Here is a 144179-nt window from a genome sequence, read left to right on the forward strand (position 1 = left end):
CACCCCTGAGAGAATCTTGTCATCTGGGATTGACGGTTTCATGTTTAGTTCCTAATAACTACCTTGACGTGGCTATAAACCAGCATGGAGACTGTGGGTATATTTCCCTTTGATCTGTGCTTGGTGTTTACTCCCATCCCGGTACAAGAAAGGGTTGTTCTGGGTTTTAAGCCCCACTTGAGACGTGCCTAGCTGTGGGTAAAGAGGAAGACTCACACGTGACTAACAATGGTGGCCAACCTAAGAAGCATGGGATTTTTGCCCGTAATTACCAAGTATGTTCTCAATACGGTCACTGGTTTATCCACGGTTGATGGGGACTCCATTATTCTCCACACAACAAGTTCCTCTTCAACAGTAAGTTCAGGTTTTCTAGTGGCCCCATTATCCCCTGCTGAGGGGGCACCATCAGGGCAGTTGCCAGTGACTGGTCCAGTGGAGGCTCTGGATGGCACAGCTGCTTTGAGCGTTCCAGGTGCTTCGGCCCATGAGCCCGGGTCTATGCTCACGGCAGTCATGGGTAACCTTGATCAGGCGCTCGCCAGAATCGAAGATAACATCAAGGACGTTGTGTATGGGGCTTCAGTGCAGGGGATGGACTTGGTGCCTGATGTGTCTATACTGGGGAAGCACGTCAGACTATCTCTGGATTTTAGGGCAAACTAGTGGGTTCCTCCTGAGTCTCCCTCTTGTGCTCATGGCTTAACCTAAATAATGCTTTTGCTTGGAGGGATTCCAGAATGTAGGCAGCAGAGGCTGCAGCATAATCCTGTAGCTCCTGGCCCTCTCCCTTTTATGATAATATTGGATTATGAACTCAAAAAAGAAAATTGAAACTGCGGAAAATCCTATCCCCAAGAAATCAAAGCCAGCTTCAGAGATGGGGGAGGCACCAAGTACTCAGGATATATATTCTTTGTTACTGAAGATGGCTCAAGATCTTGGAAAAGTTGCACAGGATTTGGGAGATTTTAAGTCTACTATGGAGGATATTTCACTGAAGGTATCCCAACTGGACTGCTGGGTTTCTGCCTTAGAAAATGGATCAGCTTCAATCTCTACAGAAATAGCAGGTAGCTTCAGAGCCTATAACAGTTTGAAAGAAGAATTACAGAAAGAGAGAGATAAACATTTAATGTGGATTTGAAGATCAGAAGCAAGAACCTGAGACTGGTTGGTGTTGAGGAGGATAATACTGAAGATTTGCTGCAGCTGGTGTTGGACATCTTAAAAACTTCTTTTAACTGTGATGGGATTACTCATGGTGACCTTGACAATGTTTATAGAGTTGGCAGAAAGAGTGGCCCTAAACCAAGACAAATTCTCATCTCTTTTATTTGTACAAGGATTAAGGAAGAGGTCCTCAAGAATGCAAGGAAGAAAGGCAAAGTCTTCTACAAGGGGAAGCAGGTTTTTGTTTACCCTGATTATCCCAAGGAATCGCTGACTATCAGGAAGTCGTTTAAAGAGGTTAAATACCTGGCTAAACTTGTCGGGGTGAATGCCTTCCTGAATAGAAATAATGTTCTGACTATTGCCCTCCCCGGTGGGGATAAGACTACATTGGATCCAAAAGAAGCTGTGAGCTGGCTGGAGCCACTACTTAAAAAGGGATATTTGAAGGTACTGTTTTAGCATACTCCCCACACTCAATTGCTTAATTTTTGACTTTGTGTATTTTCATTTTCATTTTTTAACATCACTGTTATAGATTGATATGCTAAAAATGGCGCTGCAGACTTGCCACAGTTTAACAATATTTTTTGAAAGTACACTCACTCTGCTCGTGTTCCTTTACGTCCCGTGGATGCATTCAGGACCTGGCTTTGTGAGGAAGTCACATGATGCAACGTGAAGGTGCGCTGCACGGCGTGCGTCATGCATTGATGCATATGGATTACAGAATATGGGCGGCGTATTACTTCCAGTATTCGTATGAGCAGCAGAATTGTTACGGGTGGACAGGCAAATCGTTTAACAAGAATATTGGATGCGCCAAAGGAGGAAGTTTCCAGGTAAAATGCCAGTTGAGGACAGTTATGAAACTCGGAAGATTCGCAGTGCAATCGTGCGGTCATGAGTTGCAATGGTGGATGGACATATTTTTTGGTCCGTGGCAGGGCATTGCAGTGAGGATCTGGTGCAAGTCAATACAGTCTTACAGTCCTTGGATATAAATCGGGCAAAGCAGGAGAGTAAATGGCCATATGACATTATAGTCGTGGGCAAGGTTAATGGACTCTGTTGGTTCTTACTCAGACTGTCTGGTTTTACTCCTGGACTGCTGCCATCAAGATGTGTTACTTACACCTAGGCTCACTTGACCTTGTGATTGCAAGCGGGACACACATGCATGCTAACATATGGTTTGGATGCATTTAGTAACTTCAAGGATCACTGTTTCGTTCTTGGACATTAGTGCTGTCAGTGTTGTTGTGCTGATATGGCCATTCATTCCTTCGGGACATTGAGGCACTAAGACGGGCCCTCTTGTGATACGTTTATACTACTCAGTTGCACTGTTGTGCTGATGTGTTCTTGCATGCTCATTTCGTATAGTGTGATGTTGTCTCCTAGGATTGTTGTATATAATGCATTTGTTTGTCTGGGCTTATAGTTCTTGTGATGCATTATACTAGATGTTATGATAATGTCTGTCTGGCGTTTTTTTTTTTTTCTTCTCTCTCCCATTTACAAACCTCTTTGTTTTGGAAAAGTGTAGGGGGAGCAGGGGTCTGGGAGGGGTGGCGAAAAAACCTGATGGCATGGATCATTATCTGGCACTGATGGGATTTTGATGGTTGGGCTACAGGTGGGCATGAGCGGGCGTTTAACTTAAATGCAGATGGAGACACGATATTGGGGCAATTGTTGGACCCGAACCTGCTTTGCTGTTGCACTGCCAGGAATAAGAGTATTAAAATGGTCGGTTACATATGTGCTGCATTCTTTGTTCTATGATTTAGGCTGATTGTAGGAGTTACTATGCATTTGAGATCATTTGGGTTGGGAGGTCCTGATGGGGCTGGCTTTTATTCAGGTAATTCAGGATACATGCAGATCTTGAAGTGTTTTATGGGGCTGTGTGGGGTATTTGGGGCGTGTTTGTGATCTAGCTACCGTGCGTGGCAATCTGAAATGGTGCGCTCATTAGGCTGGTAAATCGAGGTCTGTTGAATGATTAATTGTGGGTGGTGATGAGGGTGGAGGGGTGTTGACATAACTTGAAAATGGACTATTACCCAACATTCAATTATTCTTGTGGAGTGCGACCTACGGGAGGTGATTATAGCTATGTACACCAAAGCTTATACTTTTGTATTGTATAGGCGGAATGTTAAGGTGCTGCTTGTATCACACTGAAATGGAGTGGAATTGCGTGAATGATTCAGAGTGCTTGGGTTGGGTGAGGTGTAATTGATAGTTTATGAGGGTCTGTGGCAAAGTTTGTTACTATTTTTAATATAGTCGTCGACTTGTTGGATTTGAGTGGAATTTGGGGTGATAAGGTGGGGAGTATTTTAAGGATGTTTTTTTTTCGGACATTATTGTTTGTCTTTTGTATTTCAAAGCGGGTTAAGTATAAATGGGGGGGCTAGGGCACTAGGACTCTAAAATTTATTTTTTGCATTGTTACGTTGGTTTGTGGTTTGCTAACTGCATCTGTTTCAGCGGAGGTGGGTTGGGGGACCTTAGTGTGGGTGTATATATTTTACTGAGTTCTTTTAACTTGCTAGCATGGACGTTTGTTGTGTGGTGGGAAAGAATTGAAGTGGAGAAAATGAGTGAAGACCTGCGAGTAGTGACATGGAATGTAAATGGATTGAGAAATATGAAAAAGAGGATGAAAGTATTGCATTTTTTTGGATGAACTGAAGGGTGATATATGTTTCTTGCAAGAGACACATTTGGCGAAAGATGAGATTGAAAAATTGAAGAAAGGCTGGGTGGGGAAGGTATATGGTGCCTCGTTCGATACAAAATCCAGAGGGTTGGTGATCTTGATTAGAAAAACTACTCCTATTAAGGTTCTGAAAGAAGAATCAGATAGGGAGGGATGGATAATTGCTCTGCTGATAGATATACAGGGCCAATTGGGGTCTTTGTGTAATATCTATGCGCCGTCGGTAGACGATGGGTTCTTCTTTAGAAAAGTGGCGCAGATGCTACAGGACATGGGGTCAAGGAATATTGTCTTGGGTGGAGATTTTAATATTGTATTGGACTCAAATATGGACAGAAGCGGAAAAGCAGCTAAGGGAGGTGTTGATGGGCAACACTTGGCTTTGGTTGATTTACATTTGGAACACGACCTGAAGGATTGTTGGAGGTTGGAGCATCCGTCCACTAGAGAGTATAGTTTTTTTTCGGGTGCACACTCGGTTTATTCTAAACTGGACATGTTTTTGACATCTGGTAAGATGACAGAATCCTATAAAACAAGTGAAATTGATAGTATACTTTTAACTGATCATGCACATGTAACTATGCATTTGCAGTTGAGGTATGCCTTGAACAAGCATATTTTTTGGAGAAGGAATGTCTCATTACTTCAAAAAGATGACGTAGTGGATACATTGCAAAAAGAAATGGAATGCTTTGTGACGTGTAATCATACATGAGAAATGCGTCCTAGTATAGTTTGGGAAGCTCTGAAGTGCACGATGCGGGGTCATTTGGGAAAAAGTTAAGGGAATTATCCAGAAAAGTTATGGCTGACCCGGTGGGTGTTGAAGCGGTGTCGGAACTAAAAAGGGCGAAGAGAGAGTTGAAATCGCTGATAGATGAGCATACAGAACGTAATAACTTTTATCTTAAATGTGCATACTATGAAAAGGGTGAAAAGTGTGATAGATGGTTGGCTTATAGATTGAGGAAGAGAGAAGCTGAGCGATCCATAGCATCAATTCGAGATCAGAATGACAAAATTACATATCAGCCGGGTGACATAAACAAGGTTTTTTGTGAATTTTATGTGAATCTATACAAAAATGAGTCGGAGGTGACTGGCAAGGGTGAAGATTTCCTGGAAAAAGTGGCTCTTCCTAAAATTAATGAAAGTGATTCGAAGTTGCTGGAAGAAAATATTACGGTTGAGGAAATTAAGAAGGCTATTGGTAAACTGACTGTGGGGAAAGCCCCTGGCCCTGATGGGTTTCCAGTTGTATTTTATAGGTTACTGCCAAGCTCTGCACTCCATCTTTTGAGGGATATGTATACGGAGTCGATGGTTAAGGGTGTGTTACCGGCATCTACTAGGCATGCTATGATTTCTGTCTTTCTGAAAAAGGGAAAGGATGATACCCTTCCATCGAGTTATAGGCCCATAAGTCTTATAAATGCCGATAACAAAATTCTGGCGAAGATATTATCGATTAGACTGGAAAATGTACTTCCTTCACTAATTCATATAAATCAATCAGCCTTTGTGAAGGGACGGAAGACCTCTAGTAACATCCGGAAAATTTTGAATACTATTTCCAAAGTCATTAGATGCTGAAAAAGCTTTTGACAGAGTGAATTGGAATTTCATATTCTCAGTACTGACCAAGATGGGTTTCGGTGAGAGATTTGTTTCATGGATTAGGCTACTGTACAGCGATCCGACTGCTGAGGTTAACACTAATGGTATGCGATCTGGGAAATTCAAATTGGAGAGAGGAACTAGGCAAGGGTGCCCTTTGTCACCGTGACTATTCGTGATTGCATTAGAACCGTTGGCTGAGACTATCAGTGCGGCTGATGAAGTGGTGGGGCAATCGAGCTGGGGATTACAACAAAAGATTTGGTTGTTTGCAGATGATATGCTCCTGGTCCTTGGTGGTCTTAAACGGTCTGTACCGGCGCTTATGAAGATAATGGCAGACTTCCGATTGTGTTCTGGTTACAAGATCAATTGGACGAAATCGGAGATCATGCCTCTATCACATTCTGTTGATAGGAAGTTTGTAATGGACTTAGGGTTTCGATGGTGTCCAGATAGATTGCTGTATTTAGGGATTTGGCTGACTCCTGAGATTCGAGACATGATACCGGAAAATATGAGAGTTGTGTGCAGTGGGTTAAGGATTGATCTGGATAGATGGAGTTTATGGAACCTTTCATTATGGGGGAAGGAGGAACGCCCTGAAGATGGTCTCTGCCCCGAGAATTAATTATGTTTTGAGTATGCTCCCTTTGGTGATACCATCAACATTTTGGAAGGATTTGGACAGAATGCTTCAAGAATTCCTGTGGGATAAGAAGCCCCCAAAGCTGAAGTTGTGGAAAAGGCAGTTGCCACTGAATAGGGGTGGATTAGGGGTTCCTAATTTTAGAGCCTATCATCTAGCTTTCATGTCGGACTTCTTGGTTCGCTTCGTGGTGGACAAGCATGATATGTGGGTGGAGGCTTAGACTAGCTTCATTGGGCCTTTTACACCGAGAGCTATATTGACTTCTATCTCGAAAAGGAGTTGTGGGAAAGATCCATTGATTGAGAATTTGAGGGATTCATGGAAGACTTTTTGCGTATTTTCGGGTGTGGATGCATTTAAGGAGCCTGGTGCCTCGATATGGTTGAACCCCGCTATTAAAATAAATGGTAATGTAGTTTTTTGGGCGGATTGGTTTTTAGGAGGAGTACATTGGGTGGCTGATCTGTTTAAGAATGACATTTGGATGACTGCAAGGGAGTTACAGCAGCGCTATATCATAGAGAACTTTAAAATCTCAGATTACCTAAAGTTTAAACGGACTATAGGGGATGTGGACTTTGAACAGAGAATTGATTTGGATCTGTTTACTAGGAAGGCGATAGGGGGAGAAGGAGGCATGGCCAGTCGAATATATAAAGTGGGGATCATTACGACCCAGGCGTTAACCATGGCGCTATTAGCGCCATGGTTGACGCCGGTATTTTACCGATTGCCCCATGGTGGATAGCGGAATTACCGCCCCATTCCAAGGTTGGTGGGTGGTAATTCCCCATTCACCATTGGCCCTTCCCCATTCCCATTATTGCCCCCATAGGGCTCAATGGGAATGGGGAAGGCCGTAATTACGGTACCGCAAATTGCGGTACCGTAATTACCTCGAAAGTCCGTTTGCGGTTCCTTCCTTAACGGCTGGTAAAACTGATAAGCAGAGAAAGTAGAGGCAAATTCATCCACAGACACACGCTTCATGGTCAAATGACAGAGAATGTAGGTGGCAGTGCTGGGGTGGGATTTGCCTGATGGACAGAGAGTTGCAGGTTATAGTAAAGAAGAAAGTGGTCCGTCCAAGAGAGAGGGGAGTGGTGAGAGGGTTAGAGAGGGTGATGTCTGATGAGAACATCAAAGGTGTGTCTGGCACAGTGTGTTGGACCAGAGGGTAGAATGGAGAGAGAAATAGTGTCGCAGAGGTTGGCAAGAGCCTTGAGGAGGAATTAGAAGCATGCAGGTGGATGTTGAGGTCTCAGAGGAGGAGAGGTTGAGAGGTAGAGGCACAGAGAGAAGAGGAGAGGTCAGCTCACTCGTAAAGGAAGAGGGCAACCTGGCCAGGTGGCCTGTAGACGGTGGCCACAGTCAGAGAGAGGCCAGGAGACATAGCCTGCAGCCCAGACATTCAAAGGAGGAGTAGGCCGCCTGTGTAGGCATGCCAGAAGCAGGGACCCACTCCAGAAAGATCAGAGCTACTCCAGCTCTGGGATGGTTGGTTCTGGGCTCAGAAAGGATCTTGTAGCCATTAGGGAGTAGAGTGTCAAAATTCATAACAGAACTGGCCGTGAACCATTTCTCGGTGAGAGCAAGGACATCCAGGTCAAGTTCTAAGAAGAGGTAGCAAGTGTCAGAGGAGTGTTTGACAGCAGAGCGAGGGTTGAGAGTAGCAATGTGGAATTGGTTGCCCCATTTGACAGACTTCCTGGGAGGGGTACAGGCTTGTGGTACACCCAGCAGAAGTGGTAGAGGAGCCTGAGACTAGTGGGAAGAGGTGGTAGCAGGAGATGGCATAGTAGCCAGAGAGGAAGAGGAAGGTGCTAGAGAGGTGGAGGAAGAAGGAGCTAGCAGAAGAGCCAAAGAGGTGCTAGTGGGAGTAGCAGGAGAAGGAAGGAAGTTGATAAGGCATGTGAGACACCTATCAAAAAGGAAGACATTGGGCTGAGGGCCATGGACCAAGACAGTGCCAATTGGATAGACATTCCAAGAGGACCACCCAACAGGTGCCATCATTAATGGGAGAGGAGGAAAAAGGAGAGAGAACAGAGACCATATGAGGGTCCATAGGTCTGGAGAGGGAATGACAAAGAGGATGTCGGTGAGAATCTGTCTATTGAAGCACTGGTGTAGGAATCAGCGATAGGAAATCCTGGGTTGGAACCTTGAACTTTTTCCTTCCAGACTTAGCGAAAGGGATAAAATAGGAGCTAGAGTAGCAGTTGGAGTAGATGGGAGAAATCGAGAGCACCATAGAGGGTGTGAGGAGGAAAGTTGGAAGAAGTGGGGGAAAGAAGAGAGAAGGAGAGGATCACAGCCCAGCGCTGTGCAACGCTGGATACACAGAAGGGGAGGGCTGTGGGGGGAGGATCACACTGTAGGGAACACGACAAGAGGAAGCAAGGTAGGAGCCACACGACAGAAGAAGAACAGTATCCAGCAGTAACAGCGGAGTGGGAAGCTAGAGGGTGGGAGAGAGCCTAGGGGGTACAGCAGAACACAGTACCAAAAACCAGCACACCTAAGTTCGAATTTACCAGAGAGCACAAGTACAGCACAAAATGGATATGCACAGAAACAAATGCACAACCAAGTTCGAATTTAACAAAAGAGCACAAGTACAGCACAAAATGGAGATGCACAGATGTAAAAGGACACCCCAGTTCGAAGTTACCACAGTGCACAAGTACAGCACAAAAATGGAAATGCACAAATGTAAAAAACACACCTACAATCAGGGATCAGAATAGAGGGCTAAAACATTGTGAATGAGCAGTAGTCAAAGAAAATCAGCGCTGCACACGTGGGGTGCCGGCGATCATGGAACTGTATCAGAAGAATGAGGGAGCATGAAAAAATTACATTTAAAATGTATAGCAGGAGAGTAGTGGCCATGGGTGAGAGGCAGATGGGAGAAGAGCAGACCGTAATGCAGGATGAAGAATGCTTACCATTGGTTGCAGGGATCCGCTGTGGTGAGAGGCCCACCTGATATGTTCCAGGCGGTGGGGGGCCTCATGGTCCTCCAGGCCCAGACAGGGTCAGACAGGGAGGGTCCTGGCCCTTAGATGAGGCCCTTTGAGGGGGCCGGGGTTGTCCTGTCTGCTATGGCAGAGTTCTGGAGGAGAATGAAGGGTATTACCATTACCCAAATTGTTCATTTACAATTGTTCAAATGAACAATTGACCGAATTTAAAGGGTCACAATTGACCTTTTCACAATTGACCATATATATATATATATATATATGGGATACATTACTCACCGTAATCGTATTTCTGATGCTTGTATCTGCTTAGATTCACATGCTGTGCATAGGCCGACATCTAGTGGAAGCTGCGGAGTATTACAGTTTGTTTTTCGAAAGTCGAAAATGGGCGTCGACACAGGCGTGCCAGTAATACTATCCCTAGTGTGACGTCCACTGTACCCAAGATCCCTCACGCGTGTAGGATCCTCAGATTGTATTTTTTCTGACATGAGGAAGCATGAGGAGTAGCGTGAGTACAGATAATCCAAGCAGATAGACAGAAAAGGTAAGACTACAAGCAATCATGCGCCTTCTCTCGGAGGGGAGGAAGGGTGGGTCGCATGTGAATCTAAGCAGATACAAGCATCAGAAATACGATTACGGTGAGTAATGTATCCCTTCTGAGGCTTGTGGAATCTGCTTAGATCACATGCTGTGCATAGATTAGCGAGCAGTACCAGAAGAAGGAGGTGGGATGTGAGAAGGGTCATGAGCAAACAGGTGTCTTAGAACCGCTTGTCCCACTTGTGTATCTGTCTTGGAATGAGTGTCAATGCAGTAATGCTGAGTAAAAGTGTGAATAGAGCTCCAAGTAGCCGCTTTGCAAATGGTGTCGAGGGGAACATTTGCAATGAAAGCCAGAGTGGCACCAATGCCTCTAGTAGAGTGGGCCCTTGGCGTAAAAGGCAGAGTCTTGTCAGAAAGAGAGTAACACAGCTGTATACAGTTGATAATCCACTTCGAGATAGCGCCCTTAGAGACGCGATCCCCCTCTCTGCCTGTAGCTACGGAGACAAACAGTTGATCTGTTTTCCTTAGCGGTCTGGTTTTATTTACATAGTATAGGACCGCCCTACGCACATCTAGGGTGTGTAGTTTCACCTCAGCCGAGCTTTGCGGGTTCTGGAAGAAAGCCGGAAGCTCGATGGACTGGTTTACATGGAACTTGGATATGAATTTAGGTGAGAACCTAGGGTGTGTGCGTAAAACCAGTTTGTCCTTGTGGATAGTAAAGAAAGGATCCTGCACTGACAGAGCCTGAATTTCACTGACCCTTCTTATGGAGGTAATGGCTACTAAGAAGGCCGTTTTATAAGTCAGGTGTTTGAGACTACTTTTATGCATGGGTTCGAATGGGGGTCCCATGAGCTTAGCTAGCACCACGTTGAGGTCCCATCCTGGCGGTGGGTTCGAAATAGGAGGGTGAAGTCTCTTTACTCCTTCCATGAAGGCTTTAACCACTGGTACTTTCCACCACGAGACCTTGTTATGGGATGTGGTGTAAGCCGAGAGGGCTGCCAGGTGTACTTTCAGCGAGTTAAAAACCAACCCTGCATCCAGCAGGTGGAGCATGTATGTCACAACGTTGGAAGGAGTGCAATCAACCGGGTTGATTTGTTTATTCTGGCACCAGATAACGAATCTTTTCCACTTATCAAAGTAACAGTGCCTTGTATTTGGTTTCCTGGACTCCTTTAGAATGTCCATACACCTCTGTGGTAATTTGAGATGTCCAAACTCTATGACTTCAGGAGCCATGCTGCTAGGTTCATAGAGTTGGGTTCCTGATGCACTGTTTGACCCTGTTGCTGGGACAGTAGGTTGTACCAGGCTGGGAGTCTGATGGGTTCGCACACCGCCATCCTGCGTAGGTGTGGAAACCATGGTTGTCTCGCCCACATGGGAGCAACTAGGATGAGCGTCATAGATTCCTTGTTCATCTTGTACACCACCTTCCTGATGAGAGGAGTTGGTGGAAAAGCGTACGCAAACATCCCTGACCAGTTCATCCACAGGGCATTCCCTTGGGAGTCCGGCTGGGGGAACCTGGATGCAAATCCTGGGCATTGTTTGTTTTCGCTTGTGGCGAATAGGTCTATAGTGGGGAAACCCCACTGAGAGAAGAGATCTTCTACTACGTCTCTGTGAAGGACCCATTCGTGTTCTTCTGGGAGGGAGTTTCTGCTTAGAGCATCCGCTAGGGAATTGAGCTCCCCTGGAACATGTTGCGATGACAGGAAGATGTTCCGTCTGAGTGCCCATATCCATATTTTCTGGGCAAGCTTGGACAGATTTGGCGAACGAGTCCCCCCTTGCTTGTTCAGATAGAACATGGCTGTCGTGCTGTCCGTCCTGATCTGCACCGACAAGTTCAGTAGATGGGGCTCGAACGCCCTTAGCGCTCGGAATACTGCCAGAAGCTCTAGCAGATTGATGTGGTTCTTGGCTACTGAGTGAGACCAGAGACCCTGAGCTGTGTGGTGGAGATGGTGAGCTCCCCACCCAGTCAGGCATGCATCTGTAGTCACCACGGCTTGTACTTCGGGATCGTAAAAGGGTTTCCCCTTTGCGAGATTCTCTCTTGTCCACCAGTGTAGGCTCTGTACGAGTGTTGGCGAAACGACCACTAGATCGTCCCAATGACCACTTGCCTGAGACCACTGTTTCGCCAACCATTCCTGCATGGGACGCATGCGCAGACGCGCGTGGGGGACCAGGTAAATGCATGACGCCATCATGCCCAGTAACCGCATAGCTTTGCGTACTGTTATCTGTTGACCTGACTGATAATGCGGAATTTGCAGAAGTATATTCCGAATTCTCTCTTCCGAAGGGAAGGTCAATCCTTTCTGAGTATCTAGGATAGCTCCTAGAAACTGTTTTGAGGTGCTTGGCACCAGACTTGACTTTTTCTCGTTGATGGAGAAGCCTAATTCGTGGAGGAGGTCGATAGTCCTCTGAATGTTTGACCTGCAAATTCCTGGGGTTTCCCCCGTTATGAGCCAGTCGTCCAGATAAGGGTACACCGGGATTGCTTCCCTGCGTAGGTGTGCAGCCGCCACCGCCAGTACCTTGGTGAATACCCTTGGTGCTGAAGCTATCCCGAAGGGCAGTACCTTGAATTGGTAGTGGCGACTGTCCACCTTGAAGCGCAAGTACTTTTTGTGCGCTGGGAGCATGGAAATATGAAAATAAGCATCTTTCATATCCAAGGTTGCCATGTAATCCCCCTTTTTTAGGAGGGGGATTACCTCTTGTAGCGTGGTCATACGGAATTTTTGGGGCTTGACATATTTGTTGGCAGGCCGTAAGTCAAATACTGGGCGCATTGTCAAATCTTTCTTTGGCACAAGGAAGTAAGTTGAATAGATACCCTTGTTTACCTGGTGTCCTGGGACGAGTTCTATCGCGTCCTTTTCTAGCAGAATGGCGATCTCCTCGAGAAGGATCCTTTGATGCTCTAGGGAGTGCACTCTTTGTCGTGGAGGATGATTCCGGGGACGCTGCAGTAGTTCTATACAATATCCTGCGGATACTGTTGACAGCACCCATCTGTCTGAGGTGATCCCTTCCCAAGCCTGGGTGAAGGTGGAAATGCGTCCCCCTACTGGGGTTGCGTGGCAAGGGACCCTGAACTGAGCGTCACTGTTTTGGTGGAGGCGTGCCCCCGCCCTTGTTGGGGCTGCCTCTGCCTCTTCCACGACCTCTCTTGTTACCCCTGCCGTAACTCTGGGTAGACTGCTGGTTGTTATTCCATTGTGTACCTTGTCCCTGGGCATAGTTGCCTCTTTGTGAATTTTGGCCGCGTGGGCGACGAAAATTATTGTTCCCCCTCTGGTTAGGGGGTTTGTTGGTAAGCTGGCCAAGGGATTTGAGAGTCTCATATTCATCTTTGGCATTTTTAAGTGCGTCTTCGACCGCTTTCCCAAACAATAGGTCGGGTTCCACTGGCTTGTCTATTAAAGAAGCCTGGGTTTCTGTCTTGAATCCCGACTGCCGTAACCACGCATGTCTCTTGATAACAGTACCTTCTGCTATCAATCTCCCTGCGTTGTCAGCGGCGTCGAAAGTTGCTTTTAAAATGCAACCAGACACGGCTCTCCCCTCTGCCGAGATCCGAGCCAGCTGGCCCTTTAACGGTTCTGGAGCAGAGGCAATGAGCGCCGCGACTTCTTCCCATTGATGGCAATTGTAACTAGCCAACAGGGTGGTGGAATTCGCAATCCTTGCTTGGTAGGCGGACGTTGAGGCTACCTTTCTGCCAAACCCGTAAAGTTTTTTGCTCTCCTTGTCGGGAGGAGCTTCTGATGAAGATAAGGGCGTGCCAGCCCTCTTTCTAGTGTTGGTCACCACTAGGGAATCTGGTTTAAGATGTCCCTTTATATACAGAGGGTCAGACTGGGCTGCCCGGAAAATCTTTTCAATTCTGGGGTTGACAGCTCTGGTGAGGTTAGGATTCACCAGGGAAGGATCTATTCTTCGTTGGATGGATTTGAGGATAGGGATGGTCTGAGCGACCGGTCTTCTCTCTCCTACAAACTCCTCCGCGAAGTCCCTTTCCTCCTGTACACCGTGGGTGTCGATGTGGAAGTGTTCCGCTGCTCGAGCGAGAACCTCGTTAAGGAGGGGCTGGTTATCAACTGGAGAGTCAGTAACTGGGGCTTCGCTTTGTACTGGGGAATCTACTCTGTAAATTTCCTGCTCATCTTCTCCCTCCTCCAGGTCCTCATCCTCTGCATAGTAATCTGTCCCGGTTTGTTTTTCCATAAATGCAAACTCCTGGTCCTCTTCAGGGAAAACTTGTCCCTGATAACTGGGGAGTGGAGTAGAATATGGAGTGGAGTAAGGCTGAACCTTGAAGGGTTCAGGTCTTTCGACCCGGGGCTCTTTACTTAGCGGGATAGGATCGGAGGAGCCTGAGGGTGTGGCCCCTTGAGGGTTATATGAAAGAAAGTGTTCTGGGTTCTTATCATAAAAATCAGCCAAGGAAGACATCCTAGACATAACCCTGTCTATGTCTTCACTGGACCATTCCCTGGAACAGGGTATTACTTTAGCAGGTGATTTATTTTCAAGGGTAGACTTGTGTTTGCTTGTCTGCTTAGGCTTTACAGGGGTGGAAGGCTGTGCTTTCCGCTGTTTCCCCCCTTCTCCGTGCGTGGAAAAATGTTTTCCCTGTCCCTTGGGGGCCCCAGAGACTTTCGACGCCTGGCGTCGAGGGTCTGGAGAGGTATCTGTGTGCTTCGGGCGTGGGGCCTCACTGATGTTAACCGCGGTCTCGGTATCTTGGAGCGCGGCCTGGGGGTGGAAGTCGTCTTCGTCTCCCGACGATCGAACTTCCGTTAGTGTGTGTAGCGAGGCACTCTTGGCAAGAGTGGATGATTGCCTTGCGTCGTGAGGCGATCTCGATCGAGAGCGCCCAGAGGACACCGAGTCGGACCGTTCTTTTTGTGCCTCTTTCCGGGAAGTCGACGTCGTCGAGGTCCGGTTGGTCTTAGTGTGTTTAGTGTGTGTTAGGTGTGTAGCGCTTGCGTCGCCGGGGGTCTTCCCCATAGCCGCCTTGCCGGACGACCTTCCGAGGTCGGGGACCTGCGCTCGTCGGCTGTCTTTCGACGCCGTAATGCCCTCGCCGTCCGAAAGTACGGCGTCGCTGCCATCGCTGAAGGCGCCCTCCGCTGCCATGGCCTCCTGCCTGGCGTGGTGGGCCCAACGCTTTGTCGAACGGTCCTTAAGTGTCTTAGGTTTAAACCTACTACACGCTCTGCAGTTCGCTTCGGGGTGATCCCTCGGCAAGCAGAGATTGCACGTGGCGTGCCTGTCGACCCAAGGGTATTTGCGATTGCACTTGGGGCAGAATTGAAAAGGGGTACCCTCCATACGCACCTTAAGGCAGCGGGCTGCTAAGTGTAGGAATATATATAAATGTAACTATATATCAAGAGTGAAGAGTATGTACCACCCCCCACTCTCCCTACTTGTAAGGGCCGAGGCCAGCGGCCTACTAGGCCCGGGCCGAGGCCAGCGGCCTACCGAGGCCCAGATCCGTCGTGCAGCAGTCGACGGTCGATGACTTCTCCAGCCGTCGTCGAGGTTGAGGGTCGACGTTGGGGTGGGGAAGGGAATGAATAAGAATTAAAATTATAATAACAGCAAAAGTATGGCTAAGGCCAGGGAACTCCGCAAGATGCTTCCGACCAGTATGGCGGAAAAAAACAATCTGAGGATCCTACACGCGTGAGGGATCTTGGGTACAGTGGACGTCACACTAGGGATAGTATTACTGGCACGCCTGTGTCGACGCCCATTTTCGACTTTCGAAAAACAAACTGTAATACTCCGCAGCTTCCACTAGATGTCGGCCTATGCACAGCATGTGATCTAAGCAGATTCCACAAGCCTCAGAAATATATATATATATTGGGGTTTTGGGGGTTTGGCGTTGGGTGGGGGGTTACAATTGACCTTCACAATTCGGTCAATTGTGAAAAGGTCAATTGTAATTCGAACAGTTGTAAAACGAACAATTCGTATACAACCGAATGAAGTGCCCAGCCAATCAGGGCACCTGGCGGTGATCATGAGGGCTGATGCAGATCAGCTGAAGATGTTGGGCGAGCGGGGAGGCCATCTTTGGAAGGCTTCGCCAGGCCTGTGAAGTAGGAACTTCTGTGGGGAAGTGCAGTCAGGATGATGGAGCTGCTACGTAAACAAAAGGGGTTTATTGCATAATGGGGGTTAGTGCGGTTTGTGCCTATTTAGTAACATGAAAAAGAATAAGGGCAGTCAAAACCTAGAGGAATATATTCCAACTGGCATAAAATATGCTTGTGAGTAGTGCTGTGATCTCTAGTGTCTCGAGGGTGAACATAAAAAGAAGAAAGGAAACTGGTTCAATCATGTCACTTCTCAGGAAGAAAAACGTTGAACTTCCTAGATTGTCTATCGTTGTGTACTTTCTACCTGGGCATGTCATACACGCAAGGTACAAAAAAGGACAGAAAACGTTCTATTTATCCCTGCCTGTCCTATATACTATCCCTAGTCAGTGCTCATGTGCCGCCTGTATATCAGGTGATAGAATAAGAAGATAGATATTAGCTATTCAATAATCAATTTCTTCACAAGATAGTAACTATGTAACTGACAACCCAGGTAGTCTAATACTTTTGATCAATCTTGGTCTTTACAGGGTTACCAGCTTGGCTGGCCTCACTTCCATGTAAAATTAGGGAGCGGGGCTGCTTCACAGACATATTATAGCAACAATTACTTTATTAACTGTTATTGCGTGCAAATGTGCCTGAGTAAAAAAAAAAAAAAAGATACAACTCTAATTTGAGCGCTGATACTAAAATGCTGTGAAGACTATGCCTGAGGAATGGACAGCTAGGTTTCTAGGTCCTCCTGTGGCTGTAGCGTGGTAAGCGCCAGAAATCCTCCGGCCGTCTCCACGTGTGCGTGGACTGGTTTTGGTGGGCTCGGTGGTTAGTGCCACCTTCTTCAGGACTGTCTTTGTGGTTCAATTACAAGACCTTTCTGCTTTTGATGGAAGAGGCGATAGCTGAGTATAAGGGCTGGCCCTTGGGTCTACAAGCTTTGAGCTGGCATATTGTATAAACTAACCCATTAAGGGTGGTGCCCATGTTCCTGCGCAAACCTGTTCGGTATATATTCAAGCACCTGATACTGTTTACCCAGTGGGTCAAATCTTACAGAACAAAACCGACCCACGGTTGAGTGGATCCTAAAGTCACTGAGGGAGATCTTCAAACAACGGTGTGTATAGCTTCTCGAAGTGCTGACACCAAACGGATTCAGACACACTGTTAGCTTGACAATAAGGTTGAACTTTGTCCTGTCCATTCAAGAGTCGCTATATTCCTCTGTTATCTCTATGAATTATTAATGTCATCATCTTTTGATTGCTCTGTATATTTTTTGATTTTTATACCATTTGTGCCAATCTTTATATATTTGTCTGATCCTTTTGCATTCATCAGTTATTTCCTCATGGTGAAGACACCCACTAGCTTTTGCCCTCTTTAGGGCTTGCCACATTTGACCTTTACGGTTACGTTCATTTATATCAAAAGTCTGCTTATGTCCTGAAGTAAAGGGAGTACACCTTTTGGCCTTCTCGATGAACAACCACCTTGCCCAGCAAGTGTTTGCTGCTATATTTATTCCTCTTATGTTAGTAAAAGTCTGCCTCAGCCCTTACCCTTTGTTGTTTACTTCCAGGTTCCTACATGTGGTGCTGTAATTTCTGGCACTACAAAAGCAATATGTAGATTTTAAGCACAGAAGTGTATGATCACTATTTGCAACTTTAGTTACAATGAGGGAGCAAAATCTTTCCATAAGAAAATTTGAAACAACAATGAAATCAATGGTCGAGTACGAGGACTGTGGGATGTTTTTACCCATGCATACAAGCCCTACCATAAAACTGTGCAGTACTGGCATGGAAAACATCATGATGGCCAGAACTCCCCAGAGAGTGCACAGGGAAAACATGAAGAATAGGCTGCCACCCATTTTTGCCTATATTGTGAGCACAGGAGGGCACTGCCTAAAACCACCATTGGGCTACACACACAGTAGCCTGAAACCATTGGAAATGGCAATGCTGATTGCCAAAAAAAAGCAACTCAGAACTGTGGGGAATTCATTTTCTTAATCCCAAAAATGGTTGCATTACCAGTACTCACCACTATCAGAAAGCCGGCGTTTTAAAACCACCAGACTTTTGTGTAAAACTGAACAAATGAAACAAAACCAGACCAAGGCAAGACTTGCTAAGAGGTGGATACAATGTAAAACTATATTCTGAAATGACTTGAAGGAAGTCATTATTTAATGTATATGTAAGAATTGTAAGTGATTTAAACTGGGAACAAAAAAGTGACATTTAGCTGAAACCTGGCTTAATGAAACTGAATTCTGCCTGACAACTACCCCCGACAGGAGTTGAAACTGGATGCTCAGCCACTCTGCCCCTGGCCAAAAGGAGTTAACACCTCTCTGATTAGATTAGGGGTGGAGCAGCTGGGGACTACAGGGAGTTGAACAAAGGCCTGTCCTGGACTCAGGCAAATGTTATATTGGGGGCGTCGTAAAATAGCTTCCTCTTGGGAGAAACTGGGGGGCAGCTGTGCCTCTGTGAACAAGCTGGCTTGGGGGAAGTGGATAAACCAGTTATTCCACCCTGTGATGGGGGAAGCCACGCCCCTTTTTGACCAGGGCATAATTTTAAAAAGATAGGTAACTCATAGTGTGGACTTGTCCGAATTATATAAGTAATATCATTATTTTTGTGATTTTTCTGTGAACATTTTGAGAGGCGTTAGGACCCTGTGGTGTATTCTGGGGGTTGCTAGCGGAAAATAGGGTCTCACTCCAAATGTATGCACGTTAAAAATCTGACACTTCATCAATTAATGTCCATACTCCTTGCGCACATGTGTGTAATTTTGGGTAAATGTCCGATATTGCAAAACCAGTTAAAAAGCGCAAAAGGTTGTCATTTTTGAATGAAAGCCCCCAGGAAGATCAGAAGCGGACAAGCATGGACCATAAGGAATATATAATGTGTACATGTAATTTCAACAAATTGTATATCTGGGAAAGATGTATTTGAATCAAATATAGATTTGTGGGCAAACTGACCAGGGGAGGTTCCTCTGACCATAAAACCTACAGCATCACTCTGACTCACATTTCCTTCCCCCAATCAAGGGAGAGAGGAGGAATTGGCCAATGATAAGCGAGAGGGGCAGGTTTAGTTATGACCAAGGCACACACCCACTTTCCAAAACACATAAAAAGAGACTGCTGGGACAGGTAGAGACATTCAATTCCATTTGCTGCGGAGCATGCTGACCGACGACTTCATATCCAGAGATCCAATACTTAGACTTCCAAGCTAAACAGAGACTACAGAACTTTGAACCAAGAAGGCCCACTGCAAGCAAAAGTATTTGTCAGCAGGCCTCAAAATCATTTGCAAACTATTCCACAGCCGGGCGAGCTGTCTGAATTCTTTTGCCAAGAACTCTTGCCAGTACCCAGAAAGCAGTGTTACATCCAGAATCCACTTGATCCGGACCGGAAAGCAGAGCAGTATCCAGAACCAGAGGACGCTGAATCCAGAGAGGCTAGACCAGCAGAGCAGAGCTGACCCAGATCGCTGTGAGCAGAACCGGTGCCTGATTGACCCGCCGAGCAGACAGAACCGCAGCCGGACGTGTTGACCAGATCCGTGACGAGGCCTAGTTCAAATTTATATTGTAAGTACCTAGTAGAACTGTGCAGAACCAATCTCTTAGGTTAAAATAGTTTGGATTAGATTATTTTAACTAAGTAGAACTGCCTCCTAGAAATCGTGTCATATGTCATTTTTAAAGCTGCACAACTGTCACCTGTCAATTCTGCAGCTGCAAGCTGTCACCTGTCATTTTGAGTTTTACTTTAAATCCGAAAATCTACCTTTATTAAATCGTCCGTATCTCTTGAACCATTTGGGCTAGGAACGAAATTTAACTTTCATCTGAATCTAGGCTTTCCAACAACTCCTTATACTTTTTCCGCAATCACGATTTACGCACTAGCGAAATTTACCGCGATTTGCGATTTTGGCTCAATTTCTCCACTTGTCAAAATAGCAGCTCCATTCTTTCTTTTGTTAAAATCCGTTGCAACTTGGTAATAACTCATAGAGCATTGCTAAAGTCAGCCTGAACTAATACCAACACGCATCTCCCACTCACCCTGAATCTCTAGAGGGAATTAAATCAGTTGGCACATTTTCCCATCCATTGCCATCACATTTAAAAGGCATTTTGGGCCTGTGTTTCAAACTCCTACCTGTTTCCTCTAAGCTTGCTGGGGGGGGAACTGAATTTCATATTGTATTTGATTGCATTCCTGAGAACTGTGTGCTCCTCTTTCCATCTCCTTCCATTTCTTACATTGCATAGGGGAGGGGGGTGAATTGCCAGAGAAAAAGTGATTATATTATCTTTTGCTAAAATCATATCAAGTATTTCTGTACTGCATTTTATTCCTCATTGCATTTCCTTGAAACCATAAAGCATTCTCAGCTACCTCATCCTCTATATAACTCCTAAGTAATCAAGTGTACCACTGTAACATTCCCCATTGTGGATCCACATCATATGTCTCAGTGTACTATCAGATATTAATATATTATAAAAGTGTGATAGATATATATTGTTGAATTGTCCAAATAAACCTTTTAATTTGCAAACCAAACCTACTTCTTGGCTCAGTGGGGTCAGGGGGATTCTAAGAGGGGGGTGTTATACAAGGGTTGTCATCCAGAGTACTGAACTGGATATAAAAATACATCAACAAGGGTTTTCCTCAGCATCCCAGACTAGGCATTGACTTAGCTGTGGTGTTGATTGAATATCGCTTACAAAAGTGGGGGCTCGGAGCCGGGATATTCTGGGTTAGATTTACCACTTGTGCAGATTAATGCAGTGTGCTAACTGACCAGATACACATATCCGGTTAGATCACCACACTGTTTTACACTGTGAAAGCATCCCTCAAAGGAACGCTCTAAGGAAACGGTCTGTTTTGCAAAATAAAATACAAACTTCTGTAAATCAGGAAGGAACTCAAATTCCAGAATGACGACACTGGTAGACATCAAAATAGCCAGAGAGCACTTATTACATAAGCTATTTGTGAGAGGTGAGTGGACTCATCAGGACCAAACGGTCTGGTTGCAGGCAATCGAGCAACAGGTCACTGAAACAGGGTCAGATATATGGAGAGATCAGGGTCCCCTACATGTGGCCCTGAGTGAACTCTATATGGCCCCTAAAGCCAAAGATGAACATAATATGATTGCCAGGATAGCGGCACATTTGTACCTATATATGGGAGCCATGCAGGACAAATGTGCTGAAGGCCAAGATCTGGCAAATAGGCAACAGATGGCGTTAGAGAAGGCCCAATCTGATCTGGACTTTTCTGAGCAGAGGCTGCTCAGGAGCCAGGAGTCAGAAAAGGACAGCAGACAGTACATCACTAAAATAAAGGAGGATACGGATGTGCTGCAACAGGAAAAGGCTGACCAGGATACCAGATTTCTGGCCTTGCAGAAGGAGTACCAAGAAGGTTTGGACTCCCTACTGCAGATCCAGAAAAAGCTAGAGCAACAGTTAGACTTCAATAGGGCATGTGCTGAGCAGGTAGTCACCCTGCAAAGCCACCTAGCTAGGGAGAAGGCAGAGAGCAATAAATTGATTTTGAAAGACCTGAATACCCAGGCAGAGTTTGACCAGGAGCGCCAGAAAGCTGGTGCCTTCCAAAGGCAAAGGGACGACCTGGTGGCACAGATGCAGGCTCTTAATCAGGAAAGGGATACCTTAGGCCAGGAAGTCTGCCACTTAAAAAGGAAAATGGAAGAAAATCACCTGGCCCTCCAGGGACTGGGTGACCTCCAAAAAGAACACCAGAACTTGTTAGAGTACACCAGGAGGGTGGAGGATGCTCTGGCAAGAAAGGAGCAGGCCAATAGGGACACAGCTCAGGAGGTAACCCTCCTGCAGCAAAGACTGGCCCAGTACTCCAGGACCAATCAGGAGGCACAGAGAGAGAATGAGGCTCTCTGCCAGCACAATGATAGGCTCCAGCAACAGATAGCGATGCAGGAGAGACTGATAGTCTAGTAAGGCCTTAACTGAGGAACTGAAAGCGCAGGCTCTCGCATTGCAACAGAAGGCAGGGGCGGATAGAGATGAGGTGCGCTGGGAAAGAGAAACTCCTGAGCATAACCTCAGGAGCCCTAGTACCAGAGGCCTTCATCTCTCCCAGTCCCTGGACCCTGCTATCCCCATGTCCCCTCGCGGACATGAGCCCAGGGCCACGGGGATGGCAGATTACTATCCAGCTAGAAGTATGGGGCTCATAGGCCAGTACCTCCCAGGAATGGATGGGCGGGCATCCGGGTATGGGCAAACAAGCACAGTGCAAGTTAGTGGGGAACCCCAGGAGAGTAGGCCCATTAAGGGCATCCTGAAAACCTCAGCCCAGTTAGGTCAGTGGGGGGGGACCCATCAAATCCTGGAAGCAAGGAGGGGTCTGAAGACTCCTCTGAGCATTACAGGACACAGGAGACCAGGTCCCCACATTCTGCCAGCCATTCCCAGGCTCGCAGAATCCGGGAAAACCTGGAAGATCAGACCGGCACCTCTGGGAGCAGTGCTTCTGAGTCAGAGGATGAATGGACCAGGGTTACCCGAACCAAAAAGGCCAATAAGGCAAAAAGGGCCTTGCTTAAGGACCCATTGAAACAAATAAAGGCAATCAGGAGTGTCATCACTCCTTATCATAAGAACGCCAAGTATTCCGTTTGGGAACACTTGGAGCTCTGTGAGCAAATGATGGAGACTTTCCATTTGAAGGACAGCAGTAGCTGCATCCAGTACGTCAAATGGACATTCTCCCCAGAATACTCCAGTTTCTTTGCGGGGCTGGAGGACCAAAATCATTTAAGATGGTCCACCTATAAGGCGGCCATCTTGAAACATTTTTCTGTTCACAGAAATCCTCAAGAGGCTCGCAAGGCAGCCTACAATTTGCAATGTGGGGAGGATCAGGCCCCACAAGAGTTTGGCAAGAATTAAAGCGTGCTTTTGCGCAGACCACCAGAAGGGTGCGCACGGATAGCAGAGAATTTATCAATACGTTTTTCCATGCCTTACCCAAATACATAATGACCCAGCTCGTGAGAGATTTAATGAGAAAAGATCTTTAGACTGGGTCATTGAACAGGCTACCCGGATCTATGAGGTGCACAAGCCCATCGAAAATAAAAATAATGTGCCGAAAAACCCCAAAACCAACAGAACCTCTGCTGCTGCCAAGGTGGCAGAGGTAAAGGTTGCCCCCGTTTTAGATTTGGAGATGGGGGGCCTAAAAACCTGCCTGCACCAAATAATTCACAGCCCAGAAGGCCCTCGGGCCAGTCACAGACAGGGAGTCGAGGAGGTAGTCCCACAAATGGGGTCCCCCGCACCCCTGACTATGTAAGTCCCCGCTACAAGGGAAACCGACCAATCCTGGGTTTTGTGTGGACTCCTCCAGCCCAAGGGGGGGGATCCAGCCAAGCACCTGACCCGGGGAACTTCCCTCCTAACTTCCCCCAGGAGGGCAGAAATTCACCAAATCCTGGGCAGAACTTTTTCCCCAGGTATCCACCCAATTTCCAGCCCCAAAATCATCCATCCTTCTTTCCCCAATTCCCTGAGCCCAGACAACTTAATCCGGGAGAGGGGAGGCCAAGGGTGCAGGGGTACCAAAATCTTCCCAACCAGGGGTACTACCAGAGAAGGGATAGCTACCCTTCCCGCGATCAGCCCAGGAGCGAAAATAGACCCCCGTATCAGCCTGAGCGGGTTTCACAACTTGAGCGCCAGGTCCAAAATATGGCACGGGATCTGGGTCACATACTGAGGGCTCAACAGAACCCTCAGATGAGCATGTCACCGCAGAATGCCCCAAACTCTGGACCTGGTGCTCCAGAACAATGACGGGGGCAGCACCCCGATAACCCACCGGTTCCCAGGGAGGAGGCACAAGGGGAAGCGGGGTGTAAAGCCTTGGAGGAAGCTTCCTTCCCAACTTGTAAACAGCCCCTGGAAAACCAGGAACCGGAAACAAAATCTCCTACCCCTGAAAGCCTGCCTCCCAAGGAGCAGAGGGGGGGTAGGAGAACAGACCCAAACAGACCCACTTTGTGGAGAAGGTACAGGTCTTCCAATTTGAGGGAGAGGGATCCTCAGAAGATCCTGCGAAAAGGATCTTCTCCTTCAGAGATGGGGGAACTCCTCCCAAGGAAAAATGGGTCCCAAGGGATTCCAATCCAGACTGGGGAGATGTGGAGACTGAGCTACCGCCGCCCATCATCTCATCCCAGAACCGACAATACCAAAATCCCAAGGGTCAAACCCATCCTGATGACTGCCTCCAAAAAGGGTGGGGTGGCCCAGAACCCGAAACCATTTCCAGTTGCCAACGTTTTCTTTCAGATTCCCAAGGCTCTCCACAGAATTCTGCCCAAATCTCTTCGCTCGCCATGTCCAAAACCAGAAAGTTAGCCCACCAGTTGTCCAAAAATGTGCATTATCTGTGCCCCCTTGAGGAGAAGGAGGGAAGATACTATGCCCCGGTACAAGTACAGGGACAGGGTACATTTTGGCACTGGTGGACACTGGATCCCAACCTACCCTTCTGTCCAAAAGGGCCTTTGAGGAACTAAATGCAGGAAGGTGGGAGAATTACCGTATTCCTCTCACCTCTCTTCCTGGACAACTGCAGAACTTTGACGGGAAGGAAATTCCTGTCGAGGGGACTGCAGATTTGGACATCAAAATTGGGCGACACAAGGTGAAACACCCGGTCATAGTAGTGACTCCAGAGGGCACCCCTTGTTTACTAGGGAATGACCTCCTGAGAAGGTTGTCACCCCTAATAGATTGCGTAAACAAGGTCCTCTGGACCCAGACTAGCCGACCAATAAAATTAAAACAGAGTGTCAACCATGTTAGTTTAAACGGCACCTGCCACATGGTTGAACAAAAATCTGACCAAGTAGAATTTCACTTCCAGAACAACCAGATTCCAGATGTGACAGTAATAGCAGTAGGACAGCAGACTGGTGATGGGGGTCCTATCTATTTCTGAAAATCAACCTTCCTTCCAGTTTAAGGTGGTATTCCACACTGGAAGGAAACACCCTGAAATTCTTTACTAATCCACAATCAGAAACTCCCACTCTTATAGTCCAGAAAGATGTGAAGTCAGCTCAGAGCCTGGCTGATCTTCAGCAAATTGGGGAGCAGTTGTTCATCCCTGTTCATTTAAATGATGGGAAGGACTCTGTTCTCGCTCGAGTGTGTGTGAACAACGGTAAGAGCTTCATCAGCGAAGCCATGTTCCGCCAACTCCCAAAAGATCCAGCCATTTCCACATTCAAACTGATAGACAAATGGTAAATGGACCTGGAAGCACCTAATTCCAAACATCTCCTGCCAAGCAGGTGTATGCTCAAAATCTCCATTGGCAACAAGAGCATAGTCTATAATTGTTGGGTCGTGCGAGACGTCACTGCCACCTTTTACTTAGGCAGTGACATTCTCAATCGCTTTGCCATTAGTTTGGACCTAATAAACTTCAAAGCTTGGTCCCGATTAGCGGATAATCCCATGGGCTTTGATGATCCAGAAAAAGCATTTAGGTCAGCTCAATTGCTACCTTATGCAGTTGAAATTCAGCTCAAAAAGGAAATCACCATCCCAGAAAGGACCCGACAATTCTCCCTGGAAGGGAAAGTTAAAAGAGGACAAAAATTGCAAAACCCTGATGCTTATATTCATCTAAATGCTTCTCTCCAACAGCAAGGGTTAGGGGTAAACCCAACACCATTAGTCAACATAGAACATGACACCATTCCAATAGAGGTGGATAACAGCGACTTACAGAGTATTACTCTAGCCGCAGGCACCACTATTGGAATGGCGGTTGATGACCGACATTTCTCCATTGATTTAGGAAAGGAACTGTTAGGACCAATCCCCAAGGACTGTTTTGACAGTGACAATGATGACGACACAACACCAGACAGGATTTTCACCCGGCATGGAGGGAACTTCCTGGTATACACTTCTTGCCCTTATGGTAAGGAAGATGTGACTTGTGACTTCAGGAGGGATGAGGTGATTTTCCAGGTCCATGAGGGCTGCCTTTCCCACCTGAAGCATCCAGTCCAAATCAGCACTCTGACTCTGACCAGGGACTTCTCCACCCAGCTGGAGGAGGCCGCTGAGATAGCCAAACCAGAAGTCTTTCCAGGCTTCAGGCAGATGGTGGAAGAGAGAGTCAACCTAGCTGATGCCTGTGTGACTCTGGAACAGAAGCAAAAGTTGAAACAAGTTTTCTTGGATTTCCAAGATCTCTTTGCGGTAGACTCATATGACTGTGGTCGCACCGACATCCACACCACAACAATTCCCACGGACCCTGGAATGACTCCAGTGTTTGTGAAGCAATATCGTTTGCCTCTCGCATCCATGGAGTCCCTTACTGAAATAATTAAGAACCTTGAGTCACAGGGAATAATCCGTCCAGTCCACAGCACTTTCAATAATCCGGTGCTGGGAATATTGAAGCCAAACGGGTCCATACTTCCCGATGGCCTCTGCCCTACATTGACCAAGGGCTGGCCCAGATTCAGGGGTCACAGGTATTCACAGCAATAGACCTGACCAATGGATACTGGACCATGCCTGTCAGTAGGGAGGACCAATACAAACTGGCTTTTACCTTTGGGGGCCAGCAGTACACATGGACCCGGACTCCCTTCGGATACCTCAACTCCGGCAATGAATTCAACATTTTCCTACATAAGGCCATGCCCAACCTGGGTGCGAGGGGTAACCTGGCTTATGTAGATGATGTCCTCATCAAAAGTTCATCTGTGGAGGAACACATAGCAGAGATCCGTTATGTTCTGACACAGTTGAGGGCCGCCGGAGCAAAACTTTCCTTTCAGAAAGCACAGTGGTGTAGAACCCATGTTAATTTCTTGGGGCATGAGATTACTCCTCAGGGTCTCTGTCCCCAAGAAAAGAAAGTGGAAGCACTCCAGAAACTGAAAGTCACCACAACTCTGCGGGAACTAAGGAGCCTCCTTGGACTGACTAATTACAGCAGAAAGTTCATTGAAGGCTTCACAGAGATCACTAGACCCGTGATTCATCTCTTGAAGGGGGGGATCAAGTGGGAATGGGGTCCAGAACAATCCGAGGCGGTAAGACAACTCAAAAGAAGCCTCTCACAAGCGCCTTGCCTAGCTTACCCTGTCAGAAACAAGGAGTTCTTCCTGGAGACGGGGTTCTCTAAGACGTGCTTGACGGCAGTATTATACCAAAAGCATGACAAGGTCAATAAAGTAATCTCCTATGCGAGCAAAACTTTATCCTCTGTGGAGGAAAAATTCAACGAATGTGAGAAGGCACTCCTGGCAACGGTGTGGGCATTGAAGAATTACCGCCCGTTCATCCAGGGGGAACACATCATAGTGGAGACTCCACACCAGCCTCTGCAATATCTCCAAAGTGACAGAATCCGGGCCGGAAATGTGAGTAATTCCCGAATTACTTCCTGGATTCTGTCAATGCAAGGCTTTCCTGTGGAGGTCAGATATGGCCAAAACAAGAAGAGTCCCCTCGCGCAAGGTCTGGCTGACTTGCATGATTGTGCCAGAGAAAACTGTCACGAGGACGAAAGTCTAAAAATCAAGGACAACATGGAGGCATACCTTAATTCCCCACACAAAGTCTTTGAAGAAGACAAGTGTGAGGGAATGCCCACTGTCTATGTGGATGGATGCTCTTACCATGTTGACAATGACGGGGAGAAATAACTGGTGGCTGGCGTAGGGAATGCATGGGTGAAGGAGTTCCCAGAACCCTCCGCTGGATACAAAATTGGTCCCCGAAGTAGTCAGGTGGCAGAATTGATGGCTGTGCATCAGGCCAACCTCACTGCTGTCCAACATCAACTCCACGAACTGGTCATAATCACAGATTCGGATTATGTACGGAACGGGTTCGTGGAGCACCTGGTTAATTGGAAAACCAGAGGCATGTTATGTGCTAATAACAAACCCCTGAAACATGGAAAGTTAATTCAAAACATTGATGATCTGGTCACATCGAATGGGTTGACCATCTACTGGAAAAAGATCAAGGGTTATTCCAAAGTAGAGGGACCAGACAAAACTGGAAATGACTTAGCTGATCAGCTGGCCAAAACCGGGGCCATCCAAGGGGATCTAATACAAACAGAGTCCCTGTTGGGGGAAATCCAGGTCACTGCAATCACTAGGTCCCGGACAAATGCTCACAATGATCTTTCAACTGCACAATGGAGTAAGGAGACCCCTGATGCTGATTTAATTACAGCTCAGAAGGGGGATCCAATTATTGGTAAGTTTTACCAACACCTTGAGGACCTTGAGAACTTTCCCCTGACGGATACCGATTACATTGGGAAAGAGGACCTAAGAGTGTTGATGAAATGTCCAAAAATGTTCCGAATCCAAGACGGTTTGTTGGTAAGGAAATCCCAAGCTGGCCATGATCAGTGGGTGGTTCCTACCTCATTCTGAAGCCTGATGTTAAGTCACGCCCATGATGCGGCCACCGCCGGTCATAGGGGGTTTTACACAACACTGGAAATCTTGAGAGGTTGCATACTGGCCACACATGGGGCAGGACCTCGACCAATAATTGAAGGGGTGGCTTGTGTGTGCACAATTTCAGCCATCATCCCTCACACACTGTGCGCCTCTCCAAAAGAGGGGGATGACACTGCCATGGTCAGATTTGCAAATCGACTTTGTAGGCCCTGTAATCCGCTTGTCTAGAGGAAACAAGTACATGTTGACCGTTACATGCTTGTTTACCAAGTGGGTGGAATGTCTCCCAGCCCCAAACTGGAAGGCAGAAACAGCAGCTGCCCTGATGATTAACCACATCTTTTCCCATTTTGGTCTACCTCAAAGGATTGAGTCAGACAGAGGTAGCCACTTCACCAGTGAAGTAATGACAAAGATGTGGGAGATACTGGGGGTTAAAAGGAAGCTACACATTGCTTACAGGCCAGCTTCTTCTGGAGCAGTGGAGAGATATAACCAAACCATTGTGAGCATCTTAAAAAGTTTGTGGCAGATTCTGGGCCAAGTTGGGATATCCGATTACCTCTGGTCCTAATGGCCATCAGATCTACCCCTTCATCTGCAACCAAAATGTCACCATTTGAGTTGATGACTGGACGCAAGATGGTGCTTCCCCAGCATTTGCTCTACAGAACCCAAGAGCAAACGTTGATAAATGCCTCCACAACTCATGAGTATGTGGAGAATTTAAGGAAACACCTTCAGCATGCTTTTGCCTATGCTCAGCGGAATCTAGAAAGATCAGCCGAGAGCATGAAGACCCACTATGATTTAAAAACTACCCGAAAGGAATATAAGGTGGGTGATCGGGTCTATCTATACAATTTCCAAAGGAACCAGGCCAAACAGCGAAAATTCTTGCCTACATGGAAGGGACCGTTTGAAATTATAGACAAGATCTCCCGTGTTGCCTATAAGATCTGCATCCCCAAAGGCAGTCTGGCGGAAGGGGAAGACAAGTGGGTACATATAAATCAGCTAAAGTGTTGCCATCCCAGGCACACTCTGCAACAACTGGAGGAATCCACTGGAATCCCAGAGGGGGCCGCTCCAGAGTAATTCAGTTCCAACCCTAAAATATTTCACATATAGGATATACAATTCTGTGATCCTTGTATATATATGTTCTTGTCTCCTAATTTAAAAAAGAAAATGTATATGTTCATATCTTCTGATTCATAAAATGTATATGTTCGCCACACCATTAATAGTGGTGAAGAAATGTCTACGAATAGGTATTGCCGCTTTGCTTTATCATCCTAGGAGAGATGAAACCATGGAGACTGACCAAGGAGGACGACCGGGGACCGGGAGCAGAGACCCGATGGGCCCGGGGTACCGCCCAATCCTCCCATCAGGACCAGCAAGGAGAACTGATTGATCGACTGGAGGGAGGAAAAGATGCTGAACTGTGCCATCCATGGAATTGGAAGAAGAGGAGGCGAACATCCCAGATCTTGCGAGTTCCATCAGCGAAAGGACAGAATAGCCATCGCAAGAGGGGGGGCTATTTGATGTTTTTACCCATGCATACAATCCCTACTATAAAACTGTGTAGTACTGGCATGGAAAACATCATGATGGCCAGAACTCCCCAGAGAGTGCACAGGGAAAACATGAAGAATAGGCTGCCACCCATTTTTGCCTATGTTGTGAGCACAGGAGGGCACTGCCTAAAACCACCATTGGGCTACACACACAATAGCCTGAAACCATTGGGAATGGCAATGCTGATTGCCAAAAAAAGCAACTCAGAACTGTGGGGAATTCATTTTCTTAATCCCAAAAATGGTTGCATTACCAGTACTCACCACTATCAGAAAGCCGGCGTTTTAAAACCACCAGACTTTTGTGTAAAACTCAACAAATGAAACAAAACCAGACCAAGGAAAGACTTGCTAAGAGGTGGATACAATGTAAAACTACATTCTGAAAGGACTTGAAGGATTTAATTATTTAATGTATAGGTAAGAATTGTAAGTGATTTAAACTGGGAACAAAAAAGTGACATTTAGCTGAAACCTGGCTCAATGAAACTGAATTCTGCCTGACAACTACCCCCGACAGGAGTTGAAACTGGATGCTCAGCCACTCTGCCCCTGGCCAAAAGGAGTTAACACCTCTCTGATTAGATTAGGGGTGGAGCAGCTGGGGACTACAGGGAGTTGAACAAAGGCCTTTCCTGGACTCAGGCAAATGTTATATTGGGGGCGTCGTAAAATAGCTTCCTCTTGGGAGAAACTGGGGGGCAGCTGTGCCTCTGTGAACAAGCTGGCTTGGGGGAAGTGGATAAACCAGTTATTCCACCCTGTGATGGGGGAAGCCACACCCTTTTTTGACCAGGGCATAATTTTAAAAAGATAGGTAACTCATAGTGTGGACTTGTCAGAATTATATAAGTAATATCATTATTTTTGTGATTTTTCTGTGAACATTTTGAGAGGCGTTAGGACCCTGTGGTGTATTCTGGGGGGTTGCTAGCGGAAAATAGGGTCTCACTCCAAATGTATGCACGTTAAAAATCTGACACTTCATCAATTAATGTCCATACTCCTTGTGCACATGTGTGCAATTTTGGGTAAATGTCCGATATTGCAAAACCAGTTAAAAAGCGCAAAATGTTGTCATTTTTGAATGCAAGCCCCCAGGAAGATCAGAAGTGGACAAGCATGGACCATAAGGAATATATAATGTGTACATGTAATTTCAACAAATTGTATATCTGGGAAAGATGTATTTGAATCAAATATAGATTTGTGGGCAAACTGACCAGGGGAGGTTCCTCTGACCATAAAACCTACAGCATCACTCTGACTCACATTTCCTTCCCCCAACCAAGGGAGAGAGGAGGAATTGGCCCATGATAAGCGAGAGGGGCAGGTTTAGTTATGACCAACGCACACACCCACTTTCCAAAACACATAAAAAGAGACTGCTGGGACAGGTAGAGACATTCAATTCCCTTTGCTGCGGAGCATGCTGACCGACGACTTCACATCCACAGATCCAACACTTAGACTTCAAAGCTAAACAGAGACTACAGAACTTTGAACCAAGAAGGCCCACTGCAAGCAAAAGTATTTGTCAGCACACCTCAAAATCATTTGCAAACTATTCCACAGCCGGGCGAGCTGTCTGAATTCTTTTGCCAAGAACTCTTGCCAGTACCCAGAAAGCAGTGTTACATCCAGAATCCACTTGATCTGGACCAGAAAGCAGAGCAGTATCCAGAACCAGAGGACGCTGAATGCAGAGAGGCTAGACCAGCAGAGCAGAGCTGTCCCAGATCGCTGTGAGCAGAACCGGTGCCTGATTGACCCACCGAGCAGACAGAACCGCAGCCGGACGTGTTGACCAGATCCGTGACAAGGCCTAGTTCAAATTTATATTGTGAGTACCTAGCAGAACTGTGCAGAACCAATCTCTTAGTTAAAATAATCTAATCCAAACTATTTTAACCTAAGTAGAACTGCCTCCTAGAAATCGTGTCATGTGTCATTTTTAAAGCTGCACAACCATCACCTGTCAATTCTGCAGCTGCAAGCTGTCACCTGTCATTTTGAGTTTTACTTTAAATCCGAAAATCTACCTTTATTAAATCGTCCGTATCTCTTGAACCGTTTGGGCTAGGAACGAAATTTTCCAACAAGCCTAGAACCGACTTCCTACTCCTTATACTCTTTCCGCAATCACAATTTACGCACTCGCGAAATTTACCGCGATTTGCGATTTTGGCTCAATTTCTCCACTTGTCAAAATAGCAGCTCCATTCTTTCTTTTGTTAAAATCCGTTGCAACTTGGTAATAACTCATAGAGCATTGCTAAAGTGAGCCTGAACTAATACCAACACGCATCTCCCACTCACCCTGAATCTCTAGAGGGAATTAAAATCAGTTGGCACATTTTCCCATCCATTGCCATCACATTTAAAAAGCATTTTGGGCCTGTGTTTCAAACTCCTACCTGTTTCCTCTAAGCTTGCTGGGGGGGGAACTGAATTTCGTATTGTATTTGATTGCATTCCTGAGAACTGTGTGCTCCTCTTTCCATCTCCTTCCATTTCTTACATTGCATAGGGGAGGGGGGTGAATTGCCAGAGAAAAAGTGATTATCTTATCTTTTGCTAAAATCATATCAAGTATTTCTGTACTGCATTTTATTCCTCATTGCATTTCCTTGAAACCATAAAGCATTCTCAGCTACCTCATCCTCTATACTACTCCTAAGTAATCAAGTGTACCACTGTAACATTACCCATTGTGGATCCACATCATATGTCTCAGTGTAGTATCAGATATTAATATATTATAAAAGTGTGATAGATATATATTGTTGAATTGTCCAAATAAACCTTTTAATTTGCAAAACAAACCTACTTCTTGGCTCAGTGGGGTCAGGGGGATTCTAAGAGGGGGGTGTTATACAAGGGTTGTCATCCAGAGTACTGAACTGGATATAAAAATACATCAATAAGGGTTTTCCTCAGCATCCCAGACTAGGCATTGACTTAGCTGTGGTGTTGATTGAATATCGCTTGCAGGACTATCTTGATGAGATGGGACAGCTGGGCAATCACAAGGTACATTCCTGCTTTATTTTACTTCACGTTCTATTTAGACATGTACTCTGACAACTTTATGCCCCTGCTTTCCCCTTTTTTGTTGATAATAAGATTAATTGACGACTAACATTTATCTGACTTAGGTCATCGCTATCATCCTATATATTGGGGCAATTCCAATTAATATCACCTGCACACATTACTAATGGTGAAACAGTATTTGATACCCAGTCCAACATTCTATTGATTCATTCAGTCCTAAGAGTGTCCACGCACTCGATCCTTGGGTTTCAAAATATGTTAATTAACAAAATGTTTCTCACACTCCCCTAAATCATTAAACAGGTTAGCCACTATTATGGAAGCAGACTTGGATTTTATAATTTTTGTGCCCAAATTTGTTTTTAGTGCAATCAGGAGACCCTTTGAGGGCCTCCCTCTGTCCCTTTTTTTTGCTTTCTTAATTATGGCAGTAAAACTATCAGAAACAGGAGGTTCCAGTACCCATGCCATGTTCTTTAAAATGTTCCATCATTTTGCCATTTAAATAACTGATAAAACCTCTTGTGTTCCAGCAGAACATGGATAGAAGCTCTGGACTTGCATCCCGGGAGAGATCTGGGTTGGACAGGCAATGATAGCCATGACCAACATTTATGTTTCCTGGGCTGACCCATGTAACCTGCTTGCGCCCAGCTTTAGCAATTTGACATCTCATGTTTTTAGTTTTAAGCTCTAAGGTCTCCTCTACCCCTGACTTGGCTGAAGAAGCCCCCCTTTTTGCCTCATTTGACTTCATAATGTACGAATCATAACCTCTCCATAGTAAACATTTGTGGGCATCAGGGGGGGATCAGTGGCGAGTTTGCATTTGAAGCGGTGACTTTGATGTTTGGGAAGCAGCGTGAGGCACTACAGGTCAGCGAAATCCCAGTGATGACTCAGACTATCTAGAGCCCGTAGCCTGGTTGGCATTCGTTAGTGATAAGGAGGCGCACCACGAAGCACCAGTAAGCACTGTTTACTGGTTGGGACGGCCGGAGGAGTCTGAGGTCCTTTTTCATGTGTTGCTGCTGCCGTGCCGCCAGGAGGACGTCTTTGACTGCAACACCGTGGTTGCCTGAAGCGAGCGTCAATGGCTACGCCCCCTGCCTGCTCTGTCTTCCTGTTTCTGCCTACTAATACCCTTGGTGCAGCACACCTGCGCGCGCACCACGAAGCACCAGTAAGCACTGTTACTGGTTGGAACGGCCAGAGGAGTCTGAGGTCCTTTTTCATGTGTTGCTGCTGCCGTGCCACCAGGAGGACGTCTTTGACTGCAACACTGTGGTTGCCTGAAGGTGACTACACGGTGTTCTTGGGCCGTATTTAAAACGTTATTGGCCACTGGATTTGTCCACAAATACAGACTTAGGGACACTTTTGGACACTTATGCTATTCTTATGTATGGTCTTTTAGACTGTAATATTGAACTATAGTAAGAAGTATCTGGCAATTCTAGCATCTTACTTTTTTCTTTCCTTGAATTGCAGCGAGTGTCACTGGCTCCGCCCCCTGCCTGCTCTGTCTTCCTGTTTCCGCCTACTAATACCCATGGTGCAGCGCACCTGCGCGCACACCACGAAGCACCAGTAAGCACTGTTTACTGTTTACTGTGAGCAGTGTGTAGTGCGTAGTGCGAGGTGTTGGTTTAATGTTATCATTTGTTACTTACTGCTTTTTGGTGGAGCACAATTGTTGTCTTACTATGGTGGAATAAGATTCAGTGTTGACTTCTAGCTGGTAAGAATAAGCTGTGACTCTGGTGGTTCTGATGTTCAGCCATCATGACGCAGACAGTGAAGTAATAGCCAGGGTCTATAAGATAATTAATGCTTGGATGCAGACAAATTGGATGTGTCTGAACGACTCCAAAACTGAGCTTATGCTGTTTGGATCTAGTCGTCAGCTTGCCAACTTGGGGGCAGAGTATAAGTCATTTAAAATCAAGAACGCCACTATCCAGGTAGTCCAGAAAGTGAAGACCCTGGGAATGATGGTTAACGCAGTGGTAGACTCTCATGCTCAGACTAGCTATCTACAAAAAAACACGGCATATTACTTAAGGCTCATGAAAGCCATTAAGCCTTACCTTAATGAGGGCAACATGGCTACCATAGCCAGAGCCATTATATTATCAAGACTTGACTATGGTAATGCCCTGATGCTAGGGGCTTCCTCTAGGGATGTCTCTAGTTGTCAGGTGATTCAGAATAACGCGGTTAGGCTAGTCAAAAATTTGAGGAAAAGAGACCATGTCACTAAAGATAGAATGGCGTTACACTGGCTAAGAGTAGAGGATCGTATAAAATTTAAAGCTCTCTGCCTGGTTCATAAATGCCTTTATGGCTCTGCTCCAGAGTATTTAACAAAGAGGTTAGTGCTTCACACCCCCAGTAGAAGTCTTCGCTCCGGGGGTAAATGCCTGTTGATCGTTCCCAAGTTCAAGCTGAAATCGGGGTTGGGCAGCTCCTTTTTGGTTCAGGCGCCCAGCTTGTGGAATAGTGTTCCGGAAACACTCAGGTCTGAAACAAACCTTCTTGCTTTCAGGAAGGGTTTGAAAACATATCTCTTCAGATGATGAACCGGGATAAGTTGGATCAGGGACATCTTCAGGGTTCAGCTTTGGACTGGCCTCTTTCTGTGTTCTATGTGTGTCTCTGTTCGTTTAAAGCGCCCTGATGCCCTTGGGCTACCGGCGCTATATAAAAATGAAGTGAAATGAAATGACATATACGTGCTATTTGGATAGACATAACTGAATCTCTTCTCCACTGAGGGTCACTCTGCTTAAGTGGGCTTAAGTGGGCTACTAAGTTTATCTCAATCTGTCTATTGTGATCGGAAGATGGGGAAAAAGAAAGCGGGCTTTGCAATGAAAGATATTAGAGCTGTTTTTTTTAATGCTGTTAGCACACGTCGTGCGAGTTTGGCGCGGGCTGCTGCTCTTCCTCTTCCGGTTATCAGTGATGAGGAAGAAGCTTTGCTGCAATGCGCGCAGAATTGTTCCCCTAATTGTGAAACGATAGAGGATGCTATTGATCCCTCGCAAACACTCTTTGTAGATGAGGAACTACCAGAGTTTTTTGCGGGGAGGGATACTATCTTTGTGGAAGAGGTTGTTATGGAGGAACCTAATGTGATGAAAGAAAGCAGCTTTTGTTACAACGACTTTGCTGATACACCATTTAGTGCAGCAATGGAGGCAAGGCATGCGTTAGCCTAGGATGCTATACCTAACAATCTGGCGTCTGATAGGGGTGTAGGATCGGATTTTATTGCAACCCTTTAACAGACTGCTTCTATCGGAAATGAGAAACCAGACAGCAGCTAATTTAACTACAGAGCTCTTGAAAATGCCTCAGTATATAACTGAGTCTTTTGCTGAGGCAATGAATAAAGAAATTCCCAGTATTATGGCCCATGTCCAAGGGTTACTAAGGGACAAGGTAAAAACTGTCCTGGATAAATCTGCTTCACTGGAAGAGATAATCATTCTTCCATCTACACAAATAGCTGGAGGTGGTGTACTCTCCGAAAGCTTGATTAATGAGACACAGGCAGAGGCCACTGATATTGGTAATGAAAAACACGGCTCAATGAAGACTCTTAACAACGTCTTTGAGGTAAAAATTTCCAAACGACAGAGTAAGAAATTGGCCAAACAAAACAAGAAAAAAAAAAACAATGCGGCTAGAAACAAAATGTCGCAAAAATGTATTAGAAAAGTGGATCCACAACAGTTAGCCTCTGAAGAGGGTGCACTGTTTTTGAATCCTACTTTGACCCATACAAACTCAGGGGCTAATGCTCTGACAACAGCTATCGTGATGGGACAAACAACTAATGTTGAATGTGGTCAAAGGGGCGTTTTTACAGAAGGGGAGAATACTTTGAGTGAAAAAATCAGATGTCATGTATCAAATTTTTAAGGGTCCCCATTCTCTTGAGTTTAGTAAAGAAAACACAAACTCAACGGGTGTCTGGGGTATCAAACACCATATAGGTTGTACTACTAACAGTGTTCCCAAGGCTGTACAACTGCCGCACCCCATATTACTGAACTCTATTGGTCACACTAGAGAATCGATCTATGAAAGGCAACCTAAGGTCTCCACTCGTGTGAAACAATCTGAAATGACAGTAAATAGTGGTTTGGGTAGTGTGGACTGGAGTAGAAACAATGATGTTGGGAGAACAGATTGTAATTCCAATGCTAATAATGATGTGAATGGGGAACGTGAGATTCTCTTTCCCAATCCCATTCACGAGACAATTGTCGGGTCCCTCGGTACTAATGAAGAGGAAAAGGAGAATGAACTAAGGCGTATTATTTTGAAGGTGTTGGGTGAGAATCACGCCTCTATGAATAATTGTACCTTGGGAACCAGCCAAACGAGCCTGCCTAAAGGTGAGGCGCCTGTTTTAACCCAGGGGTATGTACCCAGTGGGTTGGGAAGAGTTGACCAGGGGTCGGGAAGAGCTGACCATGTGGTTAAACTTCATGAACACGAATCTGATAATGTGATTTCCTCATCCGACAAGGACACTGATTTAAAACAACCTGTGTTTCCTGATATCCCGGGTCTGATTTTGAAAGTACTATTTGAAGACCAGGGTCACATCTCACTAAACAGATCTTACATTTTATCTCTATTAGCTACTATACCTGAACTTAGTTTGATCACTTCTGCGGATATCACTTTGGTTGATTTTATTCACAGGTTCAGATATGACTATGTAAGACTTGTAATTCCTTCTCCCTTGGTAAGGTCTCTGCTGCTAAAGGAATCTGAACTACTTCAAAAATTAGGTTTTGATATCTATGAATACAAATCCCAAGTGGCAGTACAACAGAAGCCTAGGTTGTGTGAGGCAGAGCAATTACAATCTAGTCAAGCTAATAAGTCTTCTGATGATGAATCGAATTTGAACAAGCAGGAATGGAGGTGGTTGGCCTTGACTCTGAGGGAATCTATCGATTCACTCAGAAAACTTGGTAAACCCCTCTAGCTCCTGTTTGACTTTTAAACTGGTGAGCTGGAACTCACGGGGATGTTTGAATCTTCTGAACAATGAAAAATGTATGAGTTTTCTGTCGCAATATGATTTTGTTGTTCTTCGGGAAACTTGGTCAAGGGAGCAGTTGTGCTGGGAAGGGTTTACTGTGGTTAACATTTGTGTTCGGCTCCAGTAAGGGTCGCCCTAAGGGTGGATTACTTATAGCCATTAAACAAACAAATCTGTTCACCCAAACGGGGGAATGGTGCCTGGAACACCACTTTCTGGTGGCCGCATTTAAATCAGGAACAAACAAAGACTCTCTTTCTGTTCTTTTTATTAACATCTATTGGAACCCCAGTGAATTGACTGACCGGCAACTTGGAAAGGAACTGACCAAATTGGGTGTAATAATTGAATCCTGGCGAGAGACAAACCATGGAGGTCAAATTGTTATGGCTGGTGACTTGAATGCCAACTGTTTGTGCGAACAGCTAGCGGGTGACGAAATGATAGCAAATGCAGAGCAGCACTCTCGGGTAGGTGGCTCTGGCATCTTACGTGGAAGGTTGTGGATGCACTTTGCGGAATCCTTGGGGCTAGATCTTCTCAGAGGGGGCCATCATACTTGGAAAGCCAGAGGTCTCGAATCGACTATAGATTATATTTTTGTCTCTTCCGGTATTTTTAGGAGTGTGTATGACTTTGAAGTTCTTGATTCTAGCACGAGTGATCATTGTTTTCTCTCCTTTTAAAATGGCCTTTAATTTCCAAATTCCTACTAATGAAAAGTATACTCATGGGGTGATGATAAATCAGCAGAGGAATAGAATTAAATGGTGCCACAAGATAAATGTGAAGTTTACATCGACAATGATAAATTATTATCTATCCATGTCTGAGCTACATCGTGATGATTGCTATTCATCTTTACATTTTTCTAACTACATCAAAAATACCATTGATAATTTGGCTCCTCGGCCCATGAAGGGTACAAAAGTGACGATGGAAAATAGACACCCCTCGGATGTAGTGGTCCATGCACGTAAAACCTCATAAAGAAGAGAACTCGGACAATTAAAAAAAGAAGGTTTACTACCCACTGAATATAATATGAGAAAAAATAAAATCAAACAATCTTATAAAAATTGGCAAATCCAATACAGAGCTTCTCGAATGCAGCAGGATGTTGAGCTTATGTTGAAAGCTCTACGTGGGCATGGTTCTATACATTTTGGCACCTGATAAATGAAACTGAAAAACCTCAACAGGATATGGCTGTGAATGTCATTAATGAGGATGTATGGCAGGGCCACTTTTCCAAATTATATACTGTCAATGAGGTGACATGTAAATTGATAATTGCTGAAAGTCAGTCTTGGTCTTTGAAGTTTTCAACCTATGATATTATAGATCTTATCAAGAAATCTAAAAACTCAGAAGCCACCGGACCGAGAATTTGTCTAACAAATTGTTAAAAATGGACCCTGTAACATGGGGAAATATTTTGTCCAAGTTGTATGCCAATATCTTAGAGACCAAGGTTATACCACTCTCGTGGAAGGTTTCCATAGTCATCCCAGTTTTCAAGAAAGGTGCACGTTTGTGTCCCACTAGTTATAGGCCGATATCAATTGCTGACCCAGAGTCAAAAATATTCTGCTCTTTGGTCTTAAAGGAATTGCAAGAATGGATTACAGCAAAATCCATTCTTGATTTAAAACAAATAGGTTTTAAAAAAAATATTGGAACAGATTGCGGCGGTCTAGTGTTGAAAACCTTAAAAGCCAACTCTATGAAAAAGGGGGTGAGACCTCTGTTTATGGCCTCGATGGACCTTAGCTCTGCCTTTGATCTCGTGGATAGGCAACCTCTGTGGTTAAAGTTACAAGAACTTGATATTCCAGCTCATTTACTCCAGATTACCATTGCTGTGTACACTGATACCAGTTTGAAGGTCCGCTTGATGACAGAGGGCTTACTCTCCAAGGTAATTATTATTCCGAACGGCCTAAGACAGGGTTGTATGCTGGCTCCAACGGTCTTTAACTAGTATGTAGGCGGTGCTCAAAATGCACTTGGTGGTAAAGGTATGGTATGTCCTAAATTGAATAATGTGTCCATAGACTGGATGGCTTATGCCGATGATTTTCTTCTTCTGGACAAAACCAAAATTGGTCTGCAAAGGCTACTTAGAGCCTTTGAAATATTTATAGACGATCTCAAACTTAAAATAAATCCTGCAAAAACAGCTATTGTTCGGTTTGGCAAAAATAACAAAAAGGAGAATGTTTTTGCTTGGTCTTGTGAAGGAAAGAGGATTAAGGCACAACCCTCATTTAAGTATTTGGGATTCTATTTCTCTAGTCAGGATTCCACTAGTCTGATAAAAAGTCAGCTGATCTTGAAATCAGAAATAGACATCAGACAGCTGAGGGATATTGACAATAAATTTGGAAAATTTATGATGGTTCCGCTGAGAGATTTCTACAACAAAAAGGTCACACCACGTTTAATTTATGGAATTGAACTGTTTACCAAATGAATTACATACATATCTGACCACTATTGAAGGAAAAATCTGGACAGCTGTGCTATGGTTTCTGCCTAAATGTATACCACTAGCCCTAATAAGATATGAACTGGGTTTGCACTCACTCTCTTTTCATGCAGCTTGGAAGAGACTATGCCTCGGGAAAAAATGTAAAACTTCAATGGATGAAACTCTGTATACATGTGCTTATCGTGAATTATTGAATCCCTTCATGTATGCGTTAAAAGGTGAAAGTGAGACCTGTTTGAAAGAGCTAGGTCTATCCATGATCTCATTATGCAATAAACCGGGTAAAGTGAAGTTCAGTTTAATGGGCTTTGATTGGCAAAGAACGAAAGCCTTAATCCTAGATTCAAAACTTTATAAATCTGCCTGGAAATGGCAACCCGAATGGAAGGTTATCTGATCAAATACCCGAGCAAGCGGTTGCGTAATGACTTCATGCGCTTTCGCTTCAATGTTTTACCTACTAATCAAGTACAATGTATTAGAAATCGTACAATTGAAGGAGATCCATGGTGTAGATACTGTAAAACTGCTGGTTTTGTGGAAACTTTGCAACATATTTTATTGGTTTTCCCCTATTTAAAGACTCAAAGGATAGAGTATTTTTCAAAATTTGTAGTTTCAACAAATGAAGTGAAAAGAGACAAAAGAGACTTTATATGGCACAGAATGTTGCACGATAATTGTACAAGCTTAAAAATCTCTGTAACAACCTTTCTAAGAAATGTCTGTGATTTGAGTTAACAAGGGTAAAAGTTTTATTTGTGAGGACTTCTGCGGATTGGGATCTGAGGAAAATGATCTCTTGTGTCTTTTACTCTGGAAACGTAATGTAAGATTGCTGTGATGTGAAAATTTGGATACAAAAAGGAACATTTTTTTGGGTACTTTTATGCACTTTTAATTTTTCTGTATAATCAATGTTTGATACTTTTGTGATTTTGTAAAGGTTTGTAAATAAACCAAAACAATAAAGGAAAAAAAAAACATTTGTGGGCATCCCAGACTAATCTGGATGCCAATTGTGAGTAGAAATGCACTATAGATATGTTTGAATGTGCGTTGTCATGAAGCTCTATTTGTTTTAAGTCTGAGGAGGAGAATATCCTTAACCTTAAGTGTCAAGGGCGAGGTATCTCGTCCTTGGGATTACCTCCCTGTTTCCGAAGACGAGATACCTCGTCCTTGGCATTTAAGGGGTTCATGAAACAGAAAACGTTAGAAGGCATTGAATGGCGAAATATCAAAATCACCTAAAAAGCCCTTGGCACTGGAGGGGGGGGGGGGACCCATGGCAGTTAAAATGTTAAAGATTTCCAAATTCTTCATCTGTTTCTCGGAATATGGATTCAAACCAAATGCATAAGGAAGACCTCTCCCTGTCATCCCCCAGAGCATCAACACCCTTTCCGCTGTACTTGTGGGTCTTTGCCCACCTTCTCTGTCTCTCCCCCCTCATGCACCTGTTCCACTTTTTCCTGTAAACCAAACCCTCTGTCCTCTGTCTAGGACACCCTCGTACCATCACGGGCAAGTACTGATTATTCACCACCTTTGGACAACAAAAATAGTAGTAGACACCTTAAAAATATCCATTTCTATTTTGCTAGTAAAATAATAATGCCCCTCCATTAAGGTCATTTTAAAGATATGTTAACCTTGAAGCCCACCAGAGCAGGCTTTGCCAGGTATTAAAGGCCTGTGGACCCAGTGAGTGAGATCTCTGATGTCTTTAATGCTCGGCAGAACCTGTCTGGGGCCTTTTCTCAGACTGAAGAAAACTTGCTAAGAGCTACAGGTACAAGTGGTTCCGAACATGAGCAAATGACATTCAGGTTAAAACAACAACAAGATGGCTGCCAAGGAAACGGCAAAGTAGTTCCTTCACAAAAAAGTGCCCTACTTTCTATTTCTATGGCAGCAATGAAGAAGAGCAGTGGAGCCAATGGAGCCGTAGCTGATGCTGGAGACAGGCTGACCCAGGTACTCCATGTTACAATAAAAAAAGAAAGCAGGGGAGGCACCCAGCTCTTCAGATTGACCAGGATGTTCTTTGCAATATCAGCGGTTATTTCCCACAATCCAAGCAATCGGATTATCTCACTAGGAAAACGTAAGGTAACTTGGTATCCCATTAAGGCATAAATCATTTGGCCTGAAGGCTTGTCCTTTGCATAGCTCATAATTCCTATTCAATGTAAAAGGAGGTTCTCTGCGATTACAGAGAATATGTAACAGAGAATGCTTTTTCAGTGAAAACAATAACAGTGAAAACATATCGAATTTCTTTTTTTGGGGGAGGGGCACCCCAAATCTCCTGTTTCTCTATGTGCTTAAAGCAAACACCACCCCATTCCCACCCGTTTTATCCCCCCTTTAACGCACCCCCATATCTATTTTTAAAAAATGTCAATGTTTTTTTTCTCGGTTATAGTAATTTTATTCTCTAGTATCACTGGATACCGTAAAATGGACTAATAACATACAGCTGATGCACGTTAATCTGTACACTGCAAGCCTTCGCTTGTAATGGGGCCCATTGTATAGAAAGGTTATACACACAGCCACTGTGCAGGCTGAAACGCTCTGCTTAAAGCCACAGATCGCCATACTCCTTACTGAGGCTCTGTATTTGCGTGAAGCGGAACACGCTGTCAAGGTAACATTGATAGCGGCCTAACCCACCAGCTTCAGTGGCACTGCCCTATGTCTAGCCAGAGTTAATGTGGCAGCCGGTATACCAGGAAACGGCAGGCCATCAAAAGGAAAACAGTTATCTGATCTGACAGCGAAGTATTGATCAGAATGCAACGTCAGCCTGCGCGTATAATGACTATCAGCTGTCAGGACCTGCGGTTCCAACAGCAAATGTCGCCTCAGGCCAAGAGCACTGCCTGTTCGTCCTTTCAGGCCTGAGGAGCCTAGAGCCGCTCCCTCCACACCGACTACCCTAATACCCCACCATGGCCACTTCCGCTTACGCTCCCATTCTCCATACAACACCACCACTGTGACGGGGTCCTTGACTGGACCCTGTCAGAGGGGACAGGGACCCCTCCCAACCTGGGGCAGAGGGCCCACAAGGGAAAAAGTCAGAGTCAGCCCTGTCCCAGAGACTGAGAGTAGGAGTTGTGGGAGACCCCAGGACTTTACCCTCTTACGTGCCTGCACATGACACTGCAAGCCCAATCCCACCAGCAATCAATCAACCAACAACACGAGAGCAAAGCGCACACCTCACTGCGGTAAAAGAAACATGAAAAACCAGACCCACGACAGGCCAGAGAAACAGCAGAAACTGCCGTCAGACCTATCCAGGAGACGGGTCATGGCTAAGATGGCTGTTTACAGTGTTTCGTCTGTGTAGTGAAACGACTGGGCAAAGAATAGCCACAGATTGTCACATAGAGGATAGCAGAGAGGCAAAGCTCTGGTCTTGGAAGCAAGACCACACAGAATAACAGAGGTTCGAGTCCCGGATCTGCAGTTAGAAACCCAATTCAGGTATTAAGCCCGTTATTAAAAAAAAAATTTGAAAAAACAGAATGTATCCTTGAATCAATAGAACAGTATAAATTGAGAGTGAGTTGGAGACTGGGTTGTATTGAGGAAGCATGGATGACAGGAGGCAGACAAGAACAGGTGGCTGATGGTGGAGCAAAGTGATGAAGAAGAGTTGGTGGCCGAGTTGGTTACTTTTGAAAGTATTATGGTTATGGTTAGGGGCTGCAAAAAGTGAGTTAGAATGAAAGATAGAGAGGTGAAAAGTGCGGGGAAATCAGAGAACGATGAAGAGAGAGTGTACGAGGATGTTGATTGTCAGTAGGGGAAGTAGTGGTGAGGGGTGGATTGAAGCAGAAATGGAGGAGGGAGCAAGAGAGGGCGGTAACCTTAGAGCACAGACTCGTAGATAGATGACTGTGAAGAAGAGTAGAGGCGTGGGAGGAAGGTTGAGGAGAGAGGTGAGGAGTGAGTGCAGACATTGCAGGGAGAGAAGTGAAAGAGTGCAAAGAGGAAGAAGACTGTAGGGTGTGAGAGAAGGAGGAGGAGGGAGAGGGTTGAGTGAGAGTCGAAAGGAGGGTGAGGTGAAAGGAGTAGAGAGAGCAGGGAAAGGAGCCGTGGAGGGAGTCGGACTAGGATGGCTGTTACCAGGACAAGAAAAATATTGTTCCCAGTGGAGCATTCCTAGGGAGTGTAACACTCCCGAGTGTTACTGGCCCAAGGAAAACATCAGTGGAGACTTCAAAAATCTTCGTCAGAGAAAGGACAAGAAAAGCATCATTTTCATTGAACAATCCTAGTCCCAGGGAGTGTGAGATTAAGGACCACACTTAGAAAAACCCTAGCCAAGATACGGCTTTTAGATGTAGTTGATCACCTGTAGATAGATTTTAGATAGTGAGGGATACTGATCGGACACATTAACCTGGACTACCACAACATCCAACATCTGATTGGAGGGAAGGGCAAAGCAGTGGGCATTGTTGGAGGTGTACTAAGTTTAAACATGGACCACATGCATGTTGGTAGTTATTGGCCTGGTATTGCAGATCACTATAGATTTGTTTTCATTGGCCTTTTGACCACTAGTGGACTAGTATTGCTGCATAGCATTGACAGTTTCTAACGTGTGTTTCGTTCACTGGTAATCCCATATCCCAGCCTCTAGAAACTCCTTGCTCTATCACTGACTCCAGCAGCCATTATGGCCCTTATTCCTCTGCCACTCTATCACAGCACATTGCATCCCTTAGTCTCCCTACTGTCAATTCTCATTCTCTCCCTACCCTTCCGTCAGCCACTCTGGGCCCATTCCCCCAAGCCATCCGCCATCTCTTTCACACCCCTCCGATCTGCCTCCAATCACACCCCTGCATGTAACCACACCCAGAAAACGCTTCTGGGCTGACATTCACACTCAGACCGTAACTATCTCTGTCGCCTCCCATCCGGTACCCTCGGCTTCCTCTCATTCGCTCACTCTGCTCTTATGCTTTGGATCTGGAATGTATCTGCAAGGAAACCTCCTTCTTCAATGATCACTTTTTGTCTCACAACCATATACTCATCGTCATGGGCAGAAGTCTTATCTGGATCATGCCCATGACACTATTACCTCTGCGGCCCTCCCTACTGATGCTGTCACCATTGTTCACGCCTCCTGTATATCCCAGCAAGGCAAATCTTTCTATCCACTCTCCTCCAGACCATAAGACTTGCTATCACCCTCCTTTGATTTCCCTGATACCTAGGGGCACTCATCACCTCCTCCTCCCTACCCCAGCTTCTTTCAGCCGGTCAAGTGGCACAGCGAGTAGAGCGCTCGCTTTGACATCCGTGCAGAGCTTGCTAACGCAGGTTTGAATCCCGGCAGCCTTTCATCCTTCCGAGGTCTATAAATGAGCACCACACACTTTGGGTAATAATAAGCAGCGCTCAGATACCTGAGGGTTCGTAGCGCTATATAAATGCCTAATTATTATTATTATTATTATTATTATGATTATTATTATTTCTCCCCCCTGTAATCCCCATCATTTCCCACTTTCTCCATCTTCTCCCACTGAACTGGCCTCCATCCTGCAGATAGCCAGACCTCTTGCATCTCTGTGGACCCATTTGCCCCATGGACAGTAGAGGACCTTACACCTCTTACCGTCGTATGTCCTTTGCATTGTCCATTTTCTGTCTCTTTTAGGGTCTATCCTGCCTGAGTTCAGTGTAGGCAGTATCATATTCATCCCCAGGAAGCCTTTGGCATATGCCATCAATGCTGCTTAATGTCAACTTGTATCCTTCTCCCCCACAATTCAAAATGTCTAGAGGCATGTCTCCAAGCTCATATCCTCACCTGACACTCTATAGAAACAGCCATTACCAGCAGCTCCAATAACCTTACTTCTGCTCACCATCATAGCCACTCTCCTATCCCAACCCTTCTTGACCTTTCGGATGCCTTTGATATTGGGTATCAACCCCCTCTTCTTCAGACCCTTGTCAACATTAGAATTCTAGACAATGCTCTCAATTGCATTGCCTTTCTAACCATTCCTTTTCTATCGATAGAATACAGCAATGTCTGATCCTACATCCCTCGCTGAAGTCTTCACCTAACTCTTTGTACTTAGCCACCTACTCTTCACCTACTGCACCGCCCCTCTCTGACAATTCATCCTCTCAGTTGGATTCACCTATTCCTTCTTTGTGGATAACACCCAAATCATCTTCTCAATTCCATATCTCAGTTATAAGCTTTCAGAACACGTGTCAGCAATCTGTCAAAAACACGCACTCCATTGATGCCTGCTTTACTACTCCAGACCAAGGCCATCTACATTCTGGCGTCCAATTCCCCTCCTTTCCTTCCTATGTGTCCTGACACGCTCTCCATCCTCACCTCTGGCACGCTACATTTGTGATTTTTTTTTTAAAGGCATCTTAATATTTACCTTTCCACCAAAACTGCTGCCAGGATTAACCTGCTCGATATTCGGAAAATCTACGAGCTATTCACCTACCATCCCAGCAAAACTAATTTCTTAGCTTTAGTGCTCAGTCAGTTCATTCACCTTAATACTCTGCTAGACTTGTCTTCTCTGTTTCGTCCTTCTTCGTGCTAGACAAAATACTTCCCTTTGCTGCAGGAACCCTGTATAACCTTACCAACTCTTCTTCCACTTCCCAACCTCGTATCCAAACAGGATGGCTTGCTATGAACAATGGCATCACTTTTCAAACGTCTGCTGCTTGTCTTCAAATGCATTCATATGCTTGCATCTCTATAACCCTACCCCCACCCAACTCCTGCGACTCCCCTGCCTCAACCCCCACTCTAACATCTTCCCTTATCTTGTCAACCCCTGTCCACCCTGCGTCTCCCTCCTTGTCCCTCATCCACTCCTTAAATTCTGCCATGGATCTGGAGAGAGCACTCTCAGTATACTGACTTCCGACACATCACTGCCCCTCCTTGACTATCATGTCTGTAGCACCACTGGCTATTGGACCTATCTTCCTATATTTGACTTGTTCGTTTGGTCTCCTCCTCGCTTCATGTGTCATTTACTCCCCACCATTAAGTGGTCAGCTTCTCATTAACATTGCCTTTCTTTAAGGCAATTTTGGTAGGATTGCCCCAAACACTATTATTTCTGTTGTAAGTGTTTCTGGTCAAAACTCGCCAAATAGCAAAATAGGTGTAGAACATTTAACTGTGACTGTGTGTGGGAACGCTGGATGTCCGCTCGGGCTCTGAAATAGTCATTGGATAACGTTTTTTCACTTTGAAGCCTTCTCAAATGTGAACAGAAAGATGGTATATTTCGACTCTGGACATACTATAAAAGAAAATAATGATAATATAATAATAATGAGTTTATTGAATATACATATAGCAAAAGCTTTGTATAACATTTCATAGAACACAGTTTCAAATTCGAATCCCAGTGATTTGACCGAAGGGGAAATTATCGAGGCTGAAATATCCGAAAACGAAATGTTCAAATTACCAAAAGTTCGAACACTTTGTTTTTGGACATTTCAGCCCGATAATTTGCCAAAACACACATTCTCACACACAACACACCCCCACCCACACCACCAACATACACAAACCCCACTTACCTTCACCTTCACGCTGGTTCCTGCAGCGCCAGTTCCCTTTCTCGCTATACCATAAAGTATAGTGAGCGGGGCAATGCGGGGGACACCTCCGCAGCCCCCGTTTTTTTTTTTTTTCACGGACGGCTGCAGGGGTGTCCCCCGCAGCCCCCCCTCACTATACCATAAAGTATAGTGAGCAGGGCAATGCGGGGGACACCCCTGCAGCCCCCGTTTTTTTTTTTAATGCTACCACCAGAGGATCGAACTTTTGGTGTTCGATCCTTTGGTGGTAGCATTTTTAGAACTTTTGGTCATTTCGACCTAAACCTTAAAATTCATTCAATATGTAAGCTACACAAGTTAAAACATACCATTTACGAGCAGCTTAGAGTGTTTTTCTCATTAAACAGAGATGCTGTTATGCAAGACATTTAAAAATCTCTACGATAGGCATGTAAAATCTAACAGTAAAGTAAATTAAATTAATATCATCACCCTGTAAAAAATCCAACCATAGGCGAGGAATATCTAGCACCTTAACAGCATTATTATGTGACTTAAAATATTTTATACGGAGACTGTTCAGACTTCACATTCAGTGATTAGATGGAACAATGTTTCTTCCAGAAGATTGCTGCATAGTCTGTAATATTTGTGATTATATGCGGTAATGTTCATCCAACTTTTTGGCGAGAGCGCAACTGATACGTTAAATTTAAGAAGAAGGTAAACTCAAAATATGTTTGGACTCGGATATGCCAATATGTATTTTGGAATGGATTTACGAGCCCATCTGTACTGGCAATATTCAGTGGCAGATGTCAGGGTTTCTAGATGGAGCATATTTTGAAGAAACGCAGACTCAGTTAATTTTCTCTTGAGCCAATATTTGAGGTCACCTGAGACATACGGATTGCTTCCTTCATGAAGCCACTGACTATGAGTATGCTTCAAAGTACCGATTGTACCCAACGGTGTGATAACATCCAGACTTAAGAAGGCCTGCATGTATGGGACAATTATCATATCAGTTGACACAGTGATCAAATCTTGGTAGAACATTACAGATTGAGATAAATGTACATTCCAAATGCCCTTTAAATTAAACTCAAGGTACAAATATTCAATACTTATGCATTTAGGAAGTCGAAATAGTCGCCTCAATAGTTTGGCTTCAAATCTAATGAGAGCTTTTTTAAATTTATGGCCTCAAATGGCAATTGCGTAAAACAGCATTGCTATTATTTTCGAGTTGTATATAGATAGTATGGCCGATGCACTGTAACCATTTTTACGACCAATGAAAGCACTTAATGTGTTCACCGATGTCTCTCATTTCAATTTTGCCTCTGCCCAATGGTGGTCCCATTTATGCTTATTGTCAATAATTACCCCTAGGTATTTGTAAGAGGAGACTTGCTCCAGTGGGGCGTCGGATAAGGACCAATGTGAACACTTCGGCCTCAACTTCTGTGTGCAGACCATGATTTTACTTTTGGAATTGTTAATTGTAAGGCCATTATTGGATGCAGAGATGGCTAATGCATTTAACATAAGTTGTAATCCAGCTGGGGTATAGTCAAGAAGTAAAAGGTCATCGGCATATGCAAGCCACCCCAAAGCCACATTCTTAATTTTGATAGGGTTGGCATCGTAGATGTTAAAGGAAGCAATCATATCGGCCAGATATAGGTTAAAAAGTGTTGCGGCTATCATGCATCCTTGTTTAATACCGCGTTTGGTGGGCATAGATTTAGATAATTTACCCAATGCGTTAAGACGGACACTAACTGATGTGTCTGTGTGAAGTAACATCAGCATACGCAGCAAACCACTTGGGATCCCCCAGTCCACCAATTTGTACCATAGCTGATTTCTACATTGTCATGATTCCTGCCCCTCATGTCCCCAGCCCTCCAGGATGTCAGGCTGGAGCCAGGCCACGATCACCTACATGGCCCTCAAGGGCCTCTCCATCCCTCCAAAGACCCACTTGGAGTCAGACTTGGCGTTTGTGGCACAAGACTCACTTACTCCCATAGGATAACATTGGGGATTGGACTCGTAGTGCATTTATGGGGACAAGGTGGATGCCCCCACATATTTCGGTTCCCAGAACTGCATGTGAAGTCTAGTCTTTTGGGTGTGGTTCAGCCCAGAGACACCTGGGATACCCAGAGACTATTTAAGCCACACCCAGGCAGAGAAACATGCTTTGTGTTTTCTGCACCTGCAGTGTGACACTCACCGTGTTCGGATCGGTCTCCAGTAGGCCTGCATCTTTCTTCTACGCTCAGCTCCTGCAAGAAGAAGACCGTTAGGAACAGCCTTACCTTTGTTGCGTTTCTGCCCGTCATTCATCGCTCCTTCTGTTCTGCGGGCATCTTAGGCGGTGTCATTCCCATCCCAGCACGCTGCTTCCTACGGAAAAGGGAAAAGAACAGAAAAAAGGCATTAGTAAGCATTCATCAAATCTTTGCTTATTTTTAAAGACTGTACGAGCTTCAAACGCTTACCTGAATCCCAGCCGCTCTGGGGGAACTCTGTCTCCAGAACTTCTCATCCATCTGCAAGAGGGAAAAGACACTCCAGGTTAGCGTGGAAACATCTAGAGGCGCTGCATACCGCGCTTACTCACCGCATTTCTTCTTCATAACCGGCATCCACGCTGAAAATGTCACGGCACCTAAAAGACACAGAAAAAGAACTCTGTTCAGTACAAATACGAAAGGGTCGCATCGCGCATCGCGCTCTCACTCACCTTCAGCACTACTCATCTCAGCAGCACGCCGCCATCCCCGGACGCCGGCCATCATCTAAGGAAGGAAAGGAACGAAGTTAGAGAACTGTTCAAAAGACTCATTATACCTACCTGTCGGACTCTTGCCAGTGAAGTAACTAGGCAGCAACGAGCCTGCATCAATCAACGCGCCCCTGCGTTGAAAGCAGGATGGAGAGCACACTTTCCAAGAAAACAAGGTGAGCTGTGGATCAAAGGGAAGGGTTGGACCCCGGGGAAGAAGGGGTTCAAGCACACAGAGACAATAGGGAGTTAAACTCTACCAATCCTGTGTTTCAGGCCCAGTCTCCAGTCGAGTAGACTCCAGGGAAGGGTCCGAGGTCGTAAGAGGTCAGAACAGGCTGAGTGACATCCCCGTGGATACCAGGTGAGCGTTACAGACATACAGTGTCGAATGCGACGGGAAAATCGATAAAAGCACAATAGACATCTAGGTTCCGCCGCGTCCAAGAAATGCAACTTAGTGGTTCAGCTGAAGAAGATACAGATTGATTTCTGAGGAATTGGCTAAAACGAAAATAAACCTCACCCTCAAGTACAATTAACCGTGTAAAGAGATAGCCCATATAAGCTATTTGAAAAAAAAAACAAGCAGTGATTCAGCAGATAGGAACATCAGCCCTACTATTTGGGGAATGATTATATTTTGATAGTGTGCTGCCAAAATGAAAATATTAACTCTTCATAATAAAGAAGTGACACAGTACAGAAAATGTCACAAGATGTATTATATACTTTGTAAAAATAATAGCAATATCGTGACATATTTTAATTTGTTTTTAGAAACATGAAACTAATATTAAAAATTATATATATATATATATATGTAATATATATATATATATATATATATATATATATGTATCATTTATACAATTAGTCAGACCAAATTCAAGTAAAATGTATAGGACCAGAAACCACATCAAAATATGTCTTTAATAATTTGTTGAAATGTATAAACTATTTTTAAACTATATGTACATTTTTATTTAAAAGCAGTGATACCAAATTCAGGAAAAACATCTATAAAATTGTTATACCGTTATTATAATTCATAATAGTATTAACCATATCTTAATGCATTTTTTTAAACTTCTATCCTACTGTAAATATATAATCATCCACAAAAAACAGTGATAGTAAATTTAAGTATAATCTAAAGTATATCATATGTTAAACATGTATGTGCTTTATAATAATTTTGCTATTTTAGCGTGTTTAGAGACATTTAAAGTGTTTTGCAAAATAGACATATCAGTTTACAATAAAAAAAGGTGCTTTTTTCGGTTTACATATAAAAAAATTATATTTGTATTTAATTTATTTGTATAGAGCTTTACGCAAAGCGTTTTAACAAATTTAAACAATGGCACAAAATAATGCATAAATAGTGCAAGGTACAGAGTCAAAGAGAGGATTGTCTAACAAGTGGGGACTGAAGCTGATGTAGTGGGCCCACCGCAGTAACATTAATATCTGTAAATACCCACATAGCGCTGCTGAGTGGGCACTTACAGATTTTGGGTGGGCCTTGCCCACCGAGGCTCTAGGCAAGGTATCAAAAATGGTTAAGTGTTATAGGTAGAAAGAAGATAGTCTTTCAGACAAGTCTTGAAGAGAGAAAAAGAGGAACGAGATCTAATAGGAAGCGGTGGGTGTTCTAGTGTCTTGGAACAAGAAGCGAGAAGGAGCGAAAGCGGTTAGGTGCACGGCGGGGACGAGAAGCAGAAAGAAGCAACTGAGATTGCAAACAAAGTGCGCAAGAGGGAGAATAGAGAGACTCAAGAGCAGAAAGATAGGGAGGAGCCAGTCCATGTAAAGATTTCAATACAACACAAAGCAAGTGAAAAAGTAGACAGACTTCAAATGAAAGCCAGCGAAGAGAGGCGAGGGCAGATGAAATAGCACTCTCATAGCTTCCAACTGTAATTGTGCTAACGTAATATTGTTGTAGCATTTAGATTACACGCATACCTACTCCCCGCCTACATCTCCCAGGAAGACTTCACTTCCAAGAAAGTCTCAACGGCCATTTAGGGAAACGTCTGGCACTTCAGCGCCGGCGCTTCTGAGCCTAGCCTGTCTTCGCCGGTCGCACATAAAGGTAGCCACCCACCTGCTGCCTTTAGGGATTAACTCATTTTACTTTGCAGTTCACACTGCTGTATTCTTATCCACTGCATAGGAGCCTATTTGAACATAATTGTTGTTGCCGAGAAACATTCCGTGTCTTGAACCCCGTTTTGTTTACCCACACGTCCTGATTGTAACGTGTATCTGCAGAGAGATAAAGCACTCTCATAACTTCCATCTTTAAATGTTCTAACGCAATATTGTTGTTGCTTTTAGATTACATGCATACCTACTCCCCGCCTACATCTCCCAGGAAGACTTCACTTTCCAGAAGTCTCTACGGCCATTTTAGAGAAACATCAGGTGCTTCAGCGCCGGCGCTTCTGAGCCTAGCCGGTCTTCGTCTGTCCTCGCCAACCATTGCCACCAGCTGCCCAGATCCCTGTCAGGCTGTGAATCCGTACCCAAGCAGGTAAGAGTCCTGCTTTGAGTATAGTCGTGCTGCTACGTCTGTAATACACGGACATTACTAGCGGTACGTGGTTTACACCCTTTGCACAAAAACAGGAGTCTTTTCAATTATCCAGCTAATGTACTGCGTTCTACACGCAGCAGCCCTGTGTGCCTCCCACTCCTGGCGTCCACGGCACCTTGTCGCCTTTCGAACTTTCGATTTATTGGACACAGAGGAGCCACGGATTCTACCAGCCTGGTTAGAAACTCTGTTGCATCACACCTCATAAGGAACAGTGCAAGGAATAAGGGGGATTGCGCAGATTATACTACTGTATATGCTGCTCCATCTTGCCCAACCTGGCCATCAGAATGTCCTGTAGCTCCCCTGACCCTCATACAAGGACACACTTGAGCACATAACTGAAATAGTCGACGCAGCCAACATCATAGACCGTTATGAGTTCAGGAACAACACCGCCCTTAATTCCACTCTTGCCCTTTCTCACCTTAATACAAGATCTTTGTTCAAGCATAGAGTTGAGGTGGCAGACTATTTGTCTGAATGTGGCACCGACCTGTTTGCCCTAACCGAAACTTGGCTGAACCCCTCTATACCCAGTGATGCCACCTAATCCATACACTCCAATTAAGTATTCATTCGATCAGATCGTTCAAGCAGTAAGGGGGATGGGGCCCAGATGACTATGAATCAATATGGGTCAAGGTCAAGACCTCAGCCAACTCTTCTCTGAGTATCCTAGTCCTTTATAAGCCTCACAGAGATATGCCACTTTTTGAGGAGCAATTTGTAGAGCTGCTCAGTCAGATGATTAAACCCGAAAAATCCATTGATCATTATTGGGGATTTCAATGATTGGGCAGTCGATCCATTAAACAAACAGGCTTCTACACTCAGTGAATCCCTTAAATCCGTTGGCTCATACAATGAATGAAGGAGGCCACACACAAAGATGGTCACGCACTTGACTGGTTCGTGTCTCACCACTTATCTGTGTCGTACCTTGAGATCACGCCCTGTGTGTGGACCGATCATTTTCTGATTCGTGCCACCGCACACCTCCCTGCACCACCAGTGAAAATAAATACAATACCCAGAATCAAGAACCTTTCAGGCAACCTCAAGGATGTTACAACTGCTAAATTCAATGCCCTCTTATCGTCTAGCCATGAGCCACTTACGAACTTTAAGGAGTCCTCCCAATTAGTGGAGCATCTCACCACATCTATAAAACAGGTCATCTCAGTTCTAGCTCCACTAAAAAGTAAACAATCAAACGCGAGGCACATAAAAATACATGGTTCTCCGACGGTATTATTTCTATTGGACAGACAAACAGAGCATGGGAAAGAGCCTGGCGCAAGAATCCTAGCCCGGATACGCTAGCCCAGTATAAATAAGCAGTAAAGGAATTTAAGACAGCCATCCTCAATTCCAAAACTACCTAATTTAATAACAGGATTAAAAATGCATGCTCCAACAGCAGCAAACTCTTTAAAATCTCGGCAGAATTTCAGGACTCACCCTCCCTCCCCACCCCCACCAATCATGACCTAGCTAGGTACTCTGCATGGTGCCATAATGGATTCTTGGTGCATAGAAAAACTATCAGCAACATCCAGTAACCATCACAGGGATGTAATACCCAAGCCAACCACCCCCAGGACCTAAACCCTGTTCCCAATGACAGTGCCACCTTCGATTGTCCCCATTATTCAGAGGAGCAAGTCCGTAAAATCATACGTGACCTGAAAGCCACATCCTGCCCTGGTGATTTCTGCCCGGCAGATGTTTTCAAGGACTTACTGGAATTACTGGCCCCCTGGATAACTAAACTCCTTAATGTGTCCTTTAACGAAGGGGTGGTCCCTTCCTCCCTCAAGGAGGCGTGGATTATGCCCATATGTTAAAAAAGGCCAATGTAGACCCCTGCATTACTGGCAATTATCGACCAATCACCAGCGTGCAATTCATCTTTAAGATCATGGATGAATTGGCATACTTACAGATACAGAAACATATCAAAGACCACCATATCTTAGGCTTATGTCAATAAGGCTTAGATAGAGCGCAGCACAGGACGGAAATCGCTATGCTGGATCTTGAATCCACTTTGGCCAGCATAGCCGATAGTAGCCATCTTGCCTTACTGATGCTCTATGATCTCTCTGCGGCTTTCGATCTGGTGGACCACACTCTACTAATGACAGCGCTTGGGGAGATTACAATGTTCTGATCAGGCATCTCAATGAATATCCTCATTCCCTGGCCCTCGTACCACCCGAGTAGCAGTGGGTGAAGAAAGTTCCCTACCCTTCCATCAAACATGTGGCGTCGCTCAGGGCTCTTGCCTATCTCCTACCCTGTTTAACGTATACATCAGGCCCTGCTCGACTTACTGGATGCCCTGGGTGTACAGTATACCAACTATGTGGACGACACCCAGGTCGTCCTTGATCTAAGTGTGAAATATGAACAGGATCTGGCTGCTATAAATAAAATCTATGACACAGTCCAGACATGGATGGTAAGCAACTCCCTTACCCTTAACTGTAGCAAAACAGAGCTGTTGATAGTGGCATCTAGATCTCGCCTTAACAAACTAGACCCAGTCTATGCCAATTTCTGTATCGCAGTCAACATCATTACTGTCTACAATAAAGTCAAGACATTAGGGGTCGTCTTTGATGATGAATTGACCATGAGACCTCATGTCTTGTATATTCGATCCTCTTGTGGCTTTATCTATAAGTTACTGAATTACATATGGCCATTCCTCACTACTAAGAACTATGCATTACTAGCCACGGCCCTAATACATTCCAGACTTGACTATTGCAATAGCCTCTGAGCGGGAACCACACACGCAAACATACTTGCGCTACAGGTGGCACAGAACAATGCTGGACGGGCCATTCATGGCATGCCTAAATGTACCCACATATCTGATGCTCCGAGGACATTACACTGGTTGCCAGTACAACACAGGATCACACACAAGATCTGTCATTCAAACTCTGCACCAACGGCTGCCCAACATACATAAAGGATTGAGTGAAGACCAATACATCAGGTAGACAGCTCCGTTCGTCTGCCTTCCCATCTCTTGCACAGCCCAGATACAAACTGGTGCATGTTGTGGCTTTGGGGAGGGCATCATTCGATGTCAAGGATCCTCTACATTGGAATTCACTCCCTGGGCTTATACGCCTGACTAACAATCTGGCACTGTTTAAGAAACAAATCAAAACATACCTGTTTAATCTCAACCCAGATTAAACTCGGTACCTCCTGTCTACCCTGCCTCCACTGAGCCTGCGATCCTTCACACTGTGTGTCCGTCCTTTATGTGCGCTCCGAGGCCCACGTGCACGTGGCACTTTATAAATATTAAAATAAATAATTAAAATAGAGTGACGAGGAGATAGGCCAAGAAGTAGGCGAACTGAGGAGTTGTAGATGGAACGTAAAGGGCGGAGTTGATAGACAGGAAGACCCAGTAACACAGAAGAACTGTAATCTGAGCTGGAAAAAACAAGGGAAGTAAGAAGGAGTTTAGTCACATGGAAGGAGAGGAAGGGACGTGCTTTCCTGATGTTACATAGCTGGTAGAGACAAGTGCGGGCAGTAACAGAAATATGAGCCCGAGAAAGGAAGGAAAACATCTAAAAGAATGCCAATATTTCTGGCAGATGAAGACAGAGGTAGATTGGCAGGAGGTAAAGGTACACAGTTAATATGTTGCTAAGCATTTTCACATTATATGTTTAGACACTGTAAATATTATACATACATAGATATATGAATATATCTATCTAAATTTGGTCAAACTTCATTCTTCGACACCCCAAAAAGATTCTAAAAGTTAAGTGAATATAAACCGCCCCAAAATACTGTCACACTCACTACAAATGCTCTATGTCACATAGAAAATGAAAACAATAAAAGCTAGAGAATAAACCGCACAAAGACACACACAAACCTTAGTTAGCAGTTCGGTGGGCGGTACCGAGACATGCCTCTTTCTTTTTTCTCCTCTGGTAAAATATATTGCTTTACTTTGAAGTTCAGGTGGCTAGCTTATGGATTCAGCGCTCACCTCTCACATGAGGGAAACTAAGGGCTCGATTTATAGAAAGAACGCAAAGACCCCGCAAAGTATGTTGTGCGTAAAACAACTCTGCACCCACTTGTGAACAAAAGTATCATTGTGCATTGCGTGTATTTATGGATTCCAAAGTGCAAAGACCAAACTTTGCACCAACTTCCATGTCCACCTTGCACCCACCATCCAGCACCAGGGCGAAGCTGCAGGCGGTCCCCCGTAAGTCAAGGCTGCACCCCGGTGAAACTGCACACGGACACCCGTAAGTAACAACTGCACCCGAGCAGAACTGTGCACTGTCCTCCATAAGTAACTGCTGCACCCCTGCAAAACAGGAAGTGACACCCGTAAGTCACTGCTGCCCCCTACAAAACTCCATACCCTCCCCCCTCCTCCTAAGGCACCCAAACTGGTAGCATATACCCCTAAGACATAGCAGCCCTCTCAAGTCCTGAGACCACCCTCCAGCATTCCTCACCTTTGACAACACCCCAGTCAGTCCCCTGACAGTACAACCTCCTTCACATCCCCCTAACATCCGCCACTAACCCCAGGAAGCCCCTCAAGTCTTGACACCACCCACCCTTCACCTCTGCCACTAACCCCAGACAGTCCCTCAAATCCTGACACCACCCACCAGCCCCCCTAACCTCTGCCACTAGCCCAGGCAGTACCCACAAGTCATGACACCACCCACCAGCCCCCTTCACATCTGCAACTACCCCAGGCAGCACTCTTAAGTCTTGTCACTACCCACCACCTCCCCTCACATCTGCTACGACCCCTGTCAGCCCGCTAACAGTAAAACACCATCCCCACATCACCCTCGCCTCAACCACTATCCCTAGGCAGTCCCCCAAGTCCTAGCACCACACACCAGCACCCCTCACCTCTGCCACTGCCCTAGGCAGCCCCCTCAAGTCATGACACCACCAGCCAGCCCCCCTCACCTCTGCCACTACCCCAGGCAGTCCCCTCAAGTCCTGACACCACTCACCAGCCCCGACACCTCTGCTACTACCACACACAGCACCCTCAAGTCCTGTCACCACCTACCAGCCCCCCTCACCTCTGCCACTACCCCAGACAGTCCCCTCAAGTCCTGACACCACTCACCAGCCCCCACACCTCTGCTAATACCACAAACAGCCCCTTCAAGTCCTTTCACCACCCACCAGCCCCCCTCACCTCTGCCACTACCCCAGGCAGTCCCCTCAAGTCCTGACACCACTCACCAGCCCCCAGACCTCTGCTACTACCACAAACAGCACCCTCAAGTCCTGTGACCACCTACCAGCCCCCCTCACCTCTGCCACTACCCCAGTCAGCACCCTCAAGTCCTGACACGACCCACCAGCCTTCCTCACCGTTTCCAATACCCCAGTCAGTCCCCTAACAGTGCACCCCGTCACATCCCTCTTACATCCACTACTAACCCCAGTCAGCCCCTCAAGTCCTGACACCACACACCAGCCCCCTTCACCTCCACCACTATCTCAGGCAGCCCCCTCAAGCCCTGACACCACCCACCAGCCCTCACCTTTGACATCACACCAGTCAGCCCCCCGAATGGTACACCCCTGCTTCACATCCCATCAAATCCGCCACTGACCCCAGGCAGTACTCACAAGTCCTGACACCTCCCACCAGCCCCCTTCACATCCACAACTACCCCAGGCAGCACCCTCAAGACCTTTCACCACCCACTAGCACACTCACCTCCGCCAACACCCCATTTAGACCTCTGTTAGTACACCCTCTCCATACATCCCACTCACCTCCACCACTACCCCAGGTAGCACCCTCAAGTCCAGACACCACTCATCAGCCACCCTCCTCCCTGCCACTACCCCAGGAAGCACCCTCAAGTCTTGACACCACCCACCAGCTTCCTTCACATTTGCCACTACCACATGCAGCCCCCTCAAGTACTGACACCACCTACCAAACCTCCTCACCGCCGCCACTACCCCAGGCAGGCCCCTCAAGTCCTGACACCACCAAACAGCACCCCTCACCTCCACCACCACCCCAGTCAGCCATTTGACAGTACACCCCCCTCCCCACATCCTCTCACCTCCTCCAACACCTCCAAGCAGCCTCCACAAGTCCTGACATCACCCACCAGTCCCCTCACCTCTGCCACTACCACAGGCATCTCCCTCAAGTCCCGACACCACCCACCAGCCCCCCTCACCTCTGTCACCACCCCAGTTAGCCCACTAACAGTACTCCTCCTCCCCACACCCCTCTCACCTCCGCCAACACCCCTAGCAGCCCCTGCAAATCCTGACATCGCCCACCAGCCCCCCTCACCTCTGCCACTACCACAGGCTTCCCCTGAAGTCCTGCCACCACCCACCAGCCCCCTCACATCTGTCACCACCCCAGTCAGCCTGCTAACAAAAGTTTCTGGCTTGGCCCAGAGATCAGGGAGGCCAAAATTTCCAGCTATCTGCTTAACTTGATTGTCCCATTTAAAGGAACTCGCAGCTTCGGAGCTAAGAATTTACATCAGCTCCTCTCGATATGGTTTTAGTGATGGATTTAGGGATGGTTTTAGTCCACAATCAAATCCCATACAGTAGGGGTGCCACACTGATCCTCATACCTATGTACGTAAGGTTTAGCTTAAGATGTATTAGGGGATTTGGCACACACTTTGGTAGCCCTAACAATCTCTTTCAAAAATATTTTCCACTCTTACTAATTTATCACTGGAGCTAAATCCCCACAATGCTGCTCCTTATAGTTCCCACGGTACAGGTTTTTTGCTATATACCTTAATGGCTGCAGTTACTGATCTCTTCCCCAAGGTGTCACTAAATTTGGCAACTGATTGCAATGTTCTGGCCAGTAACACAGCGCTCTTTTCTCTTTGGTCATCCCATTCGCCACCTGTTTTTATTCTATATCCTAGATAATGAAACTGCTTAACTTCATTTATTTTTTCCTTTCAGCTGAAGATCTCATTTTCCCACGTGTTTATTTTTTGGGTGGCAGACCAGCAATTTAGTTTTCAGACCATAATTTCCAGCCCCTTTTTAGCAGGAAATGGATGGCGATGCTAGCTGCTTCTGCAGGCCGATGGGGTTCCAGAGATTAGGATGGCATTGCCTGCATATGATAATAGGCCAATTTTCTTCGCCTTTAGGCTCGGTACATCTGTCTCTAAACTGCTGATTTCAATGGCCAAATCATTAATAAATAAGCAAAAAAGTGCTGGTGCCAATATGCAACCTTGCCAGAGAGCTCTCTCAATGGGAAAATGTCTGTACATGCCCTATTTTAATTCACTCTTATTCTAGATTTACTGTCTCCATACATATTGAGGATACTGTCCAGCAGCCCACGGGGGATACCCATAGACAGAAGGCAGTTCCACAATTAATTTCTGGAATACTGGCGAAATCTGCCTTCAGGTAGATAAACACAGCCTCTTTTGACATGAATGTACTTATGAATGATTAATGTTAGTCTCAATACCTGCTCAGTGCAGCTGTAACCTTTTCGAAAACCCGCCTGCCGGGGGCTATTGGTGTTATTTTCCTCTACCAATTCTTCCAATCTATTAATATAGGACTTTTCCATATATTTTGCCGATCGGATCCAAGTAATAAGGAGATTGACCAGTAGTTACTTTAATCTTCCCCTATTCCCTTGTTTAAAAAAGGAGATTATTTCCACTGTTTTCCAAAACTCTGGAAATTGCATTCCACATTTATGGATATATAGTGCTCAAAGCAGAATGCTAGATTTATATGAACCAACTGGGATCAGGGCCTGGAGCTTTCCCACTGTTTTGAGCCGCCATCGCTTTTCTGAATTCCTCTATTGAATATATAATGTTTTCTGGGTCTGCAGTGGCCTACGAAGGACTCATCATTGTCCTGCAAAATGTCATACAGGGTACAACAATGCTCATACCAAGCACCTTTGGGCACTTCTTCGATTGCTCTGCCTCTATCCTATGTCAGAGCTGATGACAATTTCCAAAATACTTTACTATTTATATTACTAATTGTTTGTTTAAGGTCCCTACACTTCTGAGCCTCAAAATACTAATTCTTCCTCTAACGTATTTATAATGTAATCTTGCAGCTGTCACAAGCTCAGAATGTACTTCCAGGTTATCTTTGAACAGTCTAATGAGGTGCCTTTTTGCCATCCTGCACTCTTTATCATACCATTTCATTTGTTGACACATACTTTTTATTTATTTTATTTATTTATTTTACATTTTTAAAACGCTCACACAGCCCGCAGGCATCAAGGCGCTGTTACAGGAATTGTTTTGTTTGTTTTTCTTAGTTGCGTAATTGTGGTTTTTTTTGTTTTTTGTCTTAGTTACGTATTTATAATGCGCACCCGGGGATCGAACCTGTTGTTGCTTCGTGTCGTTTTGCTTCCAAGACGCGCACGCTGCCGTTGAGCTATCCTCCCGGGATATCTTGGTTCCGGCATACTCTTTCTTGAGCCACATGTATCATAACAAAAAAGTGGCTGTAAACATTTGATCATGTCTTGCAATATATTGATTATCCCAGCCAACTCATATGTTGGATTTTCCAATATATTTTTTCTAAAGGGAAGGGTAGTATTACATATGGTAATCATAGTGGTATTGTCCTTTAGACGATCCCAGGGGATTCTGTTGTTGTTTCCTCCATTGTCATTGTCGGGGTTCTATTATCCCTGCAATTTCCTGTCTCTTAATTTTCAGATGCAGGATTCCTGGGTTGTGAGCGCTCTCAACTCTCTCAATAATCTCAAAGTTGTCCATGTAAGGCCATGCACTGATGCAAGTATGTAATCGATAAGCGAGGAACGCTTTCCCCCACGAAAAGTTGCTTGAACTGGTGTGTTGCTGATTGTCCTCCCATTACATGCTCTTTACTCTGAGGTGGAGACAATGTTTGCTACCTCTGGTGCCAGAAAATGTGCCCTCTTGGGAGGTACAGATCTAGTCCCTTGGACACCCCCATAACTCATCCTCTTCCCACAGTATTTCTGTCTGCTCAGCAAGAGGGTCAGACTGGAGATTGAAATCCCCTGCCACTATAATTGTATTCTCAACATCATAGTGGGCCTCATTACGAGTGTGGCGGTCCAGAGACAAGGGTGCTGGTAAGCTTACCGGCACCCCTGTTTCCGGACTGCCACACTACAAGTCTGCCTGCAAGGGCCGGAGTGCCAAGTAGGTCTGACCCTGCCGGGCCCAACGGCTACTGTTGGCAGACTTGTCACGGAAGCACCGGCACCATTGGCAACAGTGCTTGTACATTCGTGTCCCCATTCCCGTGGAGTCCCTGATATAGGATACCCATTTTTATAAAAAAAGAAGGGCTCCTTTGTTCCGTTCCGCCCTTGGGCTTCATCCAGGGTATGAGTGTTCATTTGGGCAAAGACCAGGTTGGATTGGTTAAGGGTATCTTCTCGAGCCACTTGGTGTAGAGAGGTCAAGGTCCTTTCATCTCAACCAAAACCTAGGTTACCCCTGTCAGCGATGGAGAGGTCTTGCACTTCTTGTAAGCGAGGGAACAGGGCCCGCTCTCAGAATCCTTGAGGGTTTGATGGGTTTTATTCTATAGTTGTGCGTCCCTGTACCGTGTAACACTACCTTCACCTCCACCTGTTGTCTGGGTCATTGACCCCTGCTGATACATTGAAGGAGTATTTTCAAGTCAACCCTAACTTAACTGCCAAATGAACATATGTCCCGCTTGTTGGAGAGAAGGCCAGACCTGTAGATAGACTCCTCTCTTGGGGTACATTTCCACCTCAATGAGGCTATTCTGAGGAATCTAGCCCTAGGGTCTACTCGCGACACATACATGTGCGTTTACCCTCTATTGGGTTGTTCGCATCTCACTTCTGACACTACATTACATGCTTGTGGTGGGTCATAATTAGGTGACGTGCATGGATGCATGATTGTATTAAAGTAAAAAGAAGGCGTAAGCTCTCCCTAAACCTATAAACTCCAACCCTACTCTTAAACTGAGCCAGTAAATTGATGCTCATCAGGATGTCAAGAGCTCTAAAGAGATAAAGAGAAATAAAGTCCTTGGTCCAGAATCCTGATCTAACCTAGTTCCTGTGCCTCCTGCTCAAACGGAAATAACAAAACAAACACATCTGCAGTTCCAATTATAAAGTTCACATCCTGCTGGAGGAATATTACAGGACTCCAGTCAGGTCTCTGGCTTTCTTCCCACTGTAGATTTCTCACAGTTAGTCTCCCTTCAGGGAGACTTTCATCCTTCTTACTGCCCCGCTCAGGGTCTTTTCAGTCTCTTCCCCACTCTGGGGCTCTACTCTTATTACTCCCCACTCTGGGGTTTCTTCCTTCTTTGCCCACTTTGGGGAACTCCTCCTTTTCCCTCCTCATCCTAGGGCTCTCTTTCAGCCTCCCCACTCTGGGGCTTTTTTGTTCTATCACCACTCTTTGGCTTCTTGGTTCACGCCCCACTCTAGGGCTCCCCGGTTCACTCCCTGTTGCAGGGCTTGTTTCCTTCTCTCCCCCCACTCCAGGACCTTTCAGTTCTATACCTAACCAGGGGTTTCTATGCCCTCTCCGTGCTCTGGGGCTTCTCAGTCCCTCCCCATCGCTGGACGTGTTTCTTTCTCTCTTCCCAATCTGGAGGTTCTTGGTTCTCTCTAAACTCTGGGGTTTCTCAGTTTTCTTCTCACTGTGGGGCTTCCCAGTTCTCCCTCCACTCTGGGGCTTGATTTTTGCTCTCTCCCCACTGTGGAGCTTCTTGGTTCTGTCCAACTCTGGTGCTTCTCGGTTGGTCTTCCCACTGCAGGGCTTCTCGGTTCTGTCCCCACTCTGGGGCTTACTCCCTCTTTCTCGCTTTGCCACCAGCCTTCCGGTCCAATGGTGCCACCGCCTACCTGCTACTGATGAGGGTTGCTGATTGGGAGGGTTATGCATTCTATGAGGGCCTTCGCTCACCATGGAGCCACTCACGTGGCTGCGACTCATCAACTGTACTCGCCAACAGCATCTGGCGACTCCTCTATCCAGCATGCTCCTTGTTGGGACCTGTCAGAAGCTTATCCTTGGGTCCTCACTGCCGTGTGCTGAGGTACTTCATTGTCATCTGCACGGCCATACAGGACTCTTCTGGTTACCGGTCTGCCCCACCTTGCTGACTTGCGGAAGCATAGACCGCTGGCCAGCATGGCGAGTCTAGCATTCTCTATTCCTTGTCAGCTACACCTCTTCTGAGCACCTTGGCACTGTTGAAATCTGCGGGCTTCGTTGAGCAGGTATAGTAAGTGGTTCTTCCAAGGATGATCCTCCAGGGGACTGGTCGGTTTGCTTCTCTGCTGTCTTCCATGAGAACTGGGGATGGTTTGGGTCAGAAGTCGAGTCAGCCATTACAAAAGATGTTAGAGTGTCATCATATACCTTAGCTGCCATATATCCTATAAAGGGGTTAGATTTGTGGGTGAGTGGTGACCCGCACCCTTCTCTGAGGTTCCCCTGTCCCCTAATGGTTCCCCCTTGGGGAAAGGTGAATCATCACAGTAGTTTAAACAGTTATGTAACTATGGCACTGTGGTCACAACAATGCCACAGCTCTCCCACTGATAAGGATTGCTTCTATATTCCTTCCATATCTGAAAGCTGATTTCTATATATTGCTTACAGGGAAAGTGCGAACACGGAGGCCTGTACATTTTGCCTCCTTTTTATCACAATAACAATGTTTGATGTGTGAAGGTCTGAGATGCCCTGTGAATCAGCAGGCGCTGTCTCTTAAATGTGGACTTTACCTTTCTTTGATTAATCTAGGCAGTGTTTGCAAGGAAACATGAGTGGTTTTAGCATTTTACCCCTTTTTTTTGCAATTTCCTTCTATATTTGAAAGCTGTTTTCTACGTATTAACCACAATGCAGGCGTCAAAACTGAGGCCTGTACAATTTGCCTCTTTTTAATCAATACAACATTGTTTTAGCATTAGAATCAGAGTTGCCCTATACATTAGCACATTCAGGAGCATTCTTTTAAGTGACATTTTAATTTTTATTTGTTAATCTTAATTGTGTTTGCTATGACACACAGGTGCCTTTCTTTACTTATTACTCCTTTGTTGACTCTGCCCTCTGGATCTGCTACTAAACAAGGGCATGAGATGGCCGCAGTGCGAAAGCATGCATCGGACGTGCCAAAGGCAGGCCGATCTGTACTCGTCTGCTCCAGGATAAGCCAGGTTCAGCGTTGAATTTGCACCTTTACCGTACATAGGATGGGTTGGTGATGATCAGCGGGATGCTGCTTGATCTACTGTCAATTCTGGTGTTTGTACTGAGAATCTGCATCTAGTGGAAGGGGCAACTTATTCCCTTACAGAAATAGTCACCTAGACATGTTCTCTTCTATTCTTTTGTTCTGCCCAGTGAAGACCTGCCATGGTAGATATTTGGTGTAACCTTTTTGTAATAATTTGTTTTGGTGTATTCTTTCAGCTTAATATTTTGACTTCATTCTGTTCCTCTACTGTTGTTGGCATAGGGTGGCCAGGCACCTTTTCTGTGAAAGTAGTTGACACATTTCTTAAACTTACTTGATGAACATAGGTGGGGACACATTTTCAGTTTGTCACAAACAACAACTACTTTTGCACAAATTGTTGTTGAAGCGGGAGCATTTAAGCTACATGGATTTATAGTTCAGGAGGAGATGATGGCAATGTTATGTTAAAATCTACACTTATGTGCCAAATTCATAGGTCAGAAGTCTCCTGCAAAACATCTTGAATCGCTCTTGACTAATTCAAGCAATTGAAAGCGGGACTTTCCTGGCAGTTGCATGTGGGAAGGGATGTCTGGTGTATCAATGATCAACCTGAATAAAACATAGCTGCAGGCTCCTCGAGCTGTCGCCAACAAAGTAGAGAACAATTTTCCTCTAGAAATTGCCACCAATGGCATCTCCACGTATGCTGTCAATGGTAAATGTACAATCAGTTACTTCTACTCAAAGTGAAGACACTTGCTCATGAATCTGTAGCACAATTCCCACACACTAGTTTGAACTGCAACACGAGAGGAACCATCTCTATCCAAAACCCGTCTGTCGCTACATGAAGCAACCACGTGACGTCCGTGATCACACCACCACCTTGAACGGGTCTTCAAGGCCTGACAGGGCTCACCATCATGACACAAGCTTCAGTTCCCCTGCAAGGTGGCCGGCACTGCATACCCCGCCTCATCTAATCATTGCCATCCCATCCCATCCCACCCTCCCGTGTGCCCTACCCAGCGGATGCTCTCATTGGCCCTGCTTCCCTCCAACTGAAGACAGACGCACAAGCTGGCAGGCGAAGCTGGCCTGCGACCAAGGCCTACCAATAAGGCCTTCACCTGCCTCGCATGTCCGGGCATGGACGTCTCTCTGCCCTTCCAGACCAAGGACATCAGGTGCATGCAACTTATTCCATGTCCACCCGCCACTCACTTCCTCCATAGGCTCCTTCCCTTCCACACCACTATTTCCAGAACCAGGTTTCTCCCGCCTCTAACCCTGCACAAGGCACCACATCCACACGTGCCCCACAGCCCTCAGGCACCTACGACCACTGCAGAAGACCCAACCAACCCAGCAGCCCATCCCAGCAAACCTGAACCATTACAGACATCTTGCCTATCTGCCGTCAGACTCCGCTATCTTGCTGCTCGTACACTGACCTCCCCCACCACCACCCTGTACCATTCCATCTTCATCTCCATAAGAAACAAGCACCTATGCACAAGGCCCATCACAACAAACGCCCCCAACTGTTATATCACTCGATTACACAAACCCCCTTCCTCTCAATATTTGCTCACTCCACCACCCACAGCATGCACCAATCTCACCCAGAACAACTCTTGCTTTACACCACAGCCCCCTCTAAAATGCTCCTTAATGATTGCCAGATCGATCCTCGTACATGCCCAAGACATTCACAACTTAATCTCCATTAATAATCTAGACATTCTCGCAATTTCGGAAACCCATCACGATTCCCCCAGGCTACACTATCCTCTGCAGTGAGAGAACCAGCAGTAGAGGTGGTTGAGTAGCGCTAATCTACAAAGAGATCTTCCCCTTAGAGTAATCAACACTAACTCCCCACTGAAGTGCAACATCCTGTTTGCTAAACTCTCACTATTCCAGAATGCCACAATCACGCTACACCTTATCTACCAAACTCCAATCCCCACCCTCTCATTCAAAGAGGACTTCACGCAACTCATAGCCACTGATCTCAAAACCAAAAACAGACTCTTAATACTAGGTGATCTCAACCTTGGCCTAAATGACACTGCAGACAAGGGAGCAACTAGCCAACTCCTTTAATGACCTTGGCCTCATTCAACTCATATCAGCTCATACCAACATCCTAGCGAGAACACTAGACTGGTTGGAAGACCTAAAATGTGACATATTGCTCCTCTCTGACACACCCTGCCCCTAGTCTGATCATCACATTACTCATCACCACAGTCAAACGCACAACCAGCCCCAATCCCGGCTCATCATTCAGCCACCATCTCAAGCCTCCCCTTAAACTTCCACGAGCTATCAGAAGTGGAAGAAGCATAACTCATCAAATGCCAGAAGCTCTCCCATTGCAAAGGTGATGCATGCCCAGCTCCCTTAATCAAGGACTGTGCAGAAGCACTCATCACCATCATTACCAGCATTATCAACATCTCCTTCCCCTCATGCTTCGTCCTTACCAGCCACAAAGAAGCCTGGATTTTGCCACTACTTAAGAAACTGTCGCTCAACCCCACCATACCCACAAACTACTGCCCCATCACAACTCTTCCCTTGATCTTAAAAATTGTGGATCAAGCAGCCTGCATACAGATGTAGAACTATCTAGAACAAAACCATATTCTCAGCCTCAATCAGTCGGGCTTCCACGCAGGGAACAATACTGAATCAGCATTACTGGACCATAAAAATCAACTAGACGACATCAGAGACTCAGGAAGGCTAGTCCTCCAGCTTCTACAAGTCCTCTCTTCAGCCTTTGACTTGGAAGACCACCAAACCCTCTGCCACCACCTATCGACTGTGACCAATGTTTCCACTAAAGCCACCAAGTCAATCTAAGTGAAAAGATTGTCTTAAAAAGATCTTTTCACTAAAAAATCAATTTAGAAAGACTGCTCCGTGACTGCACGGAGTGGTCTTTCTAAATGGAACTGTCACACCCCTCCCGCACACAAGTGCACACAGGGGGTGACCGGAATCGGAAGCGCAGGACGAGGAGAACGGATAAGTGTGTGGGTGCGTGTGTGTTGTGAATATGTATGTGTTTTGAATATGTATGTGTTTTGGATTGGGTGGGGTTGGGGGATGAGGTCTGGGGCTGAAATCCTGCAGGAGAAGGTGGGGGTAGGGCGCAGAAGAACAATGGGGGGCTCGAGGGTGAAACCTCAGAATATATTTTATTAAAACAAATTTTAAAGTTCTCAAGGGAAAATTACCTTTACAATGCTGTTTTTGCGATGAAAAGAAAATTGGGCATTGAAAATCAGTCTTTTACACTTGATACCTTTAAAATGAGGTCTATTCACATAGAATCCACCAAATGGATTACCTCCTTCCTCGCTGATAGAACAACTCGAGTCTTCGGCAGGGATCACGCAGCCACTTCCACCCCAGTCACCTGCAGCGTCTGCAAGGACCATGCATCTCCCCCACACTCTACAACATGTACATTAAACCACTATATAATCTTCTAGGCAACTTTGGCATCACATACATGAACGACACAGATGACACACAATCCTCATCCCCCTCTCAGGAGATTACACACAGGACTGCACTGCTCTCAACACCAAATACGAGATAATCCAAGCCTCGATGGCCTCCCATCGACTATTTCTAAATGACGAAAAGACCAAAATCCTACTTGTCGGCACCCAGGCGTTACTCAAAAAACTGTACCCTGCCTACAAATCCTTTGTGATAGATGGAAATACAATTCCGGTCTTGCCAGCAGTGAAACCAATGGGCATATACCTTGACACTACACTCCACATGAAGCGACAGATAAACACTATCGCCTCTTCCTCTGCCCAGACCACTAAACTCCTAAACAATAGCAGACATTTTCTCTCCACACTTAACCACCTCACCATCCCTCGAGCTTTCATTGGATCCAAACTAGACTACTACAACACTCTACTTGCAGGCAACACTGATCGCAACCACAGCAAAGTGCAAGTCATCCAATATAACGCCCTCTGTAGAGCCCTCTGCCTCTCGAAACAGAAACACATCTCAGCGGCCAAGAAAAGCGCACACAGGGTCCAGATCCACGAATGCATTAAGTTCAAAAACCTATCCATCACCCACTGATGCCTCTCCAACACAGCACCAGCGGACCTGTCACAAAGACTTAAATAAAACAACTCATTAAGAGCTACACGCTCAGCCACCAGGCACTGTCTCACTGTCCCCAGATGCAAGCACACAAAAGCAGGCGGTTCCTGTTTCCCAGTCATTGCTGCCAAACTGCAGAACTTCCTTTGCTGACCCTTACGCTGCACCTTCTTACTGGACCTTCTGAAAACATTTCAAAACTTGGCTATTTCCCTAACTCATTGTCATTCTCTATCAACTGCCTGTTAACATCTTTTTCGCTGACCATCCATCCGTACTGAAACTGGCGCCTCGTTACCTGAGGGGTAAGTGTGCTATCTATACATTATAAATAAATAAATACATTAATGACCTGAATACTAAGTTTAAGTTGGCACTGGAGGTTACTAACAAAGATTTAGCTCAAGTCTTTAGAAGGTGACTGAGTAAATCTTACATTCCAAGATCTTAAAACTGGAATTCTATTTAGGATATTTACCACTGACCTATTTCTGTACCCCCACACACAAGGATGTTACACATCTAGTGCTATAGGCATGCACAGTGGGAGAAGTGGAATCGCAAGGGATGGGGTCAACCTTAATGCCTTAATAGGAATTATGATTTATCTCAGACTATAAGTGCGAGAACATGTAGTCAAAGCAGATTTGAACTCTAAGGGCCTGATTTACAGAAGTGTTTTTTAATGGAGCAATCCGATGTAAAACACTCTGTGATTCAGGCCCTCCTTCTCAATAGTCCCTAGGGTATCTTGGAAATTGTACGAGCATCCCACTGTATTGATTCGGCCTAATAAGACTCACATGTGTCAGTATGTGAACCTTATATATTTATTTATTTGTTAAGAATGCCCTCTCACTCAATAGTCTCTACGGTATCTTGGAAATTGTACGAGCATCCCACTTTATTGATTGGGCCTAATAAGACTCAAATGTGTCAATATGTGAAATGTATCTATCTCTATCTATTTATTTATTTATTTATTTATTTATTTATTTATTTATTTATGTATTTGTTAAGCACCAACAGCCCATAGGCATCAGGGCGCCACATAACATGAAAACAGGAACACTGAAACAGAAATAACAGGCATAGAACAATGCCAACACCGCCACACCAATAAGGGCGTGTTTATGCAAAAAGGAGGGTCTTCAGCTATTTCCTGAAGGCAAGATAATTTTCTGCTCAGGCAACATCAGTGAGCCCTTCTCATCATTTAATGCCAGCATAATTTATCGTTGTACCAGGGTCCCTTTCTCAGAGCACTGTCATCTAGCACACTGTCAACTCTTTCTGGGAATACAGCTGGCCTTGCAACTAAGATGAACATGATTGGTTGGATTTATTGTTTTAGTGCATTTTGTACTCTTAAAAGAAACCTGGAGGTTAAATTCCTCTGTAATTTTGGATTATTTATATTCTATGTACCGTCTCGATGCAGTGAGCGAGGTTGAACCAAATGGGGCATGGCCTTTCTGTATTTTAGTTAATTCCAGTTTTAAAAAACGTGGTGCACAAAGTATGATTTGCTAATTTGCAGTTAATGTAAATGAAAACAATGGTTTCTGTACTGCACTGACTAATTCTTACAATCCATTTTGCGGAAAAGGGAAAGCAAAAACATTGTTGGTTTCTCAGATTTGATTAGACTATTGAAAATACACAAGGTATGTATGCTCTTCTGGTAGCTGAGGGATTTAACTTGAGGTTCAGGGCAGCTATTGAACCTTTGGAGGATGATGGGAGGGTTTTATATTTTGCACCTCTGGCCCAACATCCATATGCCATGTGTTGCAATCAAGAGCCTCCGGCTCGGAGGAGCCTGAGAGACTCAGAAAGAAAAACCGCAGGGTTTTCCAACATAACCGCGTTGTGTTTCTGCCGGCTGTGGCTTTCACTTTGGGTCACCGGTGCTTTCCTCTCTCGCTCTCAGGCAATGCAGGACGACATTGATAGAAACCTGCGTCAGGCAAATTCAAGGTCAATATTCTCACTCGGGAATAAACTTTGCAAAAGAACATAAAGTGCAATAAATCTTCACAACTGTCTGAACAGAATGGACAATTTTGCTCCTCGGTTATGCCTTTCCCTTTTGCAGTGACGGCATAAAGTGAGATACAATTGAATCCCGGCCTAGTGATTACATTTCTGTTATATGCATAATTACTCCACATTGAAATTCCTGCCTTGTTATAGAGAAGAGCACCAAATCACTGCAGTTAAACTGATTCATAATCTTACTAGATGCTCTATGGTCATGCATACTAAAATACAGACGTTCTCTAAAACACAGCGCCGTAGTGTGATCTAAAATATAAGGCTGGGTAAAGTGACTTTGGGCATTGATATTTCCTAACAATTGCTTAATATGTTTGAACCAAGGAATTTTCTTAAGATGCTTCCAATGAAAAGTTGGGTCAGGTCTGCTTTTGCACTGGACATGAGGCGTAGCAAATGGCACTCTGTTGTGGTCCTAAATCATCTTCCAGATGGCCTCATCCTGATTCTGTGTGGGCGACATCATTTGCAGCTGAGCTCGGCAAACCTCTATTAGCAAAGTAATTCTAAATAGTTTGTAGGGGTACCAAATTTTCAAAGCCCCAAAGAGTAGCAGCATATTTTATAATTGATGTAGTTTTGAGACAATACACCTTTACGATTGCGTCTATTGGTTGGGCTTTACACATTTTAGTGACACGAGTAATACCGCCCCCCCCCGCCAAAGCTTATGTCTTTCTAGCAGCTTGATTTTTTATGTTGTCGTTCCATGTTAAACGTGTAGCAGAGCTTATCCCTAAATAGTCTAATGCGGACACTCTGGGGATTGTATTGGTGTTGCTGTACTTTTTTGGTATGCATGTCTGTTTATAACCAGTAGAACACACAAGTATAGATGATTTTGAGAAATTAACCTGAAGATCCCTTTGCCTCATCAATGCCGTATATTTGTTTATTCCGAAGTTATAGGGCTCGCTCTTGGAATCCTGGCCAGAAAACACCTTGGCGTCCCTGTAGGCCAGTGCGGTGGCGTACCACTGATTTTGGGCACTTCAGCTCTTATTTGTACTAAGGGACTCAATATGCCATGTGAGTGACATGCTGGAGGTGGTGTTGATATCACTATGGACACTTGTGCCATGGTTGTAATTTCGTCCCTTTTGCAAGATTTTTGTACGTGGAGACTTTGCATTGAATTGTACGGTTATATGTAATTTTTACCAACCACAATTACAGAGTGGTACATTGCATCGCTGACAAAATACCAAAAAACACCAAATGTTTTGTTTTAATTTGGAGGGCCCCCTCAGAACCCTGTTTTTTACCCTTATAACGCCACTGCAACCCCATCCTGACCCATTTTAACCCCTTTACCCCACTACCTTTTATTTATTTAATTAATATTTGTGGTGTTTTCAGTATTATGCTCCACTATGCAATATTTTAGATATATTGGGCCTCATTACGAGCATGGCGGTAGCCGTGCCTGTATGGCAGGCATGGCTACCGCCATACTCGCTACCGGCCCCGCCACCCGCGATTGGGCAATAACTGGCCCATTATGAGTTGAATGGGCCAAATTACCGCGGGTGGCGGTAATGCCGGGCTCCTGATCCCCATTCTGCCCGATCCGGCAGAATAGGGGTGGGGAGCATGGTTGCACCAGCACTGTTGATAACGTTGCCGGCGCAATCACGAGTTCTGCTCACGGGAGACGCACAGCCCACCAGGTAAGACCTGGCGGGCTGTCAGGAACCCGCCAACAGAACTCGTAATGCAGAGGGACGGTATGAACGGTGCCGGTGCCTTACCGGCACCGTTCATACCATCACCACCAGGGTCCTTATGAGGCCCATTGATTGGATACCGATTGTATTTATAATTACATTCATACAAATTGACATTCGCCCCTTAGACACATGACAAAGCTTTCAAGCCTGTTCTATCTATGTAGGCATCAAGGTTGCCGACCTGGGAGCCTAAATTGCCAGAGTGAGTAATGTCAAAGGATGGAGGTTCTTTCAGGGAGAGCTCGTCCATGGCGGCACCACGGGGTGAGACAGGTAGACCTGAACTAGAGGATACCTCTTTTTCTGACATGGTGGCATAATGGTGCAGGTAGAAGGGCCTGGCAAGTCAGGAGAACCGAGGACCTTCCGAATATGGGAGGTGGTGCCCATGGAGGTCAGCAGAAGGTTAGCGATGATGCACTTGGCCGAGCATCCACTCCAATGGGAAGGGCAACGTGTGGCTGGAGTAGCCTGTGTCCCTGAGGTGCTGGTCTCACACCTGGTATGCAGGGCGTACAGACGCCTACAGGAGACAAATGCCAGGTAGCCCAGAATGACAAACTGCACTGGCGGCCCAACAGCAGTAAGAGCCAATCACCAGCCAGACCAGAGGATCGCCGCAGGGTAGTGATGGAAATGGGACCAAGTGCAGGGCATGGGTGTAAGTCGCACTTGATACCAGTGTTGTTTCCTGAGGAGCATACGTAAGACACAGGACACGTAAGCGCCGTTAGCAATCTCACTTTATTTCTACTATAGTATTTTCCCGGCTTTTCCCCATATCTCACCTCTTCTCGCTAGCATAATCTCCGCCTCTCCTAACCTAAGCCTCATCTACATAGTGATGTTGACTAGCTTAAAAGGACAAGCCATAGGGTAAAAACTAGGGCAAGGTAATCCACATATTCTGGATAGATATTTTGATAACAGCTCTGCAGGAGACCACACGAAATTCAGTCAACTTCTAAAAACGATTTAAAGATGACCAGAACTCTGAATTAACCTGACAACCCTGCTGCACTTCCATGCCGTCATTTATGTTGTTTATCCAGAGTCACCTAATGTCATGGACCCAATGATGTACTACATGCTGTGAAGGGTTATCGTGCAACCTTTCGTGCACTCAGGCCTGAGCTTACCTTAAACGGACCCCTTTCCCATCTATTTCTTCCATTTTACCTGCGGCGCCTTGAAGTGTTCCTACTCTGCACAAAGCACCACTCCACAAATCCAGGATAAAAAAGAAGCCTTAGAAACTCATACTGCACAGAATATCCCAAAGCATCACTCACTGCTACTGGGCTGCCTTTCTTGCCGTTTGGATGCCTGGGAATTCCTGCTGGAGACACTACCTGGGCTGTGAAAAATGAACATCAAACATAAGCATTATCTGTAAAGCCTGTTCTGCCTCTCACATTTATCCCAGAAATCAATCTGCATTTCCAGTGTTCTTGTAAAGGTTTATTAATATTCTGCTGGGTCCGCGGACCTGGCTTTGCCAGTTTAGCCGTTTAATTGCTGGCTCTAGCAAAGAGTGGGCGCCTTCTATTGATTCTTTCCCATTCCACGGGATAGTTTTTAATGAGGCAAATATTAAGCATGGCCACGCAGGCTAAGGGAATTTTGAAAAACCCATGCAAAATGTCAACCTGTCGGATCCCTGCCCTCCGCAGGGAATTAGGGTCTTGAGTGCGATTACTAGGATGTACTATGCTGTAGATTGATGGAAGCAGGCGGTGTTAAGGCAAACTGTTCCAAACATAGATCACAATGAATGCTTGGTTTACATGAGCATTTATCGATGATTGCTTACAGGGCGGCCATCTTAGTTTTGCTGCCATTTTAAGAATTTAGGTAGTTCACTGCATATTAAAATCACAACAGTAAGTATGAAACATATTGATAGAAGGGTAGAGCTCTATTTCTTTGTTTGTGTTTACTGAATTATGAAGAAGGGAGATGCTAGTCTAGTCCTGTTCTTTCTATGCATTCTGGGACCTGTAGTGCAGGATTTATTATGGGGGAATCCACGCCTGCAAGTTCCCAGAATACACAGTAAAGTCAGATCTGGACTAGCATCTCCTCACTGGAATGGGGCATGATGTCATGTATGAAAAAGACTGTTCCGACAAAAGGTTCTGTACATGAGGTCACGTGGAAGGCCCCATCAACCCCACTGGCGTGGAACTGATGAAGGAGCCGACACTGGGCGGTGCTACTTATAAGGGACAGCAACATACATGGAACATTTTGATACAAACATCCAAATTCTGACAGTAGTTTTATGTTCCACCTGCCATTAAAGAAAGACTATCGAAGTAAATAAAGCTAAGCATATATCATGTGAAATCAAAATATCAAACACCTGCTAAGAGTTAAGGGTGAATGAATAATACATTCACAAGGCACATGTGCTCGCTAGCTGCTTCAGAGTTGACCTCGTTAAGGTGAAAGTGTGGAGATGATTTGTTTATTTATTATTATTTTATCTGTAAGGCGCATGGACAAACCCTGTAGGCATGATAGCGCTGAGGCCTGACACACAAATGTAAAAATAATTACAAGAAGCGCCAAAAAAGATATAGGCTAATCCCAGAAGACTGGCCTCAACGTATTAGAGCGGTGGAAAAATGCAGTTTTAAGATCCTGTTTGAAAGTCAAAAAGCTGGAGCAACCTCTTACATCTGGGGGGCAGGGCGTTCCAGCATCTGGGAGCTTCATGCGGAAAGGACCCTTGTGTAACTGTGGATAGTTCCGATTTGGGGGTTTGCAGAAGATGAGTTATTTGACTGAGAGCGGCAGCCAGGAGAGTCTACAAACAAGTAGCTGGGGCTCTTGCCATAGAGGCAGTTATGAGTGATACAGAGCATTTGGTCAATGACTCTAGTCTCAACAGGTAACCCGTGCAGAGCCCTCCTTGCAGTTGAAAAATATCTTCAGCTATCCCTCCGTAAATACCTCCCCTCGCGAGCTCTTCACTCCTCCTCCTCTAACTCCCTCAAGGTCAGTCGTTTTTCAGAGAAACGAGCTGGGGGTAGATCTCTGTCTTCGTCTGGGCCTCCCTAAGGAATAGCCTCCCTGTCTCTGTTAAACTTGAGGAAAACCATCTCAGGTTCCGGAAGCACCTCAAGACCTTCCTCTTTGCTTCTGCCTTCACCCCCCCTCCCCTGTTGATCTGCTCTCTTGGCACCATGCATTGGGACACCCTCTGTCTCTGGTCCCAGGTTCCTGCTCATCCTGCCACCCTACCACACTGCCTCCGGGCCACCCCTTGCACTGGGGTTTGTATCTGTACCTATACAGCCCCCTCCCTTTTTTCCCCTCCTGCGCTTATGAAACCCACCTGATCTGCTGCCTCAAACATAGCACTTGACACTTGTCTGCACTACCACTTTGTGCTGATTTTATTATTTATTTATTTTAATTATTATTTATCCTGTTTCTCCTTTGCTCTGCACTTTGCACTTTCTACCTCCCCTTCATGCACCTTTCCCCTCTCCCTCTCCCATGCACTTACAAGTTCTCAATGTCACTGGGCCTAGTCAGATCTATGTTTCGTTCTCCCCTGTTACCCTCCCTTGCCTTGTCGCGCTCTGAAACACCTGTGTATGAGCGTGATATAAATAAAATATCATATCATATCATGATCGGATCTACGCAGGCCCTCCACAATACTCTGGATCACCTGCATGCAGACCATTTTGTGAGCCCCAATAATTGCACTGGTGATGGTGGCACAATTAGAGGGGTCAGAAAAAAGGCCTAAGTTGCCCGAGAAGTTTCAGGTAATATGCTGAACTGGAAACAAGGCTGTTGATATGCGGCTTCATAGTCAATTCCTGATCATGGATAACACCCAGAGTTTTTACTTTGGTAGCGTGACAATGGTACATACTGCAATCACAAACAACTGGTATTCATCACCAAGATTCCGAAGCTGGGGTGCAGTGCCCACAATCATAAGCTCTGTCTTGTTGTTGTTGCGTGCAAGAAAATTGGCCACCATCCATGACTCTATCAGATTATCAATGCTGTCAACCGTGATGGCATCTTTTTCGTGATCCCCAGAGAGCGGGATAAGACACTGGCCTTCATTACAACCCCAGCGCAAAACCATGGCGCTGTTAGCACCATGGTTGGTGCCGGTGTTGTAAAGAGTCCGCCATGGTGGAATGGGGAAATACCACCCCATTCCAAGGTTGGCGGGGCGGTATTTCCCCATTTCACCATGGCCCTTCCCCATTCCCATTTTCTCCCCATAGGGCTCAATGGGACTGGGGAAGGCGCTAAGTACGGTACCGCAAATTGCGGTACCGTAATTAGCACCGTGGTCCCTTTGCGGCACCCTACTTTAACGGCTGGTAAAACCAGCCGTTAAGGTCGGGTCCCGCAAAGGGACCTCGTAATCAGGCTTTAAGGGTTTAACGGCGCCGACACCTTTTACGGCGCCGTTAAACCCTTAACGCCAGGGTCGTAATGACCCCCACTGTGTGTGATCCACATAATGTGCATAAACTATCCCTTTAGCCTCCAACATCTCAAAGAGAGTGATTGTGTAGATGTTAAATAGTGTGGGTGACAAACACGACCCCTGAAGTACTCCACACGAGACCCGGCATTCTTCAGCCGTAGCATTGTTATAAAATTCTTTGGCTTTCTGATCAGAGAGAAAATAATTCATCCATTCTGCTGCCGCAGGGGTGAAGTAGGCCGAATTCCGTAATCTGGGGACGAGTATCGATGGACCACCAGGTCAAAAAGTGTTGATCAGTAATCTGCACAGAAAGCAGATCCCCAGCAAGTATGGGCTGCATTGATTTGTCTGGAATCACAGTGAGTTAGCCTATCCAATCCAGTGTGCTGTAAAGTGGGGTGGGCAGTGTGTATACATCTTGAAGACCTCTAAAGAGGGCAGGGAACTGAAGGTTTGGTAGTAAGAGGAACATGACTGATGTACAGCTTAAGGCTATGTCCTGGGTTAACCCCAGGGTGATATGGGCCACTATTATTGATAGGGGTGGGGTTTATGGACAGGTCCATGGGTGAGCACTTGGGACAGGTCCATGTCAATATTTCTGTGCTCAGTCTATAGGCAAGTTTTTATCTGCATAAATGCACTGTTTTAGAGTGCAGGATTAACCCTCTTTACAGTTTTTCCTTTGTGTGAAATGTTGTATTTTAAAAGAACAACCCAGCACTTTAAAAACTCTTCCCATGGTGGCCATTGTTGTGGTGGGAAGCATTGAGCCACTGAGTGTTCCCAATGCCAGCGAGGGATGAGGCAATCACAGATAAGTGTGACAGGAGTTGGGGTGGGAAGTGGGCATGGTACATGGAAATTGGGGGACGGGAAGGAGGGGCTTTAGGAGGATTTAGCTGCTGCCCAGCAGGGAGGATGGTGACCATCTGCTTCTCAAGAGGCTTGGAACACAGGGAATAGATGAAGTATAGCCTGACTTCCAGGCTTCCTGATTAGCACCCAGCATGGGCGCGAATTCTGTTTACAGAATCTTTTCGCAATTGGTTCACGTCTGGCCATAAAACTATTGAATATTGGATAGGGGTCCTGCATGTTTGCCTTAATCAATACCTTACATACATTTCCGCTTTGCATCGAACTTGGGTATTTCCAATGAATTCTCATTTGTGTTCCATCAACAACTCTCTCTTCGCTTAAATTAGGACTTTTATGACAAAGTTCTACATCTACAGTTGTACCCTCGGGAGGATAGCTCAGTGGCAACGCACTCGCCTTGTTAACAAGATGATGTGCAGCAACACAAAATGCCCAGTTACAATTAAATTCATGCACATGCAATAATTTTCAACATGTCAAAAATGGAAGTATAATGGGCAAGCATGTCTTTACACCCTTGTTTTCATGTACGTGTTGGCAAAGGGTGTACATGCCTATCGTATTTTATACCTGTGATAGGTATTTACAATGGATTCCTATTGAATCCGCCTGTTTTTACCAGGTGTAAACAGCAGCTGGATTTTATATGAAACTGTCGGTACATGGCCATTGTGAAAATGCATGCTGGTCTTAAATCACGTTTCGTTTTGGGGAAGAGCGGCATGGCAGGCAAGGTTAGTCCATTCAGTGCCTCAGCTCTGCCCGAAAACAAATGCAGAATCCCAGTTTACAGGAATCTTTTGAAATGGCCTCTCTTATATTTATTGTCTGTTCCAATTGCACACCAACTTGATATCTAGATGTCCTTCTTTTCCTTGATTGGATCCAAATTATGCTCTTATCTTCGTTTTTTTTCATTGTCTCACCTCTTTTATAATATTATCTAAGAAGCAACTGAAAAAACCTTCATTGTCCCTTGCACTTTTGTAACATATTTGCTGTTTTAAATTTTCAGATAGCTAAACAATTGTACTGTCTGTAAACAGTAGAGTGCTTTTGAGAAAATACCATTATGAAGAAAAATCAAACAAATTAAATTACATGTATGAGTTGACGGAACATGGGCTGAAATATGAAAGAGCGGTGGGAAATAATGGGAGGAGCTCCTTTGGGTATGTTAATCCTAATGAAAAGCCGTGGGTTTACTCACTAGAGAAATGCCCTCAAAAAGGTGGTAGATGGACAATTCACTGCAGCCGGTTCACTGTATTTGGTGAACACCTGTTACACTGCATTTGTATTCGTGGTGCAGAATAACAGTATGTTGTAAGTTGCTTTTTAAGGTAGTCACAGAGTGGTGTAGAATGAGAAGTATGGCTTTTGCCACCCATACGGGTCTATAGGTCTCACGGGTAGTATAGCTCAGTGGCAACGCGCTCGTCTTGATGCAGAACAACACAGGTTTGAATCATGACTCTGCGCATTGAAACCGCTTCGGTATGAAGCGCGTTATAAATAACCAATTATAATTATACAAAATTCAGCATAACATCTGGTGAAATGGACACTGCAGAAAGTTGTGTCTGATCCAAAAAGTGATTACTTTCATTGTTCTAGTTTACTAAATATATTTACCTTTTTTATGTTTTTTTGTCCCCCTCCAGTATTTTTGTTCATATTTAAATTTGATTGGATTTTAAACTTATTATAATTCCTTACTGAATTCCCAAGTATATCACAAAAAGTTGTAAACAAACAAAACATTCAGTCAATACACCTCACATTAGTTATGGTTACAAGTAAAATCAAAACCCCCCAGGAATTTACCAGTTATGGTCAGCTAAGCAACTATACTGCGCGCCACCACCGTGCACTAAGACCAACACCCAGGTCATCAAAGATGACATCACAAATGAAATTTATTAACTCACACCCAAAACCTCTACATGTAACCCTGTCATCTCAGTTCAACACTTCAGATGTACTCTTGAGCTCTCAGAGAACATGTCTCCTGTTACTCACAGCAACCTACATCAAAAACTACTGTGAAACTCTCCAAGATTTCTAGTTGCAGATTGAACAATATCTACATTTAACAAAACATAGTACAGGTATGTATGTATTTTTTTAAGTAATATTTTAAACATCTCTCTCTCTCTCTCTCTCTCTCACATATATATATATATATATTTCCAAAAAGAAGAAACACTTCTGTCTCCAGATGGGGGATGGAACACACAGGAATAATGCTCCAAGAAGATTGCTTCACGTAAAAATGCCAAACAGATGCAAGTTGTTTAAAAAATGTCTGCTTTTTTCTGACACACAGTCATTTAAAAGAAAGAATGGTTCTTCCTCTCCATTGTCCTTTTGCTATGTTCATTACCCAGTGTCTAACACATACACATTCACTTGTAAAATGTGGCAGCCATTTTTAGTGTGTTTTCAATATAAAACATAATGCTTATACGAATAAAGTACACAGTTCATCTCAAGATGGTACCTTCTAAGTGGGTTCAAGTATAGTGAGCAAAGAATATTATTATTGCGTATGGAGTAGAAAGCATATAATGCTTTAGACAATGTATTGTCATACAATTGCATAATGCCTTGTACAACCTTCTTGCCAATCTAAATGAAATCCAATCTCATGGACACGCAAACATTGCAGCACCATCTCTGGTGTTTAAGTTTTTATAGCAATGATGTTGCAAATAATGACACCATGGAGTGCAGTGTAAATCTCAGTGGCAGTACTTCAATAAAGGTGATTGTGCTTGAGGCAGTGTAGTTGTAATAAAGTGCATAGTGCTTTATACCTAGATCTTAGTGACTTGAGTTTTTCTACACCAGGTCATTGGAAAAACAAACTACTTGAAAGATTCAAGCATAGGCATTATCAGAGTTGCAGTGCCATGCAGTCCATAACACTTATTTGGTGACCTTAATAAAGTGCATTTAGAGCAGCATTTAAATAAGGTGCATGGTGCTTAGATGACCTTGTTTTAAAAACGTGCATTGTGCTTAAGGCAGCATTTCAATAAAACATATATAGTTACTGCCACTTGCCCTATAATAAGCTTCTCAATAAGCGTATTCTTTTTTTCAACAACTCTATCAAATCCCATGTATGGCAGCATTCTGCACCTCTGCACCTGGTCACATCAAGCAGAGGTTACTTACATGTACTGACAACATATTAAACTTTCCCACACCAAGTGCCACTTAATGTTATACACATCTTTTGCATCTGCTTTTCCTTTCTTTTAGAAAAAAGTTAAACACATACGGATTTGTATATGCTTTAAAACATGCTCCTAAAAATGCTCCTAAAAAGTAACATTTCCACAGTTTCTTATTCAATCACACCACCACTCGCTCACTCACTAACTAAAGCCCATCACACCCGTACAGCCCCATGCTCTTACAATCTTTCTAACTACACCTATCATCTCACTACACAATCACACAACACTCTATTCATCTCTACACTCACACCCACACACCCATGCATAATACATGCATAAACATTCCACAACTTTTAAACACAAGCTTTCTTTTTTTCTCAATAGACAGAACAGACTGTCTACTAAAACTGAACTCGCAGAAAACAAAGAAAACCAGCCACCACTAAAGAAATAAGGTCCCTCTTGCAAAAACTAAAAATAAAAAAATATGTACAAATAAAAACAGACCTACTAATGAACCTAACACTATATTTACAAATGTTAACGTAGCCAAAGTAAAGCACTCCAAAAAATCAATTTTACAAAAGAAATTCCACTATAAAAAGTCACAATCTAGCTTTAAAAATGACCAAAAACAATGAATCCTCAAAGCTCTAATTAACAGCGCATTTCTATAACGAAAAAGTTGATGATATTACTTTTAAACTGAATGAAACCACTAACTAAACTAATCAATACATTACAAAAAATATTTCTCAACATATGCATTTTCAATATAGATACCTTTTCAAACTTCTGTGAAAGTGAATGGATTGACACAATCAGCACAGAACCATATTTCAATGAAGATGCTTATAAACAAGAACAAAAAAAAAATCAATTCCATTGACAATAATTGCTGAGGGTATAAAATGGTAGAAGACATCATTATGGCAAAAGAAACCCTTATAGAAAAAATGTCCCCAGCAAACTTTCAACCAAATACTACTTTTGTCCAAACAAACCATTCCGTGTACAAATGGACATGCAGCTCAATATGCAATGTACGCCAACAATCCTTCAAATCTTTACAATTCCTTAATTACAATGTGCAAATAAAAGACAAAGGTAGAATATAAACTTTACAGACCATGTACTCCTGCCCAGTATGCATCCACACTGAACTGAAAGGACATGCATTAGCCTCCAATTCAGCAAATGCTTGCAAAAATACCTTCCACCATATTAAAATGTTAGCAACACACCATTCCACTAAATGTAATCTTGTGCATAGACTGCTCTTTGCAACAACACCTGCTCTAGAACTGCAAAATGTAAATAACATTCTCCTACATGGAACAGCCAAATAACTCTTCCAATGCATAGAGCATATCCAAAGTAAATATTATGGATCATAAAGACCAACCACTTTACAAACAGATAAAAAAAAGAAAAATAGCTAAGTTTCAAAACACATCTGCTGAACTACCAGGCAAAGTAGGTGTCTGTTGTCGCAGAACTTTTAGTAGACATGGCCTACAAAATAGAAGACAATGAGGAATGCCAATGGTTCTAATTATATCTAACAGCAGAACATACATACAAAATAACTGACCACTCAATAGTTTGCACATACTGCAATACAAAGCTTGAAAATAACCAAATGCATCACATGCTATCACTAATAACTTAGAAAGCAGCCACTTCCAAAAGCTCTCCAAAAATGTATTTTTATGAGAACATTATAATCCAAACAGTATTCCCATTTCAAGCTATAATACGCCTTCAACTAAAAACGGCCACATTGCCTCCCTCTGAGTTGTTAAAAGTCATTTGATGCAAAGTAATATATATGCAATTAGATCTTAAATAAAATGTAGGAACACTAGGAGTGCAAAGGCCAATAGATGAATCATGAATTGAACTAATTAAAGGTGTACCAACAAAAGACAAAAACAATTGGCAACTTCTAGTCGACTTAAACAAAGTTAGACAAGCCCTAGAATATCTCAAGAAAAAGAAATGAATACTACAGAGATAGAAACATAGAGAAAATCTTACAAGAAACCACCCAAATAATTCAAGAATCACAGCAAACTCGTCAATTTGAACATGTAGATTCTGTTACTGCAGCTATCAGTTTACACCAGTATACAATTCACCCACTACACTCCAAATACACCATAGAAGATGCATTAGAAACATATGAAGTGTGTCAAGCCAAAGACTCTCCAATGAGCAGATGGGAGAAAAAGTGGGAGAAAAAGTGTAGACACACGTTCTTTTCCTCTTCACTTTCCTATAGGAAAAGGAGGAAGATATGATGAAAGATCCACGCAGATTTAGACAAAATGTAGAATACATTTTCAACCTCCTGTTCAAAAGTGAACAAGAAACTCTATGTTTTGGAGTTGCACACACATTAAAAACAGGCTCTAATTTTTGAAAACATGTCTGCTACCCAACAGCTTTAAAAGATAATAGAGAAAGATGAAGTTGTGCAGTCAAGTATCACAAATCTCTTGGCAAACATGTGTAGTACAAAAGAATACTCGTTCTGATGTCACGCTGAAGTACGTTGTATGCTAAGGAACCTAGGCCCTCTAATATTGTTTGTTACTTTAAGTTGTGCAGAATACACAGGGGATGACTTGCATGACTTTTTATGCACTGCAAACCAAAATAAAGAGGGAATAGATATAAAAATGTATCAAGGTACTTTCACCATTGCTTCATTGGCATGCTGCACATCTGCAATACAACTACCCCTCCACTTGGAGAAGTGGTACACTTCTTTTGGAGAAAAGACTATCAATCTAGAGGAGCACCACACATCCACATGGTTTGGTTGATTAAAGATGCAACCAAATTTGGCCATAGTGATGTCACTGTTTTACAATTTATTGAAAAATACTTTACCTGTGACATCCCTACAGAAAGCACACATAATTGACTTACGTACACAAATCTTAGCCTTGCAAAAACTAAGTGTGGCATACTGCTGATTTCGATATAAAAACAAAGGTACATTATACACCAAATGTTGCTTTGGCTTCCCTAGACCAGTTGCCACAAAAGGACAAGCAAATAGCTTGATGTCTTCTGTTAGACACAGTGAAAAAGGAAAATCACCTAAAAACACATACAACATTAAAAGCGACGAAGCATACAAACACTGTTACAAACATTGTACACCTTTGACATAAGAATGCCCTTCCATAGAGAATGGGAGTGCTACCAACATGCAGACTGTTTAACAGGTACATCCTTGTATGGGAAATGTGAAAACATTGGGCCTCATTACGAGTCTGGCGGTAACCTGCTGGTTTTTCTGGCTCGGTTACCACCGGACTCGTATTACCATTCCTCCTCAGTGATTCCCGGAATTACCGGGGCATTACAACCCCAGTGACCCGGGAATTCCGGATGCGGAATTCGGTAAATCCCCATTCCGATGGGAAAGGGGACCATGGAAACACCGGCACCATCTTGTGATGGTGCCGGTGTTTCTATGTCCACCTGAAGGTCAGACCTGGCGGGAATGAAACCTCCGCCTGCAGGACTCGAGATCACCCAGTATGGAAACAACGGTGGCGGCGGGTTTACTGCCACCGTTATTTCCATACCGGGTGACTCCTAATGAGACCCATTGTCTGGCTAAACCTTGCTCCAGCTTCATCATGAAAAAGGGTACTAAAATCCAACCAAGAGATAGAAACAATAGTCTCAAATGATCCTAACAGCCAGGACATTTGAAAAAACAATGTAATTGACGCATACTACCCAAACTGACGCACTTCTTTGGAAAACATGCCCCTGTACAACAAAGCCCAAAACTACTCCTGCAAAAACAATGTCACGCCAGATGAAACAACTAGCAAATATTCAGTCTCAGCTTGTGAAGAAAGCCTAGTAAAACTTACCAAACCCAGCCTAATTCATCTTATAAAGTAATCATTTAAATCCCGCAACATAGAGAACTTTATTACATGGCCCTACTACAACTTTTCAAACCTTGGAGAAAGGAAGAAGAATTATTAGGTGACCGTGATTCAATTGAAACTGCATTCAATGAAAATCAAAGCAGTATAACAAATGTGAATTTTAAACAATACAAACAAATGTTGGACAATTAATGCAAACAAGAGGAAGACATGTAAGCTCTACTAGATAAAGACATTCCTAAAACCAGTAAACCTTCTCTTGCAGGAAGCCAAGAACCACTTGGAGAACCACTCATCCTAAATGAAGCTGAAATAGCCATGACTGAGGTAGAAAATACCATGTATCAATTGAAACAATCTAAAGAAAACTTGTCAGTGCTCACATCACAGCTAAATGATGAACAACTCACCATTTATCTACAAGTCATTAAAGAAATGGAACGTTGTTTTAAACATGAAACTACAACTTGCAGCTGTACATATTATAAACCTCTGCTCCTGTATGTAAGTAGTGAAGCTGGTTGTGGCAAACATTCTTAATTAAAATAATCCGCAAATTTCTACAAGACTTAACAAACAGCAAGCTTTCAGCTGTTGTAACATCCCCCACAGGTCTACCTGCCTACAACATAGGAGGTGTTACACCAACTACTGCTCCTCCCAGTAGAACACCAAAACAAATAAGAATACTACAATTGTCAGCAGAAACTGCTACGGAAGTATGCAGGATTCTGAAATGAATTAAAGTGCTCCTGATAGATGAAGTAAGCATGGTTTACAACCTCATGTTGGCTTTAATTCCTCTCAGAATGCTAAATGTCCTAAAAACTGACTACGAAGAACTGTTTGGAGGAAAATGCGTTATTGTTTTTGGAGACCGCCTATGGTTAACCACAGTTAAAGGTCAACCTATTTTTGAAACATCATGACACAAACAATTCCGTAACACATTCAGAAGCATTGGAAATGTAAATTTTTGGCAACATGCTTGCTACAGAAAACAATCTCAAAACATGCGTCATTCTGAGGATCTCACCTATGCTAATATTTAAAAAAGCATTAGAACTTGTCTGCTTACTAAAGATACAAAATCCATCCAACTAGATAAATTCATGAGCTATATGGGGAAAACACATCTGCCCCTTATATCATGGAACAATTAACTCAACAACATACAAAATGCATGTTCGTAATGCCAGCCCTTGCAAGCTGTAGTCAATTCAATGATACAATATTGAAAAAAGAAACGCAACCCATAGTGCGTATCAGCTCCACCGACAAACTAGAAGTGCAGGGCATGATTATCCCTATGTGTCAACAAGAAACTGCACAACTAAATAGCTCAGAACAATGCATCTCCACCACAGCTGGATTAGAAAATGTACTAACTCTACTCTGTGTCTAAACTGCAGATTAATTATAAAACATCACCTTGACGTAGAGCAAGGTTTAGTCAATGGAGCAATTGGCACAGTTGTTGGTTTTCAAACATATCCACATGACAAAAACATTCAGTTTGTTAAAAATACACTTTGACAAACTTGCAGAAGTTTAAAAGACATGTACGTACACAGAACAATTCTCTCTATCTCTTGCATATGCTGTCACTATTCACAAATCACAAGATCTAACCCTGTATTACGGATTGATTGACATTGGCAGCACAGTCTTCAAAGAAGGTATGAGTTACGTAGCACTTCCACATCTCTATACACTCAATGGTTAATTTCTAGTTAACTTTGATGCAAACAATGTAAATGCAGACATTCCTTGCATCCTAGAATAAAACAGGCTACCTGCACTGTACACCTCCATCTGGATGTGTACAATCTACCTCCAAAAAAGAACATCTTTGAAAAGAAATCTAATACTAACAGAACGTATAGCAGATCTCCCTGCAATACCACTAAATAAACAAAGAACAACTACTGCTCCATCAAATAATACAACCACCAAACTCTCAGGTCGCAAAACAACTGCATGTCCATCAGAAGACAAAGAGACAGATGTCTCTTCTCAAAAAATAACTGCAGGCCCATCAAAGGATACAGAGTCACAACTCTCTGGTCCATTTAAATTCAACAACACAACTGGAGTAAATTGCTATGCAAATGTAGCAATCAATCTTCTCTCCCAATTGCCATCAATCGTTCACAACATTTACTTAAACGGCTCGGACCAGTTGTGTTTGCAAATGCTCATCCTTTATAGAAATGCCACAAGTAATCCTGACAGCACTTACAGTGTCTCAGGTATAAGCCAAGGATTGGACTACTGTACAGGAATGGTCAATTCCACCATAAACACACAGGAAGATCCACAAGAATTCCTAATATACTTGCTAAAACTACTAGAAACCAAAAACATCCCTATCAATGAAATATTCCAGATTTCATACACATGGAAACATACAGGCGCTCTCTGCAACCATGTTACAAATGACCACATCCCTAATGAACGATTTTTGCATGTATCCATACCAAATCATGAATCCATTCCATATCATAGCATGTTATGCACTTTTTGCAATTTAGACAATCATTCCAGCATACAAATAAACTCACATGACCAATATATCTGTAATGCTTACCTTTGGTGCCTTGCAGGAGTGCCGGTGCGGATCACCAGAAGTGTGGTACCTGACTGTGTGCTGCTGAGCCCAAACCACTCTGGTCCCACTGCTCCACTGCACAGCTGTTTGCCCAGCATACAGTACGGTTGGGAGTGATTAGGTAGGGTTCTTGGGAAGATGAGATAGTTGCCGGAACCTTTGGATGAACCTAGGGATGCATAATGAAATAGGGTAAACAACCGTGTTTCTACTCCCCCCACCTCCTGCACTTCTCCCCAGGGCATGCTGGCTGGCTGTGCAACACTCCTGCTCACCTTGGTACCAAATCTGTGGTCAGGACGTAAAGCAGGCTCTGTTTCCAATTTCTTCACTTGGGTTGGTGGCCCATACCATCTGCGGCACACGTGCTGCCTGTAGATAAGTGCCTTCGCTTCACCCTCTTTATTTGTCTCTTCTGTGCTGTTAAAGTCCTCTCATTATCAGTAAATATTGTCTGAGCTCTAACGCCAGGCACGTTGTATAATTGTCTGGTAAGCGCGCTGTAGAAAGTGTCTCATCTTGCGAACACTCGTTTAAACATGTGTCTTTCTTTCCCTTTCAGGTACTGCAGTGTAATGAGCCGGATCACTACTTCATTGAAGTGCCCCCGCTGCGTAGAGTGCTTGAATTGAGATCTGGATCTTCCGGATTGCAGGTAAAGGTAAGCTGACCTAGTGGGGATGAGGCGGAGTGGAAGCGTTGCACTCAGATTCAACTTAAAATGTTCTTTCTCTCCCCAGGAGCGGCAGAATGCTGCCGTGGAAGCAAAGAGTCTCGGAAAGTCCAGGAAAGTACAGGCACAGGCTTATATAGCCCTGTGCTTCACCCAGCACCACTATACCACCAAGGATACTTGTGGCATGGGTTGCCAGGGGCCATTTTGGTTTCTGTATGGCATGCTGCTCTGGGGGGCATCTTGGTGGTGGCTGCTGCTATTGTTTGGCTGCCAATGTTTGCAAACTAAAGCCTATGCCAGCCAGCAACCCTTAGAGTCCAGGCCTTGCCTACATTATGTGCCTGTGTTCTGCTAGGGATCAGGACAATGGCATACTAATGCTTCTAAGTACAGTGCAGATGGTGCCAAAAATAACTGTAAACTGACTAGCTTTACACACGGCAAAGTATCTCTTGGCAAGAAAACCTTCACAACAGTAGGCATAATCTACCACACTGATACCACAACCACTTCAGGTCACTATACTGCTCGTGTCAAAAAACAAAGTGGTTGGTTTGAATGTTGCAACACTTCCATAACTCCAAAACCAAAGTTACCAGCAATTCTAACAAATGCTTACTTGATATTCCTTCAACCCAACTGTAGTCACTAAAGTATGCCAACTGGTACCAAACTACATCCATAAAACTACAAAAGTAATTTTAAAATCCAAGACAGTTAAAATACGCCAACGGGTATCTAACTACTTTTAAAAGAATCGATGTGATCACTGCGCCGCCTGTAATTGCGCTGACGAAAATGTCGACGACCATTACGGTGGAGTGCAATGATCAGATGGATCACTGTGGCCCGCTCCCCGCTACCCCGCTCACCCCTGGCCACTTAACTTAATAGCGGCACACACTCAAGTGTGCCGCCGACTTCTCTCGATGCCTACGGCGTCAATTTTCACCCATTTATGTGGGTCGGTGCTGAAGCTGCAGGATCCTGTTTTTTTGTTCTTTTTTTTTCTTAAACCTTTCTTGTCTTCTGCTCTCCATTTAACGGAAGAGGGGGACACCCCCGCAACCTCTGGCTCCCATTACTGTGACAAAGAGGAGTGGGGGACAACCCAGCAACTCCCACTTCTCTTAGTCACAGTAATGGGGGTCGGCATATTTCTTCTGTCAAAAGGTGTAGTTTCGTGCCAGGCGACATTCCAGAGGCGCAGTAATGGTACGGTTCCCTTTAAAAATACTTTTCATTGCATTACACTTCAAATATGCCATCACAGTTATTGTTACTACAAAACGTCTTGTAAAGTCCAATATAGTTAGAATATGACAACGGGTATCTAACTACTTGAAGCATACCCTAAATTACAAAACACTTCAAACATCCACCCACAAAATATATCCATATTAAAACTATAATAATTTGGCATTTTTATAGCGCTACGAACCCTCAGGTATCTGAGCGCTGCTTGTTATTACCCACGGTGTGTGGTGCTCATTTATTGACCTCGGAAAGATGAAAGGCTGAATTTGGCCCCGCCGGGATTCAAACCTGCGTTAGCAGGCTCTGCACAGATGTCAAAGTGAGCGCTCTACTCACTGTGCCACTTGACCAGCTATATGTAAATGCAAAAACTGTATGTAAATACAGTAGGTTTTTTTGTATCCACTATGGATTAATTTTGCCAATGATTATTTCATGTTAATACAACAACAGTATACCGCACACTAATGTTGTACCAAACATAAGATATAGAATGTACTTTTTATGAGGGTAATAAAAGTAAATATTTATATACAAATGTATGCAATTCAAGGTTTTAAACTATTTTGTTTAACACATTATACTGTTGTTTTTACAGAAAAAGAACCAGAGATTCCAGCTTTATTACCATATGCAACTAAGTAACCTTACCAAGTATTATCCTATTTGTTTTCATCATAAAGAAACAAATGCAGATTCCATAAGCACTATCTTCAAATAAATACTATACATACTTCAATTATATCATTCCACCATATTACAAATACTGTATACTCCCCTACAGTGCCTATAATTACACAAACATCAAAATAGACTTAATCCATATAACAAGTATGTACAATACAGCTTCAAATTACAAGACCCTCCCTGAACCTTTCCCACTCTTCTGCCCTTTCCAGGCCCTCTTTTGGCCACAAAATAACCCCAAATGTATTTTCCAGACTTTCTTCTCACTGTGCTGTCTGCTGACAAAGGCGGTGGTCTGTAGATCCAATATGGCGACGGTTTCAAAAATGATGACACACCACGTTTTCGAACATCCAATCAGAATGCGCCATTAATGTCCCCGGACACCTAGCCAACCTCTGATTGGTGGCCAAATACTTTTTTTGCAAAGTTTGCTGGGAATTCGTGGAAGGATGGCAAAGTTATAAGCCGCCCAAAAAGTGCTCTTTCTATGAGTTGAGCAACGTAACCATAACTACACGACCACTACTGCAGCAAGCAATAGGCATAACTGCAATACTTAATAATAGATTTAATACAATTACTATGAATATAGATGTGAAACGTGACAATTTCAAGGTTAGGTAAGGTAAGAGCAAGGATTATTAGCAGACTATAATATTATAGATTGGGAGTAAATAGCTGGAAAATACTTTTGTTGTACAAGCTGAATACTAGGGTTCCAAATCTTGAGGTAATTTGGTGTCTCATTCCTCAGAAAGGCTTTAATTTTGTTCATTTTGTCCATGGCTGAGGTGAATCAAATCTGGGGACAGCATCCTCGAGTGTCGGTGTTGAGCTGGATGTCCAACTGTCGTCGACTTGGATGCGAGCTGCAGTAAGAAGCTTAGAACTTTTACTGGATAATTTGTATTGATCGTTAGGGGATTCTTCTCTCAAAAGAATACCTAAGAGGCCTAATGGAAGCTTACTACCTGTACTCGCCTTCATATGGGATAATCCTTATTTCTGAAATGGCTGAATCATATCACGACTCCACCATATGTACATTAAAGGTCTGAGGGATTGGGAACAGATCCAGCAACTGGAGAAAGTTGTAGGAAACATTTGTACACATCCATAAGGGAGTGAGATAACAACATAGAAGAATGTCATACCTGTTGTCTTTCAAATGGAAGGTGCTCCAGATCAAATGTTTTCCCAGGACAGACCATCAAGAGCATCCAAGTCATCTTCCCACTTTGACATAAATGCATGAGGTGGCTTTTATGACTAGGATTTAATATTGAGAAAAGGGAGGAGACATTTGTGACCTGGTAAGCCATCACAGTTCTTCCAGTTCTTTACCCTTGTGCTTACCTTTTAACTAGGAAAGTACCATAGGCATGAATAATGCTCCTACGGTTCTATTAGTTTAGCATTTATATCAGTAACTTTGAAGATTTGTTTGGATCATTTCAACTTATAAGTATTATTTCCTGTTTTCATATTGTAATTGATATTGTAGAAAATTTCTGCAGCTCCTTTATCAGCACTTTTTCATGAGGTAACCACTCCGGGTATCCAGTATTTAAGAGTGACATTTGGATGTATCACTCTTTATTTCTTGCCCAAAAGATAATTTAATTTGACACCTACCACCACTACTTTGGCACCCAAAATATCCCTGAGATGTGCCGGATACAGCTGCACAATGTAGTACCTGCCCCTTTGCCACTCTTCGTCTCCTGGTCATTCTGAGGGTCTGCACATTCATGCACCTTGTGTGTTAGGCTGAAAATAGGTTCATATGTACTTAGGCATGGGTCATTGCTAGAGCTTCGATGGACTTGAGGTCAGAACCATTGACTGGAAAACTGGCAGCTGTGGGAGCAGTCAATTTGAGCCTCCTCACCAATGATCTCACATCATATACCCCTCGCAATAGTTATAATAATTCTTTATACAATATGAACAGCCGCTCGCTTCTTCAGTACAGAACAGTTATTTTCCAAGCCATAATTGGCCAAGAAAAAAGAAAACAAAACAAAGAATACTGCCACCCCTATTCAGCATGCAACAGTTTGCACGACACAATGGTTTTTTTCTAGTTTAGGCATTGAATAAAATAAAAGATCAGGGCATTGGTAGCCTTGATGAACTGGCTACGGCCTTAACATACAAATTTGATCAGTCTTCAATGTGTACCTTAATAGGTGAACAACTCGTCAGAGAACTGTAAAACTCAGGCACTATGTTCTTTCTATGAGGTATATATGTTTCCAAACCTCCATATATCTATATATATTTATAAAGGTGAAAATGTGTGGGTGGCTGGGTTTGTGGCAAAGTGTTGTTTCGTATACAATTCCACACTGTTTCACCAATCTTCACAACAATGATGCATAGTTAGCTGTTAGGACCCTCCGGACGATACTGGCTACATGACATTTGGACGCCCCACCCCACTCCCCGGATTTCAGCACAAGTCAAAATGTGTTTGTGGCTTGGTGAAGCATTCTTCAATATACAATTTGACACTGTTTCACCAGTCTGCACCAACTTTTGCATAGTTACCTTTTAGGACCCTCCGGACATTACTGGCTACATGACATCTGGACAACCGGCCCCTTTCCCTGGATTTCTGCAAAACTCTGAATTTGTTTGTGGGTTTGTGTTTGTGGCTTGGCAAAGCATTGTTCCTTATAAAATTCCCGACCTTTTCCCCAATTTGCACCACATTTTGCATAGTTACCTTTTAGGACACTACAGACATTTCTGGCTACATTACATTTGGACACCCCACCCCTTTCCCCATATTTTAGCACCTTCACACATGAGACAGTTGCTTGAAATCGGCGAAACATCAATGTGGTCGTAGAATGACTGTCCTAGACACGAGGAACAAAACTTGAAATCATGTTTCAAGGCCTTAGGATGCACGGTTTCTGAGATATTTGCACCGCAATGCACCACAACAAACTGCACCATACCGGGGTGAGGCAACATGTGGGGAGAGAGCACAGAGGGTCCCAGTAAGCAACAGCACACCAACTCTCGCCTCCCCCAATGTCTGTGGCGGGGTATGTCAGCCAGCCACATGCGCCCATTCTCAGTTCATTTTACTTCAGGGTGCAAAGCATATCAAGCGATAAGCAAATCGGATCAGCGACATACAGGATCATTGATTTTCAAAAATTGATGAGAGTGTTATCAGGTCTATCGACAGAACAGGTTCATACAAGTACTTTTGCTAGTTGCACTTATAACTGCTTAAGTTAGCCATTCTAACGCACAGTGGTTCCATGCAGGTATCCTTGATATCACACTTTTTAGACTGCTTTGATTAGCATTTGTAGAACATGGAAGATATGTAGTAAGACTATAAAGGTAACCTGTCTATTGCGCACAGAGAATCTCATTAGCCTAATTTCTATGGAAGTTGGTTCGACCTAGAAGATGTTGTAGGACAATCAGTCAATTGCACTTTGCAGACATAAGGGTAGCCTATCCATAGTGCCTAGAAAGCTCTACAAAGGTAGCTGGCTTTTCCTTCCCCACAGAGGATTGGATGGCACAGCAACATCAGAGATAAGCTCCATCTGAGCTTAAGGTATGAATAAACACACCACTCCGGTGGGCATGTGCAGCAGGCACAGCTATACATCCACACACTCTAGAATGCTGCCACGACTATGACACATATCTGCTTCACACTGAAACACCAGACTTGCCTCAACACCTCTGCCATTAGAATATGAAAACCTACGACAAATTCAGGTCAAGCTGGGTACATATTGAGTCTCCTGCACCAGCGCTCTGTCGTGACTTCCCTCAGCACCCACCCATGTGCCTGACCTCTTGGTTTGCTTACTGGAGCTCAGCCAGCCCTCCTCAGTCCTAATCTTGGCCAAATTCACACACGCATCTTAAGCCGCCTCTTAGAACTTTCTCATACTTGGACTTTAGTCCCCAAGGTCGTTCCTACCACAAAGCGCTTTGAGGCCATACAAATGGGAAAAGGCATACATAACTACTACAGTACAATACAAGGTTGGACTTTCAAACTTCAGCTGTTGCTCGGTTTATGGTCTTGCATAGGAAATGATGCATCAAAATTACAATCCATTGAAAAAAAAATCCAACGGAAATAAATGCATCGAAATTCTATCTTTTGAATAAAAAAGTACATATCCATCGAAACCTGTCCATCGAAAATAGAACTGGACAAGTTCCGATGGATATTTACGTTTAAATGTTAAAGATAGCATCTCGATGCATTTGTCTTGCACGTTATAACATTACTTGGAGCTGTCCAGTCCTCGGCACTGGCCAGCTTCATGTAACGTTTTAGTGCTTATTGTTTATTGGGGGGTTCATCCCCCCAACCCTCTCCCAACCCCCAAGGGCACCCCACCCTAACCCTAAACTAACCCTGACCCTAAATCTAACCCTTAATCTAACCCTTAATATAACCCTAAATCTAACCCTAACCCTTAATCTAACCCTAGCCCTAACCCTAAAACTAATCCTAGCCCTAAACCTAACCCAACCTTAACCCTAAATGTAACCATTAATGTAACCCTTAATCTAACCCTAAATCTAACCCCAAAACTAATCCTAGCCCTAAATATAACCCTAATCCAACCCTAACCCTAAATCTAACCCTTAATCTAACCCCTATCCATCGAAATTCATTCAATGAATATGCCTTTCGACGGAAAAGCAATTCAATGAATACATTTCGATGGATTTCTATTCGATGAATACATTTTCGATGGAAAGTCCAGATACTCTGTTGCCAAGGCCTTTCACTTTGTTAATGAGAATAATTGTTTGTTTTAAAGGCGTGTTGTCATATATGTGACTGTAAGGTGATGAGTGACTGTTTTGACAGTCAGTGCACAGTAACTTCTCCAATCTTTAAATGATATTTCAGTATACCCCCATACCATCTGCTCTGCAGTACCAGCAGAAGTATGTCCAGGTGCTGCTCTGCTGCCTATTTACTGTAGTAATCAACAGGTGCGTTTAGCACCCGTGTGTTATCCCACATAGGCAGCAATAGCTGATCTGGGAGGTGTAAATCCAGGCCTTCAAAGTGAAATTTCCATTGCATGTGATTGCTTGAAAAAGAAATCAATTTGCATATTGCAACTTTGTTTTGGTTCGGCCATTTTACTGTTTGTTCTTAGTTGCCAAACAAGGGCTTAATACCTAGTGCCCAGATTAGGGCAGACCAGCGTAGTCTATTCAAACGGGCTTAGACCCAAACTCATACATTTACCCACTATCTAATTGAATCCCTCCAAAGTGCCCAAAGTTCATAGAAGAACTGGCAAACTCAGGCACTATAGTCATGCCATCTGTCAAGTGTGGGCATCCAAAGGATGACCAATGCTCTTTTAATGGATCAATCGGGAGTACTTCAGTATTTGTTGGTAGGCAAAGATTTCCATTGTCAATCTGGAAAAGTGAATACCCTTCATTTGAATGACAGACGTAACTTGATGGCCGAAGGCCAACCGTCTTATGCACCGAATTATAGAAATACAGACTGCTATGCTTGACTAACAAGCGGCCATTTTAAACGTAGCAAGAATTGCCATTTTGCTTGTTAACCATTGCTCATTGCTTTCTGTCTAAAACTGCTTTGCAGCTTGCAATTCTTGCGAATTCTGCTTACTCTGCTCAACTGTTAACATTGTTGTCTGAATATGAAAGTGCAAGGTCGCGGGACTGAGGAGTTTGTTGAAACTCCTCATGAGTAGCCCAGAAAGGAATGTCCACGCTCCCTCTCTGTAGCCTTGATGGAGAGCTGCAGGGCATTTAATCATTTCACAGCTGCCAGCCAGTCTCGTACTGTGGTAGAATATTTTAGAATAAAGCAGCTAAAGGCTTGAATTATGCTCTTCTTACGGCCCCCCTTCGCAAAACCCTTTAGAGCGTGTCGGCTCCCAGGACACAAATAGTACCTCATAGATAGCAAAGCTTGGAATGTGACTCTTCCCCCGTGTGCAGCTTGCTTCCAAGAACAGAACCACCATGTTCTGTTCAACAACTAGAAGATGCCTCCGCACTTTATAATTGCACATTGTTACTAGAATAGACATCGAAAGTGTCATAATTGTCATAACCGTCAGAAATGTCCATCGTCATCCCGAGTTCAAAGAAACTTAATAAAGGGGGTCGTTAAACATGACATAGCTGATTGTATGATATGCATTTTGTATATATGTAACTGATGTACGTAATTCACTCTCTTGCGTCCCTCGAGGTCTAGGAAACTCACGTCGCAGGGCGTGAGACCACAGTGGCCAATTGGGACTATTTTTGGTTGCAATAAACCCTAGCATTTGGAATTTGAAGCTCGTGTCTGGCGCATCCTTTCGTGTATGGTTATTGCCTTGTTTCCATATCGCGAGGGACCCCTAGGGGCCCCTTTCACCATAATTAAATGTGCCATGTTGGCATTTATGTAGTTGTAGCCTGTTAGGTCATTAAACGTTGACATTTACCTTGCATCCAAATCACTCTCCTTCAAATGTACCAGGTACTAGGCACTCATGTTTCAAACAGGAACTTTCCTGTGGAGTATTTCACTAAGGTGAAGGGTATGCTTTATGCAGAGGCCATTTTAGGTCATGTTGGAAAACACACTTTAACGTAGCAGACAGGCAGGCGCCATCACAATAGCTACTTTCATAATAAAGTCTTAACATCTCAACTAATGGTTGCATTCAGACAGGGCTGCTTCACTGCTTACAAATGAGACAGAAGCAAGGCCTCCAGGGCTACCTGTCTCTTAGCTGGTGGAGTGTATTGGGACTAAGATGTAAAAAGTTCATTCTTACAACTCAGCCAATGAGCAAATATTATTTTACAGATCATGATGTTATTATTTTTTTAGAGGATTATGCTGTTCATATTATTATTATTTACTATACCTGTTATTATTCACCTATACGTACAAATAATTCTTAATATAACCGTGCGAATTTGGTCGCTTTGGCTGTTCAAATGTCAATTTGTGTTGTAGTCTAATGAAAGGCGGAGTTTCCCCCTGCCGGGATCCAACCTGCGTGGGCAGGCTCTGCACTGATGTCAAAGTGAGCGCTCTACTCACTGTGCTATCTGACCGGCTCTGCAACAGAGTAGAGCACCGGCCAAGAGGCTCAAAACCAGCTCCCATTGTCTTTGAAGTCCCAGTCCTCACTCCTTGGTTAAGATGTGAAATCTTATTTTGTGCAAATATTCATATTATGTATATTTGTTGGTTTCAATTGTTGGCCACTGTTGACATTTTAGGTCATAGCTGTCAACATTTTTTAAAAAGGCGCTGTTGGAGGGGGTTAAAATGCTACTGCTTTTTTTTTTTCAATCAAAGTCTGGTCTCTGATCCTCCACACAACCAATGATCTTTTTGGGAAGCAATTACAATTGTAGATTACCTCAAGCCCAGCATGGTGCCTCCCTCTGATCTGGACTCCATCTTGGGGATGGCATTGGATGCCTTCGCAGTTGGATAGTAGATAATGCTACATGTTGGCCATGTCCATCCCTTGCCCAAGGGCAGTGTGATGCGCGTCTGGTGCGCCTTGTGTAGATAGTTTTCTCGAGGCATGTTGATGATGGGGGAAAAAATAAATAAATATGTAGGGGGTGGGATGATGTGATGAGGGTGAGCATATCACGACAAAGGGCCTCATTACAACTCAGGCGGTAAGGGTTTTACGGCGGCGTAAACAGCGCCGACCCTTACCGCCTGAGTACGAGGTCCCTTAGCGCCATGGAGGTTTTAACACCTGCTTTTAGCAGGTGTTAAAATCCATGGCGCTAAGGGACCATGGAGTTAATTACGCCACCGTAAATTACGGTGGCGTAATTAACGCCTTCCCCACTCCCATTATGCCCTATGGGGCAAAATGGGAATGGGGAAGGGTAAATGGGAAAATGGGGATTTACCGCCCCGCCAAGGTTGGAATGGGGCGGTAAATCCGCCAACCACCATGGCGTAAACATAGTTTACGCCATGGTGGTAAAGTCACGGCCCAGGCGGTAACTTACCGCCTGGGTCGTAATGAGGCCCAAAGTGTATATCGTGGCTGGCCGATATTACGAAGGTCTATGTCAAGTAGTATAAAACACCAACGAAAATATGTTTATAAAATAACAATAAAAATAGCTATTTTACCCACAAAATGTTGTGGTATTGCCCGGAGAATGTATGGTGGTGTAAGGAGGCGAGAGGGCCAATAAAATATATTTATTTTAATATTCACAGCAGCGCTGCTCCTGTTGCCACTGAACCACTTTGCCCTGAATGAACTGTCAGCATTAAATGGCTGTATCAGAGAAGTTAAGATCCCACAGTGTATTATGGCAATATTCATAGCTTTTCTTGGCAGGCAGAGTTTCTTATGCAAAATTCTTTTTATGGACAATCATTTAGGAAAAGGCAGCATTTCAAACTAGAGGCAGACAGAGTGTTGTCTGAAGACTGCCATGAAAGTGAAGTCTGCTTTGCCTGCAGAATGAGCTGTTTCCTAGGAGTGCCGTAAAGCTGTCAGCAGAGGGCTGCAGAATGGATGGGCCGCTGCGCGTGCATGAAGATGCAAACACATAGGGACAAGCAAGGCCTCGCACATTGCTGTACACACATTGATTATTGTATATTTCATCCTGTGGGATGAACATATGCGGCCATCGACATTCTGAGCCAATTTTCAGTTGCTAGATAAACTATGCCATTGCAAATCATTCAGGTTTATTGACTGCATGGGTGGTCATTATTGCGGGATAATTATACCACAGTAATGTAGGGCAGAACGATATGTTAATAGTTTTACAGGCCACCAGAGCAGTCATGATCTCCTTGCATATTTGCAGCACTCAATTTGTAACATTAGCATCAAGCTGGAGAACACAACTTGGGTCCTGTAATTATCCTAGGGGAGAATGGTTGCTCTTAATAGGTCTGTAATGGTATTAACACATTTATTTATTTGTATTTTTTATTTATTACATTTGGTATACACTCAAACCCTGAGGTATCATGGCGTAGATTACAGAGAGCTTAAAAAAAAGATGTTCTGGTCACAGTGGCGAAAACATGAGAAAATACATATATACATACATACATGGGCAATTCAAGGCGTTACATGGATGCACAAGGAAGCATTGCTCTCACCTCCTGAGATGAAAGAAATGCACTGATTGGTAGGAGTCACTGGGGTATAGGGTCTCTATAAACATGAGCCCCTGCCTGTTCTACCTCCACATAGGGGGTGTAGGGAAGGCTCTGTGCAGGGGTGTGTAGGAACTAGGGATACAGGCTCCGCCCAGTGCCTACTCTCTGCGGCAATCAGCAGTGTGAAGCCCACAGCAGGGCCATATCACGTGGCCCCACTATTGACTGTGCAGTGGCCAGGACGTGTGAGCATGTGCAACACAGTGTACAAGGGGACCTATACAAAATCGCAGAAGCGAGAGGACGTCTGCATGTCTTTCAACAGCAGCCCATGTTCCGGGCTACACCATTTGGAACTGGGGGAAGGGTGATGGGTGCACTTCGGGTGGTCAGTTTAACAGCAGCCCTGTCCTGGGAAGTACACTGTTGACACTGTTGTGTCCTACTAGCACAGTGGAGCAGGCAGCTGGCACAGTGGAGGAGGCAGCTGGCACAGTGGAGGAGACAGCCCTTGATGCCGGTGTGGCGAGGGGCTACTGATGGGGTCAGCATGCTGAATGATTTAAGGTGAGTGGTGGCTGGTGAACATTTTTAGTGAATTGCCCCCAGAATTCGCACTATCAACTGAATGTAGTGAGGTAGCCCTGAGTAATAAAGAGGGACTCATTTGACCCACCCCCAGAACTATTTCAAAATAATGAGCTAAAATGCTGCATTGTAAAACACTTTTGAAAAATATGGGTTAAAGAGTCATATTATTTACAATCTGTAAATGTTCTTAAGAGCATTTAAAAACAGCATGATGCCTATGACCTCAATAAATACCATCATTGCCACTGTAAAAAAAAGTTTGAGATTTTTTGCAATAACACATGAAAGCATCCCCAGCGTAAGACTTACAAAATGTTGTGCCCACAATATAGACCTGCATTTCTGCTGTAGAACACCTTCACTGTGCTGAACCCACATTGTATTCCAGCATTACCACTGTAAAGTATGTTTATGATGCTGGTGTCTACAGAATATGCCATCATTGCCAATGTAAAACTTTCAAAATGCTGCAAACTGCTCCTAGAGTATATGCCAGCATTTCCATTGTAAACCATTTTCATGATGCATGGCCTACAATACGCCACCATTCCCCTTTCATGATGCTCCGACTCGATGATATAACAAAACATTGTGATCTCCCACCTATGATGAGGGCTGAACAGTACAGACCAAAATATCTGAAATTATTTAGCCACAGCCTACATGGCAACAGTAAGTGCCATGCTAGTGCATAATGAAACAACATGCCCAATCACCAATACACGGATACAGCACATACAAATACCAATTCTCTATATGAAGTAGAAAACACACATGGAACAATACAGCTACAGATATCCAATCATTGTAGAAACTCACCAAGCCCCTCAGTCTGTGGTCTCACCCAGACCAGGCACTAATCACCCGGCACCAACCACGTTTTCCTAATTCCACTGCAGACTTTGTGGACCCATAGAATAGAAGGATTATTGTTCAATAAAGGCGTAAAGGCAGCTGTGTCCTGGGTCCTGCACTGAACCTTGAGTTTCCAGGTAAACTGTGGTTCTTGAATGCAGCTCCCTTGCTTGTGGCATATCTTGTTCACCTGTATTGAATTATCTTATTGTTATTATACTTCATAGTAAACCTATCATATGTAAATCTATTTGGACAGAGAACTAGTAAAAAGTTGATAAAAAGAAATTTAGAATCATGGCTTATTTGAACTCCTGCTTTTGCCACTATTTGTAGAAGTTCCCTTTAGAAATGGTTGTGATTGTGAGAGTAATACAGCAAGTGAGGTGTGGGGGGCAATGCCTCCTTAGACTATGTCAAAAAAGTAATCAGCCAGGTTAGGATGTATGCACCGAGAAGCAAGACATTTAATTGCTTAAATGCACATGTAAAAAGCAAGTTAGGATGCATGCCCTAAGATTGGTTGCATGAACGCCAGGAAGAAAGAGAGACAAGCTGTAAGGTCTCTTTATACCAATCTGAGCGCCCACACTAGAGAGGAATTATGGCTAGGTGGCTTTACCAACTATCCGTCAAAACCAATATGGATGGCCAGATGAACAGTGCAAACACTCAATATAGACAAAGAGAAAAAGTTCCCAATTAGGGAACTCACGTCCCCTGCACACTATCAACTGTCTGGAAAAGCAGACTAATAATGTAGTTTGGTTGTAATATTTGAGATAAGTTTGGCTTAATGAGCCTTCAAAATGAAACATAGAATTATACCAAATTTTCAAAAAATTACAGTTAATGGTAGTTTATCACAAAAATCTTCTGTTTATTCATGATGATGATACAGTGAGGGCCCAATGCGTTTCGAGTGTAAAATACTCTTCATCAGGGGCATAAGTGATTCTATTGAAAAAGTACATATAAAAAATATTTTAGTTAACTTCATCTTGACAGCCGCATTTCAATAATGCTATTTTTTGCATTTACAAGCAATTTGACTATGATTACCATAAATGCCTCACTAGCACAATTGATACCCTAGCACCTTGTGTCAACAAAATCAAACGCAAAGAAAAAAAAATCCTCCTTTTGGTTTAATGAGGAATTAGTCTCTCTTAGATGAACTAAAAGATCGCTTGAACACCGGTTAAATGAAACCCACACTCTAGAAGCCATGGAAGCCTTCAACGCTGCCAATAAAATTTACAAAACAGCCATCATTGCCCATAAAGCAAATGCCTTCAATACCAGAATTAGAAATGCATCTTTGAATTCTAAAGAACTATTCACCATACTTAAGGAGTTAGAGAATCCGATCCCTATCATCAACCCTGTCCAACCAAGTAAAGAATGGTGTACCACCATCCACGATGCTCTGGCCACAAAAATTAAACTATTACAAAATAAAATCATTTCCAAAAGAAACCTCCTATCCGACAAACACACTATGTCCAACCAAATCACCATGAACATAGACGATACCACCCCTCTCTTTAATTTCACCCCAGTCTCCCAGGATGCAGTGCTTAAGACCATAACCAAACTAAAAGCTTCAAACTGTAAAGGAGATGACTTTCCAACCCACCTAATCAAATTATGCACCCCTACCATCACACCTATAATTACTAACTTTGTGAATGCCTCTTTCAACTCCAATCTAGTCCCAGTCAGTATTAAAGCGGCTTGGGTCACCCCACTACTAAAAAACCCACACTAGATACACTAGCACCCACAAATTACCGGCCCATAACGACGGTCCCCTTCTTACTGAAAATCATTGACGAAATAGCCTACAACCAAATACAAACCCACCTTGAACAAAGCAACCTCCTAGGAGCTAGACAATCTGGCTTTAGGCCCAACCACAGTACTGAGACGGCTCTATTGGACCTGAAAATCCAATTGGACACTATCACAGACTCAGGCAAACTAGCCACCCTATTGCTACTGGACCTATCAGCAGCATTCGACCTGGTAGACCATGACAAACTATGTGACACTCGAAAAAAGACTTTAACTTCTCAAACAACGCTACTCTTTGGATCAAATCCTTTTTATCGGACCGTACATCCAGGGTTGCCATCGGAAATTATTCAGCTGACCCTATAGTAGTCCCCATATGAGTCCCCCAGGGATACTGCCTTTCCTCCACTCTCTACAATGCATATACCAAACTCCTATTCTCAGCCCATGATGACATGGGTGTCATCTACACTAATGTCTCAGATGACACCCAGATCCTTATCCCCATCACAGGTGACTACACCCAAGACACTTTCACCATCAACAGAGTATACGCCATAGTTCATAATTGGACGGCCCTAAACAGCCTTTGCCTCAATGACGAGAAAACGCAGGTTTTCATTGTCGGCTCTCAAAAAAGAATAAGTACCCTCCATCCCGACTACTCACATATCAACATTGATGGTACACAGATCCCAGTACTCAAGCAAGTCAAAACTCTTGGAGTATATATAGATGCTAACCTCTCTATGCACAAACAAATAGCAGCCCTCTCTTCCTCCGCCGCCTATACAGCTAAACTAATTGCACTCAGCCGCCAATATCTTACGCCCACTAATTGTATTACTCTGGCCAGTGCGCTGATCTTAATGAAACTAGACTATTGCAACATCCTCTTTTTAGGAACATCCAAGAATAATATCAATAAGATTCAATCACTTCAAAACAAAGCCCTTAGAGTGGCTTTAAGCATCAAGAAATCCGAACACATATCCAGTACTAGGAGAGAAAACCATTGGCTGCCAATTAAAGCCAAAATCATCTTCAAAACACTTAGTGTAGTCCATAAATGCATCACAAACAAAGCACCTAGCTACCTCAACAACGCCATCAAGAAAACAAGCTCCTGCAGGACACTTAGATCAAATAAACAGGCCCTTTTGGAAGTACCCCAATATAAATACAGGAGAGCAGGTGGGAGTAGCTTCAAAGTCCTAGCCCCATCGCACTGGAATGCTTTACCTATCAGTATTAAAAATGAGGACACCCTACAAGGATTCAAAAAAGTGCTGAAAACCTGGTTATTCAACAGATATTAACCTTAGCTTGTCCCATTCCACTCCAGCATCACGATGTCCTGACTCTCCGCTTTTTAACTGAACCGAAATACAAATGTACCTCCTATGGCTCACATGATTGTCTAGCGGTCTCTTTTAGACTTCATCTAGTGCCTTAGAACGAATTGTGACCCACTACTTTGACCAACTGGAAGAAAATATAAGAAAGTTGACTATACTGTAACTGTAACATAGCATAAAATGTGTTTATATGACTGTAACTGTAAAAATATATATATCTCGCCTGTACTTTTCGCCGTGATACCTTCGGGTCTGTGCGAGTAACAAATGTAATAAATAAATAAATAAATATGATGTATTATTAGTGAAATACGGCTGTCAAGATGAAGTTAACTAAAATATTTTGTATATGTACTTTTTCAATAGAATCACTTATGCCCCTGATGAAGAGTATTTTACACTCAAAACGCATTGGACCCTCACTGTACCATCATCATGAACAAACAGAAGATGTTTGTGATAAACTACTCATTAACTGTCATTTTGTGAAAATTGTGTATAATTATTTTCATTTTGAAGGCTCACTAAGTGAAACTTATCTCAAATATTACAACCAAATTCTAAATTATTAGTCTGGTTTTCCAGACACTTGATAGTTTGCAGGGGACACGAGACCCCTAATTAGGAACTTTTTCTCTTTGTCTGTTCATGTCCCACAACCTAGATATCAAGGTTGCTTAATTCTCCTCTTCAATTCGAATTTTATTAAAATACCCATTTTACCTCCATATCATTCACCAACTTAAAGTTAAAAAATTACCCCTTGGTAAAATAAGGTGTGCTTAGTGTTTTCACGACCCTTTGCTCAAACACTCAATATAGCCAGCTTTCAATGTTTAATGAATGGAAATAGGGTTACATTTTCATAAAACACAAGGTTTCTCATTGGCCACCTATGGGACACGCCTTTCCGATTTAGCAAATGGGAATAGTCTGCAGGGACAAGAAAAGACATTTTTAGATCCGCTACGGCTCTTTCCTAGTCGATCCCCGCTTATGCCCACCATTTAGAGGTGGGGTTCAGATACTTTCCTGCAGGCCATGCATCGGGCACTAAAGTCATATCACTAATTGTTTTTAGCCAGTTTTTTAAAATGTTGGTAATAAACCGCTGGACGGATTAACAGCCCTTTAGCAAAAGCATACTTTCAAGACCAGGCCGCCGCTTCTTGTGCAGATTTGGCGAAAAAGCTGTTAGCGGTTCGGGCTGCAAGTGCAGCAGATTTCTAGCAGTTTGGGCTGCAAGTGGAGGAGATTTCTAGCAGTTTAGACTGCAAGTGTAGCAGATTTGTAGCAGTTCAGGCTGCAAGTGCAGCAGATTTCTAGCAGTTCGGGCTAGATTTCTAGCGGTTCGGGCTGCAAGTGGAGCAGATTTCTAGCGGTTTGGACTGCAGGTGGAGCAGATTTCTAGCGGTTCGGACTGCAAGTGCAGCAGATTTCTAGCAGTTCGGGCTAGATTTCTAGCGGTTCGGGCTGCAAGTGGAGCAGATTTCTAGCGGTTTGGACTGCAAGTGCAGCAGATTTCTAGCGGTTCGGGCTGAAAGTGGAGCAGATTTCTAGTGGTTCGGGCTGCAAGTGCAGCACATTTCTTTTTATAATGTAAGTAAATCTGGATACCACAAAGTTTGGACGCCCCTCTGTAACTTTGATCCCCCCTCCAAATGAATGCTTTTGAGAATCTGTGCTGCAGACATAATGTGCTATTGACAGCGTTTTCTTCTCGGAATTTCACATTTTTAGGGCAATCTCATCAAAACATCACTTTAACAAAGTATTTTCACTGAACGTTTTTTATAACCACATGTGTTTCATATTGTTCCACCACTGTATAAACATTATTAAATAGTCCTCTTTTTAACATCTATTGATGCACCCTGGCTTACGCACTTTACAAAAATAAATAAGTAACACATTATAACTTTCCTTTAACAAAGCTATTTTTTGCAGTGAACATTGCTGTTTGCTTCTTTGAGCAGCACATGGTGTGGACGCAAGCTGTGACTGAATTTCCTTGCCCCAAACTCAGTGGCCACACTCATGCTCCTCCAAGCAACCTCCAGCAGAAGCTGGGCCCGGCTACATTACCCCAAAGCCAGACTGTGGCAGGGATGACCAATGGTCAGATGGTCGCTGACAAACTGGTCACTGACCATGACCAGAGACCATGCCTTGGGAACCAAAGTTATAAGCCTATAGGCCAACCACATGTTTTTATTGCTGATCCAGTGATACATTAAATAATATTATGGGATGGCGGCTGCCACGCCATAGATGAGTTAAAACCTTTTGCTCACAATTCTATTGCTAGTAACTTTGACACGCTGGACGGATTTTGATGAATTTTGTAAACACAGTGCCTGCAACGGGCCCCTTGGGAACTGGAATTTCAAGGAACATTAGTTAAATGGTTCAAATGTTTTTAAGAAAACAGCAAAAAAAAGCTGGTTGCAGCCTACTCCTATTCAATTCGCCATAGAGAAAAATGTGCTTGCATTGAAAAGATGCAGTGAGAAAGCCGCTTGATGAATTTAGACTGACTAAGAAACAACTTTGGCACAAAGTGCTGTAGAAGTGCCTCTTATTGGTTTGGGGTAAAACCATGCAGTTGTTATGAAATCATTTGAAAAAGGGGGTGGCCCTGATACCCCCAAACACTTTCTATACATGCTATGGTGTACTGCATCATCAAGGATTTTCAGGAATGAAACGTTGCAAATTGTTTCCCCTTGATGCAAGTTACTCCCACGATTATCCTGAGGGGTGCCGAAAAAGAACATTGCTCAAAATGATATTTGAAGGATTTTAAGAGGTAGTTCCATATCAAGGGAGAGGTGGGGGGATGATCACATGTGTAGTCGGATAGTTAGCGGTGCGCTGGGGGTTCTGACAAGGTTAGTACCCTATCTTTGTGAAGAGGGGATGGGAAGCCCTCTCGACCTGGAGTAAAGGCCTATCAGGGAGGAATCAAGAGCTAGTCCTACCCAAGAGGGGGGGTGGTGGAAGTTGGGAGGGCCCTATTCCTGCCACCTCCCTATGTGCCAATTTATTTGCAGTACCCATTTCCATCACCCCATGACTATGACTCGAAATGCTGGCCAAGTTTTGCCTTTTCTTTCTGGAAATGGGAGAATGCGAGAGAGACTATCATCAGAGACCCACGCACGAATATTCTCAAACTCTGCAAGAGTTAGGAGAACTGGAGGCCATGAGCCCCAGCTTTGAGGCAAACAGAACCCGCTAGAGGGAAGCAAACGGAACAAGGAGCAGCAGCTCCTACTTGGCTGCTTCCTACGCCACGCACGACGCGTCAATTTCAGCCCGCCAGGGAAGGAGACTGGTGAGGCTCCCATAGATCCACAGAATCAAAAGACAAAATCCCACCCAAGAGAGACTGAAATTACCTTGGCGACAACAAGACCAGACACTCCTAGCACACTTGCAATTGTTGTTCCATGACAGTCCCGTTTGGAGAAAGGGGGTGGGGTTTAATACACTATATGAAAGCTTTTTTGTATGGAATATTTCCTGGATGGGGAAATTCAGGGCGAGATTGTCCCTGCCCAACCAGATAATAGGGCGAAGGTTTAAAGGGGCCTCTAGATATCGGGAATTTGTGGTTGTTTGGGTGAGGTCGGAGGAGGTGGCAGCCCGAAAAACCAGTGGGAGGAAAGATGGTCGAGTGTGGAGGACATTTTTGGAGTATGTGAGACATTGGTTAGTGAGTGAAAGGGTACTGTGCTGTGACTGCATGAACGAGTAGCAAGTGTGCCTCGGAGAGGAAGTGTAGGGAGTGAATGCCAAGTGCTTGTGCATGTGAAATAAGGGTATTGAGTAGGAGATAGGGTATACTAGTAGTAGTAGAGAAGAAAATGGCATAGTAGCGTGGACGAGGGAGTAGTGCAGAGTAGGAAGTAGTACTATAGATGTGGGCGTAGTAATATCAAATGAGGGAGGCTTCAAAGGAGTGAGAGACATCAAGAGACAGAGAAGGGCGAAGCTGGGAATAAAGGGGGTGAGAGGAGTCAAAGGTAGAAGAGTAGAGAGGGGAACAGCAGGAGGTGAGTACGTGGGCATGATACGAAGGTGATCAAATTGGGCATAGTGTCTGAAAGGCACAATCCACATCCCTCTTTCAGATAACAAACCCCTGGATAGTGTAGGTCCAGGCTAGCAAGTCCTTGAGGGAGGTTAGGAAAATGGAGCATTTAGCCTCTAGGCCTTCACGTATAGTATACTAACCTCGGAAGCAGGGACGCCTGGGCTAGGGAGGATGGATGCTTTCTAGATGAAAGAGAGAGGCAGGCGAATGCCTGAGGTGCCTGGCTCTAGGCAGCGCCTGTCCAACTCCTCCAAAAGGGCTCCAACACCACCATATTGCATGATGCTTGAGACTGCATCATTTATTTTTATTGTGCTAAAGTTGAGTACTCTACGTTACTACCTACCTACAAAAAAACAGTGCTACTAGAAAGCAGACTCAGTGGGAAGAGCCAGGCTAGCAGTGCCCCTGGGGTTTTCATGGCATATTTATGGTCCAAGTGAAAAGCAGCATGTGTTGCTCATCAGTGGCATTGCCAGGAATCAAGTTTAGGAGAGGCACAGAGGGGGCCACAGACAAAAGTTGGGGAGGGCACAGACAAAAGTAGGTGGGGCGCCTATAAAAGAGCAATGTGTGACATCAGAAGTACTCCTGCAGAGAATCTTTTGTGCACACCAGCTACCACACCCCTTTTATGCACCTGCCCTCCCATCAGAATGTAGGCACTAAACCATTAAGTCACTAATGACCATCATTAGCGATTTTGTGAGATACATTCTAATTGGAGGGGCTGCTCTTGGCTGCAGAGTGACTTAACAGCTCTTCATTGTTGTGTGGCAGGATTGATTGTGACCCTGTGTGTGTTCTGTGCTGGTGGACACAGCACTGCAGACAGTGCAGGGAAAGTAACCCAGCTGAGGTGGGGGGCACAAAGGGGACCCAGGATTTCAGAGGAGGAGCCCATAAATCCCCCCCCCAGCTTCCCTCCAGCAACACCACTGTTGCTTATCGGTTCATCAGGCCGGCCAGGCCTGACCACACGTTCCTCCTCCTGAGCGCATGCGCTGCAGTCATAGGGTGATTATTTAGCTGGCTGGGATTTTCAGTCAGCTGATACTTTATCCAGACAGCAGGGACCGGACATTCTGAAGAGATTAATCACCATCAGGCTTGGAAGATCAAGACCCAGTCAGAGGAGCAGCAGGTCCAGTCAAGGGGGGTCTCAGGAGGAGGCCAAGTCCCAGTGAAGTCGTCTACCAAGAGTGACACTAGCCAGAGCTGATGAGATTGTGCTCAGAAAATAACACAATACAGTGTTTATTGATTGGGTAAGATTTTGGTTGCACCCCACGATCTCTCTCGTCCATACAAACACAAAATAATATAACACAATGTATAATCCATACTGCCACTGGGCTTCCATTCCAAATGTTGCAGATTGCAAATGCATTGGTATCACAATCACACAGCAGATTAAATCTGTGTCGTGTGGGACATTGGTCTGTCGGTCTCTCACCTTGTGTTGCGTCGGATGTTGGTTTACCGGTCCTGTCTGCCTGGTGTGAAATAAAGACGTGTATGCAAAAAGTGGTGTATGCAAAGCCATTGATGCTTCGATAATGTAAGCGTGTTTTATCACTGAATATATGGCCATCTTTTTGCCAGGATTGTGCTCAGGAAATACACAATCCGTTGTTTGATTGGGTAAGATTTAGGTTGTACCCCACTATCCATCCCCTCCATAAGAGCATAAAATATTACACAGTGTATTCCGTATTGCCAGTGCCACTGGCAATGGTCTCCCATTCCAAACAGTGCAACCTTGTGTTGTGTGAGACGTTGGTTCTCCGGTCCTGGCAGGCTGCCACCCACTCCCCCTCTCGTCCTACTTCACTGCACTAGCCTGACAAATTGTTGCTGTGCCCATGTCACCAAACCAACTGAGCCGAGAAATTATTGCATGAATAGCCAGCTGGTAGTGTTATGTCCGGGGGATTATTCCGACAGCAGAATGTTTGGAATTTCAAAATTAACTTGCAGGATTAAAAGCACTGTGTTTGCACCCTAAAGCAAATTACATAGCACAGACAGACATAGCTATGCATACATCGGGATGTACCACACGTGGCGACAAACAACCTATATTCATTATTGTTCTTGGAGGTATGCAATATTCTACTGAGCTAAACTCAGCCTCGCCCTTCCCAGCCTGGCCCTCTTGTTTCAGTTACAGACAGTTTTACCAGCAAGCAAGATGCTGGTGTAAGACTTGTCTTCTACAGTGAGTGCACTATAGGGTCCCCTAGCGCTCTGCAAGGAGTGTCGTATTATCTAGGTGCCTCAATGGTATCCCCCACAGTGGGACGAGGACGTGGAACAGAACAGAGGCACTTTTAATGTCTTCCTCATCGAAGATATCATATATCCTATGCATGTATTTATGTAAATGGTCATTTTTAAATCATATTCCAGTGATGTGATAGAAAGGGAAAGGCCTAGTGTATATTTCCATTAGTACAGCAGGTAAATGGGCCCCCTGTGGCCTCACGGAGGTGAGTGAGTCAACCCCCCAAGTGAAGGGACCTAGTTCTGTGCCAACATTTATTTCAGGCAGGCAAGATATGAACTCTCAGGACAGGAGACTGGCCTCTGGGTCATGCCACTTCTCTAGATAGGAAGCTTTTAAGATCAGTGGAAAGAGGGCAGTGACCTGTGGTTTCTGAGGCCTCTGTAGTTTACATGGGTGGTGAATGAAGGTTGAAGGGTTTCATACCTAGGGAAGGCCCATGTACTTGAGTACAGGGATGCTGTCGGGGCCTTTCAACCATTTCAAATCGAAGGGGGCTTGGGCCTCTGGGGGCCCCCAGCAACTGCCCCCAGGGTGCCGGTCAGCAGTCTTGCAATATATTAATTTCTAAAGCTGTGTTTTCTCTTCACACAGGTTATACAGAAGTGTTATCACCTCAGTGCCTTCTAACATTGGTTCCTCCACATCAGCCATTTGCTGACAAAGAAAGGTTTAGAACTCTTCAGTGGGCATTTCGTGTTTAAGCTCCCTGGCGGCTGACCATCTCATGATAATCAGTGTCTATTAATCTTGTCTTTGCCACCATTGTAATGTGCTGCAGACTTTTTTCGGTCTAAGCAGGGGACCCACAACCATCATGTTGAAATGGGCCCTCATAAATCTTCAGCCAGGCCTGCTTGAGTAGAGTGGTCACCAATCTACAGTGTGGATGCCTCTATTTTATAATGTGCTGACTACACCTTGTACGAGAGCAGGGTGTTCAGTAGGGAGGTTTCACAAATACAGTAATGATAATGATAGGTTGTTTATATAGAGCTTTCACCAAAACACTTTACATGGAACATATACAATATCAACCAACCAAAGTTGGTACTCTAAAACGCTGACGTATACATGAAACAAAATACCATAAAGGAGCCTTGTTTTAATAGCGTACACCATGCAGGCCAACATATCTATTCCAGTCAAGGGATGATAGGCCAGTCCGCTTTTAACTTTGCATTCTGGGACCTGTCTTCCTGGATTTCCCCATTATAAATCCAAGACAACAGGTCCCAGAATTCAAAGTTAAATCCAGGACTGCGCTAGCAGCTCTCTAATAGAACGGATAATGTTGCCATGTATGGTACAGTATGAACTGAATAACTTCTAGGCTCTTCAGAATTTAGAATTTGTCAGATAAATCACAGTGATATAAAATCACTTGTCCAGGTCCACACACTTTGCAGTGAAGCTGGCATTTGAGACAAGTCTGTAACTTAGGCACGTAAGCACATGTTCTCATGTCTAATTGTTAGAACTGTGTGCTTATGCTTGGAATTTGCAATGCCAAAGTCAAGAAAAGTTACTGTTTGGACACATAATACAGGCAACATTCTAAGACTGTCGCCTAGTATCGAATGTATGCAGTTTGTATAACATTTCCGTTTAGTTCTTTATTGAGCGCCCCATTAACAAAATTTGTAACATAACATTTTTGTTGTCATTTTTTGTGGGGTGCGGGGCGCTAATAATGCTTCCCGCCTCGGGTGCAATCTGGTCTAAGAACGGCCCTTGACCTAGGGCCCTTTAAAATCAAATAAAAACCCTTGAACTGTCTCTCAGACTTGGGGGATTATTTGAGCGATATGTGAAATATGCCAATTTATTACACCCCATAAGACTCATCTGGGAAAAAATAATATGTCACATTTACGGGTGAGTTAAATGGGTGATAGGAGAAGGTGTTACGCTCACCTGGTATCCACAGGGACGCCACTTAGCCGGGTTACTCGCTGGTATGCTTCTCAGCTTTGCTCTGATGTGGTCTGCGGGGAAGGTTCTGCCTGAAAATACAGGAGGACTGTGTTCAAGACTGACCGACTGGGGTAAGTATCCTCCCTCCACCCCCTGTATGCTTTCAGTCCTTCTGGTGCCCTCTCCTCACCTTGTGGTAGAATTAGGCGTGCTCTCCGTCCTGCCTTCTTTGCAGGGGCGCGTTGTCTTTCATGGGCGAGTGCGGTCCAGTTACTTCACTGACGCCGGCCCGTTTGATATTGTTCAGGTAGGTCTTATTGCGGTTCTTTAGTTTTGTTGCTATCCTGCATGCCTTTCTTTGTTTAAAATGTCTCTTTTTTCGCCCTTAGGTATGCAGAGCTTCAGCGCAGCGAACTGGCTTGGTTGAGCCCTGCTGGTAAATGATGGCGCATTAAGAGCGCTATGATGCGGTAAGTAAGCGCTATAGCGCTGCAAAGTCTTGCCTTTGCTAACCTGTGTTTTCCTTCCTTGTAGGTTGTGGTGTTCTTCAGTGCGAGTGGAATGTCTGGAGTGGTGCCAGCTGAGAGGCGACCAGCCAGGTAAGCCTTTTGAGCAGTTTGTAAATGTCTCTACAGCTTTCTTTAATGTTGCCTCTATTTTCTTCTTTCAGGTCGTTCTGTCCGGGAGACGTGTAGGTTCGAGGAAGCTGTTCTCAGTAGCTGCGAGTGTTTAAAGATGAAGACTGAAGGTAAGATGCTGCTGCTAATGATGTTCCTTTTGTCTCCTTGCAGGTTCTGCTTCTCTGAGGTTCGAGGGAATAGCTGGACACAGTGAGCGTCACGTTGCAAGCTGCAAAGTAACACGAAGCATGTTCTGCAGTCAGGGTGTGGTTTATATAGCCCAGGTAAAGTAGTACCAGGGAAAGTAGTTCCAGGCCTGCCACACCCAAAACACTAGACCGCATAGCTTGGTTCTTAGGGAACCAAGCTATGTGGATGCCTCCATGTTGGCTGACAATACAATAAAGTAGTTCCAAAGCACATTGTTGTTCATGGTGTATGATCCTGGCGCCATTGGCGCCAGGACTGGCCCCATGAGGGCTTTTGAAGAGGATGCCAGGCTCTAGTGGCCCGAGTACTGACTCCACCTGGCCAATGGGTTTGCCCGAGGGGGTTTTGGGTGAGGGCCGTGACAGCACTCCCCCCTAAGGCCCCTCCCATGGTGTTCCTTCTGTCTGGCCCAGGTTTGGTTGGGAAGTTCCGATGGAATTTCCTGATTAGACGTGGTGCGTGGATATTCTCACTGGGCTCCCAGGATCTATCTTGTGGTCCAAATCCTTTCCAATCGACGAGATAATATAGCTTGGTTGTAGAGTATTTAGAGTCCAAGATATCTTTGACTTCGAATTCTGATTCTCTGTCAACAAGTATGGGCTTAGGTGGTGTCCCAATCCGTGTGCTGGGTTGCATTGGTTTCAGGAGGGACACATGAAATACCGGGTCGGTGTGTAGATTAGGTGGTAAATCCAGTTTCACGGCTGCTGGGTTGATAATTGCCTTAATGGTATAGGGTCCTAAGAATCTGGGATGAAAGGTCCGGGTTCCCTTGATTGGTACGAATTTAACGGCTAACCAAACTTTGTCTCCTACTTGTGAATCAGGGGCTTTTTTCCGGTGTTTGGCATGAATAAGGTGTTCCTTTGCCCTTTTGAAAGCCTGAGTAATGGTTGTGTGTAGAGACTTTACCGCTGGCATTTCCAAGCTGGATGGAAGGTCTAGTTCAGAGGTACGTGGATGTCTGCCATGAAGGGTATAGAAGGGCGTTTGTCCCGTGCTTGAATGCAAAGAATTGTTACATGCATTTTAGGCTATCCATAGTAGGTCTTTCCAATTCCATTGTTCGTGGTGCAGCATGCACTGTAAATATTGCTCGAATATCTGTTTGGTTCTCTCGGTTTGGCCGTCCGTTTGGGGATGGTGACTGGTAGATAGCCGAACGTCGATCTGCGCAATTGCACAGCATTTTTTCCAGAAGTTTGAAACAAACTGGCTGCCTCGATCAGAGACCAGAACCGAAGGGAAGCCATGTAGCTTAACCACGCCCTCCAGGAACACTTTTGCTAAAGTGGCTGCGTCTGGGAGGCCTTTGAGAGGAATAAAATGGGCCATCTTTGAGAATAAGTCCACAACTACAAGGATGGTGTTGAACCCTTGGCTTGGAGGTAGATCAGTGATGAAGTGAAGGGAAAGAATGTGCCATGGAACTGGAGGAATGTCCAATGGTTGTAGGAGACCAGATGGTTTTTGTTTCTGTGATTTATTTTGTGCCCAGACACCGCAGGACTGAATATACTGAATGATGTCCTTACGCCAGGTAGGACACCAAAGGTTCTCTTTCACCTTACCTACGGTTTTGGCAATCCCAGGATGCCCTTCGATCAGTGAATCATGATAGTTTGAAATAATATGCTGTTGTAATTCCTTCTTGGGTACATATAGGCGATCCCTAAAAAAGGGTAGGTGGTCCTTGATGGTATATTGTTCTCCTTGAGTTTAACATGCGAGGTAGGCATCAGGTTTCATTGTCCGTTGCATTTCTTTTCGTAGTTCTGCTTGTGTTAAGGCTGTCGTGATACCCAAGAGTTTGTCTTCAGGTATAATAGGTACTGGGTCTGGAGTTTTATATACTATTTCATCTATGCTCATGTGAGATAAGGCATCCGCCTTTCAGTTTCTGACTCCTGGTCGAAATGTGATTACATAATCATATTCAGCGAAGAAAAGGGCCCACCGTAATTGGCGCGAGGACTGGGCCTTGGCTGTTTTGAGATATTGCAGGTTTTGGTGGTCTGTGTTGTCTGTAATGGTGTGTCTGGCCCCCAGAAGGTAGTGCCTCCAGGCTTTAAAGGCAGATTTGATAGCCAGGAGTTCCTTGTCCGTGATGGCATAATTAATCTCTGGAGGTGAGAACTTTTTCGACCCAAAGGCCACAGGATGTAGCTGGCCGGTTTCTGGGTCTCTTTGTGAATGGCATCTACCTTGTGCACGTCCATTCTGATGCCTCCTGGAGTAAGGATAAAACCAAGAAATTCTACTTCGGTTATGTGAAAAAAACATTTTTCAAGCTTTGCAAACAAGCGATGTTGACGGAGCTTGGTGAGGACTGAACGAACGTGCCTGACATGATCTTGTTCCAAGGCTGCGTATACTAAGATGTCGTCTATGTACACTAAGGCACACACATCAATTAACTCCCTTAAGACGTCATTCATGAAATATTGGAATGCCGCAGGAGCGTTGCATAACCCGAAGGGCATGACTTGATATTCAAACAAGCCGTACTTAGTACGGAAGGCGGTTTTCCATTCATCTCCTTTTCTGACTCGGACCAGATGGTACGCTCCTCGACGGTCCAATTTGGTATAAATCTGGGCATCTTTAACTTGGTCTAGCATCTCAGGGATAAGTGGCAAGGGGTAGAGGTTCTTCACGGTGATCTGGTTCAATGCGCGGTAGTCAATACAGGTTCTCAAGTCTCCTTCCTTTTTCGGTATGAAGAACAAAGGACTGGCTGTGGGGGACTTCGAAGGACGGATAAATCCGTTTCCAAGGTACCGGTCTAAATAGGATTTCAAATGAAGGTTTTCTGGTTCTGTGGGAGCGTAGATCCTGCCGCAAGGGATTTGTGCACCAGGAACAAGGTCGATCTGACAGTCATAGGGCCTGTGCAGCGGCAATGTATTGGCTTGGTCCTTTTGGGAAAACATCCTGGAAATCATGGTATTCACTTGGCAAGGTATTATTTGCTCCCAGGGTTGATACTGTCGTTCCGGGAGTCATGGGGATACAGACATTGGGTTTCTCCTCTTGGTAATAGCAGGAAGGGGAGCAGTCACCGGGGAAGGTTAATTTTCGTGCCCGCCAGTCTATCAAAGGATTGTGGGCAACCAACCATGGCATCCCTAGTATTAGCCTGAACTGAGGTGCCTTGATGAGATCGAATGAAATAGACTGCCGATGTCCGTCCTGGCACAGCAAGATTACCCTGGCTGTGCACTGGGTTACTGGTCCGAAAGCGATTTCTGTCCCATCCACGGTGGTTACCTTGTCCATAGTTGGCTTAGAACACAAAGGAAGCCCCATCCCTGCTGCCAGTTCTTGATCAATATAATTTCCAACTGCTCCGCTATCGATGTATGCTTCAACGGCATGCATTCTTGACGACTGTTGGTGGTTAATTAAGATCACTGGTATTGCAAAGTGCGAGGTCAGAAACTCTTTCTTCTCACTCGACAAACTGACCTCTACGTTTGTCGAGCTTGGTAGTTTCCCGATTCCTTAGCTTCATCCTTCTCTGTGGCCCCGACTGTTCTTCTTGGGGGTTTTACTGGACAGTCCTTCAGGAAATGTCCTGGTTTCAAACAAAGCTGTTGTCTTCTTTTGTCCCGCTCTTGTTTTGTTAATGGAGGCCGTATCCCGTATCCCTCCAATCTGCATGGGTTCTACAGCATTTTCAGGTACACAGGGTGCGTTTTCCCTTGGTCGAACATACACGGTCTGAGGGTCCCTATTAGACCGGTCTGCCTTTCGGTCCTGCAACCGGTGGTCTAGCTGCACGACCAGATTTATGAATTCTGCACAGTCTCTGGGTGGATCAACCACCTGGGCTAAGACGTCCTTTAATTCGCCTCGTAAGCCTCGATGGAATAACATGGTTCTTTTGTTTTCTGGCCACCTAGCTTCGGCAACCAGTCTGTTGAAGGTAGCAATGTACGTTAACAAGTCCTGATTCCCCTGTCGGAGGGACAAGAGTTCATTATCTACTGCTTGTTCCTGGGTATGGCGAGCAAAACGTTTTTACATTTCTCTCTGGAACCCCGCAAAGTCATGTAATAGAGGATCGTCATGGGTTACCAACGACACCGACCAATCTGCTGCAGTACCACTCAGGTATGATAAGACGCAAGCTACCCGAGCTTGGTCGTTTGGAAATGCTCCAGGCCTACAAAAAAAGTGAAGGCGGCACTGATTGATGAATGCTGCATACTTCCGTGGGTCACCTGAGAACCTTTCTGGTGGTGCCAGGATCACTGTTCCAGGAAACGTGATCTGTACCGGAGTGGGTGGTATTGCAGGTTTTTGCATTGTTGGATTGCTTCCAGGTAGAGGCGTCTGTCCTGCCTGTGATAGCAAGTATTGCCTGCTAATCTCTTCAGTGCGTTCTTTGGTCACTATTAGTTCTCTCAATATGGCATTAGTCTCTTGTCGGGCAGAATGAACCTCAGCACGAAGCTCTCCTAGTAAATGGGCCAATTGGTCCATTTCTGATGTCTCCATGGCTCCCAGGTGGATTTGTTATGGTAGGCTTCGTGTTCTGTTACGCTCACCTGGTACCCACAGGGACGCCACCCAGCCGGGTTAGTCGCTGGTATGCTTCTCAGCTTTGCTCTGATGTGGTCTGCGGGGAAGGTTCTGCCTGAAAATACAGGAGGACTGTGTTCAAGACTGACCGACTGGGGTAAGTATCCTCCCTCCACCCCTGTATGCTTTCAGTCCCTCTGGCGCCCTCTCCTCACCTTGTGGTAGAATTAGGTGTGCTCTCCGTCCTGCCTTCTTTGCAGGGGCGCGTTGTCTTTCATGGGCGAGTGCGGTCCAGTTACTTCACTGACGCCGTCCCGTTTGATATTGTTCATATAGGTCTTGCTATCCTGCATGCCTTTCTTTGTTTAAAATGTCTCTTTTTTCTCCCTTAGGTATGCGGAGATTAAGTGCGGCGAACTGGCTTGGTTGATCCCCGCTGGTAAATGATGGTGCATTAAGAGCGCTATGATGCGGTAAGTAAGCGCTATGCGCAGCGCTGCAAATTCTTGCCTTTGCTAACCTGTGTTTTCCTTCCTTATAGCTCACGGTGTTCTTCAGTGCTGTCAAGGGTTTTGACCCATGTTGAATCCTTAGACTGGGTAGATGTGGGGATGAGCTGTCGCCGCGCATTATGCTATCCCAGAAAAAACTAAATCAATAGACTGGGTGGATGTGGGGATGAGCTGTCGCCACCCACATACACGCCAGAATCCAGGAGAACTGCGCAGTTGGCACAAGACCACTCCAAAGATACAACCTTCTTGTGGGGGGTTCCACATCACCACTCTACTGTAAGGATGCAATCAAAACAATGTTAAGCAAGGGTCCTATACTATCAAGCAAAAGACCACTCTATTGAAATGCAGTAATTCAAGACAGATCCCAAAAATGGATGCAATACCGGTACTCACCACTATCAGAAAGCCGGCGTTTTAAAACCACCAGACTTTTGTGTAAAACTGAACAGAGGAACCCAAACCAGGCCAAGGAAAGACTTGCTAAGAGGTGGATACAATATAAAACTATATTCTGAAATGACTTGAAGGAAGTCATTATTTAATGTATATGTAAACATTGTAAGTTTTGATTTAAACTGGGAACTAAAGTGACATTTAGCTGAATTCTGCCTGACAACAATCCCCGACAGGAGAAACCTGCTCAGCCACTCTTCCCAGGCCTAGCTGCATCCTGCTGCCCCCACCAAAAGGAGATGACACCTCTCTGATTAGATTAGGGGAGGGGCACCTGCAGGAGGTTGAACAAAGCCTTGTCCTGGACTCAGGCAAATGTTATATTGGGGGGGGCCATAAAGTGGCTTCCTCTTGGGAGAAGTGGGAGGAGAAGTGCCTCTGGGAGCCACCTGAGCTGGAGGCGGGAACAGACAGAAGCTTCCCCCATGTGCTTTGGAACCTAAACCACACCCATCTGGGCCAGAGCATAATATTAAAAAAGATGGATAATTCATAGTACAGACTTGTCAGAATTATATAAGTAATATCATTATTCTTGTGATTTTTCTGTGCACGTTTTAAGAGGTGTTAGGACCCTGTGGTGTATTCTGGGGGGTTGCTAGCGGAAAATAGGGTCTCACTCCAAATGTCTGCACGTTAAAAATCTGACACTTCATCAATTAATGTCCATACTCCTTGCGCACATGTGTATAATTTTTGGTAAATGTCCGATATTGGTAAACCAGTCAAAAAGCGCAAAATATTGTCATTTTTTAATGCAAGTCCCCAGGAAGATCAGAGGCAGACAAGCATGGACCATAAGGAATATATAATGTGTACCTGTAATTTCAACAAATTGTGTATCTGGGAAATATGTATTTGAATCAAATATAGATTAGTGGGCAAATTGACCAGGGGAGGATCCTCTGACCCATAAACAGACCTCATCATGATGACAATCCATTTCCTTCCCCCAATCATGGGAGAGGGGAGAATTGGGCCAATGACAAGTAGAGAGGGGCAGGCTCAGTTATGCCACGCACACACTCACTTCCAAAACACATAAAAAGAGACTGCTGGGACAGGTAGAGACGTTCAATTCCATTTGCTTCGGAGCATGCTGACCGACGGCTTCACATCCAGAGATCCAACACTTAGACTTCCAAGCTAAACAGAGTACAGAACTTTGAACCAAGTGGGCCCACTGCAAGCAAAAGTATTTGTCAGCAGGCCTCAAAATCTTTTCCAACAATTCCACAGCCGGGCGAGCTGTCTAAATTCTTTGCCAAGAACTTTTGCCAGTACCCAGAAAGCAGTGTTACATCCAGAATCCACTTGATCTGGACCGGAAAGCAGAGCAGTATCCAGAAACAGAGGCCACTGTATCCAGAGAGGCTAGACCAGCAGAGCTGACCCAGATTGCTGTGAGCAGAACCGCCAGAAGTCCCATCCAACCTGACAAGACCTTGACGGCTTATTTCAAAAATATAGTGTGAGTAGTCACTGTGCCAAAACTAATCTCATAGTTAAAATAATCTAATCCAAACTATTTTAACCTAAGTAGAACTGCCTCCTAGAAATCCTGTCATCTGTCATTCTAAAGCTGCGAGCTGTCATCTGTCATTCTAAAGCTGCAAGCTGTCACCTGTCATTTTGAGTTTACTTTAAATCCGAAAAACTACCTTTATTAAATTGTCCGTATCTCTTGAACCCTTTGGGCTAGGAACGTAATTTAACTTTCATTTTAAAGCTGTGATTCTAGGCTTTCCAACGAACCTAGAAGTGACTTTTTCCACAATCGCGATTTACGCACTCATGAAATTTACCACGATTTGCGATTTGGCTCAATTTCTCCACTTATCAAAATAGCAGCTCCATTCTTTCCTTTGTTAAAATCCGTTTGCAACCTGGCAATAACTCATAGAGCATTGCTAAAGTGAGCCTGAACTAATACCAACAAGCATCTCTCACTCACCCTGAATCTCTAGAGGGAATAAAAATCAGTTAGCACATCTGCCCATCCATTGCCATCACATTTAAAAGCATTTTGGGCCTGTGTTTCAAACTTCTACCTGTTTCCTCTAAGCTTGCTGGGGGGGAACTGAATTCCGTATTGTATTTGATTGTATTCCTGAAGACTGTGTGTGTTACTTTCATCTCCATGCATTGCATATAGGGGGGGGTGAATTGCCACCAGGAGAAAAGTGAACATATTATCTCTTGTGAAACCATATCAGTTTATTTTCTGTACTCCATTTATTCCACCTTGCATTTCCTTGAAACCATCAAGCAATTTCAGCTACCCCATCCTCTGTACTACTTCTAAGTAACCCAAATCAGTTTACCAGTAGAACGTTATCCCTTGTTGATCACTGTCATATTTTAAGTGTGATATCCAATATTAATTTATTATAAAAATGTGATAGATATATATTGTTATATTTCTCAAATAAACCTTTTAAATTTGCAAAACAGACCTACTTCTTGGCGCAGTGGGGCCAGGGGGATTCTAAGAGAGGGGTGTTATATAAGGGTTGTCATCCAGAGTACATGAACTGGACCTAAAAATATATCAATAAGGGTTTCCCTCAGCATCCCAGACTAGGCATTGACTTAGCTGTAGTGTTGAAGTGAAGCCGCTTAACAAAGTGGGGGCTCGTAGCCGGAGATTCTGGGTTAGATCTATCACTTGTGCAGATTAATACAGTGTGCTAACTGACAGGAGACGTACATCCGGTCGGATCACCACGCTGTGTTACGCTGTAAAGCACTCCTCAAAGGAACGCTCTAAGGAAACGGTCTGTTTTGCAAAAATAAAATACAAACTTCTGTAAGTCAGGAAGGAACTCAAATTCCAGAATGATGACACTGGTAGACATCAAAATAGCCAGAGAGCACTTCTTACATAAGCTATTTGTGAGAGGTGAGTGGACTCATCAGGACCAAACGGTCTGGTTGCAGGCAATCGCACAACAGGTCACTGAAACAGGGTCAGATACATGGAGAGATCAGGGTCCCCTACATGTGGCCCTGAGTGAACTACATATGGCCCCTAAAGCCAAAGATGAACATAATAAGATTGCCAGGATAGCGGCATATTTGTACCTATATATGGGAGCCATGCAGGACAAATGTGCTGAAGGCCAAGATCTGCCAAATAGGCAACAGATGGCGTTAGAGAAGGCCCAATCTGATCTGGACTCTTCTGAGCAGAGGCTGCTCAGGAGCCAGGAGTCAAAAAAGGACAGCAGACAGTACATCACTAAAATAAAGGAGGATATGGATGTGCTGCAACAGGAAAAGGCGGACCAGGATACCAGATTTCTGGCCTTGCAGAAGGAGTGCCAAGGAGGTTTGGACTCCCTACTGCAGAGCCAGAAAAAGCTGGTGCAACAGTTAGACTTCAATAGGGCATGTGCTGAGCAGGTAGTCACCCTGCAAAGCCACCTAGATAGGGAGAAGGCAGAGAGCAATAAACTGATTTTGAAAGACCTGGATACCCAGGCAGAGTTGACCAGGAGCTCCAGAAAGCTGGTGCCTTCCAAAGGCAAAGGGACGACCTGGCGGCACAGATGCAGGCTCTTAGTCAGGAAAGGGATACCTTAGGCCAGGAAGTCTGCCACTTAAAAAGGAAAATGGAAGAAAATCACCTGGCCCTCCAGGGACTGGGTGACCTCCAAAAAGAACACCAGAACTTGTTAGAGCACACCAGAAGGGTGGAGGATGCTCTGGCAAGAAAGGAGCAGGCGAATAGGGACACAGCTCAGGAGGTAACCCTCCTGCAGCAAAGACTGGCCCAGTACTCCAGGACCAATCAGGAGGCACAGAGAGAGAATGAGAGAGAATGAGGCTCTCTGCTAGCACAATGATAGGCTCCAGCAACAGGTAGCGATGAAGGAGAGACTGATAGAGTCTAGTAAGGCCTTAACTGAGGAACTGAAAGCGCAGCCTCTTGCATTGCAACAGGGAACAGGGGCGGATAGGGATGAGGTTTGCTGGGAAAGAGAAACTCCTGAGCATAACCTCAGGAGCCCCAGTACCAGAGGCCTTCATCTCTCCCAGTCCCTGGACTCTGCCACTCTCATGTCCCCTCGCGCACATGAGCCCAGGGCCACGGGGATGGCAGATTACTATCCAGCTAGAAGTATGGGGCTCATAGGCCAGTACCTCCCAGGAATGGATGGGCAGGCATCCGGGCATGGGCCCCCAAGCACAGTGCAATTTAGTGGGGAACCCCAGGAGAGTAGGCCCATGAAGGGCATCCTGAAAACCTCTGCCCAGTTAGGTCAGTCGGGGGGGGTACCCATAAAATCTGGGCAGCAAGGAGGGATCTGAAGACTCCTCTGAGCGTTACAGGACACAGGAGACCAGGTCCCCACATTCTGCCAGCCATTCCCAGGCTCGCAGAATCCGGGAAAACCTGGAAGATCAAACGGGTAGCTCTTGGAGCAGTGCTTCTGAGTCAGAGGATGAATGGACCAGGGTTACCCAAACCAAAAAGGCCAATAAGGCAAAAAAGGCCTTGCTGAAGGACGCATTGAAACAAATAAAGGCAATAAGGAGTGTCATCACGCATTATCATAAGAACGCGAAGTATTCTGTTTGGGAACACTTGGAGCTCTATGAGCAAATGATGGAGACTTTTCATTTGAAGGACAGCAGTAGCTGCATCCAGTACGTCAAATGGACCTTCTCACCAGAATACCCCAGTTTCTTTGCAGGGCCGGAGGATCAAAACCATTCAAGGTGGTCCATATACAGGGCGGCCATCTTGAAATATTTTTCTGTGCACAGAAATCCTCAAGAGGCTTGCAAGGCAGCCTACAATTTGCAAGGTGGGGAGGATCAGGCCCCACAAGAGTTTGTGCAAGAATTAAAGCGTGCTTTTGCGCAGACCATCAGAAGGGTGCACACGGATAGCAGAGAATTTATCAATACGTTTTCCATGCCTTACCCAAATACATAATGACCCAGCTTGTGAGAGATTTTCATGAGAAAAGATCTTTAGACTGGGTCATTGAACAGGCTACCCGGATCTATGAGGTGCAGAAGCCCATCGAAAATAAAAATAATGTGCAGAAAAACCCCAAAACCAACAGCACCCCTGCTGCTGCCAATGTGGCAGAGGTAAAGGTCACCCCCGTTTTGGATTTGGAGATGGGGGGGCCTAAAAATCTACCTGCACCTAATAATGCCAAGCCCAGAAGGCCCTCGGGCCAGTCAAAGACAGGGAGTCGAGGAGGTAGTCCCACAAATGGGGCCCCTCGCTCCCCTGATTATGTAAGTTCCCGCTACAAGGGAAACCGACCCATCCTGGGTTATGTGTGGACTCCTCCAGCCCAAGGGGGGGATCCAGCCAAGCACCTGACCCAGGGAACTTCCCTCCTAAAGTCCCCCAGGAGGGCAGAAATTCACCAAATCCTGGGCAGAACTTTTTCCCCAGGTATCCAACCGATTCCAGCCCCAAAATCATCCATCCTTCTTTCCCTAATTCCCTGAGCCCAGACAACCTAATCCGGGAGAGGGGAGGCCAAGGGTGGAGGGGTACCCAAATCTTCCCAACCAGGGGTGCTACCAGAGAAGGGATAGCTACCCTCCCCGGGATCAGCCCAGGGGAGAAAATAGAGCCCCGTCTCAGCCTGAGTGGGTTTCAAAACTTGAGCGCCAGGTCCAAAATATGGCACGAGATCTGGGTCACATACTGAGGGCTCAACAGAAACCATTTCCAGTTGCCAACTTTTTCTTTCAGATTCCCCAGGCTCTCCACAGAATTCTGCCCAAATCTCTTCGCTAGCAATGTCCAAAACCAGAAAGTTAGCCCACCAGCTGTCCAAAAATGTGCATTATCTGTGCCCTCTTAAGGAGAAGGAGGGAAGATATTATGCCCCGGTACAAGTACAGGGGCAGGGTACAATTTCGGCCCTGGTGGACACTGGATCCCAAGCTACCCTTCTGTCCAAAAGGGCCTTTGATGAACTAATTGCAGGAAGGGGGAGAATTACCGTATTCCTCTCACCTCTCTTCCTGGACAACTGTAAAACTTTGACGGGAAGGAAATTCCTGTCGAGGGGACTGCAGATTTGGACATCAAAATTGGGCGACACAAGGTGAAACACCCGGTCATAGTAGTGACTCCAGAGGGCACCCCTTGTTTACTTGGGAATGACCTCCTGAGAAGGTTGTCACCCCTAACAGATTGCGTACACAAGGTCCTCTGGACCCAGACTAGCCGACCAATAAAATTAAAACAGAGAGTCAACCATGTTAGTTTAAACGGAACATGCCACATGGTTGAACAAAAATCTGACCAAGTAGAATTTCACTTCCAGAACAACCAAATTCCAGACGTGACAGTAATAGCAGTAGGACAACAGACTGGTGATGGGGTGTCCTCTCTATTTCTGAAAATCAACCTTCCTTCCAGTTTAAGGTGGTATTCCACACTGGAAGGAAACACTCTGAAATTCTTTACCAACCCACAATCAGACACTCCCACTCCTATAGTCCAGAAAGATGTGAAATCAGCTCAGAGCCTGGCTGATATTCAGCAAATTGGAGAGCAGTTGTTCATCCCTGTTCAGTTAAATGATGGGAAGGACTCTGTTCTTGCTCGAGTGTGTGTGAACAACGGTAAGAGCTTCATCAGCGAAGCCAAGTTCCGCCAACTCCCAAAAGATCCAGCCATTCCCACATTCAAACTGATAGACAAATGGGTAATGGACCTGAAGCACCTAATTCCAAACATCTCCTGCCTAGCAGGTGTATGCTCAAAATCTCCATTGGCAACAAGAGCATAGTCCATAATTGTTGGGTCGTGCGAGACGTCACTGCCGCCTTTTACTTAGGCAGTGTCATTCTCAATCGCTTTGCCATTAGTTTGGACCTAATAAACTTCAAAGCTTGGTCCCGATTAGCGGATAATCCCATGGGCTTTGATGATCAAGAAAAAGCATTTAGGTCAGCTCAATTGCTACCTTATGCAGTTGAAATTCATCTTAAAGAGGAAGTCACCATCCCAGAAAGGACCCGACAATTCTCCCTGGAAGTGAAAGTTAAAAGAGGACAAAAATTGAAAAACCATGTTGCTTATATACATCTAAACGCTTCTCTCCAACAGCAAGGGTTGGGGGTAAACCCAACACCATTAGTCAACATAGAACATGACACCATTCCAATAGAGGTGGATAACAGCGATTTAAAGAGTATTACTCTAGCCGCAGGCACCATTATTGGAATGGCGGTTGATGACCGACATTTCTCCATTAATTTATCAAATGAACTGTTAGGACCAATCCCCAAGGATGGTTTTGACAGTGACAGTGATGACAATACAACACCAGACAGGATTTTCACCCGGCATGGGGGGAACTTCCTGGTGTACACTTCTTGCCCTTATGGTAAGGAAGATGTGAATTGTGACTTCAGGAGGGATGAGGTGATGTTCCAGGTCCTTGAGGGCTGCCTTTCCTACCTGAAGCCTCCAGTCCAAATCAGCACTCTGACCAGGGACTTTTCTAACCAGCTGGAGGAGGCCACTGAGATAGCCAAACCAGAAGTCTTTCCCGGCTTCAGGCAGATGGTGGAAGAGAGGGTCAACCTAGCTGATGCCTGCGTGACTCTGGAACAGAAGCAAAAGTTGAAACAATTTTCTTAGATTTCCAAGATCTCTTTGCGGTAGACTCATATGACTGTGGTCGCACCGACATCCACACCACCACAATTCCCACGGACCCTGGAATGACTCCAGTGTTTGTGAAGCAATATCGTTTGCCTCTCGCATCCATGGAGTCTCTTACTGAAATAATTAGGAACCTTGAGTCCCGGGGAATAATCCGTCCAGTACACAGCACCTTCAATAATCCGGTGCTGGGAATATTGAAGCCAAACGGCCAATGGAGACTCTGGGCCGACCTTAGGGAGCTCAACAAACGGGTCCATACTTCCCAATGGCCTCTGCCCTACATTGACCAAGGGCTGGCCCAGAGGGGTCACAGGTATTCACAGCAATAGACCTGACCAATGGATACTGGACCGTGCCTGTCAGTAGGGAACACCAATAAAAACTGGCTTTTACCTTTGGGGGCCAGCAGCACACATGGACCCGGACTCGCTTCGGATACCTCAACTCCGGCAATTAATTCAACATTTTCCTACATAAGGCCATGCCCAACCTGGGTGCGAGGGGTAACCTGGCTTATGTAGATGATGTCCTCATCAAAAGTTCATCTGTGGAGGAACACATAGCGGAGATCCATTATGTTCTGACACAGTTGAGGGCCGCCGGAGCAAAACTTTCCTTTCAGAAAGCACAGTGGTGGAGAACCTGTGTTAATTTCTTGGGGCATGACATTACGCCTCAGAGTCTCTGTCCCCAAGAAAAGAAAGTGGAAGCACTTTAGAAACTGAAAGACCCCACAACTCTGTGGGAACTAAGGAGCCTCCTCGGACTGAGTAATTACAGCAGAAAGTTCATTGAAAGCTGCGCAGAGATCACTAGACCCCTGATTCATCGCTTGATGGGGGGGTCAAGTGGGAATGGGGTCCAGAACAATCCGAGGCAGTAAGACAACTCAAAAGAAGCCTCTCACAAGCGCCTTGCCTAGCTTACCCTGTCAGAAACAAGGAGTTCTTCCTGGAGACGGGGTTCTCTAATACGTGCTTGATGGCAGTATTGTACCAAAAGCATGACAAGGTCAATAAAGTAATCTCCTATGCGAGCAAAACTTTATCCTCTGTGGAGGAAAAATTCAACGATTGTGAGAAGGCACTCCTGGCAACGATGTGGGCATTGAAGAATTACCGCCTGTTTATCCAGGGGGAACACACCATAGTGGAGACTCCACACCAGCCTCTGCAATATCTCCAGAGTGACAGAATCTTGGCTGGAAATGTGAGTAATTCCCGAATTACTTCCTGGATTCTGTCAATGCAAGGCTTTCCTGTGGAGGTCAGATATGGCCAAAACAAGAAGAGTCCCCTCGCGAAAGGTCTGGCTGACTTGCATAATTGTGCCAGAGAAAACTGTCTCGAGGACGGAAGTCTAAAAATCAAGGACAACATGGAGGCATACCTTAATTCCCCACACAAAGTCTTTGAAGAAGACAAGTGTGAGGGAATGCCCACTGTCTATGTTGATGGATGCTCGTACCATGTTGACAACAACGGGGAGAAAGAACTGGTGGCCGGCGTAGGGAATGCATGGGTGAATGAGTCCCCATAACCCTCCGCTGGATATAAAATTGGTCCCCGAAGTAGTCAGGTGGCAGAATTGATGGCTGTGCATCAGGCCATCCTCACTGCTGTCCAACATCAACTCCACGAACTGGTCATAATCACAGATTCGGATTATGTACGGAACGGGTTCGTGGAGCACCTGGTTAATTGGAAAACCGGAGGCATGTTATGTGCTAATAACAAACCCTTGAAACATGGGAAGTTAATCCAAAATATTGATGATCTGGTCACATCGAATGGGATGACCATCTACTGGAAAAAGATCAAGGGTCATTCCAAAGTAGAGGGACCAGACAAAACTGGAAATGACTTAGCTGATCAGCTGGCCAAAACCGGGGCCATCCAAGGGGATCTAATAGAAATAGAGTCCCTGTTGGGGGAAATCCAGGTCACTGCTATCACTAGGTCCCAGACAAATGCTCACAATGATCTTTCAACTGTACAATGGAGTTAGGAGACCCCTGATGCTGATTTAATTACAGCTCAGAAGGGGGATCCAATTATTGGTAAGTTTTACCAACACCTTGAGGACCCTGAGAACTTTCCCCTGACGGATACCAATTACATTGGGAAAGAGGACCTAAGAGTGTTGATGAAATGTCCAAAAATGTTCCGAATCCAAGACGGTTTGCTGGTAAGGAAATCCGAAGCTGGCCGCGATCAGTGGGTGGTTCCTACCTCATTCCGAAGCCTGATGTTAAGTCACGCCCATGATGCGGCCACCACTGGTCATAGGGGGTTTCACACAACACTGGAAATCTTAAGAGACGTTGCATACTGGCCACACATGGGGCAGGACCTCGACCAATACTTTTAGGGGTGCCTTGTGTGTGCACAGTTTCAGCCATCATCCCTCACACACCGTGCGCCTCTCCAAAAGAGGGGGCTGACACTGCCATGGTCAGATTTGCAAATCGACTTTGTAGGCCCTGTAATTCGCTCATCTAGAGGAAACGAGTACATGCTGACCGTTACATGCTTGTTTACCAAGTGGGTGGAATGTCTCCCGGCCCCAAACTGCAAGGCAGAAACAGCAGCTCCCCTGATGATTAACCACATCTTTTCCCGTTTTGGTCTACCTCAAAGGATTGAGTGAGACAGAGGTAGCCACTTCACCAGTGAAGTAATGACAAAGATGTGGGAGATACTGGGGGTCAAAAGGAAGCTACATATTGATTACCGGCCAGCTTCTTCGGGAGCAGTAGAGAGATACAACCAAACCATTGTGAGCATATTAAAAAGGTTTGTGGCAGATTCTGGGCCAAGTTGGGATATCCGATTACCTCTGGTCCTAATGGCCATCAAATCTACCCCTTCATCTGCAACTAAAATGTCACCATTTGAGTTGATGACCGGATGCAAGATGGTGCTTCCCCAGCATTTGCTCTACCGGACCCAAGAGCAGACACTGATAAATGCCTCCACAACTCATGATTATGTGGAGAATTTAAGGAAACACCTCCAACATGCTCAGCGGAATCTAGAAAGATCAGCTGAGAGTATGAAAACGCACTATGATTTGAAAACCACCAGGAAGGAATATGATGTGGGAGACCGGGTCTATCTATACAATTTTCAAAGGAACCAGGCCAAACAGCGAAAATTTTTGCCTACATGGAAGGGACCCTTTGAAATGATAGACAAGATCTCCCCTGTTGCCTACAAAATCCGCATCCCCAAAGGTAATTTGGCGGAAGGGGAAGATAAGTGGGTCCACATTAATCAGCTGAAGTGTTGACATCCCAGGCACACTCTGCAACAACTGGAGGAATCCACTGGAATCCTAGAGGGGGCCGCTCCAGAGTAATTCAGTTCCAACCTTAAAATATTCCACATATAGCATATCAAATTCTGTGATTCTTGTATATATATGTTCTTGTCTCCTAATTTAAAAAAGAAAATGTATATGTTCATATCTTCTGATTTATAAAATGTATATGTTCGCCATACCATTAATAGTGGTGGAAAAATGTCTAGGAATGTGTATTGCCGCTTTCCTTTGTCGTCCTAGGAGAAAGGAAACCATGGAGACTGACCAAGGAGGACGACCGGGGACCGGGAGCAGAGACCCGAGTGGCCCGGGGTACCGCCCAATATTCCCATCAGGACCGGCGAGGAAAACTGATCGACCCAACTGGGTGGAGGAAAAGATGCTGAACTGTGCCATCTACAGAATTGGAAGAAGATAATGTGGACATACCAGCACAGGGCTCAAAACATCCTTGGCATTCGACTTCCCCTCGACTCCAATCAAAGCGCAGTCGGGCAGGGGGTTTTGTCCAGGGTTTTGACCCATGTTGAATCCTTAGACTGGGTAGATGTGGGGATGAGCTATCGCCGCCCATTATGCTATCCCAGAACAAACTAAATCAATAGACTGGGTGGATGTGGGGATGAGCTGTCGCCGCCCACATACACGCCAGAATCCAGGAGAACTGCGCAGTTGGCACAAGACCACTCCAAAGATACAACCTTCTTGTGGGGGGTTCCACATCACCACTCTACTATAAGGATGCCATCAAAACAATGTTAAGCAAGGGTCCTATACTATCAAGCAAAAGACCACTCTATTGAAATGCAGTAATTCAAGACAGATCCCAAAAATGGATGCAATACCGGTACTCACCACTATCAGAAAGCCGGCGTTTTAAAACCACCAGACTTTTGTGTAAAACTGAACAGAGGAACCCAAACCAGGCCAAGGAAAGACTTGCTAAGAGGTGAATACAATGTAAAACTATATTCTGAAATTACTTGAAGGAAGTAATTATTTAATGTATATGTAAAAATTGTAAGTTTTGATTTAAACTGGGAACTAAAGTGACATTTAGCTGAATTCTGCCTGACAACAACCCCCGGCAGGAGAAACCTGCTCAGCCACTCTTCCCAGGCCTAGCTGCATCCTGCTGCCCCCACCAAAAGGAGATGACACCTCTCTGATTAGATTAGGGGAGGGGCATCTGCAAGAGGTTCAACAACGCCTTGTCCTGGACTCAGGCAAATGTTATATTGGGGGGGCCATAAAGTGGCTTCCTCTTGGGAGAAGTGGGAGGAGAAGTGCCTCAGGGAGCTACCTGATCTGGAGGCGGGAACAGACAGAAGCTTCCCCCATGTGCTTTGGAACCTAAACCACACCCATCTGGGCCATAGCATAATTTTAAAAAAGATGGATAATTCATGGTACGGACTTGTCAGAATTATATAAGAAATATCATTATTCTTGTGATTTTTCTGTGCACGTTTTAAGAGGTGTTAGGACCCTGTGGTGTATTCTGGGGGGTTGCTAGCGGAAAATAGGGTCTCACTCCAAATGTCTGCACGTAAAAAATCTGACACTTCATCAATTAATGTCCATACTCCTTGCGCACATGTGTGTAATTTTAGGTAAATGTCCGATATTGGTAAACCAGTCAAAAAGCCAAAACGGTGTGATTTTTGAATGCAAGCGCCCAGGAAGATCAGAGGCAGACAAGCATGGACCAAAAGGAATATATAATGTGTACCTGTAATTTCAACAAATTGTGTATCTGGGAAATATGTACTTTTTCCGCAATCGCGATTTACGCACTCGCGAAATTTACCGCGATTTGCGATTTGGCTCAATTTCTCCACTTGTCAAAATAGCAACTCCATTCTTTCCTTTGTTAAAATCCGTTTGCAACCTGGTAATAGCTCATAGAGCATTGCTAAAGTGAGCCTGAACTAATACCAACAAGCATCTCTCACTCACCCTGAATCTCTAGAGGGAATTAAAATCAGTTAGCACATCTTCCCATCCATTGCCATCACATTTAAAAGCATTTTGGGCCTGTGTTTCAAACTTCTACCTGTTTCCTCTAAGCTTGCTGGGGGGGGAACTGAATTCCGTATTGTATTTGATTGTATTCCTGAAGACTGTGTGTGTTACTTCCATCTCCTTGCATTGCATATAGGGGGGGGTGAATTGCCACCAGGGGAAAAGTGAACATATTATCTCTTGTGAAACCATATCAGTTTATTTTCTGTACTGCATTTATTCCACCTTGCATTTCCTTGAAACCATCAAGCATTTTCAGCTACCTCATCCTCTGTACTACTCCTAAGTAACCCAAATCAGTTTACCAGTAGAACGTTATCCATTGTTGATCACTGTCATATTTTAAGTGTGATATCCAATATTAATTTATTATAAAAGTGTGATAGATATATATTGTTATATTTCTCAAATAAACCTTTTAAATTTGCAAAACAGACCTACTTCTTGGCTCAGTGGGGTCAGGGGGATTCTAAGAGAGGGGTGTTATATAAGGGTTGTCATCCAGAGTACATGAACTGGACCTAAAAATATATCAATAAGGGTTTCCCTCAGCATCCCAGACTAGGCATTGACTTAGCTGTAGTGTTGAAGTGAAGCCGCTTAACAGTGCGAGTGGAATGTCTGGAGTGGTGCCAGCTGAGAGGTGACCAGCCAGGTAAGCCTTTTCAGCAGTTCGTAATTTGTAAATGTCTCTACAGCTTTCTTTAATGTTGCCTCTGTTTTCCTCTTTCAGGTCGTTCTGTCCGGGAGGCGTGCAGATTCGAGGAAGCTGTTCTCAGTAGCTGTGAGTGTTTAAAGATGAAGACTGCAGGTAAGATTCTGCTGCTAATGATGTTCCTTTTGTCTTCTTGCAGGTTCTGCTTCTCCGAGGTTCGAGGGAATAGCTGGACACGGTGAGCGTCACGTTGCAAGCTGCAAAGTAACACGAAGCATGTTCTGCAGTCAGGGTGCGGTTTATATAGCCCAGGTAAAGTAGTACCAGGGAAAGTAGTTCCAGGCCTGCCACACCCAAAACACTAGACCGCATAGCTTGCTTCTTAGGGAACCAAGCTAAGTGGATGCCTCCATGTTGGCTCACTATACAATAAAGTAGTTCCCAAGCACATTGTTCAAGGTGTATGAGCCTGGCGCCATAGGTGCCAGGACTGGCCCCATGAGGGCTTTTGAAGAGGATGCCAGGCTCTAGAGGCCTGAGTCCTGACTCCACCTGGCCAATGGGTTTGCCAGAGGGGTTTTGGGAAAGGGTCGTGACAGCAGGTTAGGGATGATTTCCACAAGGGGTGACTTAGAAAGTATGATGGGCCACATGGAATGTTGCAGTGGGCATGCAACTTCCTAGTTCAGCGGAAGCCCACCATTTATTTCTATGAAAGACTTTTTTGCGCTAAAAGCAATTATTTCTCAGAAGCGGGAAGTAGGGAACGGTCCAAGACCACTCTTTTCAAAATATATGCTAAAACATGCAGGGGACCACCAACAATAGCACTGCACACATTGATGCAACTATGACCAAACCTTCATTGTATGGAATTTGCAATGTAAATTCCCAATGTTAGTCTACATATTGTATCACAGCAGTCCCTAAACATATTTGTGAGCAGAAATCTCTATGGGGAATAGCAAAAATTATCGCTTTAAGCGATTACATATTTTTGTGAGACTTTAGTGTGGGAGCTGTGCTTTTAGGCCACAATTCCGGGTTCTGAAATGTCCTATTCATGGAGTAGACAATTGTGGTGAAGAGGATTGTAGGGGTACAGCAACTCTAGAAATCCAGCATCTGAGTAAGCATTACATGTGTACGATGCAGAACAGAATCTCCCAAGGTACACTCATCCTTACCATAGTGTGCAGTAGCATCATGAACCCCAACAGCAGGGAATCAACCTTTACAAGTACCCAGATAATGATGGGTGATGGCCGAGCACCGATTGGCATTCTTCCTCTTACAATGGAATCTCCTAACCTGTGCTGCCTGGAAAATACAAATTGGTTATTATGTGTATTCCTTTGAGCTTGAAAAGAGCCAGAGGACAACAACTGTACTATACTTGCCAATCACATACTCTTACCTTGTATGTGGGTGGTTGGATCCCAATTTTTGTTTCAGCACTGTGCTTGGAAAATCATTAAAAGGGACCAGTTGACAAGGCAGTAATATGCAGTGTCACATTGTTCAAGTATTTTATAGCTGTCAAGGTTTGGGTGGAGTTTATTGGATACATGTAAATGGGGTATGACATCCTTTCACCGACACTTGTTTTTTGGACAGGTGTTTTTTGAAGAGTTTTTTGGCCAAAAATCTCATAGCAATTTTTTTGGGGGGTGGGAAAGGGCATTTAAAGTGACGCGGGAGTGGGGGGGGGCAGGAATAACAAAAAAAGGTAGAGGAGGGGGTATTAGGGGCACCCCCCAAAATATGAAAAACAATTTTGATTCGTTTTTTGGCATAAACTCTTAAAACTCATAAAACACTGGTCGAAAAAATATTTGTTCATGAAAGGACATAGAACATATATCTCTCCATATACTATGCTGCATTGGACTGAAAAATAAATTGCTGGTTTTGTAGTAATAGCCATGCTAGGATATAAAAAATAACAAGGAATTGAAAAAACGTTCAATCAGACTGAACAGGCAGAGCTGTTATGACCTTGGACGCTCAGCAGAAGTAAATAACTATACAATGCACAAGAACTGGCAAGGCAAGGGAGCTTTTAATCACACACAATACATTGTGACAAATTGGTGAATGTGACCAGATGTTGCTTTTTTTTAAAAACCCAAATATTATAGCTACGAGAATTGAATTACTTTGATTTCTGAAAATAGGTAAATGAATCGTGGGACACAATCAACATGATTTTCGGAGCTGGTCAAAGTTGTGTATTTGATTTAACATCAATGAGCATCTTACTTTGCCCATGTGGCTTTTTTCAAGCTTCGATATTAGAAATGATTCAATTATATACTGCAAGCAGCAAAGTTGCCTTTTAAAGGGACCGGAACGTTTAGCGTTCTTATCCAATTGGATCATGCCAGAAATGTTTGTTTGTAGGACTGTCGGAGCTACTAATTGTTAAACACTGGCAGTGATCTGATTTGCTAGTGGCGCAGGGTAGAAAGATGTAACATGATGAATGTGCACAGAATACTAAGAACAGCGGTATACCCTACGTTTCTGCTTTTAAATGAGCACCAGTTGTGAAACGAAGATTCAGCTGTAGCCATTAAGACAACAGGAACATATTACAATATCATGTGTTCGTTGCACACCCATAGAATGGAAATAGTTTGGTTCCACTCATATGTGTGGATTACTGAAAGTGGATGTTGTCTACAAAATACTTTTTAAAAATGGTGGATGGAAATTTACTGAATAAAACCTTGCTTAGAAGACTTTGCCATAAATATCTGTCAAATCATTTTAAATTTGGATCTGCAAAAACATGGACTTGTTATAATTAAATGTATACTGGCTCCGATTCCCACATTTTTAAAATTATATTATTGTTTTAATATACCTTTAAGTAACATTAACGTGTACTTTCTTTATTTGATAAACGATATTACTCAAAATTGTATTTGTGTCTATGTTTGGGGAAAGTCTATGTTGATAAACGGTCTTGGAGGGAGTGTCTTCAGCCTTTTCATGGGGACACATGATTACGTCAATGCGTTCCTACTGCGTCCACCTACATCACAGGCAGGTATATTTGGTTCTTATTTCTGCTGCCAGGGCACTACATTGGCCAGAATGGGCTACTTCCTGCACAGGTTGGCTACTCAATGAGCATATGTGCTGGAAGTTATGGAGTGTGGGGGTTTGAGGTTGTGGGTATTTTTGGGGTTACATGGTATGGCAGTGCTCTGAAAATAAAATGTTGCACCAGAACATACACACACATGTTTATAACAATGAAGTCTAAAGAATGTTGACAGCCAAAGTAAATATGGCAAAGCATAACAGAACACAATTGAAGGCTGTTAGGCAAGATTGGATCTAGTAACCCTGTGGGTGACTACACCAGCCTTGTCCTCTTGGCAATAGGTCATCCAACCTTTGGTATAAGTGTGTACTACACAAGTTGATAGTGACTGAGCAGCTAGGCTTATCTCAAGAGCTGTAGGGTTGCAACATAGAGTTTCACAGTGACAAGTATTCAAATAACGCTTATACTCCAGGTTTTCAAGTCAAATCATTATTTTTTTAAAGGTTGGTTTTAAATAAGCCTTCTTTAGAAAAGGGCAATATGCAATAATAAAAATACACTTCATAACACTTCCTCAGATTTAGAATAAGCATGTAGATACCCTTTTGGGATGTCAAACACGCACACTTCCTACACCCTGAGGTGACTTCAATTGCTAGGACAATGTGGACATTAATAGATCACTCTTTACACTTAATGCAATACTGAGGTTGTGGAAAAGGAAAAGGTTAGGGAAGTAAAAAAGTTAACAGGTTCTCAGAGCATGTGAGTACTTCACAATCTTCCCAATGAAGTCTAGGTTAGACCTTTCCCAGAAATACAAGTTAAGCATATGCCCCACCTATGAGGGACAGTTAAAACCAAAGTCAATGGGTCAGAAGAGTCTGTAGGGAGCCAGGACAGCCAAAGGCAATAAACAATGTCTAGGGAGATGAGGCACTTCTTCAGATAGCATAAAAGTATTGCACAATGTTTTCATAGAGTGTAGATAAAGTATCACTGTAGAGCCACAAACTGTTAGGCTTGTATAGGGCAAGGCTGCAAGCAAATCCTCAGAAAAAGCAGCTACATTAAGTCTCCAGTGAGAACAAACAAACTACAGACCAAAAAGGTAAGCACCCCTTTAGTCAAGACAGTACATTAGGCTGGAAGAAGAGGATCCAGGTGGCTTCTGTCCAGGTTGCAGTCCTGCAGGTCCTGGGTTCCTGGGCCTCAGTCGTGGGGACAAGAGGGAGGACATGTGAGGGACTCCTGCACTGTAGTTCAAAGGTCGGCGGTGGCTATGGGCTCTATCCAATTCAGCGGCACTTTGCGGTTTCAGCTACCAGTCAATAGCACCACCACGGTTCTTGGACACTTGGTGGGCTCCCCTTGATTCTGGGGTCCAGCACTCTATTGACGTGGCTCAGGCTTGGGTTGTCCTGCTTCGGGAGAGTCCTTAGGATCTTCCTGGAGCTTGGGTCTGGCTTAAAGACGATGAACTCAATTCTGGGTTTCCTGACCACTGGCGCTCGGTTCCAGCAGCAGCATAGAAGTACATCCAGCAGGGAGAGGGTTTCTAGGGAGAGGCAGAGGGTTTCCAGCAAAGTTAGTTTTGGGGTCAGTTGGTCCCACCAACCCAGGGGAAGACGTTGTCTGTTCTGGGCTTTCTGCCCTGCCAGACACACTAGAGCCAGAGGCGGGCTTCAGCACTGAATCCTGACAAAGACAAAAAGAACAAAAGGGTCGAACCTGGTTTGGTGCACAGAGTAAAACCAAAGAAAGACCTCACAAGCAGGAAATGATGAAAAAAGAAGACTGGACCATTTTAACCAAATGGGCACTCATGGGTGCAACAGTGCAGCTGAGGATTCAGCCTGCGGTAAAACGCACAATGGTAGGAACATTAAACCACTGCCACCAGCCATTAATTGTAGTGAGGGTAACATAAAAAAGGTTACATGAGTAAGTAGGAAAAGGGGCTACTAAGCAACCCCTCAGTACGTATACACATGATGGGGTGTACTGGACCTACATAGGAAAACTGGTAAGTAAAGTCAATTTACTTTACCACTCTTGGGAACAGTAGTTTACCCAAGAGAGGTATTTAAAAAATGTGAGAAATCCAATGGATTTCTCTGTGGCACTGCACTGGGGGTGCTGTGTGTCACAATACCAAAGGTGATGCCTATGGAGTTTGTCAGACTCCAAAAACAAAGAAACACAGATTCCAAATCAGATCAACAATATATGAGAGAGTGAGAAAAAGGTCTCCCTCACTCCAGGATAACATTTAAAAGTTCTAAAGGCCAGCAAAATGGCTGGGGGCTTCTAAGGTTGAAGGGAATTAGCACAGAAATGACATTATTCCTAACAAAGGCATAATGAGTGATCAGTGTGATGATCTGAGAGGGGTGACCAGTGTAAATGAGGCGTTGATCGGACCTCACCATGCCAAGCTCATTTATCATGTGATTTGTTATTATTATTTATTATGTGATTTTCAGGCGGTTCGGCAGAACACAATGCATGCAATCAGTTATTCTCTGCGAGAGAACATTACTAATTGCATGGGGTGTGATCTGTCATGCCATCAAGACACAGGCATGGAGAGGAGGAAATTATATAAAAAAGAGTCATAGACAGAGATCTCTTACATGCATGCAAACATTCCCCTTTCCATTCCAGAGATACTAGTACAATCTTGGGTTTAACTTTACTTTCTGGGACTTTTAGCCCTGGGTTTATAAGAATCAAAGTTAAAACCAAGACTGGACTAGTTTATTCCAAAGGGAATGGGGTATGTTGGCATGTGTGCTCTTATATTATATAATTCCCTCACGTCTGTGTTCGGATAGTGTAAGTGATTTCAATCCGGCACACACCCAAGTCAACGCCTAGCATGTAATGTACAACTGAAATCCTTATTTATTTTTGTCTAAAAGTTCTTTATTCTGAATGATATACCACTCATATCACGCCCCTCTCCTGGAACCCCCCGGTCACACTGAACAAGGAATCAGGCTGGTTTGCAAAGTTAAAATATTTATTTATGGATGTACAATTTAATCACACTATGTTTTAATGGGTACACAGTCATCACCAATGGGGTGATGTAACACTGAATAATCTCTTTAATACACAAGGGAGGGTCATTCCAAGTTTGGAGGTAAGTAACTGTCCGTACCAGCGTGGAGCAAATACCGTGTCCTTGTAGTCAAGAGCCCGTTAATAGAGGGCTATTATGACTTTGCGGGCACGAGCTTGGCGCCATGCCGGTAAGGGCATCACCACCATGCCATAAAAGGCCCGAAAAAGGCGTTTAGCGGCGTCATGTAAAGTGCAGATTGCACTACCAGCATGAACCAATGCGGCATTAGTGGTCACCGCTAGTAGCAGTGACCGCTAATAACGGTCACCGTAAATAAGCGGAACTAGAAGTAGCGTCATCGCACAGGAACGGGAAGGAGCACGGTGGCCATCTTTAAAAACACAATCCATTGCCACCTCAGCAGCCAAGACCTGTATGATACTGCTGTTGGTGAAATATCATACTCTACCATACCACAATCCCTAAAGCAGTGAAGAAGGACGCCTCCCGCCAGCGCAAGGAGCGCTTCAACGAAGATGAGCTGGCCACGATAGCTGAGACCCTGCAAGAACATGCTGACATTGTGTCTGCCCAGAGCATGAAGAGGGAGGCCATTATACGCAAAAAGGAGATCTGGGCACTTGTGGCGCAGAAAGTAAGCGCAGTGGGTAACACCCCCTGTCAAGGAGTTCCCCCCTTCTCACCTGAGTCCGATCTTTGCTGGATTTCTTGGTCGATGCCTTCTTGCGGACGGATCGGGTCTTGAATAAGGCTGCACGAGTCTCTCCCGCCTCCAGCGTGCGTTCAAAGTTCCGGGATGCGACGATCCGGGAAATTAAGAAGGGGCACTACACAGCACACAAGTCCAGGAAGTAAGAAAGAAAGGAGAGGCACTAGGAATGGAGTTAGTAGGGACAGAATCAGGGAAACAATAACGCGAGCTACAGAGCACATGTCTGGTCGCTACTTCGCAATAGCATTGAGATGCGCTGAGCCGCGGGGGGCATGGTCTATTAATAGAACACTCTACGTCCAACGTGTGGAGCGAGGAAGGTGTTTCACGCTGGACGGCCATGTTGGGAGTACCAGGGAGTGTAAACCCCATTGAGACAAGGACCAGGAAGTCAAAAGGGGCGCGTTCTGTAGGTCATGACACCCCCTGCACTATCAAGGACTGCAGGAAACGGTGGGACGACTTGCGGCTGCGAGTCCGCAACAAACATACTCCCTGCCAACAGGAGCCAGGCAATGTCAACTGGAGGAGGAGCAAGCTCCCCCATAAAGCTGTCCCGGTGGGAGGACATATGTGCTAGCCTGATTGGCATGGAGTCAATAGGAGGTGTTGGAGACATGAAGTGTGGCGCCACGTCATCAGCGGATGGAGGTGAGTGTCCTAAGAAAGCACTGTAATGCAGAGTCTGATGATAGTTCACCAATATGTTTGTCTAAAGAGGCAAGTCATGGCCCAATACACACACATTCCCAGCAAAGATGTGGTACGCAGCAAAGACACATGCAGATGCCTGCAGCAAGGCAATGCCATACTGTACCTAAACCACACTAAGATGTCAATGGAATGAGTCACACTGCATGCAGGCCCCAAGAATAATGCATGTCACATACCATACGTCTGCCCCAACATGAGTGACCACTGACGGATGCCTGCATTACCCACCCATGTAGCAAGCTTCGTGATCATCCAAACTCAACTGCCTATTACCCTCTAATGTGTAGATGAGCAATTATACCAATGTATGCATGATGCTTCTCAAACCATCACTCATGCCGTCCCTCTCTTCGACCCCCACAGGCTCCGACCATAACAGCGAGGCGCGGGACTCACCCCCACAGCCAACCACACCCCGGAAGAGGGCCTGGGATGAGGCCAACAGGCCTACCACCTCAAAGGCCTAACCCAAGGCCTTCCACTCACCACCACGGAGAGCACCTACAGATACCACAGCACTGCTGCCGCCAAGGGCAGTCGAGATGGAAGCCGCAACCCCTGTCCCACTGCCACAGAACACAGCTGATGCTCCACGCTGAGCTGAGTCCAGCTCATTCAGGGAGGTGGCAGCCACAGCACCCCTGGCTCAGGAGGAGGGGCAGGAAGAGGTGTGGGTGTCGGTGTGCAGGGCTGTTCTGAGGATTCGTCATCCACAAAGTCCTGCACCATCCCCCCAGGTCACATCTTTGGAGTCAGACCACCCACCACCCCGGAGCAGTCTGGGGGGAGTATTACCAAGGGGCCATGAGCCCCATAGTGGTGCCCATCCAAGTCCACCATGACACCCAAGCACCCTCCACCTCCACAGGTGTACCAGCAGGGCCGCAGCGTCATGAGGAGCTGACTGCCTTTGTGCATCAGTTCGTGGATGACAATGCCCAGGCAAGGCAGGAGTGGCGGAAAAACATTGCCTCTTTGGGCAAGACAATTATTGATAACACTGCCTCCTTGGGCAAGATTTTTGCAGACAATACTAGCCGACAGTGTGAGGAGGTATCCGCCCTATGGCATGTGTGTGGGAGTTGTGGAGTGTGGGGGAGGTTGGTGAGGGTGCATGGAGGAGTTGTGGGGGGAGGTGGGTGAGGGTGTATGGGGGAGTTGTGGGGTAGGGGGAGGGGGATGTGGGTGTGTGGGGGAGTTGTGGGGGAGGGGGAAGGGGGTAGTGTGTGTGGGGGGGTTGTCAAGGGAGGGGAGGGGGTGAGGGTATGTGGGGAGTTGTGGGGGAGGGGTGGGGGTGGGGGTATGTTGGGGAGTTGTGGAGGGAGCGTGAGGGGATGAGGGTGTGTGGGGAAGTTGTGGGGTGAGGGGGAGGGTGGTGAGGGTGTGTGGCAGAGTTGTGGGGGGAGGCGGAGGGGGGTGAGGGTGGTGGAGGGTTAGTGCTTTTTCGTTTACATTGTATATTTCAATACACCCGTTGTGTTAAAAGCAAAACTTGAGTGGACATTCATCATTGCGAATGTGTCATTTATTCATATACAGTGTATAGTGTACATGTACCCCCACACCCAGTGCCCTCTGTCCAACTATCATGCCACCCTCTGCAGCGATGTGTGTTAGAAATAATGTGCAATCACTGACTGATGCACAGCACATCCCTCCTGTGCATCAACACCGCGATAATGTGCAGCCACTTCTTCTTAATCTCCTTCTTCATCACCAGGTAGTTGCAGTTCAATGCCAGGGGGCAGGGGGACGTTGCATCGTATACACATGTTTTGCACCATGACACATTCCATGATGATCTTGGCCACCTTCTCATGCCTGTAGAGGAGTGCCCACCCGACGGGCTAAGGCAGCAAAACCATGCCTTCAACATGCCGAAGGTCTGCTCAATGACCACATGGGTACGGGTGTGGGATCCATAGTAGTCCTCATCGTGCCTGTTCTATGGGTTCTCAGACAGGGTTGAGGAGCCATGGCATCAAGGGATAGCCAATGTGACTTGCATGGGAGGCAAAAAAGGTATAAGTCAGTCGAATGATGATGGACAGCTGTACTAGTCACACATGCCGGCCGATTATCGTTGGTCACATGCACATGTCCCTGGTTGTATGCATGCCATTTTTAGACCCTCAATGTGTCCTGTGCCATGGAATAATGGTGTGGGTTGTATCTTCAAGATTATACACAGTGTGCTCAGCCGTCTTGTGGCTCAAGCATTGTGTACGCATACGGCTGTGTCCGTGTGAATTTAGAGTGTGTTGTGTTCTGTAGGATTTTCTGATTGGGAGCGTTGGCAGTAGGCCCTGCAATATTTGGCATTCAGCGCTGATTTTTCCCATGATGACATGCAGCATTCCTGTGGTTGTAGCGGCCCTGTGACAGACAGTGGATTCCCTTGCTGGTTCAGTCCAATGCTCTCCCATGGATGCTTGTCCTGTGTGGTGATTCGCAGGAGACAGCAACATAGTGCATATACCCTGCATGTTGCTGGATGGTGTTACGAAGGGTGAGGTCCGCTGATGAGTGGTGCACGTGTTGTGGGATGTGGGGTGGTTTACTGTTAGTTATGTTGTGACCTTACTCAATTCCAATGGGATTTGGGTATCATGTTCTGTTTGGGATGATTTGGGGCACAGTGTTTAGCGATGTGCACATCGTGCTGTCACATAAACATTGACACCATGGTGATGTGTGCATCTCTCCCCCATTTCACTGCAATGTGCCTGTCATGCACATTACCAAGCAGCCAGGCACGTCGTACAGCATGTCGCTCCGAGAAGCGTGGTAGCGTGGAGTTGCGCAGGACCATAGAGTCATGAGTTGATCCGGGATATCGGGCACAACAATGTGTGATGATCTTGCTGACGTTGCATGCCATCTGCACTTTGATGGAGTGGTATTGCTTGCGATTGCGGTACACCACCTCCATAGCATGCCGGACCAC

The sequence above is a fragment of the Ambystoma mexicanum genome, chromosome 6p (assembly GCF_040938575.1).
Source record: "Ambystoma mexicanum isolate Mex_15411 chromosome 6p, UKY_AmexF1_1, whole genome shotgun sequence".
In the NCBI taxonomy this organism is placed as follows: Eukaryota; Metazoa; Chordata; class Amphibia; order Caudata; family Ambystomatidae; genus Ambystoma; species Ambystoma mexicanum.